At 42.5% G+C, this 121896-nt stretch overlaps 2 protein-coding genes, 6 non-coding genes and 7 pseudogenes across 13 annotated transcripts; 13 read left to right on the top strand and 2 right to left on the bottom strand.

The window, feature by feature from the left end:
- Positions 1-983: 983 nt before the first annotated feature.
- dnajc6 (DnaJ (Hsp40) homolog, subfamily C, member 6) lies at positions 984-106423 on the top strand. 6 transcript variants are annotated; one of them, XM_088348785.1, is made up of 20 exons: positions 984-1284; positions 42675-42760; positions 53006-53147; positions 55783-55918; positions 61901-61950; positions 65465-65613; positions 68065-68187; positions 72327-72460; positions 72931-73125; positions 74704-74821; positions 75733-75812; positions 76493-76686; positions 86306-86683; positions 90947-91090; positions 93436-93537; positions 93664-93789; positions 95137-95466; positions 97373-97521; positions 100618-100794; positions 104992-106423. In XM_088348785.1, the coding sequence occupies exons 2-20, from the start codon at positions 42749-42751 to the stop codon at positions 105091-105093; spliced, it is 2841 nt and encodes a 946-aa protein (XP_088204911.1). In that variant the 5' UTR covers positions 984-1284; positions 42675-42748; the 3' UTR covers positions 105094-106423. The 6 variants fall into 6 exon arrangements, with proteins under 6 accessions (XP_088204911.1, XP_088204913.1, XP_088204914.1 ...); XM_088348787.1 differs by lacking the exon at positions 42675-42760; XM_088348788.1 differs by lacking the exons at positions 984-1284; positions 42675-42760 and adding an exon at positions 4913-5041.
- LOC148355166 (U2 spliceosomal RNA) lies at positions 4297-4452 on the top strand (annotated as a pseudogene).
- LOC148355165 (small nucleolar RNA U3) lies at positions 6140-6354 on the top strand. The gene has a single exon (XR_015852352.1). It is a non-coding gene; the product is annotated as a small nucleolar RNA U3 (small nucleolar RNA).
- LOC148355164 (U1 spliceosomal RNA) lies at positions 7791-7954 on the top strand. The gene has a single exon (XR_015852339.1). It is a non-coding gene; the product is annotated as a U1 spliceosomal RNA (small nuclear RNA).
- On the top strand, positions 12761-12975 carry LOC148355163 (small nucleolar RNA U3). The gene has a single exon (XR_015852351.1). It is a non-coding gene; the product is annotated as a small nucleolar RNA U3 (small nucleolar RNA).
- Positions 14372-14535, top strand: LOC148355162 (U1 spliceosomal RNA). The gene has a single exon (XR_015852336.1). It is a non-coding gene; the product is annotated as a U1 spliceosomal RNA (small nuclear RNA).
- LOC148355161 (small nucleolar RNA U3) lies at positions 19342-19556 on the top strand. The gene has a single exon (XR_015852350.1). It is a non-coding gene; the product is annotated as a small nucleolar RNA U3 (small nucleolar RNA).
- LOC148355160 (U1 spliceosomal RNA) lies at positions 32672-32815 on the top strand (annotated as a pseudogene).
- Positions 34222-34370, bottom strand: LOC148355159 (U2 spliceosomal RNA; annotated as a pseudogene).
- LOC148355158 (U2 spliceosomal RNA) lies at positions 39646-39785 on the top strand (annotated as a pseudogene).
- LOC148355157 (U1 spliceosomal RNA) lies at positions 41180-41351 on the top strand. Its single transcript, XR_015852346.1, has one exon. It is a non-coding gene; the product is annotated as a U1 spliceosomal RNA (small nuclear RNA).
- Positions 43789-43931, top strand: LOC148355156 (U1 spliceosomal RNA; annotated as a pseudogene).
- LOC148355155 (small nucleolar RNA U3) lies at positions 44667-44848 on the top strand (annotated as a pseudogene).
- LOC148355154 (uncharacterized) lies at positions 46430-47268 on the bottom strand. The gene is given in 2 exon segments (XM_088350150.1): positions 46430-47151; positions 47154-47268. Coding segments are annotated over 2 exon segments (837 nt in total).
- LOC148355153 (U2 spliceosomal RNA) lies at positions 82100-82259 on the top strand (annotated as a pseudogene).
- Positions 106424-121896: the final 15473 nt, after the last annotated feature.

The raw sequence follows: 121896 nt of genomic DNA, 5'->3' as shown, positions 1-121896 counted from the left end.
CTGTAATGTACTACTCTCCCATCTCCGAAGTCCAAAATCAAGAGCCTTCAGCGGGTATAAAATGCTGCAGCGAGGCTTTTAACTAAGACAAGAAAGTTTGATTACATTACCCCGATTTTAGCTAACCTGCATTGGACCCCTGTTAGCTTAAGATGTGATTTTAAGGTTCTGTTGGTAGTATACAAAATCATGCAAGGACTTGCTCCCTCATATGTTTCAGAATTAATTTCCCACTATGGTCCTGTCTGGAGCATTCGCTCTGAAAATGCTGGTCTACTGATGATCCCAAGAGCCAAGAAGAGATCCGCAGGTTGGAGAGCATTCTCCCTTCGGGCCATGGTGCATGTGTATATATATATATATATATATATATATATATATATATATATATATATATATGCGTGCATTTCCTCCAGGAACTCTGGTTTCCTCCAACATTTCCAAGAACATGAATGACCAGTTAATTGGCTGGTCCAAATTGTCCCTAGGTGTGAATGAGCGAGTGAGTTGTCTGGCTGGCAACCAGTGCCCGAAGATGGCTGGGATGGGCTCCAGCACCCCACGACCCTACTGAGGATAAGTGATGCAGATTACGGATGGATGAATGGAGGGAACGTTACAAAATATTACAACAGAAATACTAAAAAGATACTAAAAAAAAATCCAACAACAGTGATTCTATAAATCTAAATATCAAACAAAGTGCTTGAAACAGAGGTTAATATGCTCTAATTGAAAATGTTTCAAACCTAATTGATGAAAGTAATCCTGATTAAAAAATATAAGATATAAATGTCTGCTTGTATATTTATTCATAAATGAGAATATCTGGATAGGTCTCCAGGATAGGCCCATGGGACACATTTTTTTAACCCAATGCGGCCCCTAACTCTAAATAAATGCTCCCCCCTGACCAAGACAGATGATCTCGTAAAAACCTCCAGTCCAGGTTTTCCTAGGTTGCTCCCGTCATGTCATTGCAGACGCTATGCACTGGAGGACGCCGTTTTGCAGGTCCACCAAGCTTGTGCTAACATCAAGGATCTCACTTATGCACGTCTTGGAAATATTTCTATATTTCGCCTATTTCAGGATGCGATCACATTGATCCCCTTTCGATTCAAACGTCAATCTCGTTTAGCAAGTAGAAGCATAAATTCGTTGACCTTTGATTTGCATCTTATGACAAAGGTCGCTGACGGACAGCGAAGAGCTTTGAAGTGCATCTTTGCGGCTTGAAAGGACTGCACCCCCGAAGGAGAATGGCTAAATCCACTCTCGAAGGTAACCAAAAACTTATCGCACGCATTTTATTCTTGCGTACGTAATATGACTCAATAATGGAGGACGTAACCGCCGAAGCCGGATGTTATTGTTATTGCGTAACGAAGGGTAGCACACGTCAAGGAATTACCGTATTAAATATTTATTTGCAACCTTCGGTTTCTAGTCCGCATGTTTCACAGTAAATATACGTCTTTAAAATTTCTGTTTTAACATAACCACGGGATACTTTTCAATTACCTCAGCCTGACAATGTGCACGTTTTGCTAAGAAATAAAGCCACAATTCTTTATGTTCGTAACCACGGTTATGTCACGTGAAGGGCTTAGTAACCCTTGGGTTTCCAAAGCTTACTGAGCAGCTTGGTGCAGTAATGAAAACAATTCTACAGAAGGCATTGTCATTCAAATTGCACGCTTTATGAAATAGTGTTTCTCGAACGGTTTACAAAAGTAGCGCAGTATTTTTTCTGGTTTGAACAATTTTATTGACACGATTAACAGCAAATAAACAATGTGAGGTTTGAACAATTTTTCTCGACAATCTTAACAGCAATTAAGCAATTTCGTTATACCTGACAATATGACGTTTTAACAAAAATTTCCGACGTTTTTAACATCAATTAAACACAATTTCATTACATCATATCCCAACAATATGAGTTTTTATCGACACTTTTAACAGCAATTAAATACATTCACAATTTCATTATATCATATTCTAATAATATGAGGTTTGAAAAATTTGTATCCACACTTTTAACAGCAGTTAACCAATGTGTAAGGGGCAATACTATTGTGCAAAGGCATAGCTCTGTCTTCTCAATTGGGATTCCATCCCACCCTCCCAAGCAGCATCCTCCAGTCCTCTGCCCGGGATGCCCAGGTGGGTCCTCTCCCTTCTTACTTCTACCTTCCACAACCACCCAAATAACCAGGCCGTTTCTGCCGGGACCCCCACAGTGGATCTCCGGTTCCCTCCTCCGGGTGGGTGCAGACGATTCTTCTTTATGGCTGCGTCCGAGGCTTGCCGCTCGCAAATTGTATGGTATCTGCAGCCATTCGGAGCACAGCCACGGGGGGGGGGGATCTGCCTGCACATCCTTACCAGCAGGTTTCTGGAGGTCCAGATGGCGTCTTTGGTGGCGGCGAGAGTGAGCCAGTCCTTGACAAAGTCGTTCTGTGACCTTTTCGACCGACTCACCCCGTAAAGCACGTACTGTGCATCAGGGACCTCCCCTGCTGGCAAGTCCGGGAATTTTCCTAGGTTTGAACAAATTTATTGACACTAATAACAGAAAACAATCATGACAATCTCAACAGCAATTAAGCACATTCACAATATTATATTTCAATATGACGTTTAACACAATGTGAGGTTTGAACAACCCTTCTCGAAAATCGTAATAGCAATCAAGCATATTCACAATTTCATTATATAACATCTTTGTTAGTGTCAATAGATCCGTCCAGGCCAAAGTCGATAGTTTTTGGTCTGAAAAAAATCCACCGGGGGGTTTTTGGGGTTTTTAAGGGTTATTGTTCTATCTTCGTTATTCATTATCCATTATCCGTTATCGGTCAGTTCATAATACGCTACAAAGCCTAGGAACCGGGACACTTACTCTCAGCCAAAAGGCCAAGCTAAGGTCCTAGCCCTAAAGCCTTGCTGCGATCATTGCGAATGCACCGTTCCCGGAGGTACTGCAATACCAAAACAAAAACGACAATATCAACAGCCATCAAGCAGATTCACAATTTTGTTACATCTTACAATATGACGTGACGATATGACGTTTTAACATTTTTTCCTAACATTTTCAACATCAATTAAACAATTTCAGAGTTATTATCTTTTAACAGTAGTTAACCAACGTGTTAAGGGCAATACTATTGTGCAAGGGCATAGCTCTGCCATCCCACCCTCCCAAGCAGCATCCTTCCAGTCCTCTGTGTGGGTCCTCTCCCTTCTTACTTCTACTTTCCACAACCCAGGCCGTTGCTGCCGGGACCCCCACAGTGTAGCTCCGGTTCCTAGGTGGCCGGCCATTGCCCACAGGTCCTCTGCAGAGCTGCAATCACAAAAAAGGTGCCTCACAGACTCCTGGGCGCCACAGCCCAGTATAGTAGGCATAACCCAATACAGTGGTACCCGGGGCCGGAGTGGGCCCCCATTTCAGCCCGGAGTATTCTACCTGAAACTGGCCCACATGGGGGAGGAATTTGAATGAATGGAACAGAAGCGAGCTCTCATTATGCATTTTTTTATCGGGAAGATTTGAAACAAAAATTTAATTTGCCTTCCCAACAGATTGTTGGGCTTTACTTTAAACAGTATGTAAAATGATAATGAAATGCTCTGCACCAAATATCGTGAATGATACGTATTTTTTAAACCTATTGTTCTTACTAAACTACAAGCTACACTGTGGGAGTCCCGGCAGCAACGGCCTGGGTTGTGGAACCCAGAAGGGAGAGGACCCACGCAGAAGGGAAAGGACCCACACAGAGGACTGGAAGAATGCTGCTTGGGAGGGTGGGATGTCAGAGCTATGCCCTTGCACAATAGTATTGCCTTTTACACGCTGGTTAACTACTGTTAAAAGAAAATAACTCTGAAATTGTTTAATTGATGTTGAAAATGTCAGGAAAAAATGTTAAAACGTCATATCGTCACGTCATATTGTCAAATATAAAAAAATTGTGAATATGCTTGATGGCTGTGTTTTGCTGCTGTTGGTGTCGGTGGATTTGTTCAGACCGAGGACAATCGACTTTGGCCTGGACGGATCTTTTGACACTAACAAAGATGTTATATAATGAAATTATGAATATGTTTGATTTTCGAGAAGGTTTGTTCAAACCTCACTTTGTGTTTGCTGTTAAAAACGTAATATTGGAATATAATATTGTGAATGTGCTTAATTGCTGTTGAGATTGTCATGATTGTTTTCTGTTTTTAGTGTCAATAAATTTGTTCAAACCAAAAAAAAAAACCAGAAACCTCACAAAGGTTTCTACCAAGGCTTTGATGCTAGGTCCTTAGCTTGAATCCGATTGTGAATTTATAGCTTTGATTTTTGCATTCCGGAGATGGAATAAGAGCTTGCTCTGTCCACTCCACGCATCGGCCCGGTATTGCAGTACCTCCGGGAACGGTGCATTCGCAATGATCGCAACAAGGCTTTAGGGCTAGGACCTTAGCTTGGCCTTTTGGCTGAGAGTAAGTGTCCCGGCTCATAGGCTTTGTAGCGTATTATGAACTGACCGATAACAGAAAATGAATAATGAATAACGAAGATAGATAAATAACCCTTAAAAACCCCAACCCCAAACTATATGAAAATATTTTCAGTATGGTGTGAACGTTTGACTAATTTAAACTTGTTTAGACTAAGCAACTTGAAATTAGAATCCCCGCATGAAAACAACAATATGTCTAAAAAAATTTCAGTGCACCATCCCCACAAAAAACAAGAATAAACTATACATTAAAAATATATATTTGTATATACAAACGTATAACATATACATTAAAAACACTGGCAACATTGCTTTGGAAAAATATTTTGGGGGTTAGAATAATTATGCCTCCCGCCGGCCCCCGTCACGTGCATTCGATATGCGTATTGAAATGAGGTTACACCACTGCGGCAATTTCAGGCACAAAATTTCTTATTTCTTTCAGAGTGCTAACTACGTCAAAAATTTAGGATTGACGTTGAATTAACGTTTTTCCTTTGGTGTGGACTTCACTGGTGAGTTATTATCTTACTCAATTATAAACTAGACCGAGGAGAAAACTTAATGAGTTGAGGAAAAGCTAGCTTGGCGAGCTAAAATGGTCCGTCTAATCTATGTTTTTAAAATGTGTGATACGAATGTTAATGTCTTGAGCTTACATTTTGTTTAGGTTCACATCTAAGGGAACGCATATGTAATATTTCATTGGTCAATGTTATTGAAAAAAAATATGGGCTTTTAAGGGTTATTGATCTATCTTCGTTATTCATTATCCATTATCGGTCAGTTCATTATATGCTACAAAGCCTAGGAGCCGGGACACTTACTCTCAGCCAAAAGGCCAAGCTAAGGTCCTAGCCCTAAAGCCTTGCTGCGATCATTGCGAATGCACCGTTCCCGGAGGTACTGCAATACCGGGCCGATGCGTGGAGTGGACAGAGAAACGAGTACTGGTGAGTATAACGGTCGTATTCGCCATGTCACAAGGTTGCCCTACCTACGTTGACCGAGTAACGAACTGCAGGTTAAACTCTAAATTCGAGCTCCTATTGAAAAATGTCCACTGTGTCTCCAAATTGGTTTCAAAACAATTTAATTTTATTTAAATATTTTTATTTAGGTAATTATTTAACGTAGCTATAAACTAGAAAAGTCTGTCGTCCGCCTGAAAAGTGGGAGTGAGGGGCAATTGCGGAACCTTTCTATTTTTGACCGTTGCTGCCCGGGACCGCTTTACAGACGTACGAGATCGTGGTGCTTATTTCAAGTAAAGATTCCAAAAGAATCTGAGAGTACTCATAAATAGGAGGTAGTGCTCGATCGAATCTCGCATGTATTTGCGTTAGCACACATTTTTTTTGGGAGAACTTGATTTTTTTTCCAAAACGAATAAAAATCACAAACCTCGCATGGTATTGTGGGGCTTAATGACTGCAACAATAACCTAGATTTTAACCCCATTCAGTCTTTCATATTACATATGTGCTTGGATTTCCCTTGATTTTGTGTATAGGAGCGATCGATGTGTTTGGAGCAAATTACAGACAATGTTGCCCTCTGAGCTCAAATAGTTCTGTCAGCTAATAATTTGGGTGGTTGCACATTTGAAGATTAAGACTATACTCTTAGGGATCATTTCTATAGTTTTTGACTTGTGAAATGTGTTTCTACTTTGTATGGATCTGTCAACTACGATGACGAGATGAAATATTCCTCCCTGAGCGTGAAGTAGGCATATAGAAATGATTAAATCACATGCTGTCTGTCATTGATGACCGTTCATTGGTCCTTTGTGGGCTTGTGATGGGGGGAATATGTTCAGAGTAGTCGGAAGCTCAACTTCAATGAAACGTCAAAATGAAAGTGTAATGTAATCTATCTAATCACATTTGAATTGAACTTCTACCTTCCCGAGTTAACCATGTGATGGACAATAAAATTCGTAGCCCCCGATGTAAATGACTGTCATGCGCACTCAAAATTATTTCAAAATCGTATACAGTTGTGTGACTTGGCTCAATCATAACTTTCAAAGTGACGAGTGGATCGAAGTACTTATTGATAACAACCACGAACTTTCAGTTGCGTGCGCCATCAGGGGCCTAATGGAGACACAACCCTGGACCGAATGAGTTGTTGTTGTCCATCGCGTAGTGTGTCTCGGGCAAATACAGGCTGGTGGTTCCCATTCCCCGAAAGACCAGATTGAGGCTGGTCTCCCGCAGCACGGCAGCTGAGTGGTTAGCGAGCCCGCGGCACAGTTGTGAGGTCATGGATTCAAAATCCAGCCAGTTTGCATGTTCTTCCCGTGCCCGCACGGCTGTCCTGCGGGCACTCCAGTTTCCTCCCACCTTCCAAAACATTCTTGTCAAGTTGTTGGCCCGTCCAAATGGTCCCTGGGTGTGAATGAGCGAGTGAGTTGTCTTGTCTCTGTGTGCCCTGCGACCGGCTGGCAACCAGTTCAGGGTGCCCACTGCCCAAAGTCAGCTGGGATGGCCTCCAGCACCCCCGCGACCCTACCGAGGACAGGCGGTGCAGATAATGGACAGATTATACATCGTGTTTTGTCCTTGTTCATCACTGTTGTTTTAATTTAGTCTCTTGATAATGATGTTTGAATAAGCAATGTTTGTAATCTCTAAATTGGGCCACGTTGTTGGAGTGTGATGTGTTTGTGTCAATAAAGTTTGTTAAAACCATATGGAAGGTGGAAAGGAAGTTTGGGTTGGGACCAAGATATGCTTCTTCTCTTCATTTCAATTGAGTTATGAATAGGTGCTGTCAAATCCGTTGTAACCTTGCCTGGTTAGAACAGAGAATACTAAACAACAGATACTGTAATGTGCAGTGATGTCCAGCAGGTGGCGTTGTTCCTTTATATCGTGGACCAGTAGTGTTGTTTTGCTTTTACTGTGGGGTTGAAGGATTAATCTTGTTTGTGCCATGAAAAGCGTTCGTTTGAATTTGTTTGCTCTCTTTAAGTTGCATGTTGACTTAATGTTTTAGTGGTGTGTTTTATTTTGCGGGATGAATGTTTTCCTCTTTGTGACGCTATGCATCATGGGAAACTGCTTAAGAATCAAAACCTAAATACTAACTTTAACGTGTTATCTGTTCGTTTGCTGGATTTCCCCGCGCTGCCCTTAGCGTTCACATTCGTGCAGGAGTGACCTTTCCGAGTGTTGTATGTTAACCGTGTAACACTACCGTAGCTGCAGGGGGCGCGCTCGAGTAATAGTTGGTTGCCTTGGCCGTGTACAACTCATACTTACCTGGCAGGGGAGTTACCATGATCATGAAGGTGGTTCACCCAGGGTGAGGCTCAGCCATTGCACTCCGGTTGAGCTGACCTCTGCGAATTCCCCAAATGTGGGAATCTCGACTGCATAATTTCTGGTAGTGGGGGACTGCGTTCGCGCTCTCCCCTGATTTTTATGTCAACATCAATAGTAATTGTGTTACTTTGGCAATTAAAGTTTCATTTCAGGCTTATCTATAACATGCTATGATGAGAAGTGACCATCCTGCATTGTGACTGATAACGCTCCTGGGTTTTCATGAGAGCCTTTAGTGTTTAGAGTGCATTACAATGGCCATTCCGCACCTGGAACAGGTTGGGACGGTCCTGTCTTTTAGAGATGTCGTTTCATCTGACCTATTTCCAAATGTTCTCCTAAAAAGCCATAGCAAAACACTGTGGAACCAAGTACTTCTTTTGAGCTTAAATTAAAACAAATAATCGACCTCAGTCTCAGGCCCTATCGCGGTTTCGCTACTTTGCGGATTTACACCGTGCATTGTGTTCTGATTCAATAATAGGCACGCTCCGAAGGCTGTGCAATTGGGCAAATAGTTCGAAGCGGTGTGTTCAAAAAAATTAGCAGTGTGGCAACTAATCTCTGAGTTCTTAAATTTTGGGGAAGAAAAAAACAAAACAGGTGCGAATCGGGTGGGCGCCAATTTAAGGCTGATGAAGCCGGCACAGGTTGAACACGTATTTGAGGAAAACGGGTCGTTCAAGAAGGGCAGCACGGCGGCGCAGTGGTTAGCGCGTGTGCGGCACAGTCCTGAGGTCATGAGAGATCGAACCTTCCTGTGTGGAGTTTGCATGTTCTCCCCGTGCTTGCGTAGGTTTCCTCCGGGCACTCCCGTTTCCTCCCACATTCCAAGAACATGCATGTCAGGTTAATTGGCCGGTCCAAATTGTTCCTAGGTCTGAATGAGCGAGTGAGTTGTCTGTCTCTGTGTGCCCCGCGACTGGCCGGCAACCAGTTCAGGGTGTCTCCTGCGCACTGCCCCAAGATAGCTGGGATGGGGTCCAGCACCCCCGCGACCCTACTGAGGATAATGGATGGATGGGGGTCGTTAAAGACACTGCTCCGGAGGACTGCGTTCATTGGTTTAAAAGTTGATTGGAGAAGGATGAACTCATAGAGAGGTAAAAAAATTGTTGGCCGTTGAGCCAGGAAAAACAGAGACGCGTGCAAGAAAACGGAAGATAACTATTAAAATGGACCGGAGAAAAACCAGAATGGCAAAGGCTCAGCCAATGATCAGCTTCAGTCTGCAGTTACCTGTAAGTGGTGTGACCGTGAGAAGACGTCTGCGTAAAGCAAATGTATTTTCAAGAATCCCAGGCAAATATTGAAAAAAAAAAAGGCATGTGCAGAGGAGGTTACAATTCGGCAAAGAACACATCAACTGGCCTAAAGAAAAATGGAGAAACATTTTGTGGACTAATGAAAGTAAAATTGCCCTTTTTGAGTCCAGGGGCCACAGACCGCGTGTGAAACGACACCCAAACTCCGAATTCAAACTTCAGTACACATTGAAGACAGTGAGGCATGGTGGTGCAGGTATCATGGTCCGGGCATGTTTCTCCTTCTCTGGTTTTGGGCCTATTTGTCGCTTAGCAGGGATCATGGATCAGTTTGTGTATGTCAAGATACTTGAAGATGTTATGTTGCCATATGCTGACGAGGACATGCCCTTGAAATGGGTGTTTCCACAAGACAATGATCCCAACCACACCAGTAGACGAGCAAAGTCTTGGTTCCAAACCAATAAAATTCATGTCATGGGGTGGCCAGCCCAATCCCCAGATCCCAATCCGATCGACAACTTCACGAAATACTGTTTGTCAAGCAAAACCAAGAAATGTCAATGAATTGTGGATTGTTGTTAAGCAGTCACGGAGTGAAACAACGACGGAAAGGTGCCACAAGTTGGTTGACTCTATGCCACACAGATGTGAGGCAGTTATAAACAACTGTGGTCATGCAACTAGATATTAGGATTGCTAGATCCTAACTTTTTGGGTAAATACAAAATAGTTTCGAGTTTGTACAGTCGACAGCAGACGCTGCTATTTTTTTAACACAGCCCTTTGAAGTAATTGCCCGATTGCACGGCATGCCTATTATGAATGCTGGATCTTGTTTGTTTCCTGAGAATCTACTGCACCTACTGCTCACTTGTCTGGCATGTAACAATAAAACCTATACTAAAACCTGAGATATTGTGGTTCGTCACACTACACTGCTATGATTTCAAACAGCCCTGCACACGCTCTCTTACTTGCGTCAGACCACCAGTAGGCGCCCTACTTCGGAAGTAGTCTAGCAGCGAGGCACAAAATGTACTCTTCGTTTTACAGTATTGTCAAAATGAACGAGATTTAAAGTTACGCCTATCACCGTATGGTTATCTACAGCTTCCCGATAAATAACAGTTAAACTTTTCACATCTTGGTTTTGTTAGTGGCTTGGTCAGCATGTGAGCCACCGTGTGCTCAGTGGGTCACTACTTGCTTGTAATTTTACCATCAACTTGTGCAGACCGTACAAAATGATATTTTACGTCTATGTGTTTACTGAGTTGCCCACATACCGGGTCTTTAGACAGTTCAATAGTCCCTTGGCTATCTTCATGAATCAAATCTGGTGTGTGCTGTGTTTCCTCATCCACGCCATGAAGTATTGCCCGAGATACATGCTTTCTTGTACCGTGGATGACAGTGCCATGTATTCGGCTCCGCAAGTTGATAGCGCCACCGTAGGCTGTTTTCTGGTTTTCCAGGATATAACTGGACCATTTTGGGTTAGATTAAAGCAGTAACCGGTTGGTTCCAATTGCGTCCCGATTGTTTCAAGTCATACAAAGTTTTGTTCAATTTACAAACTAGATGCTCACCAGTTTTAGATCCATTCAACCATCGATGTTATGTGCCGCTTCTCCTCACTAGGGTGGTGGGGGCGCTGGAGCCCGTCCCAGCTAACTCTGGGCACCGGGCAAAGGACACCCTGAACTGGTTGACCGGTTTTTGATTCCACTTCAAATCCCTTCCGTTGTTCCATGTGCAACTCACAATCTATGGGAGCGTGTAAATATGTCGTTTTGACATCCATTTGGTGGAGCCTTGGGTTACCTTGCGCGGCTATTTGCATAAGAATCCTCACTGAGGTCATAACAGCAGTTGGGGAGAAGGTTTCCTTATAATCTATGCCTTCTACCTGCCCGTATCCCTTTGCGACATATCCAGCTTTAAAAGTTTCAGGTTTGTAGAGGTTCTCTCTAACCATAAAAACCCAACTTCCCCCCACTGCTTTCTTTCCCTTCGGCAGTAAATACAGGGTGTGTCAATACTAGTGTCAATAAAATTGTTCAAACCAAAAATCTCATTTAATGATGAATCTTCATCCACCATTGCTTTGACCCGTTTTTGGGATATTCCTGAAGAAATTGCCTCTCTATACGTTTTGGGTATTTAAAAAGTGCTCTACGAATATGGTCCACCACCTGTTTATCTTCAATATCTTCTGTTTTACATTGTTAATCTCTAAGATAGGCTGCTGGCCTTCTCTCTCTTACTGGGTAGTGCCCCAACTATCACCTTGACTTCGAGATGGGGCACTATTCCCATTCCTTTCTTATGTATGTCTGTATGTCTGATTGGCTTGGACATCATCATTTGACTTGTGTCTCCGTCCTTTGGCTCGTCCCAGTGGCTTGTACCCATCTCTGGTCCACTGATGCTCGCATTATCGTGTACTCAGTCAGATCGCTCGGCCGATGACGTTTACGGTCTTTGCAGCTCCTCACCTTTGTTTTGATGTCACTGAAAGTCAGGTTCTCCCTCATCGGAGTGATGTGGACCACAAACGGATTACACAAGTCTGATAGTCCCTTTACCTTCACTGCCATTCGAGGGAAGGAAGGTCGCAGTACAAACATATGACACGCGGTCTCCCCTTGTCGGCGTAATGTGCGCGTACAATTGTCAGTGCCTTGCGTCCGTCGCTTCTCGCATGACTGAGGACAAACTTTTACTGTCCAGGACTTGCACCAGTTCAGCATACGCTTGCGCATTCTTCACCATGTTATCCGCTCCGACAACATTGGCTTCCTCCTCGCAATTACAAGTGTGCAAGGATTCTGGTTTCCCACAGCTCGTATGATCACTCGTCACCATCAAACAAAAGCCAATCAAATCGCTGACTAGACATCATACTGGGCCCATAACCTTTCAGATTACCAGTAGTCATCCTACTTGGGGCGTAGTCTGGCAACGGCGCACGATACGTGCTCTCCGTCAGGTCACGCCATAACACACCACTCCAGAAGTCTGAGAGGAGTTTTCTTCAGATTTATTTTGCACATGCGCAGCGGCATTGTATACCCTCATCTGCACCGGCAGTCGATTAGCATAATGAGACTGAAATCACAAGATAACAAGAATCACATGTCCAGTTAAAGCTTATTATGAACCGTAAAAGTTTTCCGTCCGTCTGAAAAATGGGAGTGAGGGGCAATTGCGGAACCTTTCTATTTTTGACCGTTGCTGCCCGGGACCGCTTTACAGACGTACGAGATCGTGGTGCTTATTTCAAGTAAAGATTCCAAAAGAATCTAAGAGTACTCATAAATAAGAGGTAGTGCTCGATCGAATCTCGCATGTACTTGCGTTAGCACACATTTTTTTGGGAGAACTTGACCTTTTTTCCAAAACGAATAAAAATCACAAACCTCGCATGGTATTGTGGGGCTTAATGACTGCAACAATAACCTAGATTTTAACCCCATTCAGTCTTTCATATTACATATGTGCTTGGATTTCCCTTGATTTTGTGTATAGGAGCGATCGATGTGTTTGGAGCAAATTACAGACAATGTTGCCCTCTGAGCTCAAATAGTTCTGTCAGCTAATAATTTGGGTGGTTGCACATTTGAAGATTAAGACTATACTCTTAGGGATCATTTCTATAGTTTTTGACTTGTGAAATGTGTTTCTACTTTGTATGGATCTGCCAACTACGATGACGAGATGAAATATTCCTCCCTGAGCGTGAAGTAGGCATATAGAAATGATTAAATCATATGCTGTCTGTCATTGATGACCGTTCATTGGTCCTTTGTGGGCTTGTGATGGGGGGAATATGTTCAGAGTAGTCGGAAGCTCAACTTCAATGAAACGTCAAAATGAAAGTGTAATGTAATCTATCTAATCACATTTGAATTGAACTTCTACCTTCCCGAGTTAACCATGTGATGGACAATAAAATTCGTAGCCTCCGATGTAAATGACTGTCATGCGCACTCAAAATTATTTCAAAATCGTATACAGTTGTGTGACTTGGCTCAATCATAACTTTCAAAGTGACGAGTGGTTCGAACGCCATCAGGGGCCTAATGGAGACACAACCCTGGACCGAATGAGTTGTTGTTGTCCATCGCGTAGTGTGTCTCGGGCAAATACAGGCTGGTGGTTCCCATTCCCCGAAAGACCAGATTGAGGCTGGTCTCCCGCAGCACGGCAGCTGAGTGGTTAGCGAGCCCGCGGCACAGTTGTGAGGTCATGGATTCAAAATCCAGCCAGTTTGCATGTTCTTCCCGTGCCCGCACGGCTGTCCTGCGGGCATTCCAGTTTCCTCCCACCTTCCAAAACATTCTTGTCAAGTTGTTGGCCCGTCCAAATGGTCCCTGGGTGTGAATGAGCGAGTGAGTTGTCTTGTCTCTGTGTGCCCTGCGACCGGCTGGCAACCAGTTCAGGGTGCCCACTGCCCAAAGTCAGCTGGGATGGCCTCCAGCACCCCCGCGACCCTACCGAGGACAGGCGGTGCAGATAATGGACAGATTATACATCGTGTTTTGTCCTTGTTCATCACTGTTGTTTTAATTTAGTCTCTTGATAATGATGTTGGAATAAGCAATGTTTGTAATCTCTAAATTGGGCCACGTTGTTGGAGTGTGATGTGTTTGTGTCAATAAAGTTTGTTAAAACCATATGGAAGGTGGAAAGGAAGTTTGGGTTGGGACCAAGATATGCTTTCTCTTCATTTCAATTGAGTTATGAATAGGTGCTGTCAAATCCGTTGTAACCTTGCCTGGTTAGAACAGAGAATACTAAACAACAGATACTGTAATGTGCAGTGATGTCCAGCAGGTGGCGTTGTTCCTTTATATCGTGGACCAGTAGTGTTGTTTTGCTTTTACTGTGGGGTTGAAGGATTAATCTTGTTTGTGCCATGAAAAGCGTTCGTTTGAATTTGTTTGCTCTCTTTAAGTTGCATGTTGACTTAATGTTTTAGTGGTGTGTTTTATTTTGCGGGATGAATGTTTTCCTCTTTGTGACGCTATGCATCATGGGAAACTGCTTAAGAATCAAAACCTAAATACTAACTTTAACGTGTTATCTGTTCGTTTGCTGGATTTCCCCGCGCTGCCCTTAGCGTTCACATTCGTGCAGGAGTGACCTTTCCGAGTGTTGTATGTTAACCGTGTAACACTACCGTAGCTGCAGGGGGCGCGCTCGAGTAATAGTTGGTTGCCTTGGCCGTGTACAACTCATACTTACCTGGCAGGGGAGATACCATGATCATGAAGGTGGTTCACCCAGGGTGAGGCTCAGCCATTGCACTCCGGTTGAGCTGACCTCTGCGAATTCCCCAAATGTGGGAATCTCGACTGCATAATTTCTGGTAGTGGGGGACTGCGTTCGCGCTCTCCCCTGATTATTATGTCAATATCAATAGTAATTGCGTTACTTTAGCAATTAAAGTTTCATTTCAGGCTTATCTATAACATGCTATGATGAGAAGTGACCATCCTGCATTGTGACTGATAACGCTCCTGGGTTTTCATGAGAGCCTTTAGTGTTTAGAGTGCATTACAATGGCCATTCCGCACCTGGAACAGGTTGGGACGGTCCTGTCTTTTAGAGATGTCGTTTCATCTGACCTATTTCCAAATGTTCTCCTAAAAAGCCATAGCAAAACACTGTGGAACCAAGTACTTCTTTTGAGCTTAAATTAAAACAAATAATCGACCTCAGTCTCAGGCCCTATCGCGGTTTCGCTACTTTGCGGATTTACACCGTGCATTGTGTTCTGATTCAATAATAGGCACGCTCCGAAGGCTGTGCAATTGGGCAAATAGTTCGAAGCGGTGTGTTCAAAAAAATTAGCAGTGTGGCAACTAATCTCTGAGTTCTTAAATTTTGGGGAAGAAAAAAACAAAACAGGTGCGAATCGGGTGGGCGCCAATTTAAGGCTGATGAAGCCGGCACAGGTTGAACACGTATTTGAGGAAAACGGGTCGTTCAAGAAGGGCAGCACGGCGGCGCAGTGGTTAGCGCGTGTGCGGCACAGTCCTGAGGTCATGAGAGATCGAACCTTCCTGTGTGGAGTTTGCATGTTCTCCCCGTGCTTGCGTAGGTTTCCTCCGGGCACTCCCGTTTCCTCCCACATTCCAAGAACATGCATGTCAGGTTAATTGGCCGGTCCAAATTGTTCCTAGGTCTGAATGAGCGAGTGAGTTGTCTGTCTCTGTGTGCCCCGCGACTGGCCGGCAACCAGTTCAGGGTGTCTCCTGCGCACTGCCCCAAGATAGCTGGGATGGGGTCCAGCACCCCCGCGACCCTACTGAGGATAATGGATGGATGGGGGTCGTTAAAGACACTGCTCCGGAGGACTGCGTTCATTGGTTTAAAAGTTGATTGGAGAAGGATGAACTCATAGAGAGGTAAAAAAATTGTTGGCCGTTGAGCCAGGAAAAACAGAGACGCGTGCAAGAAAACGGAAGATAACTATTAAAATGGACCGGAGAAAAACCAGAATGGCAAAGGCTCAGCCAATGATCAGCTTCAGTCTGCAGTTACCTGTAAGTGGTGTGACCGTGAGAAGACGTCTGCGTAAAGCAAATGTATTTTCAAGAATCCCAGGCAAATATTGAAAAAAAAAAAGGCATGTGCAGAGGAGGTTACAATTCGGCAAAGAACACATCAACTGGCCTAAAGAAAAATGGAGAAACATTTTGTGGACTAATGAAAGTAAAATTGCCCTTTTTGAGTCCAGGGGCCACAGACCGCGTGTGAAACGACACCCAAACTCCGAATTCAAACTTCAGTACACATTGAAGACAGTGAGGCATGGTGGTGCAGGTATCATGGTCCGGGCATGTTTCTCCTTCTCTGGTTTTGGGCCTATTTGTCGCTTAGCAGGGATCATGGATCAGTTTGTGTATGTCAAGATACTTGAAGATGTTATGTTGCCATATGCTGACGAGGACATGCCCTTGAAATGGGTGTTTCCACAAGACAATGATCCCAACCACACCAGTAGACGAGCAAAGTCTTGGTTCCAAACCAATAAAATTCATGTCATGGGGTGGCCAGCCCAATCCCCAGATCCCAATCCGATCGACAACTTCACGAAATACTGTTTGTCAAGCAAAACCAAGAAATGTCAATGAATTGTGGATTGTTGTTAAGCAGTCACGGAGTGAAACAACGACGGAAAGGTGCCACAAGTTGGTTGACTCTATGCCACACAGATGTGAGGCAGTTATAAACAACTGTGGTCATGCAACTAGATATTAGGATTGCTAGATCCTAACTTTTTGGGTAAATACAAAATAGTTTCGAGTTTGTACAGTCGACAGCAGACGCTGCTATTTTTTTAACACAGCCCTTTGAAGTAATTGCCCGATTGCACGGCATGCCTATTATGAATGCTGGATCTTGTTTGTTTCCTGAGAATCTACTGCACCTACTGCTCACTTGTCTGGCATGTAACAATAAAACCTATACTAAAACCTGAGATATTGTGGTTCGTCACACTACACTGCTATGATTTCAAACAGCCCTGCACACGCTCTCTTACTTGCGTCAGACCACCAGTAGGCGCCCTACTTCGGAAGTAGTCTAGCAGCGAGGCACAAAATGTACTCTTCGTTTTACAGTATTGTCAAAATGAACGAGATTTAAAGTTACGCCTATCACCGTATGGTTATCTACAGCTTCCCGATAAATAACAGTTAAACTTTTCACATCTTGGTTTTGTTAGTGGCTTGGTCAGCATGTGAGCCACCGTGTGCTCAGTGGGTCACTACTTGCTTGTAATTTTACCATCAACTTGTGCAGACCGTACAAAATGATATTTTACGTCTATGTGTTTACTGAGTTGCCCACATACCGGGTCTTTAGACAGTTCAATAGTCCCTTGGCTATCTTCATGAATCAAATCTGGTGTGTGCTGTGTTTCCTCATCCACGCCATGAAGTATTGCCCGAGATACATGCTTTCTTGTACCGTGGATGACAGTGCCATGTATTCGGCTCTGCAAGTTGATAGCGCCACCGTAGGCTGTTTTCTGGTTTTCCAGGATATAACTGGACCATTTTGGGTTAGATTAAAGCAGTAACCGGTTGGTTCCAATTGCGTCCCGATTGTTTCAAGTCATACAAAGTTTTGTTCAATTTACAAACTAGATGCTCACCAGTTTTAGATCCATTCAACCATCGATGTTATGTGCCGCTTCTCCTCACTAGGGTGGTGGGGGCGCTGGAGCCCGTCCCAGCTAACTCTGGGCACCGGGCAAAGGACACCCTGAACTGGTTGACCGGTTTTTGATTCCACTTCAAATCCCTTCCGTTGTTCCATGTGCAACTCACAATCTATGGGAGCGTGTAAATATGTCGTTTTGACATCCATTTGGTGGAGCCTTGGGTTACCTTGCGCGGCTATTTGCATAAGAATCCTCACTGAGGTCATAACAGCAGTTGGGGAGAAGGTTTCCTTATAATCTATGCCTTCTACCTGCCCGTATCCCTTTGCGACATATCCAGCTTTAAAAGTTTCAGGTTTGTAGAGGTTCTCTCTAACCATAAAAACCCAACTTCCCCCCACTGCTTTCTTTCCCTTCGGCAGTAAATACAGGGTGTGTCAATACTAGTGTCAATAAAATTGTTCAAACCAAAAATCTCATTTAATGATGAATCTTCATCCACCATTGCTTTGACCCGTTTTTGGGATATTCCTGAAGAAATTGCCTCTCTATACGTTTTGGGTATTTAAAAAGTGCTCTACGAATATGGTCCACCACCTGTTTATCTTCAATATCTTCTGTTTTACATTGTTAATCTCTAAGATAGGCTGCTGGCCTTCTCTCTCTTACTGGGTAGTGCCCCAACTATCACCTTGACTTCGAGATGGGGCACTATTCCCATTCCTTTCTTATGTATGTCTGTATGTCTGATTGGCTTGGACATCATCATTTGACTTGTGTCTCCGTCCTTTGGCTCGTCCCAGTGGCTTGTACCCATCTCTGGTCCACTGATGCTCGCATTATCGTGTACTCAGTCAGATCGCTCGGCCGATGACGTTTACGGTCTTTGCAGCTCCTCACCTTTGTTTTGATGTCACTGAAAGTCAGGTTCTCCCTCATCGGAGTGATGTGGACCACAAACGGATTACACAAGTCTGATAGTCCCTTTACCTTCACTGCCATTCGAGGGAAGGAAGGTCGCAGTACAAACATATGACACGCGGTCTCCCCTTGTCGGCGTAATGTGCGCGTACAATTGTCAGTGCCTTGCGTCCGTCGCTTCTCGCATGACTGAGGACAAACTTTTACTGTCCAGGACTTGCACCAGTTCAGCATACGCTTGCGCATTCTTCACCATGTTATCCGCTCCGACAACATTGGCTTCCTCCTCGCAATTACAAGTGTGCAAGGATTCTGGTTTCCCACAGCTCGTATGATCACTCGTCACCATCAAACAAAAGCCAATCAAATCGCTGACTAGACATCATACTGGGCCCATAACCTTTCAGATTACCAGTAGTCATCCTACTTGGGGCGTAGTCTGGCAACGGCGCACGATACGTGCTCTCCGTCAGGTCACGCCATAACACACCACTCCAGAAGTCTGAGAGGAGTTTTCTTCAGATTTATTTTGCACATGCGCAGCGGCATTGTATACCCTCATCTGCACCGGCAGTCGATTAGCATAATGAGACTGAAATCACAAGATAACAAGAATCACATGTCCAGTTAAAGCTTATTATGAACCGTAAAAGTTTTCCGTCCGTCTGAAAAATGGGAGTGAGGGGCAATTGCGGAACCTTTCTATTTTTGACCGTTGCTGCCCGGGACCGCTTTACAGACGTACGAGATCGTGGTGCTTATTTCAAGTAAAGATTCCAAAAGAATCTAAGAGTACTCATAAATAAGAGGTAGTGCTCGATCGAATCTCGCATGTACTTGCGTTAGCACACATTTTTTTGGGAGAACTTGACCTTTTTTCCAAAACGAATAAAAATCACAAACCTCGCATGGTATTGTGGGGCTTAATGACTGCAACAATAACCTAGATTTTAACCCCATTCAGTCTTTCATATTACATATGTGCTTGGATTTCCCTTGATTTTGTGTATAGGAGCGATCGATGTGTTTGGAGCAAATTACAGACAATGTTGCCCTCTGAGCTCAAATAGTTCTGTCAGCTAATAATTTGGGTGGTTGCACATTTGAAGATTAAGACTATACTCTTAGGGATCATTTCTATAGTTTTTGACTTGTGAAATGTGTTTCTACTTTGTATGGATCTGCCAACTACGATGACGAGATGAAATATTCCTCCCTGAGCGTGAAGTAGGCAGATAGAAATGATTAAATCATATGCTGTCTGTCATTGATGACCGTTCATTGGTCCTTTGTGGACTTGTGATGGGGGGAATATGTTCAGAGTAGTCGGATGCTCAACTTCAATAAAACGTCAAAATGAAAGTGTAATGTAATCTATCTAATCACATTTGAATTGAACTTCTACCTTCCCGAGTTAACCATTTGATGGTCAATAAAATTCGTAGCTCCCGAAGTAAACGACTGTCATGCGCACTCTAAATTATTTCAAAATCATATACAGTTGTGTGACTTGGCTCAATCATAACTTTCAAAGTGACGAGTGGTTCGAAGTACTTATTGATAACAACCACGAACTTCCAGTTGCGTGCGCCATCAGGGGCCTAATGGAGACACAACCCTGGACCGAATGAGTTGTTGTTGTCCATCGCGTAGTGTGTCTCGGGCAAATACAGGCTGGTGGTTCCCATTCCCCGAAAGACCAGATTGAGGCTGGTCTCCCGCAGCACGGCAGCTGAGTAGTTAGCGAGCCCGCGGCACAGTTGTGAGGTCATGGATTCAAAATCCAGCCAGTTTGCATGTTCTTCCCGTGCCCGCACGGCTGTCCTGCGGGCACTCCAGTTTCCTCCCACCTTCCAAAACATTCTTGTCAAGTTGTTGGCCCGTCCAAATGGTCCCTGGGTGTGAATGAGCGAGTGAGTTGTCTTGTCTCTGTGTGCCCTGCGACCGGCTGGCAACCAGTTCAGGGTGCCCACTGCCCAAAGTCAGCTGGGATGGCCTCCAGCACCCCCGCGACCCTACCGAGGACAGGCGGTGCAGATAATGGACAGATTATACATCGTGTTTTGTCCTTGTTCATCACTGTTGTTTTAATTTAGTCTCTTGATAATGATGTTTGAATAAGCAATGTTTGTAATCTCTAAATTGGGCCACGTTGTTGGAGTGTGATGTGTTTGTGTCAATAAAGTTTGTTAAAACCATATGGAAGGTGGAAAGGAAGTTTGGGTTGGGACCAAGATATGCTTCTTCTCTTCATTTCAATTGAGTTATGAATAGGTGCTGTCAAATCCGTTGTAACCTTGCTTGGTTAGAACAGAGAATACTAAACAACAGATACTGTAATGTGCAGTGATGTCCAGCAGGTGGCGTTGTTCCTTTATATCGTGGACCAGTAGTGTTGTTTTGCTTTTACTGTGGGGTTGAAGGATTAATCTTGTTTGTGCCATGAAAAGCGTTCGTTTGAATTTGTTTGCTCTCTTTAAGTTGCATGTTGACTTAATGTTTTAGTGGTGTGTTTTTTTTTTGCGGGATGAATGTTTTCCTCTTTGTGACGCTATGCATCATGGGAAACTGCTTAAGAATCAAAACCTAAATACTAACTTTAACGTGTTATCTGTTCGTTTGCTGGATTTCCCCGCGCTGCCCTTAGCGTTCACATTCGTGCAGGAGTGACCTTTCCGAGTGTTGTATGTTAACCGTGTAACACTACCGTAGCTGCAGGGGGCGCGCTCGAGTAATAGTTGGTTGCCTTGGCCGTGAACAACTCATACTCATCTGGCAGGGGAGATACCATGATCATGAAGGTGGTTGGTGGACGATGTGCGGTTGATGGAGGACGCATCAGGTTAGCACTGCTCGTTCTATGCGTTTATACTGTCATTGGCGTCGGTTTTAAGAGTATTGCTAATTATTAATTTTACAATTCTAACCATTTTAACATAGTTAGAAGTAAAGCAGCCGAGTCCTGCCATGGCCGGGCATTATACCGGCGGGCGGAGACGTAACTGCGTGAGATTCTTGCTCAAAGATGTTGTGGCAATTTCGGAGGGAATGTCAAGGACGGATTTTATTAACAAGTTTGTTGAAAAGATTCTGAAGTTTAAAAAGGAGGAGGTACATGCTGTCATAAAAATGACTTCTGGCAAAGGCTTTGATGTGAGTTTTGAAACGGCAGCTCTTTATCAAGAGTTTTGGAATCGCTTTGAGGGAGTGAGGTCCCAGTTTTCAGGATTTACAGTGGAGAAGCTGACTGATAATACTAACAAGATTGTCGTTGTTAGAATGTTTAGTGAAATGATCAGTGCTGATGACGTCTGTTATTGGTTGAGTAGATACTGCTCAGTAAAAGGCCAGGCTATGAAGGTGAGGTGTGAGAAAGGCTATTGGAATGGTGCCTGGAGGGTACCAGTCCAACTACGGCAAGATCCTCAGGGCTTTCAGGGACTGAAACAAATTCCGTCGACTATATTCCTGGGGGAAAACCGTGGCTTTATCCACTATCAAGGGCAACCGAAACTCTGTCGCAAATGTGGTGAGCATGGGCATCTGGCTGAGGTATGTGATCGAATTTTTTGTGGAAAGTGCAGAACAATTGGACATTCCTTTGAGGAATGTAGCAATAGCAGAAAATGCAATCTCTGTGGAGAAACGAATCACCTCTTTAGAAACTGCCCGAATTCGTTTGCTAACAAATTGAAAGCTAGGAAGGCAGTTAACAAAGACAACAAAGACAATGAAATGATGTCAGACAACATAGATAATGAAATGAATAAATGTCACAAAGACAATGAAGTGAATAAAGATAACAAAGACAATGAAATTAATAAAGTCATGGAAATACAAAATGAAAATGAACAAGAAATTAATGAAGTTATAGAAATACCCAATGAAGATGAACAGGAAATGAATAAAGTTATGGAAATACCCAATGAAATTGATCAAGAAATGCACAAAGAAATTGGACAAGACAAACAAATTGAAAAAACAGATGTACCTACCAAAACCCCTGGAGCAGAGACCAGAGAATCAAAATTGAAACAGGAAGAACCTGGAAATTCTAATTCGATTTCTCATAAAATACCTGAATTTGGACATGACAAACGAATAGAAAAAGCAACTGCCACTCCGAAAACACATATTAATCAGGAAGGGCCTGGAAGAGAGTTCAAATTAGCAAATTTGTTTGCTACGCCATTGCCGGGATTTGGAGAAGACAAACAAATCGAAAAGGCGAATGACTCTCCAAAAACCCATACGGGCACTGGAAAGAGGAGTAAAAGTAAGACAAAATTGGGAGTGGTGAAAAAACCAGAAACAAAGATAAGAGATTTAGAAGAAAGCCGATTGCCGGTGAATAAGCCCACAAGGGAACTGTATGAAGTTGAGACGGAGGAAGTCGGGGAGGGAAAAAACCTGACCCTTAGTGGGCAAGGAAGTAAGAGACCCCTTGATAGGTCCTCTGGCTCACCCCCTAACCCAGAAAAAAGGGGAAGACCTGGAACCACAGACAGAGAGTCAGAGGGTCCCAGAGTTTTCCCCGGTGAGTCTCAAAATGAGGTACTACTCTTAAGTGATGTGTCTGACACAGGTGACACTCTCGATGATCTCGATGATCACCAAAGAATGGACTCAGATCCCCCAGTTTTGTCTAACTAGTTTAAATACTTTTACAACAATTATGAACATTACATTCTCTACTATCAATGTGAGAAGTGTGAGATCAAAGGTTAAGGCTCACAGTGTTTTATCGTTCTTAAAAACTATCAGAACGGATGTGTTTTTACTACAGGAATGCTGCATCCCCTTTCTAAAAAATTATAAACAGTGGGAAGAGATTTGGCCATATCCGTCATTATGGAGTGGCTCGAATGAAAACCGTAACGATGGGGTAGCCATTTTAATAAACAACCCTCAACTCATCATAAAGGGGAGTACTGTGATGAGAGACGGACGCGCAATCTTAGCAAGACTTTCTTATATAGGGAATGATTTTAACCTCATTAACATATACGGCCATGCCGACAGACAACTCAGGTACGAACTTTTAGAGGACATCCAGTCGCATATGCTAGGCCATCAACCACTAATCGTGGGAGATTTTAATTGCATCTTAAGTAGGAAGGATAGAAAGAGGAATGATGAGGAGTTTAAAGTAGATAAAACATCAACTTTATTACAAGACATGTGCCGGACATTTAAACTGGTGGACTGTTTCAAATCCATACATCCAGGAGAGGAGGGCTTCACCTGGTTCAGTAGTGACAATGCCAGAGCCTCTCGAATAGACTACATATTTACGAGGGGTTTAGCACAGAGTGATGCAAGATTAATTCCAGTTTTTTTTTCGGATCACTTGCTACTGTCCTGCTCTTTCTCATTTCCTTCAGGTATGACTGTTGGGAAGGGTTTGTGGAAGTTAAACTGCTCCCTGCTGGAGGATGAGGCTCTAGCCGCACAATACAGGGAGCTGTACAAAGACTGGCAGACCCTTCAAGACTCGTATGATTCACGAGCACAATGGTGGGAAATGACAAAGAAACGAACACAGACCTTTTTTAAAAATGCAGGGAAAAACAAGAAACTCAAAGAGATGAAACGCATGTCGGGACTACAAAGAAGACTCCAACGCTATTTCATCCTAACAGAAAAGGGGATGGACTTTAATGATGAAATCAAAGAAACCAAACAAGAACTAAACGCTTTGGCGGAAATAAAGAGCAAAGGCATCATAATAAGAAGCAGAGAAAGAGAAATAGAAGAAGGGGAAAAATGTACACGCTACTTTTTTAAAAAAATTATGGGCAAAAATGAGGGGATTTTTAAACTTCAAAACGAAAACGGGCAAATAACAAAGGAAAGTAGTGAAATAACCAGATTGGTCGAAGACTACTACAAAAAATTATTTGAAAAGAAAGAAACATATGAGAATGAAATGGGGCATGTATTAGATCATATTTCAAGATCAGTGCGTCAAGACCCCTTTTTAACATCGGACTTTACCCTAGACCAACTGAATGATTGCATAAAGACTATGAAAAAAGGCAAATCACCCGGGGAGGACGGACTCAACCTCGAATTTTACCGGACTTTTTGGGATATTTTAGCACCAGATCTGTTAACTGTTTTTAACGAATTTTCCAGTCGAGACCATATGCCAGACAGTTTCAGAATCGGGATAGTTACTCTATTGCACAAAAAAGGAGACAAAATTGACTTAAAAAACTGGCGACCCATAACGCTTTTAAACGTGGACTGTAAAATTTTCAGCAAGCTTCTAGCAACACGAATGTCTGTTGTCTTGGGAGACTTGGTTGATCCAGACCAAACCTGTGCCATTGTGGGAAGGAAGATCAGCGACAGTCTCATGCTGATCCGTGACACCATTTGTTATGCAAGAGACAGAAACATGCGACTAGCGGTCCTAAACCTAGACTTTGAAAAAGCCTTTGATCGAGTCTCGCACCAATACCTCTTCAGGGTATTGCAAAAATGTGGTTTTCCCCAAAAATACATCAATTGGGTAGGACTGCTATACCGAGACATCTACAGCAAATTCATGATTAACGGGAATTTATCGGAAGCAATCGAGATCAACTGCGGTGTACGTCAAGGTTGCCCTATGTCTCCCCTTCTCTATGTTCTTTGCATTGAACCTTTGGCACAAATGTTAAGAAAAGATAGATTTGTCGAAGGCATCAATATCCCAGGAAGTGGGGGACAAATTACCAAGTGTGTTTTGTACATGGATGATTTTAATATTTTGTGTACTGACCGCGCATCTGTTGAAAGAGCCCTTGACTTGACTGACCTGTTTGGGAGGGCGTCTGGGTCAAGGCTAAATAGAGAAAAATCACAAGTGAAGTTTTATGGAATGTGGAAAGAGACAGAAAAGGCAGGACTCCCGCTGACGGTGTTAAAGACAGACCAGAAAATCCTAGGGATAAAATTCAATGCGGATGGAGGAGGCGAGACCAACTGGGATGACGTGACAAGGAAAGTTAAGCAAAAACTTGTTTTTTGGTCACTAAGAAAACTGACAATAGAGGGGAAGGTCCTAATCATCAAAGCGATCATCCTCCCAATGCTTTTGTCAATCAGTTTAATTTTTATGCCTAAAAGAAACGTGCTGTTACAACTGGACAGAGCCATCTTTCGCTTTGTCTGGGGCTCAAAGTGGGAAAGGATAAAAAGAGATACAATGAAAAAGAAAAAGGAAAAAGGGGGGAAAGGAGTGCCTGACCTCCAGCTTTTCCTGGGAAGCAAATATGTCTCTCTCCACTTCCAAAACGCTGTGGGCCCACCCAACAACCCGAAAAGTCAAGCAATGACCCGGTCTTGGATGGGCTCATATTTGCGGAAGCTAAAGCTTGTACCAAACAATCGTTTGATTCCAGTTTCATTTAACTTGCCGCCAACACATCTCTTTATTCGGGTTTTTTTGAAGAAGTTTGATTTGGAAGCACAAGAATGTCACGCTTTGCAAAACCACAGGGCCCTTATTGCTATTGTGCAAGAGCGAGCTACAGTAAGCCCTGTGCGGGGGCTTGCGTTTGGCGAATCCACAACGGTTTGGAGCAACGTCAATCATCCTGCCCTCCCAAACAGACTACGAGACTTGTCATGGATGGTGGCTCATGAAGTTCTCCCAGTCAGAGCTGTAATGCACCACCGAGGAATGTCAGCGACTTCGACGTGCCCTCGACCTGGCTGTGGCGCCCAGGAGTCGGTGAGGCACCTTTTTTGTGAGTGCAGCGCTGCCAAGGTCTTGTGGACAATGGCAGAACAACTAGGAAAGTTCCCGGACTTGCCAGCAGGAGAGGTCCCTGATGCACAGTACGTGCTTTACGGGGTGAGTCGGTCGAGGAGGCATCGGAACGACTTTGCCAGGGACTGGCTCACTCTCGCCGCCATCAAGGACGCCATCTGGACCTCCAGAAACCTGCTGGTATGGAGGTGCAGGCAGATCCCCCCCGTGGCTGTGCTCCAAATGGCTGCAGATACCATACAATCTGCGAGCGGCGGGCCTAGGACGCAGCCATAAAGAAGACTCGTCTGTACCCACCCGGAGGGGGGAGCCGGAGCTACGCTGTGGGAGTCCCTGCAGCAACGGCCTGGGTTGTGGAACCCAGAAGGGAGAGGACCCACGCAGAAGGGAAAGGACCCACACAGAGGACTGGAAGAATGCTGCTTGGGAGGGTGGGATGGCAGAGCTATGCCCTTGCACAATAGTATTGCCTTTTACACGCTGGTTAACTACTGTTAAAAGAAAATAACTCTGAAATTGTTTAATTGATGTTGGAAATGTCAGGAAAAAATGTTAAAACGTCATATCGTCACGTCATATTGTCAAATATAAAAAAATTGTGAATATGCTTGATGGCTGTTTTGCTGCTGTTGGTGTCAGTGGATTTGTTCAGACCGAGGACAATCGACTTTGGCCTGGACGGATCTATTGACAATAACAAAGATGTTATATAATGAAATTGTGAATATGTTTGATTTTCGAGAAGGTTTGTTCAAACCTCACTTTGTGTTTGCTGTTAAAAACGTAATATTGGAATATAATATTGTGAATGTGCTTAATTGCTGTTGAGATTGTCATGATTGTTTTCTGTTTTTAGTGTCAATAAATTTGTTCAAACCAAAAAAGGTGGTTGGTGGACGCATCAGGTTAGCACTGCTCGTTCTATGCGTTTATACTGTCATTGGCGTCGGTTTTAAGAGTATTGTTAATTATTAATTTTACAATTCTAACCATTTTAACATAGTTAGAAGTAAAGCAGCCGAGTCCTGCCATGGCCGGGCATTATACCGGCGGGCGGAGACGTAACTGCGTGAGATTCTTGCTCAAAGATGTTGTGGCAATTTCGGAGGGAATGTCAAGGACGGATTTTATTAACAAGTTTGTTGAAAAGATTCTGAAGTTTATAAAGGAGGAGGTACATGCTGTCATAAAAATGACTTCTGGCAAAGGCTTTGATGTGAGTTTTGAAACGGCAGCTCTTTATCAAGAGTTTTGGAATCGCTTTGAGGGAGTGAGGTCCCAGTTTTCAGGATTTACAGTGGAGAAGCTGACTGATATTACTAACAAGATTGTCGTTGTTAGAATGTTTAGTGAAATGATCAGTGCTGATGACGTCTGTTATTGGTTGAGTAGATACTGCTCAGTAAAAGGCCAGGCTATGAAGGTGAGGTGTGAGAAAGGCTATTGGAATGGTGCCTGGAGGGTACCAGTCCAACTACGGCAAGATCCTCAGGGCTTTCAGGGAATGAAACAAATTCCGTCGACTATATTCCTGGGGGAAAACCGTGGCTTTATCCACTATCAAGGGCAACCGAAACTCTGTCGCAAATGTGGTGAGCATGGGCATCTGGCTGAGGTATGTGATCGAATTTTTTGTGGAAAGTGCAGAACAATTGGACATTCCTTTGAGGAATGTAGCAATAGCAGAAAATGCAATCTCTGTGGAGAAACGAATCACCTCTTTAGAAACTGCCCGAATTCGTTTGCTAACAAATTGAAAGCTAGGAAGGCAGTTAACAAAGACAACAAAGACAATGAAATGATGTCAGACAACATAGATAATGAAATGAATAAATGTCACAAAGACAATGAAGTGAATAAAGATAACAAAGACAATGAAATTAATAAAGTCATGGAAATTCAAAATGAAAATGAACAAGAAATTAATGAAGTTATAGAAATACCCAATGAAGATGAACAGGAAATGAATAAAGTTATGGAAATACCCAATGAAATTGATCAAGAAATGCACAAAGAAATTGGACAAGACAAACAAATTGAAAAAACAGATGTACCTACCAAAACCCCTGGAGCAGAGACCAGAGAATCAAAATTGAAACAGGAAGAACCTGGAAATTCTAATTCGATTTCTCATAAAATACCTGAATTTGGACATGACAAACGAATAGAAAAAGCAACTGCCACTCCGAAAACACATACTAATCAGGAAGGGCCTGGAAGAGAGTTCAAATTAGCAAATTTGTTTGCTACGCCATTGCCGGGATTTGGAGAAGTCAAACAAATCGAAAAGGCGAATGACTCTCCAAAAACCCATACGGGCACTGGAAAGAGGAGTAAAAGTAAGACAAAATTGGGAGTGGTGAAAAAAACAGAAACAAAGAGAAGAGATTTAGAAGAAAGCCGATTGCCGGTGAATAAGCCCACAAGGGAACTGTATGAAGTTGAGACGGAGGAAGTCGGGGAGGGAAAAAATCTGACCCTTAGTGGGCAAGGAAGTAAGAGACCCTTTGATAGGTCCTCTGGCTCACCCCCTAACCCAGAAAAAAGGGGAAGACCTGGAACCACAGACAGAGAGTCAGAGGGTCCCAGAGTTTTCCCCGGTGAGTCTCAAAATGAGGTACTACTCTTAAGTGATGTGTCTGACACAGGTGACACTCTCGATGATCTCGATGATCACCAAAGAATGGACTCAGATCCCCCGGTTTTGTCTAACTAGTTTCAATACTTTAACAACAATTATGAACATTACATTCTCTACTATCAATGTGAGAAGTGTGAGATCAAAGGTTAAGGCTCACAGTGTTTTATCGTTCTTAAAAACTATCAGAACGGATGTGTTTTTACTACAGGAATGCTGCATCCCCTTTCTAAAAAATTATAAACAGTGGGAAGAGATTTGGCCATATCCGTCATTATGGAGTGGCTCGAATGAAAACCGTAACGATGGGGTAGCCATTTTAATAAACAACCCTCAACTCATCATAAAGGGGAGTACTGTGATGAGAGACGGACGCGCAATCTTAGCAAGACTTTCTTATATAGGGAATGATTTTAACCTCATTAACATATACGGCCATGCCGACAGACAACTCAGGTACGAACTTTTAGAGGACATCCAGTCGCATATGCTAGGCCATCAACCACTAATCGTGGGAGGAGATTTTAATTGCATCCTAAGTAGGAAGGATAGAAAGAGGAATGATGAGGAGTTTAAAGTAGATAAAACATCAACTTTATTACAAGACATGTGCCGGACATTTAAACTGGTGGACTGTTTCAAATCCATACATCCAAGAGAGGAGGGCTTCACCTGGTTCAGTAGTGACAATGCCAGAGCCTCTCGAATAGACTACATATTTACGAGGGGTTTAGCACAGAGTGATGCAAGATTAATTCCAGTTTTTTTTTCGGATCACTTGCTACTGTCCTGCTCTTTCTCATTTCCTTCAGGTATGACTGTTGGGAAGGGTTTGTGGAAGTTAAACTGCTCCCTGCTGGAGGATGAGGCTCTAGCCGCACAATACAGGGAGCTGTACAAAGACTGGCAGACCCTTCAAGACTCGTATGATTCACGAGCACAATGGTGGGAAATGACAAAGAAACGAACACAGACCTTTTTTAAAAATGCAGGGAAAAACAAGAAACTCAAAGAGATGAAACGCATGTCGGGACTACAAAGAAGACTCCAACGCTATTTCATCCTAACAGAAAAGGGGATGGACTTTAATGATGAAATCAAAGAGACCAAACAAGACCTAAACGCTTTGGCGGAAATAAAGAGCAAAGGCATCATAATAAGAAGCAGAGAAAGAGAAATAGAAGAAGGGGAAAAATGTACACGCTACTTTTTTTAAAAAATTATGGGCAAAAATGAGGGGATCTTTAAACTTCAAAACGAAAACGGGCAAATAACAAAGGAAAGTAGTGAAATAACCAGATTGGTCGAAGACTACTACAAAAAATTATTTGAAAAGAAAGAAACATATGAGAATGAAATGGGGCATGTATTAGATCATATTTCAAGATCAGTGCGTCAAGACCCCTTTTTAACATCGGACTTTACCCAAGACCAACTGAATGATTGCATAAAGACTATGAAAAAAGGCAAATCACCCGGGGAGGACGGACTCAACCTCGAATTTTACCGGACTTTTTGGGATATTTTAGCACCAGATCTGTTAACTGTGTTTAACGAATTTTCCAGTCGAGACCATATGCCAGACAGTTTCAGAATCGGGATAGTTACTCTATTGCACAAAAAAGGAGACAAAATTGACTTAAAAAACTGGCGACCCATAACGCTTTTAAACGTGGACTGTAAAATTTTCAGCAAGCTTCTAGCAACACGAATGTCTGTTGTCTTGGGAGACTTGGTTGATCCAGACCAAACCTGTGCCATTGTGGGAAGGAAGATCAGCGACAGTCTCATGCTGATCCGTGACACCATTTGTTATGCAAGAGACAGAAACATGCGACTAGCGGTCCTAAACCTAGACTTTGAAAAAGCCTTTGATCGAGTCTCACACCAATACCTCTTCAGGGTATTGCAAAAATGTGGTTTTCCCCAAAAATACATCAATTGGGTAGGACTGCTCTACCGAGACATCTACAGCAAATTCATGATTAACGGGAATTTATCGGAAGCAATCGAGATCAACTGCGGTGTACGTCAAGGTTGCCCTATGTCTCCCCTTCTCTATGTTCTTTGCATTGAACCTTTGGCACAAATGTTAAGAAAAGATAGATTTGTCGAAGGCATCAATATCCCAGGAAGTGGGGGACAAATTACCAAGTGTGTTTTGTACATGGATGATTTTAATATTTTGTGTACTGACCGCGCATCTGTTGAAAGAGCCCTTGACTTGACTGACCTGTTTGGGAGGGCGTCTGGGTCAAGGCTAAATAGAGAAAAATCACAAGTGAAGTTTTATGGAATGTGGAAAGATACAGAAAAGGCAGGACTCCCGCTGACGGTGTTAAAGACAGACCAGAAAATCCTAGGGATAAAATTCAATGCGGATGGCGTGACAAGGAAAGTTAAGCAAAAACTTGTTTTTTGGTCGCTAAGAAAACTGACAATAGAGGGGAAGGTCCTAATCATCAAAGCGATCATCCTCCCAATGCTTTTGTCAATCAGTTTAATTTTTATGCCTAAAAGAAACGTGCTGTTACAACTGGACCGAGCCATCTTTCGCTTTGTCTGGGGCTCAAAGTGGGAAAGGATAAAAAGAGATACAATGAAAAAGAAAAAGGAAAAAGGGGGGAAAGGAGTGCCTGACCTCCAGCTTTTCCTGGGAAGCAAATATGTCTCTCTCCACTTCCAAAACGCTGTGGGCCCACCCAACAACCCGAAAAGTCAAGCAATGACCCGTTTTTGGATGGGCTCATATTTGCGGAAGCTAAAGCTTGTACCAGACAATCGTTTGATTCCAGTTTCGTTTAACTTGCCACCAACACATCTCTTTATTCGGGATTTTTTGAAGAAGTTTGATTTGGAAACACAAGAATGTCACATTTTACAAAACCACAGGGCCCTTATTGCTATTGTGCAAGAGCGAGCTACAGTAAGCCCTGTGCGGGGGCTTGCGTTTGGCGAATCCACAACGGTTTGGAGCAACGTCAATCATCCTGCCCTCCCAAACAGACTACGAGACTTGTCATGGATGGTGGCTCATGAAGTTCTCCCAGTCAGAGCTGTAATGCACCACCGAGGAATGTCAGCGACTTCGACGTGCCCTCGACCTGGCTGTGGCGCCCAGGAGTCGGTGAGGCACCTTTTTTGTGAGTGCAGCGCTGCCAAGGTCTTGTGGACAATGGCCGAACAACTAGGAAAGTTCCCGGACTTGCCAGCAGGAGAGGTCCCTGATGCACAGTACGTGCTTTACGGGGTGAGTCGGTCGAGGAGGCATCGGAACGACTTTGCCAGGGACTGGCTCACTCTCGCTGCCATCAAGGACGCCATCTGGACCTCCAGAAACCTGCTGGTATGGAGGTGCAGGCAGATCCCCCCCGTGGCTGTGCTCCAAATGGCTGCAGATACCATAAAATCTGCGAGCGGCGGGCCTAGGACGCAGCCATAAAGAAGACTCGTCTGCACCCACCCGGAGGGGGGAGCCGGAGCTACACTGTGGGAGTCCCGGCAGCAACGGCCTGGGTTGTGGAACCCAGAAGGGAGAGGACCCACGCAGAAGGGAAAGGACCCACACAGAGGACTGGAAGAATGCTGCTTGGGAGGGTGGGATGGCAGAGCTATGCCCTTGCACAATAGTATTGCCTTTTACACGCTGGTTAACTACTGTTAAAAGAAAATAACTCTGAAATTGTTTAATTAATGTTGAAAATGTCAGGAAAAAATGATAAAAAGTCATATCGTCACGTCATATTGTCAAATATAAAAAAAATGTGAATATGCTTGATGGCTGTGTTTTGCTGCTGTTGGTGTCGGTGGATTTGTTCAGACCGAGGACAATCGACTTTGGCCTGGACGGATCTATTGACACTAACAAAGATGTTATATAATGAAATTGTGAATATGTTTGATTTTCGAGAAGGTTTGTTCAAACCTCACTTTGTGTTTGCTGTTAAAAACGTAATATTGGAATATAATATTGTGAATGTGCTTAATTGCTGTTGAGATTGTCATGATTGTTTTCTGTTTTTAGTGTCAATAAATTTGTTCAAACCAAACCAAAAAAAGGTGGTTCACCCAGGGTGAGGCTCAGCCATTGCACTCCGGTTGAGCTGACCTCTGCGAATTCCCCAAATGTGGGAATCTCGACTGCATAATTTCTGGTAGTGGGGGACTGCGTTCGCGCTCTCCCCTGATTTTAATGTCAATATCAATAGTAAGTGCGTTACTTTAATAATTAAAATTTCATTTTAGGCCTATCTATAACATGCTATGATGAGAAGTGACCATCCTGCATAGTGACTGATAATTCTCCTGGGTTTTCATGAGAGCCTTTAGTGTTTAGAGTGCATTACAATGGCCATTCCGCACCTGGAACAGGTTGGGACGGTCCTGTCTTTTAGAGATGTCGTTTCATCTGACCTATTTCCAAATGTTCTCCTAAAAAGCCATAGCAAAACACTGTGGAACCAAGTACTTCTTTTGAGCTTAAATTAAAACAAATAATCGACCTCAGTCTCAGGCCCTATCGCGGTTTCGCTACTTTGCGGATTTACACCGTGCATTGTGTTCTGATTCATAATAGGCACGCTCCGAAGGCTGTGCAATTGGGCAAATAGTTCGAAGCGGTGTGTTCAAAAAAATTAGCAGTGTGGCAACTAATCTCTGAGTTCTTAAATTTTGGGGAAGAAAAAAACAAAACAGGTGCGAATCGGGTAGGCGCCAATTTAAGGCTGATGAAGCCGGCACAGGTTGAACACGTATTTGAGGAAAACGGGTCCTTCAAGAAGGGCAGCACGGCGGCGCAGTGGTTAGCGCGTGTGCGGCACAGTCCTGAGGTCATGAGAGATCGAACCTTCCTGTGTGGAGTTTGCATGTTCTCCCCGTGCTTGCGTAGGTTTCCTCCGGGCACTCCGGTTTCCTCCCACATTCCAAGAACATGCATGTCAGGTTAATTGGCCGGTCCAAATTGTTCCTAGGTCTGAATGAGCGAGTGAGTTGTCTGTCTCTGTGTGCCCCGCGACTGGCCGGCAACCAGTTCAGGGTGTCTCCTGCGCACTGCCCCAAGATAGCTGGGATGGGGTCCAGCACCCCCGCGACCCTACTGAGGATAATGGATGGATGGGGGTCGTTAAAGACACTGCTCCGAAGGACTGCGTTCATTGGTTTAAAAGTTGATTGGAGAAGGATGAACTCATAGAGAGGTAAAAAAATTGTTGGCCGTTGAGCCAGGAAAAACAGAGACGCGTGCAAGAAAACGGAACATAACTATTAAAATGGACCGGAGAAAAACCAGAATGGCAAAGGCTCAGCCAATGATCAGCTTCAGTCTGCAGTTACCTGTAAGTGGTGTGACCGTGAGAAGACGTCTGCGTAAAGCAAATGTATTTTCAAGAATCCCAGGCAAATATTGAAAAAAAAAAAGGCATGTGCAGAGGGGGTTTGGGGTTTTTAAGAGTTATTGATCTATCTTCGTTATTCATTATCCATTATCCGTTATCGGTAAGTTCATAATACGCTACAAAGCCTAGGAGCCGGGACACTTACTCTCAGCCAAAAGGCCAAGCTAAGGTCCTAGCCCTAAGGCCTTGCTGCGATCATTGCGAATGCACCGTTCCCGGAGGTACTGCAATACCGGGCCGATGCGTAGAGTGGACAGAGCAAGCTCTTATTCCATCTCCGGATTGCAAAAACAAAGATCATGGCAAAGGGCCAAGCTAAGGTCCTGGCATCAAGGCCAAGACCGCGGCCGTAAACTTCTAGGCCAAGCTAAGGATCTAGCATCAAAGGTTACAATTCGGCAAAGAACACATCAACTGGCCTAAAGAAAAATGTAGAAACATTTTGTGGACTTATGAAAGTAAAATTGCCCTTTTTGAGTCCAGGGGCCACAGACCGCGTGTGAAACGACACCCAAACTCCGAATTCAAACTTCAGTACACATTGAAGACAGTGAGGCATGGTGGTGCAGGTATCATGGTCTGGGCATGTTTCTCCTACTCTGGTTTTGGGCCTATTTGTCGCATAGCAGGGATCATGGATCAGTTTGTGTATGTCAAGATACTTGAAGATGTTATGTTGCCATATGCTGACGAGGACATGCCCTTGAAAAGGGTGTTTCCACAAGACAATGGTCCCAACCACACCAGTAGACGAGTCTTGGTCTTGGTTCCAAACCAATAAAATTCATGTCATGGGGTGGCCAGCCCAATCCCCAGATCCCAATCCGATCGACAACTTCACGAAATACTGTTTGTCAAGCAAAACCAAGAAATGTCAATGAATTGTGGATTGTTGTTAAGCAGTCACGGAGTGAAACAACGACGGAAAGGTGCCACAAGTTGGTTGACTCTATGCCACACAGATGTGAGGCAGTTTTAAATAGGAATGACGAAGTTATATACTATCTGCTGTTGATGACCGTTCATTGGTCCTTTATGGACTTGCGATGGGAGGAATATAACCAGAGTAGCTGGAGGATCAATTTGTATAATGTGTCGTATGGATTTGTCGTTATTGTGATGTATCTAACTGAGATTGAATTGTGCATTTACCTCTCTCTGTTATTATTGAGTAAATAATGGTGAAATTTGTAGGTTTAGTTCTAATGAGTGCAGTGCGTACTTGAAATTATTACCAATTTGTATATAATTGTGTGACTTAGCTCTAATACGATATTCAAAGTGTCAAACGCTGTTGATTGAAAATAGGCAGTCATGTTTCAAAGCTCTTATTGATAATAACTACTAACATCCAATTGCGTGTGTCATCAGTGGACTAAAGGAGACACAATCCTGGACAGAGTGAGTTGTTGTTGGCCATCATGTAGTGTGTCTTGGGCAAATACCGGCTGGTGGTTCCCATTCCCCGGAAGACCAGATTGAGGCTTGGAAAGGAAGTTCTGGTTGGGGACAAGATTTGCTTCTTCTTTTCTTTTCAATTGGGTCATGAATAGGTGCTGCCAAATCAGTTGTAACCTTGCCTGGTTAGAAAAGAGAGAAAACTAAACAACAGATACTATAATGTGCAGTGATGTCCAGCAGGCGGTGTTGTTCCTTTATATCATGGACCAGTAGTGTTGTTTTTACTGTGCGGTTGAAGGATTACTCTTGTTTGTGCCATGAAAAAACGAATGTGTTTTCTTTAAGTTGCATGTTGACTTAATGTTTTAGTGGTGTGTTTTATTTTGCGGGATGAATGTTGTTGTTTTCCTCTTTGTGTCGCTGTGCATGATTTTTTTTTTCTTTTTTTTTTTTTTTTTTTCCAACATGGCGGCGCGACTACTACACGCAGCGGCTTGTGTCCCTCCAGTAAATCTTTTTACTTTAAGTGTTCTTTTCGCCCTCATCTTTTCTTTTATAAATACCTATTCGGCAACTATCACCTTAAGTCGCCAGGAACTTATTAACCTGGGTCAAAGATTAGATTTCGACTCATTTCACGATTACAACACCAACAACAAGATCCCAAAGGACATACGAAGACCACCGGGATCTCCCTGGGTTACCTGCCCGCCCATCAAGCGACGGAGACGGCGGAGGGAACGTAAACAAAAACGAGGCTCCCGGGGAGGCCTAGCGAAGAAGCTAAAAAGACGACCACACCGACAAGCGCTTCCGAGTATCTTCCTGACCAACGCCAGATCCATCGTACACAAAATCAGTGAGCTTGAGCTGCGGATAGCTACCAACAACTTCGCACGGAATAGCAACATTTTTGTGATTACGGAGTCATGGCTTGACCCGCGGATCCCCGACGCTGCAGTTCAGCTAGCAGGACGCACGCTACACCGATACGACCGCAACGAAGACTCCGGCAAAAAAAGAGGTGGGGGACTATGCATTTACGTACATAATACGTGGTGCAATAACAGCAGAATTATTGATGCACACTGCTCGCCCGATCTAGAGTTTCTGGCGGTATCGTGTAGACCATTCTATATACCGCGAGAGCTAACTGTGCTCATTGTGATAGCTGTTTACATTCCTCCGGATGCTAACGCTAGCACAGCGCTAAACCTTCTACTCGCTGCTATAAACATTCAACAGCTTGCACACCCCGACGGAGCTTTCGTTATCGCTGGCGACTTTAATAAGGCATGTTTAAGGACTGTTCTTCCAAAATTCTATCAATATGTGAACTGTGCAACAAGGGGTGAAAAAACTCTGGACCGCGTTTACAGCAACCTCAGAAACGCATACAAAGCTTCCCCCCTCCCCCACCTAGTAAATTCGGATCACCTATGCCTATCCCTTACCCCCTCATACACCCCCATCCGAAGGAAAACAAACCTGTAACGAGGACAATACAAACGTGGCCTGAGGGAGCCCTCTCCAAGCTGCAGGACTGTTTTGATCAAACTTGCTGGGAGGTATTTGAACACCATGACCTCCAGAAATTCACTGACACTGTCTTATCCTACATCCGTTACTGCACGGATGAAGTCACAGTATATAAAAAAATCAAAAACTACCCAAACCAAAAACCCTGGATGTCCAGCGAGGTGCGCACCCTCCTCAAACACCGCAACACCGCCTTCAGGTCTGGAGACAAGGCTCTTTACGGGGTGGCCAGGGCTGACCTGAAGAGAGGCATCAAGGAAGCAAAAGCAGCCTACACAAGGAGGATCGAGCACCTCTTCGCTGGAAAAGACCCGAGGAGGATGTGGCAGGGCCTCCAACACATCACCAACTTCAGAGGCCACAACCTGGCAACTGTTGAGGCTGAGGCTTCACTAGCTGAGGACCTTAATCAGTTCTTCGCTCGCTTTGAAGCTGGTAGGCCACAAACAGCCACATCACACCCACCAACAACCAGCAGCAACTCCCTCACATTTCAGGAGCACGAAGTTAGGCGTGCGCTGAATACCATAAACCCCAGGAAGGCAACTGGTCCGGATGGAGTACCAGGGAGGGTACTCAGGGACTGTTCCAATCCGCTGGCTGGGGTCTTCACCACCATCTTCAACCGGTCCCTGTCACAGGCGACCGTCCCACCCTGCCTCAAAACTTCCACCATCATTCCCATCCCCAAAAAGTCAGCAGTGGAAAGCCTCAACGACTACAGGCCTATAGCTCTTACGCCTGTGGTCATGAAGTGCTTCGAGAGGTTAGTGTCCCGGCACATCAAAAACTCCCTGCCACTCACACTGGACCCCCACCAGTTTGCCTACAGGGCAAACCGCTCCACTGACGACGCCATAAACACAGCACTTCACACCGTGCTGAAACACCTGGATCACCGGGGGAGCTACGCCAGAATGCTCTTCCTGGACTTCAGCTCAGCCTTCAACACCATTATCCCGGAGATCCTGGTGGAGAAACTTGCACACCTAGGACTCTCTCCCTCCATCTGCCACTGGATAATGGACTTCCTCTCCAACCGCCCACAGTCGGTGAAACTCGGTACCCACGTCTCTCCCACCCTAACACTGAACACTGGCTCCCCCCAAGGTTGTGCACTGAGCCCCCTGCTTTTCACCCTCTACAGCTCCGACTGCTCACCGACCCACCCCACAAACACTATCATTAAGTTCGCTGACGATACCACCTTGATCGGCCTCATCTCTGAAGGGGACGAGGCGGCATACAGGGATGAGGTTGAGTCACTTTCAACGTGGTGTTCGGAAAACCACCTCATATTGAACACCACAAAAACAAAAGAACTGATTCTGGATTTCAGAAGGAATGGCAGGAATCCAGCACCACTCATCATAAAAGGGGACTGTGTAGAGAGAGTCCACTCGTTCAAATTCCTGGGCGTGCACATCTCCGACGACCTCTCCTGGTCTGCAAACACCAGAGCGGTGGTAGGGAAGGCCCAGCAGCGACTGCACTTCCTGAGATTGCTCAGGAAAAATAACCTAAAACAGCAGCTGCAGGTGTCCTTCTACAAAGCCACAGTGGAGAGCATCCTAACATACTGCATCACGGTGTGGTATGCTGGGTGCACAGCAGCAGACAGGAAAAAGCTCCAGAGGATCATCAAAACAGCCCAGAGAATCGTCGGCTGCTCTCTGCCCAGTCTGGAGGACATTGCCTGCTCTCGCTACCTCAGCAGAGCAGAAAACATCATCAAGGACTTTTCTCACCCCGGCCACCATCTCTTCGACCTGCTGCCTTCCGGCAAGCGCTACAGGTCACACAAAGCAAAAACGAACAGACTCAGAGACAGTTTCTTCCCCACAGCCATTACCACCCTAAACAGACACCGCACAAAAAACTGAAAACTGTTGCAAAAAAACTACCTCACACGTATGTAAAATGGTACTCACGTACATGCTGTCTGCACTATGTCTGTTCACTGCTCAAACAGACAACAAACACTACCTCATACGAATATTTACTCATGTCTTTTTCTTGCACATGTCGACTGCACTACGTTTAATGCTCAAATTGCACAATGTCTGACCATTTCCTGTTTCATGCTGACTATTTTTGCACTATGATGACTTTGCACCAAATGCAATATTGCACAACCGTCACGATACCGACGTTATCACGACAACCCTGTATGTAACATCCCACATGCCGACATTTCTTGTGTAAATACCATGTAAATTATAACTATAGCCTTATCCCCCTTGTCTTATAACATTATCTTCTCTGTTCCTTTATCTTCTTGCTCATACCTCACTTGAATGTGTAAAACTGGAGTGTCATGCCCAATTTCGTTGTCACAATATGTTAGCCCATTTGTAACAATGACAATAAAGGTATATTCTATTCTTCTAAACTGCTGAAGAATCAAAACCTAAATACTAACTTTAATGCGTTATCTGTTCGTTTGCTGGATTTGCCCGCGCTGCCCTTAGCCTTAACATTCGTTCAGGAGTGACTTTTCCGAGTGTTGTATGTTAACCGTGTAACACTACCGTAGCTGCAGGGGGTGCGCTTTAGTAATATTTAGTTGCCGTAACCATGTGCAACTCATACTTATGTGGCAGAGGAGATACCATGTTCATGAAGGTGGGTGAGTGATGCTAGGTCCTTAGCTTGGCCTTCTTGGCCTTGCTTGGCCTTGCTTGGCCTTGCTTGGCCTTTTGATGCTAGGTCCATAGCTTGGCCTCTTTGATTTTTGCATTTCGGAGATGGAATAAGAGCTTGCTCTGTCCACTCCACGCGTCGGCCCGGTATTGCAGTACCTCCGGGAACGATGCATTCGCAATGATCGCAGCAAGGCTTTAGGGCTAGGACCTTAGCTTGGCCTTTTGGCTGAGAGTAAGTGTCCCGGCTCCTAGGCTTTGTAGCGTATCATGAACTGACCGATAATGGATAATGAATAACGAAGATAGATCAATAACCCTTAAAAACCTTTGTCTGGGGCTCAAAGTGGGAAAGGATAAAAAGAGATACAATGAAAAAGAAAAAGGAAAATTCGGGATTTTTTAAAGACGTTTGATTTGGAAACACAAGAATGTCACACTTTACAAAACCACAGGGCCCTTATTGCTATTGTGCAAGAGCGAGCAACAGTAAGCCCTGTGCGGGGGCTTGCGTTTGGCGAATCCACAACGGTTTGGAATCATCCTGCCCTCCCAAACAGACTACGAGACTTGTCATGGATGGTGGCTCATGAAGTTCTCCCAGTCAGAGCCGTAATGCACCACCGAGGAATGTCAGCGACTTCGATGTGCCCTCGACCTGGCTGTGGCGCCCAGGAGTCGGTGAGGCACCTTTTTTGTGAGTGCAGCGCTGCCGAGGTCTTGTGGACAATGGCCGACCAACTAGGAAAGTTCCCGGACTTGCCAGCAGGGGAGGTCCTTGATGCACAATACGTGCTTTACGGGGTGAGTTGGTCGAGGAGTTTGCCAGGGACTGGCTCACTCTCGCCGCCATCAAGGACGCCATCTGGACCTCCAGAAACCTACTGGTATGGAGGTGCAGGCAGATCCCCCCCGTGGCTGTGCTCCAAATGGCTGCAGATACCATACAATCTGCGAGCGGCGGGCCTAGGACGCAGCCATAAAGAAGACTCGTCTGCACCCACCAGGAGGGGGGAACCAGAGCTACACTGTGGGAGTCCCGGCAGCAACGGCCTGGGTTGGGGAACCCAGAAGGGAGAGGACCCACACAGAAGGGAGAGGACCCACACAGAGGACTGGAAGAATGCTGCTTGGGAGGGTGGGATGGCAGAGCTATGCCCTTGCACAATAGTATTGCCTTTTACACGCTGGTTAACTACTGTTAAAAGAAAATAACTCTGAAATTGTTTAATTGATGTTGAAAATGTCAGGAAAAAATGTTAAAACGTCATATCGTCACGTCATATTGTCAGATATAAAAAAATTGTGAATATGCTTGATGGCTGTTGAGATTGTCGTGTTTGTTTTGCTGCTGTTGGTGTCGGTGGATTTGTTCAGACCGAGGACAATCGACTTTGGCCTGGACGGATCTGTTGACACTAACAAAGATGTTATATAATGAAATTGTGAATATGCTTGATTGCTAATAAGATTTTCGAGAAGGGTTGTTCAAACCTCACTTTGTGTTTGCTGTTAAAAACGTCATATTGGAATATAACATTGTGAATGTGCTTAATTGCTGTTGAGATTGTCATGATTGTTTTCTGTTATCAGTGTCAATAAATTTGTCCAAACCAAAAGGTGGTTCACTCAGGGTGAGGCTCAGCCATTGCACTGCGGTTGAGCTGACGTCTGCGAATTCCCCAAATGTGGGGATCTCGACTGCATAATTTCTGGTACTAGGGGACTGCGTTCGCGCTCTCCCCTTAGTATACTGTAGATAATAAGATTACTATGAGCCGAAAGTAACAGACTTTCTGATTGTAATCTCAGTACAGGCTCATCTCTATCATGATCTGATAAAAAGTGACCATCTTACCATATTGGCTGATAACGCTCCTGGGTTTTCCACGAGAGCCTTCAGTGCTTAGAGCGCATTACAATGGCCTTTCCGCATCTGAAATAGGTTTGGACGGTCCTGTAATTTAGAGACGTCGTTTCATCTGACCTATTTCCAAATGTATTCCTAAAAACACATAGCAATTCATTGTGGAACCAAGTACGTCTTTTGAGCTTAAACTAAAAAAAATAATAATCGACTACAGTCTCAGGCCCTATCGCGGTTTCGCTACTTTGTGCATTGTGTTCTGATTCATAATAGGCATGCTCCGAAGGCTGTGCAATTGGGCAAATAGTTCGAAGAGGTGTGTTCAAAAAATAGCAGTGTGGCATCTAATCTCTGAGTCCTTAAATTTTGGGGAAGAAAAAACAAAACCGGTGTGAATCGGGTGGCGCCTATTTAAGGATGATGAAGCCGGCACAGGTTGAACATGAATTTGAGGAAAACGGGTCGTTCAAGGAGGGCAGCATGGCGGAGCGGTGGTTAGAGCGTGTGCGGCACAGTTCTGAGGTCATGTGAGATCGAACCTTCCTGTGTGGAGTTTGCATGTTCTCCCCGTGTCCGCGTGGGTTTCCTCCAGGCACTCCGGTTTCCTCCCACATTCCAAAATCATGCATGTCAGGTTAATTGGCCGGTCCAAATTGTTCCTAGGTCTGAATGAGCGAGTGAGTTGTCTGTCTCTGTGTGCCCCGCGACTGGCTGGCAACCAGTTCAGGGTGTCCCCTGCCCACTGCCCCAAGATAGCTGTGATGGGCTCCAGCACCCCTGCGATTCTACTGAGGATAAGCGGTGAAGATAATGGATGGATGGGGCTCGTTCAAGACACTGCTCCGAAGGACTGCGTTCATTGATTAAAAATTTGATTGGCGAAGGATGAACCCATAGAGAGGTACAAAAAATTGTTGGCCCTTGAGCCAGGAAAAACAGGGACGCGTTCATGAAAACGGAAGATAACTATTAAAATGGACCGGAGAAAAACCAGAACGGCAAAGGCTCAGCCAATGATCGGCTCCAGTCTGCAGTTACCTGCAAGTGGTGTGACCGTGAGAAGACGTCTGCGTGAAGCAAATGCATTTTCAAGAGTCCCAGGCAAATGTTACGATTCGGCAAAGAACACATCAACTGGCCTAAAGAAAAATGGAGGAACATTTTGCGGACTAATGAAAGTAAAATTGCCCTTTTTGATTCCAGGGGCCACAGACCGCGTGTGAGACGACACCCAAACTCCGAATTGAAACTTCAGTACACATTGAAGACAGTGAATCATGGTGGTGCAGGTATCATGGTCTGGGCATGTTTCTCCTACTCTGGTGTTGGGCCCATTTATCGCATAGCAGGGATCATGGATCAGTTTGTGTATGTCAAGATACTTGAAGATGTTATGTTGCCATATGCTGACGAGGACAAGCCCTTGAAATGGGTGTTTCTACAAGACAATGGTCCCAACCACACCAGAAGACGAGCAAAGTCTTGGTTCCAAACCAATACGATTCATGTTATGGGGTGGCCAGCCCAATCCCCAGATCCCAATCCAATCGACAACTTCAAAAAATACTGTTTGTCAAGGAAAACCAAGAAATGTCAATGAATTGTGGAATGTTTTCACGGAGTGAAACAACGACTGAAAGGTGCCACAAGTTGGTTGACTCTATGCCACACAGATGTGAAGCAGTTATAAACAACTTTGGTCATGCAACTAGATATTAGGATTGGTAAAACCTAACTTTTTGGGGAGATACAAAATAGTTTCGAGTTTTTACGGTCGACAGCAGACGCTGCTATTTTTTTAAACACAGCCCTTTGAACTAATTGCCCGATTGCACAGCGTGCCTATTATGAATGTTGGATCCTGTTTGTTTCCTGAGAATCTACTGCACCTCCTGCTAACTTGTCTGGCATGTCACAATAAATCATATACTAAAACCCGAGATATTCTGGTTCATCACATTACACTGCTATGATTTCAAACAGACCTGTACACGTTCTCTGTGGCTAGGACCTTGACTCGGCCTCTTGGCTGAGAGCAAGTGTCTCGGCCCCTTGGCTCTGTAGCGTATTATGATTTGACAGATAACGGATAATTGATAAAGAATATAGAACAATAAATCTTACAAAATCCCCCCGTCTGGACCCTGACTCAGTCTTTTGGCTGAGAGCAAGTGTCTCGGCCCCTTGGCTTTGTAGCATATTATGATTTGACTGATAATGGATAATTGATAAAGAATATAGAACAATAAACCTTACAAAATCCCTTCCCCCCTGTACACGTTCTCTACTTGCGTCAGACCACCAGTAGTTGCAACTCATACTTACCTGGCAGAGGAGATACCATGATCATGAAGGTGGTTCACTCACTGCGTTTGAGCTCATGTCTGCGAATTCCCCAAATGTGGGGATCTCGACTGCATAATTTCTGGTAGTGGGGGACTGCGTTCGCGCTCTCCCCTTAGTATACTGTAGATAATAAGATTACTATGAGCTGAAAGTAACAGACTTTCTGATTGTAATCTCAGTACAGGCTCATCTCTATCATGATCTGATAATCAGTACAGGCTCATCTCTATCATGCTCTGATAAAAACTGACCATCTTACCATATTGGCTGATAACGCTCCTGGGTTTTCCACGAGAGCCTGCAGTGCTTAGAGCGCATTACAATGGCCTTTCCGCATCTGGAATAGGTTGGGACGGTCCTGTCATTTAGAGACGTCGTTTCATCTGACCTATTTCCAAATGTATTCCTAAAAACACATAGCAATACATTGTGGAACCAAGTACGTGTTTTGAGCTTAAACTAAAACTATAGGAGCGATCGATGTGTTTGGAGCAAATTACAGACAATGTTGCCCTCTGAGCACAAATAGTTCTGTCGGCTAATAATTTCGGTGGTTGCACATTTGAAGATTAAGACTATATTCTTAGGGATCATTTCTTTAGTTTTTGAATCAACTTTGGCCTGGACGGATCTATTGACACTAACAAAGATGTTATATAATGAAATTGTGAATATGGTTGATTGCTAATAAGATTTTCGAGAAGGGTTGTTCAAACCTCACTTTGTGTTTGCTGTTAAAAACGTCATATTGGAATATAATATTGTGAATGTGCTTAATTGCTGTTGAGATTGTCATGATTGTTTTCTGTTATTAGTGTCAATAAATTTGTTCAAACCAAAAAAAAAAAAAAAAACTTGTGAAATGTGTTTTTACTTTGTATGGATCTGCCAACTATGATGACGAGATGAAATATTTCTCCCTGAGCGCAAATTAGGCAAATAGGAATGACGAAGTTATATACTATCTGCTGTTGATGACCGTTCACTGGTCCTTTATGGACTTGCGATGGGAGGAATATGTTCAGAGTAGTCGAGAGATCAACTCAAACAAAATGTTGCGAGGAAATTTTAATGTGATGCATCTAATTAAGTTTGAAATGTGCATTTGCCTCTCTCTGACTTTACCAAGTAATTAGTGGTGAAATTCTCTTCTTGTCTTGCCTTCCTCCACTGCTTTCGGAGTTGGCGCCGCCTCCACATCAATTGCTCAATCTCTCGTCCTCTCCTCCCTTTCTGCTTGGGCGCTTCTCGTCGCTTCTCTTCCACCACCCCAAAACGGCTACTGCATTCCTCGTCCAGGATGCCTCCTAAGGTGTTAAGCCTTGTCTCTACCTGGCCACGGATAGAATGCTTCAAAAGTACGGTTATATCAGTGTCCAACTTCTCCCAGACTATAGACTCATTGGCTCTTGGCCACTCGATGGCTTGCCTTCGTCCCGGTTCTTTCTTTTCCTTGCTTTTGGCTGCTTGCTGGTTGTTGCTTATTGAGGTTCCGGGTGTGTTCCTGGTTCCAATTTCCTCGGGGCCCACCTCCAAAACCACCTTTCCTCCTTCTGCCTTTCTTCAGCAGCACTGGATCCTTTTGCTCTGTGGTTTGAGACCTGGCTTTTGGTTCCTAGTGTCTGACCTGCAGATGCAGTGCACTGTTTCTGCTGATTCCCTGATGGGCACCTCATCTTTCGTTGGTGGATTCCAGACCCCTGAAGACGTTACCTTTTCCCACCCACACCTGCATTTCCTCAGTATTCTCAAATCTTTGTCAAATTCCGTTCCAGTCGTTGCCGTGGGGTCTGTCCGTTTTGGCCCTTCTTCCACCTCGCCTTTCGGAGGGCCGTGGGGTTGTTTTCCTTTATTTGGCTTTGTAGTGCGTTTGGGTGTCCTTTACAGAACTAGTGGGTAGTGTTACTAGCCCCCCAGTCCCAGTGCAGACTTTCCTGCAGTCATCCAGTCTTTCCTGGTTGTCCTTCAGTCTTTCCTGAATGCCAACTGCTCTTCCACAGTAGCCACTGGATCCTGTCCAGAACAACAAATGGAAATACAGGATGGTAGTCTTCCTGCTGGGCATTTCTTCCTGACACGCCTCCTCCGGCGCCTTTGAAATGCTTGTGTGCCCTGAACACTCGGGCCTGTCTGGGTCATCAGCTGCGGACCACCGGTCATTGATGTTTCGCTCCTTTAACCCCAGGGCATCTCCCGGTGGCGGACCGATGGCTGGGAAATATCCCTGCCTACCCCACTGATGCCCTAGGTGTTACTTGAAGGCCTCCAGTTCCTGTCATTCTTCCGCAGCCACAGCACAGAAGCTGCCCTTTTCCGCCTCTTCTGACAGCTCTTTTAGTTGCTCTCCGGTTGCCCGGTTCTGTGCATCCAAGGTCTCTGAGCAAGCGGGAGGTTGAGGAGCCCAAAAAACCCCTGCACCCCACCTCCACTGGGCATACTGTTTTTTGCAGCCCGCCTTCCTGCACTCGGCTGCCATGTCTTCATATTTCGCCTGTTTCCTCTCGTATGCTGCCTCTACTGTATTCACTCCTCCCAAGGGACAGTGAGCTCAACCAGAAGGACCGCCTTGCTGGCTACAGACCACAGGACAATGTCTGGCGGCAGGTCAACTTTCATTCTCCATTCGCTGGTGGGCGAGAGGAGCCTTCCAGAGTGTAGCGGGCGAAGGGAATTGGTGTTTTTGCGAACGTTGTCGCCAGCCCTTGCAAGCTGGATGAGGTGATTTGATGAAGGAGCTGGCTGACTGCCTTCTGTCTGCAACCTTCGACTACCTCTGCCAGCTTCTTTAGGACGGCATCGTGCCGCCACCTGTAGCGGCCTTGGGAAAATGCCATCTTGCAGCTTGAGAGGATATGCTGAAGACTCGCATTGATGGTACGACAGAGGGGGCATCTGCCGAACCACAGATGTAGATTTTGGGAGCAGGGTAGTGTGTTGTACGTTGCCCGGATCAGAAAGCTGAGCCTGGCTTGAGGGATCTTCCACAGGTCGCGCCACGACAGAGGCCTGTCTATGACCCCTTCCCAAGTTGTCCAGATGCCCTGTTTGCTTTGGGAAACCGCTTTGATGGTATGGCATTCCTGCTCAGTCCTTATCACTTCCGTCACCACCATCTCTTTCCGCTCCCGCCTGGAAGCCTTTGACCAAAAGAGGGGCATGTCGCTCCAACCAAGACCTGCTCGACGTACTTGGACCCTGCCGACCACTTCGCGATGTTTTAACCTGCCGATTGCCTGGTCAACCTCTTCTTCTGCCTTCCACCTTCTTCCTGTTTGAAGTTTGGTGCCCGCTGATCTAACAAGATGATCAGAAGACTCTCTCAAGTCCAAAACCCCCGGGCCTTCTACTTCTTATATCCTAGGCTGATGGAATACAGTGACAGTTGGAGTATGTTCCGACCAAAGAGGCCCACATCTGAGAGGCATCTTGGCAGCCCCAGCCACTTCCTCATATAAGAGTTTGTCAGCTTATCCAGCTTGCTTGCCAGGGGACCTCACTCACCTTCAAAGGCCACATCACATATATTTATATATATGTGTGTGTGTGTGTGTGTACATATGTATGCAGAGCACCAAGAGCAATTTGATCGGGTGAGCGGTTAGTGACGGGTGGATCTATGCAAAGAGAGCACTCCTTTCGCCAAAGTTAAATAAGAAAATATGCTTCATGTTTGCAAGATTTTGTGACATTTTAACTTTGCTCGCACTTTGAAACCATTATTCATGGAAAAAAATTGTCTAAATGAGCTTTAATACTATTAAGACTGTGGTAGCATATCAATCTGCCAATCAATCAATTATGTTGTTTCTTCCAAGCCTGGTCCCTTTGTCAAACCCTTAACCTTTGTGGCCCGTGTCTCAAAAAATTTACCCATCCCTGCTGTATGTTTTATAGTATTTAACCAAGTTAAATTAGAGGCTAATGGAAGAGCAGCTTCAGCGACGGACTGCTGACACAGTCACGGACAGACTAAGGAGATAATTTCTTCCCCATGGCATGAGGCTCTTTAACTCCACTCGAGGGAGTAATCCATCCATCTATCTATCTATCTATCTATCTATCTATCTATCTGTCTGTCTGTCTGTCTGTCTGTCTGTCTGTCTGTCTGTCTGTCTGTCTGTCTGTCTGTCTGTCTGTCTGTCTGTCTGTCTGTCTGTCTGTCTGTCTGTCTGTCTGTCTGTCTGTCTGTCTGTCTGTCTGTCTGTCTGTCTGTCTGTCTGTCTGTCTGTCTGTCTGTCTGTCTGTCTAAAGTGGGGTTCTCAGTGTATAGTTTACATAACAATTCGATTGTAGGGAATGTTTAGCTAAATGGTGACATAGCATATGAACAAGCTTACAGATGCTGCTCTTCCTTATAGATCCAACACGTTTGTTCACAAACCGCTATGGGGTGGAATGAGAAGGGGAACTTTGCAGCTCCATTAGAGCTGTAGAGCATTTGGTCTGGCAATGGAGGGGCCTTTTTCCCTCCTCCTTTGGACATTCTGTCCCTGCTGTGCTCTGTGCTTCCGTCTGCTTTAGAAAGACTTTCCCAGGCTTCATGTCTTCTTTTCAGGCACATGAGAGTTGTTGCTAGGGGACAAGGCAATGCAGGAAGCATTTTGACAATGGCTCGTGCACTCTTCTTCATGGACTTAGGGTTATAACATGAGAAAATAGAATGGCCCTCGTGTTGAGAGGTGAAACTATTTTTGGGTGGCATTTCTCTTTTGCAGGGTCATTCACCTCTAGAGTGACCTACCTGATTACTTGTAAAATACTGTGATCCTGACCTAACTTGTTCTGGCCAGGGAGCGTAGAATGTCTTCCTAGGTAAACTGTTGAGTCGACCTAAAATGTAATGTCAGATTTTTAGGGCAGTATTTAGTATCTCGGGTAACATACCCGAATGCCTGTATACAATGGTTCTTAATATTCTATATAGTTTTGTCCTTGGAGAGTCGAATGTCTTTCTGTAAAAACTACCGAGTCTGCAAAACCAAAAGTGTTAGACAGTTTGGGCGCATTTTCACCTCTAGCGTGACCTACCTGATTGCTTGTGAACGATGGTGATCCCGGCCCAACCTATACTGTCCTGGGAGAGTAGAATATCTTTTTTTGTGAAAGCTGCTGAGTAATATAAAACGAAAGTGCTGAGTGAGCTTTTTGAAGCCTTTTTTCACATCTATTGTTACCTACCTGATTTCCTGTAAAATGCGATGTTGATAATCAATGTCAGTCTCTCTTGGAGAGGGGACTGTCTTTCTGGGAAAAATGCAGTTAACAAAACCAAAAGTTTTGAGTCAGCTTTTTGGCATTTTCCACATTTTGGGTGGCCCTTCTGAATAATTGTTAAAGATGGTTTTGAATTTCAATGTCCTTCTGGCCCGGTAGAGGGGAATGTCTTTTTGGGAGAAAATGCTGAGTCAACCAAACCAAAAGTTCAGAATTTAGTGTTGGTAGCAGGTAATGCCTGAGTCGGATTAACTGTAAGATGAATAAAAATGGAAAATTTGACCATAACATCTGCACATATTCATTTGTTTACACATAAACATTTGTCAAAAATATCTTAAGCAGCCATCATTGAGATATTGTTCAACAACAACGAAAACAAACTACTCTGAGGACAGTGGTAATTCATGGAAGTGTTTTTGATTGTATGACTGGGAGGTCGCTGGTTCGCGCCTCGGCCGAGTCATACCTAATTGGTAAAATGGCGGCGCCCTCTGTTGGCTGCGGCTGCATCGGCTCGCTACAACGGGTCAGGTGTATCGACATTTTGTTCTGTGTACATTGTTACAAAGAATGACAATACAAAGGAAATTATTATTATTATTATTATTATAAACAAGTCGGACATAAAACACTTGGAATATTATGGGTTTGCAAACGTCTTTAAACAATAGAACAACAGTGACAAATGGTAGAAGTTAGACATGAAAAGAATAATTGCACAACTGTTGTTTTGTGTTTGAGTGCATAAAATATAATCTTTTGGGGATATGTTGCAAATGAATTTGTTAAAGGGACAGTGCTTACTAGTTAATCACTAGATATCTAGGTATCATGTAATGCAACAAGTGCTACAAATCACAAGGAAAATTACAAACTACAGAGACTCAAAATGACCAGACTGCACTGGTTTATTTCTCATTCACTTGCTCAGCCTTGTTTGCAATGATGAAAATAACCAGAAGTGGCGAGTGTGGAGAAAAAAAATTCCGTGCAGCTGCTTCAAGTCGTGAGAACATATTTAACTTTAGAGGTTGGCGTTAGTATCTGAATTTTCATTTCTTTCGGGCACGGGTCCGGAACATTTTTTACCCAAAAAGCGAGATAATAGCAAAATATTTTAAACCAAATATCAGGAACACTGCCAAACCTGCTCTCCAGACAAGCCTTTTTTTCCCAGCACATTTTATTTCACTAAGAGATGTTTCATACATTAATAAATTCTATGAAATCATAATGCCACAACCTGTGTCCCATATCAACAAACAAACCACTTTAGACTTCCCTCGCACAATTACGGTCTTAGAAGCTTAATTTGACCTTCATTTGGCCGAGTCATTCCTAAGACTTAAAAAGTGGTCGGCGGCGCCCTCTGTTGGCTGCAGCTGCATCGGCTCGCTACAACGGGTCAGGTGCAATCGACATTTCGTTCTGTGTACATTGTTACACAGAATGACAATACAAGGAAATTATTATTATTATTATTATATTTTCAAAAAATAATGGTTTCAAAACAAGGTGCTAGAAGACTTATTTTGTAAAAATGTCACAAAATACTGTAAACAAGGATACTGACGTATCGAGATGGCGCTGGGCAGAGGGAACTGTGCTTTGTGCAAAGCGCTGCATCAAAGCGGCGCTGCCACGAGCGGCTGCCTTTTCCAGCAGCTGCCCTATTGTTTTATTGTCTGCTCCTATCTTCGGTGTTTTTTCTTCCCGTTTTGACAACTACACTATGGATTACTTCTATCCTATGGGACATGGGTTTTAGCGCACAAAATAATTTGTGTATTCAAGGAATTTCAACTCCTTGCCCTGAAAAATTCTCGTGCCGGCGTGATGAAGGGGCCTATCGTGGAAGAAGAGCCGGAGCTAGCGAAGTCTTCGGTACCATCCGTAATCATGGTAAATGCGAACTCACGACCAAATAAGATCATCGAGTGCTGGTGGAAAAATATCGAAGCGCACAGGGAGCGCAGTTGCTGTGTTTTGCGGAAACGTGGCTCACGTTTAGCATTCCGGACGCTAACGTGGAGCTACCCGGAGCTATTCCGGCTTCAACGCCGCTAAACAGAGACACGAAAGCCGGGGGGAATCGGAGAGGAGGCGGACTTGCTAACACGAGGTGGTGTATCCCTAGATTTTCACAAAGAAAAGTTTTCCATCTGCCGCAGGGATGTCGAACTTTTGGACTGGCGTGACGTCATCTACTCCGCTATAAGCACCCCTAGGGCATCATGTTAATCTGTTAATAAATAACGGGGTAGACTGCTGAGAGTCTGAATTTCCCTACGGGGATGAATAAAGTATCTATCTATCTATCTGCCCACACCTACCGCTCAGCCAATCGGATTGCGCTCTGTGCTTGGCTGAGTGTTTACAGTTTGTTCCCTGGGTTTCCATCATAAAGTCTCTCAACATTGAACATACATTTTTGAATGAGGTTCCATATAAAAGATTCGTTAGCTACATACAGCCAAAACGGGGGCAGTATGCGCTCTATATATGAACTGTTCTTACTATAAGAGCACTTGACTCGGCTCTGTGCTTACCAGAATTGGAACGCCATTGCTTAGATTTGCTTGAGTATAATTTTATATTTTAATCTCCAAGCCATATGTAGTCATGAAAAGAGCCATAGCTGGGTTGCGAGCCATAGGTTCCCGACCCCTGCTTTAGGGGTTGCTAGCTGTGACTAGAACAACATTTGCAACTAACAAAAGTAGTTGAAATGACAGACTTTGTGACTAGCATGTGCTACAAATAAATTATTAATATTATTATTTTTCTTTAGATTTTTTTAGATGGTGTGAGCCTGAGCATATATTTAGTGTATTTAGTATTTAGCAAATATTAAGTGTTTAGTATTGTCTAGCGTTACTTTAAAGTTCACTGGCTGTGACTAGCACAACATTGGCAACTAGCATTAGAATGTTTCTATCATTTTTCGGTCTGGCCCTCGGCTTTTAGCATAATTTTTGATTTGGCCCACTGTCCATTTGGCTTTGACACCCCTGCAGTAGAGGGAGTAACTCATCTACAAACGACTCACTTTTTTAATATGGTTGTTAATTGATAATTTTTTTATAGATTCATTTGTTTCACTCTTACCCAATTACTGTAACATATTTTACTTGTTTAACATTTTTATGTTTTTGTTCTGCAGTTTTGTTATATTTTTATTTTTCTCAAATTTGTGTTTCCTCGAGTGTGTGTGTGTGTGTGTGTGTGTGTGTGTGTGTGTGTTGGAGGCACTGGTACAGTATAGTTAGGTGGCTGGGGTCACCTGCTGACATCCCTACCAGTGTGGATGAGCCTCTCTCAGGTCCCTTGTCATAATTATATTTATTTGATAAATCATGTGTATTATTATTATTTTGTTTTTATTTTGAGTTTGTCCGTGGGTTTGGTGTTCCGGGGTGTTGGGTGGGGAAAATGAGATTTCATTGTCTTATTGTACACTGAGTGTTTTTGTGCACTTTGAGTGGTAATTCATTGGCTGAAAAGTGCTTTACAAATAAATTAGATTTTGATATTGCCATCATGGCCATTGCAGCGAATGTGATGCCAGTGAATGCCCTCTTTTGGCAACTATTCCGATTTTAAACGGAATATTGCCTGCTTGAGAACGTGGTGACTGACTGCGGCATTGAGGGAGAGAGATGAAGAGAGAGCGAGCGAGAGAGAGAGAGCGAGCCAGAGAGAGAGAGAGAGAGAGAATGTGAAGGAAGTGGGATAGAGAATGTAAGAGCGCACCTCCCCCAGACAGCAGTGACGCGGCTATTATGGCCTTACCCCCGGCATGTGGCGCATGTAGCGGTAGCAGTAGTAGCATCGGCGGCTGCTGAGGAGACTGCACAGCCACCCTGTTGTTGGGTCTCCTCGGACACATTTTTAGGGGTCATTTTTCTGTGATGAGCTTGCTGAGTGCTTATAGGAAAAAGTGCACTTACGATGGCTATGAATCTTTGCAGTTGGTCGACAGTGGAAGAGATAGCTTCATTACCGGCAGAGGAGGAGGAGGAGCCAGCGCGCTCGGAGGCCCGATAGCGGCTCTCCACGGACCGAAAGCCGGCTTCAGGAAACAGGAAGACTGCAGCACCATGGACAGCTCAGGTACGTGTACAATCACTCTTATTTTGGCCATTCGTATACAGTTTGGAAGTGGCAGATGGGATGGTTGGAGGAGTGACAGATTCCGACAGTCTGTATCACCATGTCTGCCTATCCAGAGCTCTTTACATTTTCAAGTCCTTTAAATGCTCATATCGGGTTACCCAGGTATGCCCTGGTGGCATGATTACCCCCTGTAGACATTCAGTTGTCATCATTATGGAAGTATAAAATTACAAATATATTACATTGTTTTATTCATGGGGGGCTTTGGCAGCTGAGGGGTTAGCTCATCAACCCCAGTTCAGAGGTCTGGGCTCAATTCCAGCTCCTAGCCTCCGTGTGCAAATATTGCATGTTCTCCTCGTACCTCTGTGGGTTTCCTCTGGGCAATCCAGTTTCCTCCCACTTCCCAAAGATGTGCATGTCAGGTAAATTGGCCGTTCCAAATTGTCCCTATGTATTAGTGAGCATATGAATGGTTGTTTGTTCATTGTGTGTCTTGCAACCAGTCATTGTGTCCCGTCCCACTGCCCAAAGAAGGCTGGGATGGGCTCCAGGACTCTTGCGACCCTTGTTAAGATAAGCGGTGCAGAAAATGGATGGATGGTTGGATTTTTTTTCCTCATTAAATTTGACACTTTTTGGATTTTTTTCTTCTTCAAAATCTCTCAATTTTTACATTTGTTTTTAATGTTCTACTTTGCTGAGCGAATGCAGGTGCAGAGTGAGGCACACAATTCTTTTGCCTCACGTCAGAGAGTGATAGTAATACCAAAAGATTTCGATTTGGCACACACCTCAGCCGCAAACAATACAATCAAGCATTAGCATTAGCAAGCTAACAGCAAGTGAAGCAACCAATAATAATTTTTTCATTGCATGATTTTGGTTTTACATAATGAGGATTACCTATCTATTGATGCTTTTATTCTAAAGGAGCAGTGCATAGACTTAATTTGTAAGATTAAGTTAGACAATAAAATGTTTTTTTTTTCATTTTATATTTTATATATTGCTGTCTTGCTCTGCCAATCAAATGTAGATGTAGATCTATCTAGCTTTTCAAAAGGCTGCCGTTATATTTTTATGAATGCAGGCTGCATTTTATTGCACTTTTGTTGCTGAGGAAAGCGGCACATTATCCACGTTCCATTTTGTTTTTTCAAATCCACAAAAATAAAAATGACATCCGAAATTGGATTTTCTTTTTGCAGTTCTTTGCTTTTACCAGAGCAATTAACTTTGCTGTAATTCATTTATATTGTAATGAAGTTAAACTTGAGGTGGTATCCTACAACAGAGTAGTCACTTGCATCATTCTCCACAGGATGCGCTGCATCTAATTGAGTCATAAAGATAGTAGGCTAATATAGCTAATACAGATAGAACAGGAGGTGTTGCATTCGATGTCGGGCTCCAGACAAAATTTCCTTTCATCCAATATGGCTTTTTCAACATTTTGGTTGACTCGGCCCTGCCCTAGATAGTAAGATGTTCAATATCACATTTTTCACATTTTGAGTCTTTATCAATATTTTAAGTACTGACACCATGAGTACATACATTTCCCTTCCCTGGGAAAAAGTGACATTTTTGATTAAACCAAATTTATCTTTTTATATTACAAAGCACCGATACCTGATATTTGTAATAGCCCATGGTTGCGCATTATGCTGTTTGAAGAAATTTGAACACACCTGTGTTTTGATGCCCTGACACTAACAGATATCCAAAAGAAAATAAACCAATTCTACATGAATTGAATGAATTGCACAAGCGATTCTGTCACAAGCGTATTATATCTGTCTAACCAGCATACGTAAATGAGTCTAAATGAAACTGTTGGCTTTACGGACTGTATGCACAGGAGCACATGAAACATTTCTGCAAAATTCCAATAATATTAATAGATCATTTTATAGGTTCAACTATTTTATTGTATAACATTTGTAAAAAAGCTGTCAGAACCAGAACACAATCAGGACCCAAATGCGTGACGTTTCTCACACAAGCCTTTTAATTTACGGGAAATGGGGAGTCATGCACATTAGGCAGCAGTCTGGCGTGGAATGACAGGAAGCCAGAAGCCGTCGAGATCGATACCAATTGCCCGAGGAGATATCGGACAGATACCGGACAGGACGGGACAGACAGGATTGATATCAAAACAGGATATCGAAATTAAACAGGTTAATCAAGACAGAAACAAAACTGGAAACCAATATTCAACAGGACAAAATAAACGGGAACAATACCAGACAGGAAATACCATCAGGAAACAGGACCGAGTCGAAACCCACGTCTTGCAGGGCAGAGGTTCGTTGAAGGACTGACAAAAGGTGATTGAGAGCACTGAGTTTGAATAGAAGGAAAGCCAATCTGTCAACGAGCCGCAGCTGGCGCCACATGGGTGGGGCCAATTGGGCGCCATGGCAACCATGACAAAAGAAAAATAAATCAAGGATTCTACTTCACAGATCTTTTGGGGAATGCCCCCCCGTGTTAAATGAGTACTCACTGTACTTGAAATAAACAAAATGCAGACCTAAATTCTGATTCTATCATAATACCTTTTGTCATCATTATGTGGCTTTTTTGCTTAACATTTATGGGTACATGTATTTTTTCGTCCCAGATATGGACAGTAACTATGGCGGAGGACTGCTGGATATGGTCAAGGGCGGAGCTGGGAAGTTCTTCAGTAACTTCAAAGACAATCTTAAAGACACGCTAAAGGACACATCCACCAAGGTCATGCATCAGGTTGCCACGTAAGGATTATACATTCTTAATATGAAGATTAAATAACATCAACGCATATTCAGGCTTTTGAGTTGCACCCAAATGACGCAAGGCTCAGTTGAATGATATTCGAGATTTTGATAGCGGTGTTATCATCTTGATGTGTTGATTTTGTTTTTGTTTTTTTTGCTACTTTCCACATTCCTAAAACATACTTGTTCAGTTCACGGACGCTGTAAAATTTCCTTGGTTGTGAAATCATCTTGAAAGCAATGCTGTGATTACAAAACTTGACCCACTCCACACTCTAGCTGCATAGTTCTGACCAATAAAAGCTATGAACAGAATCAATGACATTGCAAGCCTTGACCCTTGCTTGAATTTTTTTCCAAATATCTACCGGAAATGCAAAATAAATTCTTAAATTGCTGGTAATAATGCGCAGGAAATAAAGAATTTCAGGAAATACGCTTGCTTTAGCTTTGTCTGCTTAGATTTGATCTCATGAGGGAATGGGCATCATCTTCCCCTAACAAGAAGGCTCTGTGTGATAGTGATTATTTACTAGTCGTAATCATGTAAATGCGTTACATAAAATAATTTTTCAATCACTGTTCTGAATTTTTTGTTATAATAGAATAGAATAGAATTTACTTTAATTGTCATTCTTTGTAACCATGCACACAGAACGAAATGTCGATACACCTGACCCATACAGTTAAACTGTAGCGAGCCATTTTAGACCCAACTGCTGTGTTGGGGTCATTAGGTGACCAAACCCCCCAATTCCAACCCTTAATGCCGAGCGCTAAGCAGGGAGGTAATAAGTACAAATGTTGTAAGTCTTAGGTATGACCCAGCCAAGGCTTGAAACAGCGACCTCCCAGTCTCGGAGCGGGCGCACTACCATCTAGGCTGGTAAAATAAAATGATCTGCATTTTTTATATAGCGCTTTTCAAGTCAAGACTTCCCAAAGCACTTTACAGCGTGCTTCACATTTCCGCATAGCGGCCATGCAGCCATGTAAGGCGCTAACCTGCTTATTGGGGGCATCAGGGGTTCAGTGTCTTACCCAAGGACACTTCGACATGTAACACGGAGGAGCCGGGAATCGAACCTGCAATCTCTTGATCCCAAGACGAGCGCTCCTAAGGTACTGCACACCTCCTCATGTTGAGACACTTCTATGAATTTTTTGCTAATTTGGGTAACTTAACTCCAAAATCATATTTATTTACTCTCCTATTAGATGCCATGAATTCAGATATCACTAGCAAGTAATGTGAACCAGAGCGGTATGTTTAAGAACAGGGGTATCAAACAAATTTTAACTCAGGGGCCAAAAACCCTCTCATGTGGACTAGTAAAGTCGGAGCGGTAAATTAATGGCATAAAAGGTGTAGGGCTGGGGATCTTTTGGAGGTCCACAATTGAATTACAATTAAGATTCAAGGGTGTAAGATTAGATAATAAAGCAAATATTTTCCCCTCAATAATTTTTTTCTTCACTAATATTTAATCTCTTGCGGTGAGTATCAACAGTGCATTTTTAAAAAAAACAACATCCAAATTCATTCCCACTACAGTTTATTTAACTTAGGAAAACTCATGCAAACTGGAAAGTAACAAAATTAGCACACAGACTAGAATTTAAGTGCAAACAATTGTATTTTTCTGCTTTTTGTCAATGAAAATGTTTACTTGAATTTGGAAACTTTGTTGTTAGATTTTGCATTTGTTATAAAAAAGGAACTAAAGGTTCCTAAAACTTCTGCAACGACAGCCTGGTGGTATTTATCTATATTGTATTTTTTAATCCAGGTGCCAACCGATGATTTCCAATTACTGGCGATAAAAACTGTAGTTTAGTAGCATTTGTTGCGGTAAAGAGAGACATCCACACCTTACACAAAAGAACAACCATATTGCCTTAAACAGCGCTTATATTTTAAGCAAAATAACATCAGGATGGGTTTTTCTTCCGATGTTTTCTGGTTTATAAATGTTAGTCAGCAAAAACAGCTACACTGGACGCTTTGCTTTGGGCTTTTGCAATACATTTGAAACAGCGGATCATTGTTTGATGCGATGCGGCTCATTTTCCTCTTGTGCTTCTCTAAGCATATTTCCGTGGGTTGTATTAAATACATTAGTGGGCCTGATCCAGCCTGCGGGCCGTCTGTTTGAGACCATTTTTTAAAAAACACCAGAGTGGCACAGCACAATCCACTCTCAGTTTGTAAACGTGTCCACTATTTGTGCAGTGGGACATTAAATGGGGCTCTGTATTTTGTTTTATTTATCTCATCTCATCTCATTAGCCGTACCGCTTATCCTCAGTAGGGTCGCGGGGGGCTGGAGCCCATCCCAGCAATCATCGGGCAGTGGGCAGGGGACACCCTGAACTGGTTGCCAGCCAATCGCAGGGCACACAGGGACAGACAACTCATTCGCTCATTCACACCTAGGGACAATTTGGACCGGCCAATTCACCTGAAATGCATGTCTTTGGAATGTGGGAGGAAACCGGAGTGCCCGGAGGAAACCCACGCGAGCACGGGGAGAACATACAAACTCCGCACAGAAAGTCTGGAGCTGGATTTGAACCCACGACAGGTTCCCATGACATGAACTGTGCCGCACAAGCGCTAACCACTGCGCCGCCGTGCTGCCCTGTTTTATTTATTTATTATTATTATTATTATTATTTTACTTTTTTTTTTTTTCAAAAACTGCACAATTCTTCTCACTCTTTACTTACTAGGTCTAATCATGAATATTCCGTCCTGGTGTTGCTGCCTTCAGATCTGCTTCCTCTTTCTGTTCTCTTCAGCACAGCTCATCTGTTTGCTGTCTGTTGCTCTTGGTCTTTCCCTGGAACTAAATTATTCATGTTAGCTCATTGTGCTAAGTTACCAGTGCAATGTTGTAATTCAAAAGGGTTCACTTTGTTGTTATTTCAGGACATATTGTATTGTAGATGATATTGTAGATATTGTAGTGGGAGGAATGAAGTGTGAGGGTACTACACTGAAATGCAATCTAAGAGAAAGCCCAAATGAAAACAAATATACACAGTATATATTTTTTATGCTTATCCTCTGTACAGTTGAAAATGAACTCAGCATATTCCTTTAGATTTCTCATGCACGTTATATTTTCTTAAAACAAAGGTGTGTATTATTTCATGCCCCCCATATCCAGCAGTCCCCCACCATAGTTACTGTCTACATCTATGGCAAAAAAAAATAAATGTAGCCCTAAATGTTAAGCAAAAAGCCACGTTATTATGTTGAATAAATTTCTTATATTTTTTCATAGTAATAACAAAGAATAATATCTTTTTATAAAATATTAATCGAGTCATACCTAAGACTTAAACATTGGTACCCGTTGCCTCCCTGCTTGGCGCTCAGCATTAGGGGTTGGAATTGGGGGGTTTGGTCACCTAATGACTCCCAACACCTCAGTTGGGTTGAGCGAGGGGGCTGGGAATCCCCTCCTCTGAATCAATCTCCCAAAATGAGTCAGAAATGACTCTAGCCACCTCCCACTTGGGGGATATGGCTGTGGTATATATATATATATATATATATATATATATATATATATATATATAAATAATTAACAATAATAAAAATAATAATTAAAACATATGAAATAATATTGAATTTATAGTAATAGAAATAGAAAAATAAATAGAAAGACTAATAAATAAGAATACAAAAGCTAAAATGTTTTTAATTTATTTTATAAAATGATATCAAATTTAAAGCACCTCATGTGTGGTCCCTTCTCAAGGTTTCTTCATTTTCCTCATGTTGAGGTTTTTGAGTTTTTCTTTGCCCTCATGTAGGTAGTTTGCAATAATCTGTGGTCTGTGCTGAACTTTGAGACTCCTTGTGATTAAGGGCTATACAAATAAACATGACTTGACTTAAATATACTACGATGGAATCTGAATTTAGGTCCTCGTCTTATCTAAAAAAGGCAAAATATAACTCAAAATTATTTTATTTATTGAAAAGGTTTCATTCATATGATCATGAATTTTTTTTTTTAGAAATGATCGTATGTCGAGAAATTAGTATTTATTTTACACAACATGAGAGTCACCTAAATTGAGCTGACCTAATTGTCTGCCATTTTGCTGCCAAGGGTACCTAAAAACCTCCAAAAACCTATGCAAAAAAATGATAATTTTGAAATGTTTTGGTCACTTTGAATCCCCGAAGTTTGTATTCTTCTTGCACTTCGTAGCTCCTATTTAGTGGTCGAATGATACACAGTGTACCTTTAAGAAATGTTTCAACATTTGTTTTAGTTAAGAAGATGATGCTTTCGGGCAACGTTTTTCAAGTAAATGATGAACTTAATAAAATGTAAGTACCACATTTTCTAGACTGTATGGCGTACAAGGTGGTAAGATGCACCGCCCCCCCAAAAATAATTTGTCAAATATGTTCATATATCGGGCGGTCCAGACTATAAGGTGCATGAAAATGAAATACTTTAAGACCTAGGTATTGCATAAAAAAATAACATCATAAACTTAAAAATAAATCCTTTTCATATAGCATAGACCAGGGGTGTCAAACTCATTTTAACTCGGGGGCCACACGATAGAACAAACATTCTGTCGGGGGCCGGAATAGTACATTAAAGAAAAAGAAAAAAAGATAAAGAAATAAGAGAAAGAGAGAGGGAAAAGGAGAGAAGGCGGGACAGAGAAAAAAAAAGAGAGGGAGAGAGCGTGAGAAACAAAAGATAAAAAGTGATGAGAGAGGGGGAAAAGACAGGGGGAGGAAGAAAGAAATTCAAAGAGAAATAGAAAGACAGAAGGAGAGAAAAGAGAGTGCAAAGGGTATGAAGAGAGAAAGGGAAAAGAGAGAAAAGGAAAAAAGGAAGTTAGAGCAAAAGAGGTTAAAAGACACAGAGAGAGAAAGAGACAAAGAGCAACAAAGGAAGAGAAAAAGCGAGACACTGAGAGTGAAAGAGACAGAGTGGAAAAGAACGAAAGAGAGAGAGAGACAGAGAGAGAGAGACAACGAGAGAAATAAATACAAGTACAATGTTTTTGTGAGAGGCACCTGGCTTTGGCAACATCAAGTTGACATATTTCAACCTGCAGCTTGTTCTTCTCTTGCGCTTCTCTGAGTGTTGTCTCGCGGGCCGGATTCAATCCCTTAGCGGGCCTGATTTGGCCCGCGGGCCGCCTGTTTGACACCTGTGGCATAGACTAACATTGGGTAATCTGGTTTAACCGCTAAAATGAATTCATACATTGATAAACAGTTACCAAACGTAGTAGCCTTTCGTTGTAATTACGCATTTCTGAACCATAGGGCACACCTATAACCCTCAAATTTGCCGCGGGTTCTGATTGGCTCGATTTGAACCAAGGCCTGTCAATCCCCTCTTCTCAGTCCGTCTGTGAATCTCCGTGTTTACTAGGCAAGCCTTTTTTCGACCCTGACTCCCACCTGTCCCCATTTTGCCCCCGTCTGTCTCCGGCTACGACCCCTTTCGATCCTGACCACGTCTGCTCTCCCGTCCCGGCTTACGACCTCTTTTTGTCACTGACTACGTCTACTCTCCCCTTCTGGCTTACGACTCGTTTCTGACCCCGACCACGCCTTGCTCTCCCAGTTCCGGCTATCGATCAGTTTTTTCCGTCCTTAACACCGCCATCGCTCGTTACGGAATATCCACTTCCGTGCTCGGATCACAATCCGAGTACGAGAGCGACTTGCTTGCCGCGTCCAGCGAACACCGGATTGTGGGCGCAGCGCTTCCTCTTTCCTTCAATAAAACTTGTGAGAAACGTAACGCAATTGGTTCCTGTTTCCATTCCGGTCCTGACACAAATATTCATGCAATATGTACGGTATTATTGTCATAATAATAAATACGTAAAAATGAATTCCATCTTTCAGAGTCTGACTCACCTCCATGTTTCCCTATGGCAATAATTTAAATTTTCCCTACTAAATGATGATCTCTGTTGCAGGTACACTAAGGGAGAGTTGGACATAGCCTATATCACATCAAGAATCATTGGTAAGAAAAGTTAACATTTTTCATCATTCTGGCAGGGGACTGTGAAATATGAAACCTATTCACTAGTCATTACTTTCGACAACCTGAAGATGTTACAGTAAAGTTACCTGGTTAGTACTTCATAGGAAATATTTGACATTATTTGCAAACACTGTGCTACTTTCACATCGAGCAGCCGGTTAAAAGACTCGACAGAGGCACTGACAGTCAAAAAGCCTTAATTAAATTCCATTATGTGTGCAGAGCAGTCACAGATACACCCTGCTTATCATATAATTCATTACTTCCTCTTCAACTACCCTTTAGCTGTTCAGTAGCCAGCCATAATTCAAATGGTGCACCAACCAGCTTTGTATTTGTCGATCAATGTGCTTAATGCAAAAACCCCCCACAGAAATTGCAAAATAAATGCTTGCATGGATGTTTATATATCAAAAAGTAAAAAGTCCTGGTAAATTTAGAAACATGTAACAGTCTGGTAGGTGTACAGTATGCTTAAACGACTGACCAGGTTAACTACGCTTTTGATCAAGTATAATTGTAATGTTTGAAATATGGTGCGGGCACAGTCAATCCAACTGTAGTGTTTGTAAGGGTGCTTGAAATTCTTGAAAACGCTCGAATTTCAATGTTGTTTTCAAGGAATGAAAAGTGCTTGAATTTTGGTTGAAGTGCTTTTTGAATGCTTTGAATTGTTACCATGTTTCTCAACAAGTCTTCTTTAAAAAAATCACGCTGACGCTGCTCTCTTGTGGCTTCGCTTTGCTACTGCATTTTTCCCCTTGTGATTAACTGCAGCTGGCATTAGTCTGTATGGCATTGTCCTATAAAGCGTACCAGCCTCCTACGAGTTGCACCCAAGAAGACAGGTGCTCCTAAACAGGGCACTAGGAAATGTGTATTAGTCAAAGAATTACATAGCAGTTATCAAGTCAAGTCAAGTCATTTTTATTTGTATAGCCCTTAATCACAATAAGTCTCTGAGGGCTTCACAGATTAGTACACTATGTTACACAGACTATTTTTCAGCCGACAAGAAGAGTAGGTTATTATTCATATGCAATGGAGTAGAAGTGAGTTTTAAGTTTAGATTTAAACATTTCCACTGAGGTTGCAGATCGGATCTCAGGGGGAAGAGCATTCCACAGAACCGGTTATGGACATTTATTATGGGCAATGCAAAAAATTAAGCTAGCGTTACCCAGTGGTAAAACTGTAAAACTGCTGATGGAAATGTAAGATACATTCACCTGTCATTTTTACCCAGCACCTATATGGGGAGAGATTTGTCTCAAAAACAAATGAACACATTTTCAATTTACTCATGATACAAAATCATGTTTTGATAAATTAGATTAAAATCGCAAATGTAAAATCGCAGATATCTTTGTGGCTCTGCAAAATACATGATTCACAGTGGATATTGTCTTTTAATGCTAATGGAGAAAATTCAGAATTGGCTTTGATAGTCCTTAAAAAGTGCTTGAATTTGGCAAGGAAAACGTGTACAAACTCAGGAACTGGCATTGGTCATTCACACAGCAGTTAAGTGCAAGAGAATAGAGTAGTCTTTAAAGGATACAATCACCTTGGGACTTTCCCACATGAGAGCTTGAAATCATTGAGCATGAAAGGAAATGCTTCTTTGGACCTAATCTAAGGGCCCGGTCACACAGCCGTTTGCGTCTGGCTCGCGGGTAAAATTTTTCGTTTTTTTTTGCCCGTGGTTGCCCGCGATGGAAAATGCGCAAAATTGGCCAACCCGCTGTTCATCGGTGGTATGCCCGCAAAACAGACGCCGGCGACTGTTCCGCTTCCTCATCGCGTCACTTTCGCGTCATTTTCGCGTCATTTTCTTGTGTGGACCACGGGTATAAAAGCTGCCGAGCCGGCGTTATGCCGAGAAATGCATCCTTGCCGAGATTTGCATCCCCTCGCTACTACAACCACTTTTACCTCGTTTTATCTCACTTTTATATCACTTTTAGGGAATTTAATGGAGAACATATAACCAAAACCACTTCGTCTTGCATTTGTTGGGAATGTAATACAACTTAAACCATTCCGTCTTTGTATTTGTTGTGAATGTAATCGAACGGTAATGCACGCCGTATACAAATCACTTTTGAGCAGGTAACATGTTTATTTTGCCTTTTTCTATTCGAATCGCTCGTATTGAAACTGTTATGCACTCTACCATAAAGCTTATTTCTGCATAATAAGCTTTACGGTAGAGTGCATAACAGTTCTCAAAAGTGATTTATATACGGTGTGCATTACCGTTCGATTACGTTCACAACAAAAACAAAGACGGAATGGTTTATGTTGTATTACATTCCCAACAAATGCAAGACGAAGTGGATTTGGTTATATGTTCGCCATTACATTCCCTAAAAGTGAGATAAAACGAGATAAAAGTGGTTGTAGTAGCGAGGGGATGCAAATCTCGGCAGGGATGCATTTCTCGGCATAACACCGGGCTGTAGAAATCATAACCGCTCAAGACACAGTCCCGTGAAGATCAAGATTTCAAGCTATGGCACCGAAGAAGCCAATATGTTATTATTGTAATAGTTTTTCATTTTTATTATATTATTATATGAAATGAAAAGAAATGTCAAGAATTAAAAATGGATTAAGACGAGATCACTACACTACGGTGACGGGGATCCATGTCCACCCCTTGATGTCTCGAGCACAACTGACGTGTGCTCGGCAAATCGCGCTGTATATACGCGGAGAAAGGCGTTTGACCGTCACACGCGTAACACGCTAATTTCACGTATTAACACCGCCATACAGGCGCAGAACATGCTATGACCGTGCTCCACCCACGATTACCCGCTGAAATTTCGCGTCCTACCCACGTGTAACCACGCCCTGGCTGCGGCCATAGCACGTCGTTCCGCGTCATTTCCGCGTCATTACCTCGTGTGTACCACGTGTGCCGCCCGCGGTTAACACGTGGTCTAAAGTTATGAGCAGCGCAAAACTTTTTCGCGCGGCCAACCGCGTGTGAATTTTCGACCGCGAGTAAAGCACTGCTGTATCTCGTCTATATGGCGATCTCAAAGCGTCCAACATCGTCTGCTTCACCGGCAAAAATTTCTGGACGTGATTCAGCCTCGATACGCCCGTGAAAGTCTGTGTACCCGTGGTCTGAAGTTTTGAGCAGCGCAAAACTTTTTCGCGCAGCCAACCGCGTGTAAATTTCCGATCGCGTATTAAGCACTGCTGAATCTCGTCTGTATGGCGATCTCAAAGCGTCCAACAGCGTCTGCTTCACAGGCAGAAATTTCTGGCCGTGATTCAGACGCAAACGGCTGTGTGACCGGGCCCTTAGGTTTTGTTTTAAATCTATACATTTTTGTAATACTATCAGAAAGGGGCCACAATTTAGTCGACATTTTTTTGAGTTTGTGTGATCAGCTCTCTCAACTCTTATTTGTCTTTATGCCAATTGTTTTTTAGTGCTAAGCTGAGTTTTCAATGATAGGTTTTGTGTCGTTTTTAGTGATGACCTACCCAGCAGAGTCCGTGCAGATAGGCTACCAGAACCATGTGGAGGACATTCGATCCTTCCTTGACAGTCGCCACGCTGACCACTACACTGTCTTTAACCTGTCACAGCGCAACTACCGTGGAGCCAAATTCTCCAACCGGGTAAAATGACCTCCTCACTTTAAACAGTGGTACCTCTACTTACAAATTTAATCCGTTCTGGGAGTAGCTTCGTTACCTGAAAACTTAGTAGGTAGAGATGCATTTTGAATGTAAATGCGCTAATCCGTTCCAAGTTCAGTATATTTTTTGATAAATCATAAAAAAGAATGAAAACATGAACCGAATCCATGTTAGAATTAGATTACCGCACGATAAATGTAAAGCGAGAGGCTTATTATGTAAAAAAACAAAACAAAGAATAAAGGAAATAATAAAAATATGTATTTAGCCTTTTTTCCAGCTTTTCTTCAAAAACCGATTCAATGACGTCTGCCTTTGCTGGCTTTTGACAATCTAAAGCCCGACTTGTCATCACTTTTTCTGGGTGATTCCTTTCCACAAATTCCGAGACTTCAAGGAATTTTGCTAAAATGTCTTTAATTTGGGCTGATTGAATGAAAGCTGTGTCATCCTCCCCGCCATTTTGCCAGAACCTCTTTCTTCTTGTCTCTGAACTTTGAACTGTGACAGGGACACAAAGAGCATGCTAGGATCCACACAGCCAAACTATTTAGTTTGGTAAACTCTGGGAGCGGCTAATAGCAGAATGTACTGTAATGTATTTTTGACTCCTAATTCGCATTTTAAACTAGAGGTAATATTTTCCCGTTGAGGTACTTTGTAACCTGAAACTTTCGTATGTAGAGACATACGTAAATAGAGGTACCACTGTATTTGTGAAACAGTTTGGATGTGCCATTTATTTATGTTGTTGCTAAAGGTCACTACACTACTTTGACACAAATATTTCTCCCTCGGTCCCCATTCTCCTGAGTAGTTGATTTGGAAAAACAAACGGGTGTTGTTCATTTTAAGTGAAAAGAATGGGTAAAAAATGGCGCCATGCATGACATCAATTTGAGCTCTTCGCCCCTTCGCTCAGCAATAGTCGATTGTGGATAATGGATCCCGACCAAAACAGTGCAGTTCCTTTTAAACCCGCCACAATTGCACACTTCATTGGCCTAAACCGGAAGAAAGTTCTCTCAGCAATATTCAGCCAGGATTGATGGATTGTGGTCACAATTGCGCATTTCATTCTAGGTTGACCTGAACGACACGCCTCCTGACAAAAATGCCTTCTGGAGGTCTCCACTCAAAGCAATTGGGGGTTGAGGATAATGGATCGCGGCAGTTTGAGTGGCATTCATATTTTGCAGGAAGAACAGAAAAAGCATGACAAAATTTTGGTCTTTAGGCCCTCACTCTCACCAATAGCTGAGTAGCATTTATGGATTGAGGCCAAAACGGTGCTGTTCATTTTAGGCCTGCCAGAACCACAAGCACATTCTGACAGTTCCCACTTACGGAAGTATTGGATTGTCTATAATAAATTGCGGCCGCATGAGTGATGTTCATTTGACATGGATTTACATTAACAGATAACAGGAAGAAAAAGAGCCACCATGCACAAAAAAAAAAACGCTCTGCTTGTCCATGGCTTGCAGCAGTATGCAATCAGGGATAATGGATCATGGTTGTACAAGTGCTTTTGGGTAACAGGACGGCAAAAAAGAGCCACCAGGCCCAACAAATGTGTGCTCTGCAGGCTCCTGCTCACAGCAATAGTCTGCCAGGGATAATGAATCGCTGACGCATGATAGCTGTTCATTTTAGGAAGGAAAGAAAAGAAAAAAAGCCACCACAGATGACATATATTCATTTTATCAACCCACTGCTTGTCAGTAATAGTCGACTGGGGATAATGGTTCGCTACCAAAACATTGCAGTTAATTTTAAACGGGCCAGAACGGCACACCTACTTGCCTTCTCCTGCTCCTGCTCTCAGGTATATGCAATCGGGGATAATAGAATTTGGCTGTGCGCGCGCAGTCCAATTTTTATTGGACGAAACACCAAAAAAAAACCAACAGGCCGGACAAAAATGCGCTCTGCTGCTTCCCTCCTGCAGCAAAATGAAATCGGAAATAATTGATTACGGAGAATTTTTCAATTAGCGTTACACTGAGACCGCAAAGTAGGAAAACATAGTATGACGGGATGACAGTATGTGGCTATTGGTCAGATAAATAATATCCCTCTAAATGTATTTTCTTTTACCCATCCAGAAGGCTAAAATGAAATATTTTCTCTCATAAACCACACAGCCCTTAACAGCTACCTGCAAGGCAATTTTGGAGTTAACATGGCCTAGATAAGCTGCCTGTGGAACTTAGAGTGCCTTCACAGATGACTCGTCACGACAGCTTGTGTGTTGCTCTGCTCTGCTGCTCCCAAGCTCTAACTTCTCTTTCTATCTTGCCATGCGTTTTGTTGCATCACAACTATTCCTCCCATTCCCCTTATTGTCGTCATCATTTCCTCTCACGTCAACGTTTCTCTCACGGATCTGTCCTTTATGCCTGTCTCCTTTCGATTAACCCTTTCCAGGTTTCTGAGTGTAATTGGCCTGCACGCCAGGCTCCCAGCCTTCACAACCTCTTCGCTGTTTGCAAGAATATGCACAACTGGCTAAAACAGAATCCCAAGAATGTGTGCGTCATCACCTGCTCGGTAAGATGGCTGAGCTTTATTAATAGTCTTTCTATGATACATGTGACTAACTATGTTATTTATATTGTTAGAAATAGTCAAATTGAGTCAAAAATATGTTTTTTTTTATCAATGCTGATAAGTGTTGTTTGTATTATTTTATTTTGCCCAAATTTTGCTTTTTACTTACACAAATTAATGTTCTAATTTTAACATTCACGAGCGCTAAGCTAACTTAGCCGCATGCTTACTTGCTTCAAACTGTTCAACAGTCACAGTATAATGCAAAGAATTGAACAAAATACATGAATTACACATTCAGAGTCAAAATTGGCTTTTCATTTCAACGGATTTAGTAGGGTGTCAGCAACAAGTGGCTCAGGAGCCGCATGCGGCTCGTTGGCACTCCCTAGTTTCTCCATGCACTTTTAAAAATTGTTTGATAATGGAAAATGATATGGTTTCTGTAGGAGGACAAAAATGACACAAACGTTCTTAACAATTTCCAATGAATACAGGTGTATTGTCAAGAACAGGATCAGAACCCAAATATATATGTAATTTTTTTTTTTTTTTTTCTCTATTTTTTTATTTTATTATAATTATTTTTCAAACCCGCGAAGCTCTGAACCCGCAAACGTGGAACCGTGGAGTAGCGTGGTCCCACTGTATACTGGACTGTCTCAGAAAATTAGAATATTGTGATAAAGTTCTTTATTTTCTGTAATGCAATTAAAAAAACAAAAATGTCATACATTCTGGATTCATTACACATCAACTGAACTATTTCAAGCCTTTTATTATTTTAATATTGCTGAATTTGGCTTACAGCTTAAGAAAACTCAAAAATCCTATCTCAAAATATTAGAATATCATGAAAAAGTATACAAGTAGGCGATTCAACTAATCACCTGAATCATCTAATTAACTCGAAACACCTTGCGAGGGTTTCCTGAGCCTTAAAAACACTCAGCTTGGTTCAGTAAACTAAATCACAAGTATGGGGAAGACTGCTGATCTGACTGCTGTCCAGAGGACCATCATTGATACCCTCCATCAGGAGGCTAAGACACAAAAAGAAATTTCTCAAAGAGCAGGCTGTTCACAGAGTGCAGTTTCAAAGCATATCCACAAAAAGTCTGTCGGAAGGGAAAAATGTGGCCGGAAACGCTGCACAACCAAGAGAGATGACCGCAGCCTTAACAAAATTGTGAAGAAGAGCCGCTTCCAGAATTTGAGGGAGCTTCAAAGACAGTGGGCTGAAGCTGGAGTCCAGGTATCAAAAGCCACAGTTCACAGACGTGTCCGGGAAATGGGCTACAATAGCCGTATCCCATGGTCAAGCCACTTCTGAACTCAAGACAACGGAAGAAGCGTCTGACTTGGGCTATGGAGAAGAAGCACTGGACAGTTGCAGAGTGGTCCAAAGTCCTCTTTTCAGACGAAAGCAAGTTTTGCATTTCATTTGGAAGTCAAGGCGCCAGAGTCTGGAGAAAGGCTGGAGAAGAGCAAAATCCAAGTTGCTTGAAATCCAGTGTGAAGTTCCCACAGTCAGCAATGGTTTGGGGAGCCATGTCAGCTGCTAGTGTTGGTCCACTGTGTTTCATCAAGTCCAGAGTAAATGCAACTGTGTACCAAGAGATTTTAGAGCACTACATGCTTCCATCTGCTGAAAAGCTCTATGGAGATGAGTATTTCATTTTCCAGCATGATCTGGCACCTGCCCACAGTGCCAAAACCACCAGTAACTGGTGCACTGACCATGGCATCACTGTCCTTGATTGGCCTGCTAATTCCCCTGACCTGAACCCCATCGAGAATTTGTGGGGTATAGTTAAGAAGAAGATGAAAGACACCAGACCTGCAAATGCAAATGAGCTGAAGGCCGCTATCGAAGCATCCTGGGCATCAAAAACACCTCAGCAATGCCACAGGCTGATTGCCTCCATGCCACGCCGGATTGATGCAGTAATCCGTGCAAAAGGATTCCCAACCAAGTACTGAGTGCATCAATGGACATTTTCAAATGTTTGATTTAGTTTTGCTGTTATAAAATTATTTTTTTTACTTGGTCTGAGGAAGTATTCTAATATTTTGAGATAGGATTTTTGAGTTTTTTTCAGCTGTAAGCCAAAATCAGCAATATTAAAATAATAAAAGGCTTGAAATAGTTCAGTTGATGTGTAATGAATCCAGAATGTATAACATTTTTGTTTTTTTAATTGCATTACAGAAAATAAAGAACTTTATCACAATATTCTAATTTTCTGAGACAGTCCAGTATATATATATATATATATATATATATATATATATATATATATATATATATATATATATATATATATATATATATATATATATATATATAAATTGAACAAAATGCACCGTTTTTCATCTCTTTATTGACAAACTTTTTTTCGGTTACCCGTAGCAGTAAGATGGCAGACATTCATGTCAGCTCCCTTTAGGTGTTATGTTAAATAAATGCACATTTATATGATGGCTTATGTATTTTTGCTCATTTTTTAAATTTTTACTGTTTTTAATGAATGAAGGGGTTTTGTTTACCACTAGGAGGCACTAAATCATACACACTGTTACTTGAAATCACTTGCATTCAAGACATTATTGTAGCACAATTCAATTTAAGTTTGATTTAACTTACATTAATTCCTCAAACATTTGACAGCAATCCATAGGAATTCATATTTTACTTACTAATTGCTGTACTTCCTCTAATTTAGCGTAATTGTGGACTACAAACCATTGCTCTTGCTACATTTATAAGAATACGGCTTTAAATATGGTGCTGCTTATGTATATTTTTTTGTGGTTGCACCAAGGAAAACCGCTGCTCTTTTTCCCCAACGCATGCGCTCTAATTACAAAACATTGCAGTGACAACTGTAAACATTTATGATGCCCTTCTAGAGAAAAAAAATAGTGGATGTATTTCTCAAAATTATGCATATAATGCATAACATGAGAAAAATAGGAGGTTTATAAGTACTATATTGAATATTTAAAATGTACTCATGATAACAAGCAAACACGGTAACCATGAATGTCAATACAAAAAGACAACTTCCGCGTGATTTATTGCAATCTGGCACTATTATCGACAATTTGGTGGATCTGATAATGTCGTCCAGAAATATAAGGCTCACATTTTATGCGAAAAAGCAATTACCCGTGTTTTCTTTCCCGTAGCAGTAAATATGTGCTCATGCATGCAATCACCATCTTTGAATGGTCACAAAAACACGTGTAAACAATTTAGAGTACAACTGACAAAACACGCAAAACGACGCATTGGCACTCTACAGCCAAAGGCTGAATGGCAAATTTGATGCCATATACCCCACGTGTTTGGCGCCAGGAATTCACTAGGCTTAAAATGTAAGAAATTGACTTAAATTACAGTCATCCCTTGCTGTATCACGGTTAACTTATCATGGTTTCGCTACTTTGCAGATTTTTATATGGCATTGAGTTCTTCATTCTGATTGGCTAAACAGTGGAAGTTGCTTTTTATCACCAAAAAAGTTGAACCTCTCCACCCTAAACTTGCTCTGGAGCCACATTAGGGTCTTTGGTGCTTCCTATTGGCTCCCTGGCACGTTTGAAAAAAATATATGGTTTCTGGAGGACAGAACTGGAAGGTATACTCTATCGGGTTTTCTATTATGTCCACTTGACATGTCAAGTGGATCGGATTACTTTTATATAAATTATAATTTGACAGTACAAAAGTAATTTGTAAAAAAACATTTATAAAGTACAGTACTTTTATTGGTTAAACAAATAATCGAGCCTGTAAATTGTGTTTGTTCTTGAATAATAAACAAACAATAAATACATAAATTAAGGTTTCATTTTTATGACTGTTTAAATCTGTAACTTTAAATTCTGCCACTTGTACAAAGACAACATTTTGTTTTGTTTCTATATTTGAGCATGGGATTTTTTGAATCAGGTGTTCTCTGCAGTCCAGAATTTACAGTATTTTGAATTGTCAAGCATTTTACAGATATTTTCTGGTATTCTGTAGCTGTGTTTATCTTTTATCATTCCTTTCCAGTTAATCTAGAAATTGCTTCTCTAGTTCTGCAAATTACTTTGAGAAAAACTTAGGGTGGGGACCATGTCCTTTTTAGGATGGCAAGGCGCCTTCAGGAGTCTTGATTTGTGCCATGTTTTGCTTCTGCCACCTCTTCAATAATGCGATTCCTGCCATACAACTCCTCAGCGCCAAGAGACCAGGCTCGGGCCTTTGGCCTTCTCATCGCAGGTATGAATGACCGTTTTGCTTAAAATTGCCAAAGCTATGAGTCTGTCTTACAAGTAATTTATAAATCATATCATTTACATTTTCTATTGATATACCTTGGACTGTGTCAGGGCCACTCAGAGTAGTGTATGAGCACAATGCAGAAGCACAAATTAGTACTGTGCTTTTTATTTAAGGTTTGGCACACAGGGAGTCAGGTATTGTAGCAAGCTTGGGATGTGACAAAAGAAGCAATGAACTAGCACTGAGCCGAAAAAAAACGTGTTTAAATACTGAAGAGGGAGAGGTGTGATTGGAGGGTAATCAGGACAATTGACACAAGGTGGAAATGAGAGCCAGAAAGTGAGTGACCAAATAAGGTGGGGGCAAGCGAAAGGGAGAGAGACTGAGAAAGAGGGAAAACAAAACCTGAGCGCAGGATTATGACAGGCTGTGTAGCAATCAATCATTTTAACCTTGTCCTCTGGCAGGTACATCGGGTATGTATGTAGTATGGTGTCCGAGAAGCCCAGTGTACCGCACACCAAGCCTCTAATCATCAAGGCTCTCACCATGAGTCCAGTTCCCTGCTTCAACAAGCAAAGGAGCGGCTGTCGACCTTTTTGTGATGTCCTGATTGGAGAGACAAAAATCTTCACCACAGCACAAGAATATGAGAGAATGAGGTTTGCTGCATTTGAACTACAATGTATAACATCCTAATTTACTCAGCTCTAAAGCGTAGGCTTGAAATCATCACCCAATGTTTCTGATTGCGTGTTAAGTGTTTTCCAGTCTTTTTTGTCACTGATATCAATGTAATGAACATTGGTTGCAACGAGTTAAGACATGGCACTCCAGGTTAAACGCGTATTAAAGACTTGAAAGAGAAAAATAAGATAAAATAAAGAATGTCAAGGATAAATAGGCAAACATATTTAAAAGGTAGTACAGTACTTAGCACCTACCCTTAGATGTTATAATGGTGAAAATGAATAATTGTACATTGTAACAAAAATGCAAAAGTTAAAAGTATACCCATTTCATAAATACATCTCTCTTTTTTTCTCTCTCTTTTTTTCTCTCTCTCACTCTGTCTCTCTCTCTCACTCACTCTCTAACTCTCTCTCCCTCTCTCCCACTCTACTTCAGATAAACAAGATAAACACGTAATAAAGACCTGAAATAGATTAATTAAAAAATGTCAGAATAGATCGGCAAAAATATTTACAAGGAACTGCTTAGAGACTGGTTTAAGTTGTAAGTGCAATTTTCTTTCATAACATTTTAATGAAAAATAGTGCCTCTTAACAATAACCCAATTAAAAGTCTTGTAATAACATTTAGCAGTAACAAAGTTACCAAATAAGTCAAAATACACGATATGAATACCCATTTTTCAATACAAGTGGAATATAAATAGAATAGAATAGCCTTAATGTCATGATTACTCTTGAATTTCACCTGTGCCTGCTTATTTGGCGCCAGCCACTGCGGGCTACCTGATTGGTTCCCTGTCCTTTTTTAAGCCCAGTCCTTTCACTCTCCTGTTGTCAGTCCGTCAGCGAACCTCTGTTGTTACAAGGCAAGCATTTTGACCATGACTCTCACCTCTCCCGTTTTTGCACCCGTTTTTCCACCTGTCCGTTCATGATCTCCCCGTTATTCTCTAGCTCCGACCTGATTTTGATCCCAATCACGTTTGCTCTCCCATCCCGGCTTACGACCCGTTTTTGATCCCGACCACGTTTTTGCTCTCGTGTCCCGGCTATCGACCTGTTTTTCCGTCCTTGACACCACCATCTCCCACTACGGAGGATCCACTTCCGTATTCAGATCATGATCCGATTGCATGAGCGGCTTGCTTCCCGCGTCGAGCGAGCACCGCATCGCGGGCGCTGCTCTTCCTCTTTCTATCAATAATCTTGTGAGTAAACGTTACGTGATTGCGTCTACCCTTTGTGCTGGTCGTGACACTTAAAAGTCATTGATAACAACGTAGTGAACATTTCTTGCAACAATGTTAGATATGGTACTCCAGGATAAACAAGATAAACACATAATAAAGAGAAAAAAGTTACAAAAGTAATGTCAGGATATTTGAGGAGAAGGTAGTGCTTGGAGACGGGCCCAATTCGTAAGTGCAATCTACTTTCCTTACAATAATGAAAGAAAGTATGAATGCTCTTTATTTTGTGCTAGTGCAACATTGCTCTTGAGATTTATTTGTTCTCCATGTGTCCATTTTATCTGTGTATATCTAGAGAGCACCGACTTCAAGAGGGCAAAGTGATTTTTCCTTTGGGGGTTAGTGTGCATGGAGATGTCGTGGTTTCCGTTTATCACATGAGATCTACCATCGGAGGACGTCTGCAAGCTAAGGTACATAACTCTTATAACACACCCATCCAAGAGGTGTTTTAAAAATGGAAAGACCATCTAAAATAGAGACTTCAAAGTGTATACATAGTGAATTACTGCACTTTGCAATTCCTCAACAGAAAGGCTGCTCCTCACATTTGTGTGAAAGTATTGGTAGGCACCAATATGCGGAACCAATGTGCCTATATTGACAAAGGAGAATAGACATTAGACATCAAAACACCTCTCCCGTCAGTTGGGAGATCTTGGAGCCAAGGTGGCCTGACCTTCAAGCTTTCAGGGAGAAAAATGAGCAAATCAAAGAGAAGCAAGGATCCTGTTTCAAGAAAAGACGCCACTTACAACAGGACAGAGAGCCTCGGTGAAAAACTTAGCGCAACCTGGAGTCATTAAAGGTCCTTCTTAGATACTAAGATCCTATAACATTGAGCTGCCCTCAGGAAGTCTTCGGAGTAACTGATACTATATCGAGGTAATTCCAAAAATCCCTATTGTGACCTGATCATCGCACAGGATCAGAAGACCAGTGAGCATGGACATACCCTCAAAGACAATCAATAGGATTGTAAATAAATTGAAGAAAGTTTCCATGTTCTCCCTGTGCCGAATGGCTTTTATCTTGGTACCCTAGTTTCCAGTCGCGTCATCAAAGAAAGCGGTTGGATTGGCAAGCCAAAATTTTTCTAAGGAATGATCCTTGTGAGGGTAAACAGTTGGAAAGTGAAATTTTATTTCCATGCCAGGGAAAGAAATGTAAAAAATAAAAACCATAAAAATATATAAATAATAATAAATCATTCTTGTTAAATGGAATATTCTATTGTAAATGTTGTCAATGTGTGTGTCTTTGTTTCAAAATCAAATGTCTTTAAACCTCAGTCATTCAAATAATAGTTTGCTATTCCCTTTAGGTGTCCAACATGCAAATATTCCAGATCCAGTTTCACACTGGTTTCATTGCTCCTGGAACAACTATGTTGAAATTTAACAAGTAAGTTTTGTTTTTCTTAAAGGGACAGGGTGTCATATTTAATGCCTCCTAGTGGTACAAAAAACTTTAATTCATTAAAAACCAACATTGATTTCAATATGAGGAAAAGTTACCTCAACTGTCATACCATTGTCTTTTGTTACTAAATAATGCAAAGGGCTCCTAATTTGATAAGCATTTCTAAAATGAGAACTTGTCATGTTGTTACGATGTTATTACCAGGTTATTTTTGGAAGTAGGGTTAAATAGAATCAACCACTAAAAAATTGATTTTACTAGAAAAACAAAATTACTCGGCACTGGTCAGTTATTTTCAGAACAGTTCCGCGGCCACCTCAGCTATTCTGAGGGTGCATCCTGGTGCCCACGGGCACCACATTGAAGACCCCTGGTCTACATCATAGTCACTATTGGCCAATCGTGTTGCTGCTCTTTGATCATCAGACCTCTGATCTGCTTTTTGTAACATAGGAGATTTAATAAAAAGAAAGGGCTTAGCTTCAGAACAGCTTGGATTTTTTAGTTTTATTTGGAAGACTTGTTCAGTCACCTTAAAATGCATTGATGCCTTCTCCTTATTTTGAGTGTCTACTAAACTATAGATTTATAATAACGGTAAAGAATATTTACTTGGTCTTCACCCTGAAATTCCTTTTTGTGTCCCACAATTCTCTTGTCAGACCAGATTTGGATGCGTGTGACTCTCCGGACAAGTATCCTCAGCTGTTCCACGTGATCCTAGATGTAGAAGTGGAGGGCTTGGACAAGCAGAAAGACCTCACCCCGCCTTGGGAGCAGTTCCCATCTAAAGACCTGAGTCCCAATGTTCTTTTCAGCTGCCATCAAGAACATCAAGATGCTCTTGCTATTGCAGGTAATTTACACCTTGATTCAAATACACTTGTTTCACAAAGAATGTATGACTCTGCTAAAATCGTTTAAAGGTTTTTGTTGATCTAGGACCTATATTAATATAATATAATGGAAAACCCAATGTCAGGGCAATATTTTATCATTATGCAATCTCTCGTTGAACAACACTGAATTTAACATTTAAGAGCTGACTGAGATGTTTTGTAGATGGAAGTCTTTAAAGCATGGGCCGGGAACATATGGCTCATGAGCCAGGTTTGGCACTTTCCTTATGTAAATCTGTCTTAGAGAAAAGGCCATGCCAATATCCTCTGTATTGTTCCAATTTTGGTACATGCAAAGCCTAAAAGAAGCAGTGGACACTCGGTTCGGGCGGAGTCTCAACTAAAATTTACAGTCACTGTGTTACACCAACAGACCCAGTTCTGGCTGTATGTCTCTACGGAATCCTCTATCCTTTTCTTTTCTGTGCCACTCATCCTCACTAGGGTCCCGGGGCAAGTCATGTATATTGAATTTAATGGAATTGAATTGCCTTTGAATGTCATTGATATCAATGTTGTTAAACATTGTATGCCACAAGATTAGACATGGCACATCAAAGCAAACATGTAATAAAGACTTTAAAGAGAAAAATAAGATAAGAGACTGTGAGAATAAATAGGCTAAACTATTTCCAATGTAGTGCTTAGAGACTGGCCCAAGTTATAATAATAGTGCAATGAAAGAATAGTACATCGTAACAATATTGCAATGTCTTCTTTTTTTAAAAGAACTGCAATACAAATTTAGCAGGAAGAACATATCCCAAATAAGTTGCAGGGTATATATTTTTTCACAGTTTTGCACACTTGTTTGGGGTGAAGATGGCCCTGGGGAAAGAACTGTCTCTGAGCCTGTTCGTCCTTGTGTCACGGGGGGTACTTGCTTGATGTCTTTACCTGTTGCGCCTACTCGTGGGCAATAGGTCCAAGAAGTGGTGGTTAGGGTGAGAAGAGTCCTTCATAATATTGATGGCTCTGCTACAGCATCACAAGCTGGCAATGTCTGTGCTAGGTATTGCTCTTTTCATAAGTGACAAAGAGATAAAATTAAATATTTTGAAGTATTGTGAACATTGTGTTTCTACCACTAGCGGCAGGAGCGCTGTGGCGCTTTTTTACCTTTAAGGCCGGTAAGAAGCAATGTCATAAGGATTTTTTTTTATCTCTGCTAGTGTGAGGTCTGGATTCTACCATTTACAGATATTTTTTCAAGCATAGTTCACGCAAGTATTGAAAAAAAAGGACGAATTATAAACGATGCGTTTGAGGACTTTTAAGATTAATTGTAAATTTCAAAGATATCGAGGATTTCCATCCATCCATCCATTGTCTTCCGCTTATCCGAGGTCGGGTCGCGGGGGCAGCAGTGTTAAAAGGGAAGCCCAGACGTCCCTATCCCCAGCCACTTCCTCCAGCTCATCCGACGGGACCCCGAGGCGTTCCCAAGCCAGCCGAGAGACATAGTCTCTCCAACGTGTCCTGGGCCGTCCCCGGGGCCTCCTGCCGGTGGGACATGCCCGGAACACCTCCCGAGGGAGGCGTCCAGGAGGCATCCTTATTAGATGCCCGAGCCACCTCAACTGGCTCCTCTCAACGCGGAGGAGCAGTGGCTCTACTCCGAGTCCCTCCCGGATGACTGAGCTTCTCACCCTATCTCTAAGGGAGAACCCAGCCACCCTGCGGAGGAAACTCATTTCGGCCGCTTGTATCCGGGATCGAGTTCTTTCGGTCATGACCCAAAGTTCATGACCATAGGTGAGGGTAGGAACGTAGATCGACCGGTAGATCGAGAGCTTTGCCTTTCGGCTCAGCTCCCTCTTCACCACGACAGACCGGTACAGGGTCCGAATGACGGCAGACGCTGCACCGACCCGTCTGTCGATCTCCCGTTCCATCCTACCCTCACTCGTGAACAAGACCCCAAGATACTTGAACTCCTCCACTTGGGGCAAGACCTCCTCCCCGACACGGAGGGAGCATACCACCCTTTTCCGACTGAGAACCATGGCCTCGGACTTGGAGGTGCTGATCCCCATCCTGGCCGCTTCACACTCGGTTGCGAATCGCTCCAGCGAGAGCTGAAGATCACGGGCTGAGGAAGCCAACAACACCACATCATCTGCAAAAAGCAGTGACGCAATGCTGAGGCCCCCAAACCGGACTCCACCCCCGCCAAGGCTGCGCCTAGAAATTCTGTCCATAAAAGTTATGAACAGAATCGGTGACAAAGGGCAGCCCTGGCGGAGCCCAACCCTCACCGGGAACGAATCCGACTTACTGCCGGCAATGCGGACCAGACTCTGGCACCGGGCATACAGGGACCGCACAGCACGGATAAGACTGTGCGGTACCCCATACTCCCGAAGCACCCCCCACAGGGCCTCCCGAGGAACACGGTCGAATGCCTTCTCCAAGTCCACAAAACACATGTAGACCGGACAGGCAAACTCCCATGCACCCTCAAAGACCCTGAAGAGTGTATAGAGCTGGTCCAGTGTTCCACGGCCAGGACGAAAACCACACTGTTCCTCCTGAATCCGAGATTCGACTTCCTGGCGGACCCTCCTCTCCAGTACCCCTGAATAGACCTTACCAGGGAGGCTGAGAAGTGTGATTCCCCTGTAGTTGGAACACACTCTCCGGTCCCCCTTCTTAAAGACGGGAACCACCACCCCAGTCTGCCAGTCCAGAGGCACTGTCCCCGATGTCCACGCGATGTTGCAGAGGCGCGTCAACCATGACACGCCCACAACATCCAGAGCCTTAATGAAGTCTGGGCGGATCTCATCGACCCCCGGGGCCCTGCCACCGAGGAGTTTTTTGACAACCTCGGTGACTTCAACCCCAGTGATACGAGAGCCCAACCCAGAGTCCTCAGGCTCTGCTTCCCCAGAGGAAGACGTGCCGGTGGAATTGAGGAGGTCTTCGAAGTACTCCGCCCACCGATTTACAACGTCCCGGGTCGAGGTCAGCAGCGCCCCATCGGCACTATACACAGTGTCGATGGCACACCGCTTCCTCCCCCTAAGACGTCGGATGGTGGACCAGAATTTCCTCGAAGCCGTTCGGAAGTCGGCTTCCATGGCCTCGCCAAACTCCTCCCACGCCCGAGTTTTTGCCTCGGCAACCGCCAAAGCCGCATTCCGCTTGGCCAGCCGATACCTGCCAGCTGCTTCCAGAGTCCCACAGGCTAGGAAGGCCCGATAAGACTCCTTCTTCAGCTTGACGGCATCCCTCACCGCCGGTGACCACCAACGGGTCTGAGGGTTGCCGCCGCGGCAGGCACCGACTACCTTGCGGCCACAGCTCCGATCAGCCGCCTCGACAATGGAGGCGCGGAACATAGTCCACTCAGACTCAATGTCCCCCGCCTCCCTCGGGACATGGGCGAAGTTCTGCCGGAGGTGTGAATTGAAACTTCTTCTAACATGAGATTCTGCCAGCCGTTCCCAACAGACCCTCACAACACGCTTGGGTCTGCCGGGTCGGGCCGGCATCTTCCCCCACCATCGAAGCCAACTCACCACCAGGTGGTGATCAGTTGACAGCTCCGCCCCTCTCTTCACCCGAGTGTCCAGAACATGCGGCCGCAGGTCTGATGAAACGATGACAAAGTCGATCATCGAACTACGGCCTAGGGTGTCCTGGTGCCAAGTGCACATATGGACACCCTTATGTCTGAACATGGTGTTCATTATGGACAGACCGTGACGAGCACAGAAGTCCAATAACGAAACACCACTAGGGTTAAGGTCAGGGGGGCCGTTCTTCCCAATCACGCTCCTCCAGGTCTCACTGTCATTGCCCACGTGAGCGTTGAAGTCTCCCAGCAGTACGAGGGAGTCCCCAGGGGGCGCGCTCTCAAGTACACCCTCTAAGGACCCCAAGAAGGGTGGGTACTCCGAACTGCTATTTGGTGCATAAGCACAAACAACAGTCAGGACCCGTCCCCCCACCCGAAGGCGGAGGGAGGCTACCCTCTCGTCTACCGGGGTGAACCCCAACGTACAGGCGCCGAGCCGTGGAGCAATTAATATGCCCACACCGGCTCTGCGCCTCTCACCACGGGCAACTCCAGAGTGGAAGAGAGTACAACCCCTCTCGAGAGGACTGGTACCAGAGCCCAAGCCGTGCGTAGAGGTGAGTCCGACTATATCTAGTCGGAATTTCTCAACCTCACGCACCAACTCGGGCTCCTTCCCTGCCAGAGAGGTGACGTTCCATGTCCCAAAAGCCAGTTTCTGTAGCCGGGGATCGTCGCGCCAGGGACCCCTCCCTTGGCTGCTACCCAGCTCTCTGCGCACCCGACCCCTTTGGCCCCTCCTACAGGTGGTGAGCCCATGGGAAGAGGGTCCCACGTCGTCCCTTCGGGCTGTGCCCGGCCGGCCCCCGTGGGTAAGGGTCCGGCCACCAGGCGCTCGCCAGCGGACCCCACCTCCAGGCCTGGCTCCAGAAGGGGGCCCCGGTAACCCGCGTCCGGGCGAGGGAAATCGAGGACCAAAGTTTTCTCTCATCATTAGGGGTCTTCTGATCTGCGTTTTGTCTGGCCACTCACCTAGGACCTGTTTGCCATGGGTGACCCTACCAGGGGCTTAAAGCCCCCGACAACATAGCTCCTAGGATCATTGGGACACACAAACTCCTCCACCACGATAAGGTAGCAGATCAAGGAGGAGTATCGAGGATTTACATCTGTAAAACGGAATGATAAACGAAAAATTACCACTCCATTCCCAAGCTTACTTATGTGACCACGTCGCAAAGCTGAAGGTAATTAAATCTGTACCCTTGTTTGCAGCATTTTGTGACATTTTTACAAAAGAACTTTTGCACCTTGTTTTGAAACTATTATTCACTACAAAAATGACAGTCAAAATGAGCCTTCAACAATCTTCAGCAACTGTGGGATATAAATGATTATTTCATAGATTTTAGCAAATCATCAAACATCACACAGTGAACTAAAATGCGCTGAAGAATGGGCTTTTGTCTGGAGTGTGGGCTTGGCGTTTCTGTTGAATTTTATCTCATAAATGATGGTGTAGCTCTCCGAAACCAAAAATATTTTGCTTTTATGGCTCTTTGAGTCAAAAAGGTTCCCAACTCCTGCTTTAAAGACACTAATCAATTATTGCATCAATTCATTTAAAGATGTACAAGCTTGCCATTTGTCTGGAGTGCGGGTTGGGCATTTTTATTGAATTTTATCTCAAATGATGGTGTAGCTCTCCAAAAACAAAACTATTTTGCTTTTATGGCTCTTTGAGTCAAAAAGGTTCCCAACTCCTGCTTTAAAGACACTAACCAATTATTGCATCAATTCATTTAAAGATGTACAAGCATGCCATTTGTCTGGAGTGCGGGTTGGGCATTTTTATTGAATTTTATCTTAAATGATGCCATCAGATATAAGGCTTGTTCGCAGTCATGATCATTGATTTTTGCAATCCGGAGATGGAATAAGAGCTTGCTCTGTCCACTCCACGCATCGGCCCGGTATTGCAGTACCTCCGGGAACGGTGCATTCGCAATGATCGCAGCAAGGCTTTAAGGCTAGGACCTTAGCTTGGCCTTTTGGCTGAGAGTAAGAGTCCCGGCTCCTAGGCTTTGCAGCGTATTATGAACTGACCGATAACGGATAATGGATAATGAATAAAGAAGACAGAACAATAACCCTTAAAAAATCCCCCCCATTTTGGCGTTTAAAGTATGTTCCTTTTTTTTACTCCTTTGTATTTTAGATATTTTTTGAAGGAACCATTTAGTTTATTTATACATTCAGTAATTTATTAATTTTAATACGTAAATAATTTCAATGTAGATGCCACAATACAAGAAATGCAACGGCCTTTATTTGACAAAACCTTTGAGTCTTTAATATGTCATAAAAACAAAGGACGTTCATGCAATGTGTATTATACCATGTGATACTCAACATCTATCCATCCATTATCTGCACCACTTATCCTCAGTAGGGTCGCAGGGGTCCTGGAGCCCATCTCAGTCATCTTCTGGCAGTGGGCAGGGGACACCCTCAACTGGTCGCCAGCCAGTCGCAGGGCACACAGAGACGGACAACTCACTCGCTTATTCGCACCTAGGGACAATCTGGACCGGCCAAATAACCTGACATGCATGCTTTCGGGAAAGTGGGGGGGGAGACTAAAGTAAATAAACTAAAGAAACTCATGCAGGCACGGGGAGAAGATGCAAATTCCATACAGGGAGGCTGTGGTATCTGGACTTGAACCCTTGAACTAGTATCTTTATATTTTCACATGCCGCTGACCATCAATGCCGAGGTCCAGTTAAACTAGTCTGGAGAGAGATGGGGCGCGGCTGGCTGTACTTGCCCAAGACACACCACAGGAAGTGATACCCAATGACACTAGCTGTTAAGGGATCTGTGAACCGTGATAGCGTGCGCAAGATTTGTGATTTTTCACTTAGCATCAACAATTTAGATGAGCTTTGGGTAAGAGATTTCTCAACCAATTTATTGTATATATTTCCTAGTTAAGACATTTGGGGTGGTGTTTTATTTTTCTACCTTTATTAATGTTATTGCTTATGGTTTCATTCTTTTTTTTTCTCGATTGACTGATTTCTTTATAATGATATGAGCATTGGGGGTAAGATGAGCCTAAACCATTCCTCACTTCTTTTTAAAATGAAAACAATGTCAGTCAGTCCGTATATTTTAAAAATAATCTGAAAATCATATAATTCTGTCATTATTTTTGTTTTTCATTACATTCCAACTTTATTGCCATATAAATTTTGTTTGCTCTTTATATACTGTATATGCATATACAGACGCTGCCCTATTTACGAACGGATCATCAAATTTGTTCGAAAGTTGCTTCAGTGCTGTATTTTTTATGTTTTAGGTTTAAGTATTTTTAAGGCTTGTATGAGTAACCTGTATTGTTTTGTACAAAAAATGAACATTTCATTAAATAATATGCTCTATAAAGATAAATAAAGTTACTTACTTTTGGAAGATGAGCTTCAAGAGTTAGGCAATCTCCTCCTCCTCCATGGTAGTAAGTGGCCAACCATTTGCTCAACCGCATCAAGCTTTCTTATTCCACTTTCATCTCAAAAGAAACGGCTCGCCTCTTCTTTACACTTTACACCAACCATATTGGTTGGTTAAGTTCTTAAGTTCTTAGCACGCTGGAGATACAGTATAGAATGTTTACACACGAACTATGAAGAGTTAGCAGATTTTTTTCCTTCCCGGTAGTGGCGGAAAGAAGCTTTACAGTACGATCCTGTACTCGGAAAAAGGTGCACACAATAGAAAAATGTCACAGCAATGTCCGTATATTTTTCGACATCCCCCAAAAAATGATCGTATCTAACGTTTTTCGGAAGTCGAATGGTCGTAAGTAGGGTAGCGTCCTTATAAAACAATACTATGCGTTTACTATATGTTCTACTCTACAGTGAAATGAATAAAGTCCTACTGTAATTCATGTGATGCTGCACAAAATTCACATAGATAGTACTATTTCACCAAACTAAACTCACTAAATCAAACTCATTTTTGCTCCTACAAGATGAGATGGAAGGCTTGGATTTGGAGGGTAAGAAAGCAGATTGAAGTGCTTGCATTGTACTGTATAAATATCCAAATGAAAATAGCTAGTCCTTGTGTTTACATTTATTGTATGCAATAGATTAAGCTTGTAAACTTCACCTTTTCTGTTGCCCAAAAATTAGTTTTTCCTTCTTTTGTCCATTCTCTCTTCACCTAGTCTTTCCCAATATTTGACCCCTGCGGTGTGAGGTCCTGCAGGTTTTAGTTCTATTGTGTCTTCCAACGCAATGGTAAAAACAATTCTTAACATTAAAATCAGGTGCGTTGCAGGAAGAAAACATTGAAAACTTGCAAGACTCCGGCTCAAAACAACTAGGACTGGGGGAAATATGACATAGACCAGTGTTCAGCAACCACCGGGCCGCAGACCGGTACTGGACCTTTGGTAATGGGCTGCACAGAAGGAAAAAAAAAGTTGCTTTATTTTACAAATAAAACTTGCCTTGTATATTATTTATTTTTGTATAACACACATTTTTTTAACTCCCAAAAAATAACTCAAATGTTTAGTTTATGGTATTATTTTACTGTATTTGAGCAATGATTGATCTGCTAAAAACTATTGCCATCCACATTAGCCCAATATTGGATATAATGGAAATTGAACCGGGATCACAGCCGATAGGGTGCTGAATCCTAACTACTAGATCACTAAGAATGTAGATGACATTGGAAAAGGCTTTAACTTTGATTTCATCATCACACTATTTTTACTAACGGTAACACGTTGTTAAACACGTGAGGCCATAATTGAAATCATTAATTGATCATGTAAACTATAAACACGATACCAAAATCAAATTTACAATATTCATTTAATGTCCTTCCAAGTTTGATTCATCATCAGATAAACCAAAAAGTTGTTTCCCACATTATGCTTTTTTGCCTTTATATCTTTCGGGGCGAGTTTGTTTTTTATTCTCTAACATTCATCTCTAGTTGGATGGTTGGATCCCTTAACCACTAGGGTTGAAGGGGCACCATTTCCTGAGGTGTATCTTGGGCAAGCACAGCCATTTGGCACGCATCCCACTGCAGGCCGACATATTTTTTCCACCTGGTCTCATACCGGTGACCATTCGCGTATAGGGGAATGTGCTAACCGGTGCAAAACCGTGAGTTTGAATAGTGTGATGATAAAATAAGCTCAAATGCCTTTTCCTGAGATATTCTCATCTGTAAGTGTCTAGTGATTGTACATTTATTGTAAAATCAATATTATTACAAACAAGATGGCTCTACAGGTCCAGGTTGATTAGAATCAGCTGCTTGAACTGCTCAATGGTTGCTAAGACCCCTCTGGACATTGACTTGGCACAGAAAAGTTTTTCCTCAAGTCCTAGATCTGTCCAAGCAAGTACCTGATTTTAGCTGCTAGAGAGTATTAGAGACCCCATGAAAGCAAACCACACATAAGCAGATGCCTGTGGTATTTTTTGGGGTGCTAAAGACACTCCTACTTTTTCAATTTTCATAAACACACACACAGATAAACACAAATCGGAATTTATAAAGAATTTAAGATTTTGATAAGATGTCGAAGTGTTCTTGGACAAGACAATGAACCCTTAAAGCCCCTGATATGCAGGTAGGAGTTTTGCATGTCTTATACCGCTATTGGTGTGTTGACTGTGTGCGTGAAGCACAATGTAAAGCGCTTTGCAATTTCCTCAGTGACTTTAGGAGCTCTATATAAACGCAGCCCATTATCCCTTTAGATACATTTAGATGATTATTATTACTGTTGATGTTATTTTTATTATTACAAATCTTATCATTGGGCTGGGTTGCGAGAATATCGTCTGACATTAAACCAATTCTAGCGGTACAGCAAAGGTTGCCAACCACTGACGTAGACCGTAGATGTGCTCTGTTTTGCAAATATACGACCCCTCAATATCTGTCTCCCTTGTTTTACAATATTTTTCAGTTCAAATTGCGTTAATCTCTCCCTGTCTCTGTTCACACAGAGCCAAGCATGTCCAACAGAGGACCGGACGGCCGAGGCCATGGAGAAGAGAGTGAGCCTTCTGATGACGAGATGATCTCTCTCTCCAGCCAGCGAAGCAACACGAGCGCCGCCCCCCATAAAATGGAACAACCTTTACCTATGCCTGCAGACCCCGAACCGCCCGCAGAAGTCGATCTCCTCGGCTTGGATGGTGAAGACATCAAGCAAGCACCCCCCGTGACCCAAACTCCATCTTCAGCAGCTGCAACTACTGACCTCCTTGGGGACTTGTTTGGGGCTCCTCCTCAGCCAGCCAGCGCGGCTTCTTCCAACAACTCCACTCCTCATAAAACGATACCAAGTTCTGGCTCGCCGGGTACTTTCCCTGCTCCCGCAGGTAAGATTGACGGTTTCATTACTTAATGTTTCGATTTATTCATTTTTCTCAAGAAATTATCGTAGTCGATATTAACTTATGGGTGTATTTGATGGAAAAAGGAGAGTCAGACACGCAAGCAGGGGAGTCAGACAGGCAAGCAGGCGAGTCAGACAGGCAATCAGGAGGGTCAGACAGGCAAGCAGAGGAGTCAGACAGGCAAGCAGGGGAGTCAGACAGGCAAGCAGGGGGGTCAGACAGGCATGCAGGGGGGTCAGACAGGCAAGCAGGAGAGTCAGACAGGCAAGCAGGCGAGTCAGACAGGCAATCAGGGGGGTCAGACAGGCAAGCAGGAGAGTCAGACAAGCAAGCAGGGGAGTCAGACAGGAAAGCAAGGGAGTCAGACAGGCAAGCAGGGGGGGTCAGACAGGCAAGCAGGAGAGTCAGACTGATAGATGGGTACAGAAGGTCAGCCGACAGGCGTGGCGTTGAGGCCGACAGGCGCCTCGGACAGCTCGGCGCCAAATCTTCCCAGCAACCCCATTCGAGGCACAGCAATGGCCACGACGGGCGGGGCCGTGGTTTGAGTGGGCAGGGAAGGTGACGTCGCGGCCAGAGATGGAGGCGCACAAGGCGGGCCCGTTGTCGATAGGAGCTCATTCAGCAGACGAGTCAGACCGGTGGGTAGAAGAATCGGACAGGCGGATGGTTGAATCAGGCAAGCAGGCGGGAACCACAGACATATCGGGCGTTGCAGGAGAGTCGAACGGGTGAGTCGAAGAGTCGGAAAGGCAGGCAGACGAGTCGGGAGTGGGGAGCAGAAGAATCAGATGTGCGGACGGGTGATTCAGGCAGGCAGAAAAGGTCGACAAGCAGGCATGGCAGGCGGACATCGGGACAGGCGGACGGACGGATTTCGAGACTGGTGGGAAGGCAGGCGGATGGGCGGACGTTGAGACAGGAGGAAGGACGGACCTCGAGAACGGTGGGAAGGCAGGCGGACGGACGGACAGGCTGGCGTTGATGTCGACGGGGACCTCGGACAGCTCGGCGCCAAGTCTTTCTGGAAACCCCACTTGAGGCACAGCAATTGCCACGACGGGCGGGCCGTGGTTCGAGTTGACAGGAAAGGCGACCTCACTGGGCGATTGCCAAAACGGCGTCCTCCAGCTTTCCCCAAATCGTGTTGGGATTGTTCGCTGAGTTCACATCGTATGGCCAGACCATTCTGTCAGGAAACGAACTGGGAATCAGGAAGTCGGAACTCATTTGCGTGGCCGACCATTCACTTTAATTGAGAAATAAAGGTTGTCCAACACACAAACGGACCAAAGACAAAACAAAACAGGTTCAAAGGTAATCAAAATTACAAACTAGGCATATACACGGATCAAACAGGCATGAACAGGACCTCAACATCGTAAAGCAATGGTCTGGCCACGGGCAGTCCCAAAAGGAGCGTTTAAGTACTCCACAAACAATCAGTTCAATGCGTCTCAGCCGGTGTCAAGGGGCGGGGCTAGCTGGATGCCATGACAACCGTGCCGGACATGACATATCCATCAGAGGTAAGATCTAAAGCCACAGTCTAGGCCCGACCCGACCCAACACAAAGTTTGGCCCGGGTCTGTCATAAAATGTCAAAATGCTTCTCTCACTGATTTAAAAAAAAAAGAAATGATCCATTCATCAATGTTCTTCATTGTCTCTCTGCCTCTCTCAAAATGCCGCACTAGATTCATAAGGATATACGGCTGTTGTGGTTTATGGCTTAATATTAAAATTCTCGATTTTCAAAACGACAGACGGGATTCAAATGTTCCTGTCAACTCTTAAAAAGAAAGGTCAAATAATGTCACCTCTGCAGACACAGAAAAGTAAAAGCCGGGCTATTGCTTTCCCTTCCGACGCCGCCTCGGTCAATCCTGGGACGTAGATGTTTTAGCCCCGATCTTACTCCATTACCTACCTAATTTTTGTTTTTATCAGTGTCATTAATTTCTTGCAAAATTCTCATATGTTTCAAATGTTTATTTTTTTTTTAAGCTTGAATTCTCATGTTGCCTAAAACGAGAAATTTTCTTATCACTGTGACTCATCATGTCATACAGTTTTTTTTTTTAATTTGAGTTATAATTTATCCGTAATTTGGTATTTTATAATATTTTTAACAAAGTTTTACTACATTCGTATCTTGTTTTTTTCTAAAAAAAAACAAAAATAATATTTGGAATGAGCAAAAATGGGCAGCACGGCCGCGCAGTGGTTAGCGCGTGTGCGGCAGAGTTCTGAGGTCATAAGAGCGAACCTCCTGTATGGAGTTTGCATGTTCTCACCGTGCTTGCGTGGGTTTCCTCCCACATTCCAAAAAACATGCAGTTCAGGTTAATTGGTCGGTCCAAATTTTCCCTAGGTGTGAATGAGCGAGTAAGTTGTCTGTCTCTGTGTGCCCTGCGACCGGCTGGCAACCAGTTCAAGGTGTCCCCTGCCCACTGCCCGGAGATAGCTGGGATGGACTCCAGCACCCCCGCGACCCTACTGAGGATAAGCAGTGCAGATAATGGATGGATGAGCAAAAATGATTTGTCAGGGAAAGAATAATATTTTTACTATATTCTAACGATTTTTGTTTTAGTTTTTGTTTTTAGCAAAATTATGTGCAAGATTTGAACTTCGATTTTTTTTTTTGTTCCAGATCAAAAAAATACAACTAATGCTTAAAACAAGCTAAAAGGCATTTACGATGTGCTAACTTTTTCATTTTTTGGGGGGGTAAAATAAGTAATTTAATTCCGCAAAATGATGTGCAAGTTTTGTACTGTTTTTAAAATTGACATTGTTTCTTGTTTTTCGAGAAAAATAACAAAAATAATACTTAAAATTAGCAGAAATGCTTATTCTATTTTCTTGTAAAATAAGAAAATAATTAAAATCCAAAGGAAAATATTTTAATTTTATTTTATCTTTTTTTTTTTTTTCAGGCTCAATCTTGAAAACTTTCATCAGACAACGTAAATTAATAAATATATTTCACTCTCCTATTTAATGAGCAAATAATATAAAGATAGTGCGGCACACTAAACAAAGTTTCTCAGCACACTTGTGTTCCCCGCCCGGCACACTAGTTGAAAATCATTGATTTAAATGATGAAAATGTCTTTGGGTACTCTAAGAAAGTCTAAAGAAAATTGGAAAATAAATCATATACATTGATTATGCTCGCAGACGGTTTGGAGGGCTATCATTTAGAATGCGGAAAGGGGTTTTATGCACAATTCCTTAGAAAAATGTAAATTGACTGTGTAAATCAGGCCGGTTAAACAAACGGCCCGCCATACATTCCGGCGTTTTAAAAAGGGTCTCTGTCATTTGTCTCAAAAGTTAGGATATTTTTCAAATTAATGCAAAACAAATGCTCTCTCCGGCCACTAGAGGGCAGTGCATGTGTAAAATCTCTGCGACCCTGCATGTGGACTGAATTAGTTAATACCAGGCAGTTTTGGGAACAACGGTGTTTTAAATAACGGTGTAACTGCATTTTTTTTTTTTTTAGTAATGGGGTGATCTGATTAATTATATTTTCCACTGTTACAATGCCGTTACCGTTACTGATGGTCAAAAGCGGTGCGTTATCCCTCCGAGTTGTTTATGTCATGTCTTTTTGTATAATGTCACCATTCAAAATAGCGACGACCATAAAGTTAGATAGCGATATATAGTATTTCCTAAGGCGCCCAAAGAAAAGGCAAATTGGTGAATGACGGGTGAACCAACTCGTGTTGTTTGCGAATGAATTGCCTTTATGAGCCAGCTTTTGGGAATGGGAACCGGTTAACCACCAATCGAGAGCCGGTTCCCTTCAAGACGCTATTTTTCTCTTGTGATGGGTCCAAATGCATTTTTTCAGGGATTCTGTGCTGTTGAATTTTACTTTTTGAGTATAATAAAGGTTTGAATTGTTTTGTATTTCACCTTTTTTTTGTAGATTTACAAATAATTTCACTTATATTTTCTATGTTTTCAGTATTAATATTTAAGTGTTATATTTGCTTCCCCTCCTTTTGAAGTTATTCATAATAATACATCATAAATGGTAAGATGGATTTACAACAAAAGACACCTGAGGAGCCATTTGGAGCCAAGCAGAAAAAGTCTCCTTTTACTGATGGGGCCCGCCTGAGAACAGAATGTCTGGATCCGGGCCACAGAGCCAAACTGAGTTTCACATCCCTGGTATAAATAAACAATTTTAAATTATCTGGAACATTTTTTGTCTCTCTCTAGTGTTGGACCCCTTCGGAGCTGGTCCCTTGCCGATGCCTCAGGAGATGATGGGTTCTTTACTGGGACCAGGTAACATTGGGAAGCCTCCTTGCTTCTTGCATGCCACTCATTCTCCACCCCCCACCTTGCAGCCCACGAGCTTTGGTGAGGAATGTCTCTGTTGCTGTGTTACACACAGACACATAATTATTTGGACAATAACGCACTATGGTAAAATACTATACGTAGCCATAATACAATACAACTTTTACTTATATCTGTACATTCAAGGAAACTGTGCGGGTCAGATGTATCGACATTTCGTTCTGTATACACGTGTACTAGAATGACAATAAAGTAGATCTGAATCTGAATTTATACACAGTTGACTGTGTTGCTATAAAAAGGAAAGTCAACCCACAACCAATCAAATATGTTCTATGAAAGCAGTTGCAGGGTTCCCCTAAGGTCTTAAAGAAGCAGGGGTGCAGGGCCATGAGCGGATTGGGGATGTTAAGCTGTCATCTCAACTGTGGTGGCTTGGGCCTGGGTCAATCAGTATCCAACCTCACGGCTGCCTCAGTCCCACCCTAAGTCCAGGCCTGGCCGCGGCTAGTAGGGTCACGAGGCTGCCAGAGCCGATCCCCACTATCTTCGGGCAGTGGCAGGGGACACTGTGAAGTGGTTAAGACCCAATTCATTGAAATATTAAAAAATAAATTGGTTTCGCCGGAAACCTGCATAATATTTGGCCATGTGATATTATTTGATGAGAATGTGAGAGTTGTAACCTTTTTATCTTGTGTTTAGAAGGAAAACAGGTTGGACAATAACTATGATTACCTCAAATTACCTCAAATTTCCAAAAGAGGACGAAAAGGGTTCACTCTATCGAATAAATAAGAATCGCTCTAAGCTTTTTGAAGGAGCTACACTTTTATTTATCAATTTACCCTTTATTAATTTGTCGATGAATTGCTAATTGTAGAGATGGCCGTAGTTCTGTCCATCAGGGGGCGTAGAGAGACGGGTATAGTTCTGTTTGTCACGGGGCATTGGTACTTGAATAAACAAGGGGCATAGTTCCTTCTTTTTTACGTCCTGTCTTAAATTTGCATTCGTTCTCCAATAATCCCAGGGCCCTGTGTCCTTCTTTCTGGCATCCTGTTCAAAACTAGAAGGGTGTATTTGTGCATCCATAGCAAAAGGGCATCAATCTATTGGAAGGAGGCCCCCACAAGCGTTGGAGATCATTCAAACTACACAAATGATTTGTTACAGAGATCCCTCGGTTTTCCCTGTTAATGGGGGCTAGAACCACCCGCTAATAGTGAAAATCCGCGAAAAGCTCTCAAAGGGTTAAACTTACCTCGAAACAACGTCATTACGACCGAGAGTATATGACCGTAACAAAATAACAATTATAGATCTACAGATAATAACAAAATTGGAGGGATTCTCCTTTCAGTGTAAGAAAGCAATTTAGAGAGCGGCTGGCTAACTGTGCGCTAGCATCGCGTAGCCTCCTACTGAGCCACATCTCCGCAATGATTGAAATAAAAATAAAATATGTAGCCTTTTCTTACGTTGTAGGTCCAAGTCATTCGTTTCATGGCTGAGGAACCGGGTGTTGGAAAGATACTGGGCCCTCAGGGGTGGCTTACCAGAGTTGTTAGCCTAGTCGTAGAAGCCGGGCTATTGCTTTCCCTTCCGACGCCGCCTCAGTCAATCCTCGGACGTATCACCTGCTGGGATTTCTTTGCGCTCTTTAGACTTTCAGCCGATTTAATTTAAGAATTGATTTTCAATATTAAGAGCTGCTAAAGGCTCGCGGCCGCAAAGCCTTTTAGCTTATTTACAGAGGAAGCGCCCTCCCACTGTTTGTTTGACACTATACACCAGCCTATCACAGTAGCAGACACAAAGAGTCACACCTACCCAAACAGAACACTCTCCATAATCAGTCCCTGCTGTCTGCAGAACACATTGTCCGTGATGGAGTGAACCAGCAATAAATAACTGAAGCGAATATCGGCGAGGGGTTTCTGTACTTGGTACTAAGATTGCTTTTATATTCTAAATATTATCGCGTGACAAGTGTGATTTTTGTCTTTTTAAATATTTAAAGGAAATTTGACTAATATTGTGCACTGTAGTTCATTGTTTTGACTTGCTTTTCTTTGATAACCACAACCATTTGTTTTTGTAACCTTTAAGATTTAATAATGAGAAGGGGGTTATGGGAGGGCTCTTGAACTGGGATGGAATTTTCTATCTAAAGTCTTCTTTCCCGGTCCTTCTTGCAAGTGGAAAGTCCTTTGATTTATTCTACTCAAATTTAAACTTTTCACACATGTGAAGTGAGCTCAAAATCATCATGATCTCTTCTCTGTTTTACCTGAAAAGAGTTAGCAACCAGTCCAGGGTGTAGACCTTATTTCCCAGAATGTCATACCTGGTTGGCGCAATCTCATCAATTTGCAGATGATTTATTACTCTTTCTTGGGTAGGACGAAGCTCCCCCGTCCAAACAGCTACACCTACTGTCAACATTCAGCAGCAAAACATTATGGGAGGCTGGGAATGGAACAAGACTGCCACCACAAGCACAGGTACGTCTGACCATTGAGGGGAGCACTCACAATTTCCTTGCCTGGATAAATTAGCAGAGTATATTTGTTTTCTATAGATAACCTAATGAAATAAGATGGTAGTTTCTTTTTTTTTTGCGTTTTGAGGCGCTGGCTTGGGAATGGGCAGTCGATCAGCCACAACCAGCCCGACAGGTTCGGTGCACAGCACACCAACCCATCAAGGCAAGCCAAACACCTTAGACCCTTTTGCTGACATAGGTAACCTTGGAGGTAAGTCACTGCATTTATTCTAACGCAGTAAGCAGTGGTTCCTAGCATGATTGTAGTTAAGTACGCATCCAGAAATACATTTTCAGCTTAGTACCAAATCAAGTTAGTTGTTCTCTGCATGATTTATTCTTCTTCGATGTTTATGAAAAGGATGGAGTTGAGTAGTTAAGTTGAGTTTTTAAATTACAATTTAAAAAAGTACAAAAATAAAATAAAACGAATACAACAATAACAAAAAATAATATATATTTTGGGCTTGTTCAGAAGATCACGTCCACCAAAAAAACAATGGCAAAAAGGCGGGGCAGAATTTTATAAGAAATGGATGGGTGCGTTGAAAGAAGAGTCTCTTAACGCAGTTGAATTTTACCAAATGGCCCTCATTTACACTTGTGGGCATATAAACTGACTCATTGGAATTTGTGAGTGGTCTGGCTATAGTCCAGCCCAAACCAGAAGAAAATTCTTCACTCAGATACATAGATACTCATGAGTTTTATTGACTACAACCAAATTAATGTGATGATTTAAGAAGTCCACCGGATATAACTGGAAAACTCATAAATTATGACTTAATACATAGTGACATTTTGCATTATTTTAAAAGACCGCAAACTAGCTCAAAGTATTATGATGTTCGATATAGTAAAAGTGATAAAATAGAAATACTTTAAATAGAGAAATTAACATTCACCCCATTTAACCATGCAAAGACCAGCTACAGAAAATTACTTGCACACTTTTTGACCTTTCAGATATTCCTGTAGGAGACCTCTGACGCAGAAATTAAAGAGATTTTAAATAAATTGTATATGGCATCATTGGGCTTTGAGGTAATCAGGATTTCTGTACCTTGTACTCTCTTTGATTAAAAAAAATATAAAGGACAACGGAGTGTTTATTTGCCCACTTGGCCCCATAATAGTATAATGTATACCATGAATATCAACCACACATAATATCACATTTTTTACGAGTGAGTCATTTATTAGTAAAAAAAAAAATACTCAAAAAGGGAAAAACTTTTTTTTTAGTCCCCATGTTCTGGTCTTTTTACTTAACTTATTCTAAGTGATGGCTAATTTTTTTTATTTTTCTCTGTAAGGGAAAGACGAACATTGCATTTGCTCCTCCGAGTTATATGTCAAAGTGTCCTTGGGCAAGACATTGAATCCCTAATGCCTCCGATAGCAGATTGTTGCCTTGAATGGCTGATGCTGCTATTGGTTAGATAGTGTGTAATAGGGAAAAGTGTGAAGCACATTGTAAAGCGCTTTGTGAGGTCTTCATTTACTTGAAGAGCGCTATATAAATGCCGAACATTTACATTTAATCTCCCCTCTCCAGGAGGCTCTGGATTCTCCAGCAAGCCCACCACGCCAACAGGAACAGCCCCTTCCTTTCCTCCAATGGGTTCCCCATCACGTCCTCCACCATCTCCCCAGCATGCAGGAGGGTGGCAGCCCCACTCAGGAGCCGGCTTCCAATCGTGGCAGTCTAACAGTGGAACTGGAGGATGGCAGGGACAGGGACATGCTCCACAACCAAAGCTGAGTCCGAGCCACACACCCATGGCTCACACTTCACCTCAGAACCGACCCAACTACAATGTTAGTTTCTCTGGTGCCACTGGGGGTGGCTCCCCCAATGCTGCAGGCAAAGCACAGATGGGGATGGGTAAGAATCAAACTTGGTCACCTCGACTATTTTCAGAAGAAATTCAGCATTTATTTGTGTATAACGTACACCCCTAATTTTAAGCAGGGTGAGCACTGGATACAGACAACACATGAAAAGGAAATTGGTCTCATCTTATTATCACAATTTTTTTGTAACAGTACCAGATATGTCTTTAAAAAATTCTTACAGGACAACTTTTTTTTCTCCATTCTCTAACATTTGTCTCTGGTACCGTGACTGAAAGTAGTTGATAATGAGATTTAAACTTTTGGAAAGTGGATAGGTTATGGTACACTCATCAGAGAGAACAGTATTTAATTTTCGTGCATCCCATGTTTCGTGATTGTGATCAGTGATACTTTTCCTAAATACCATAACACTCGTGTATAATGCGCACCAGAACATTAAGGAAATCAGTTCAATTTTTTTCCCCACCACAAGTAGACTCTAAATAACACACTGTCCAATTAAACAAGTCAAAATACAAATATTGAGTGAAATAACTGATTATGTATTTGTGATGTCAACTAGAGAGCTACAATTTCAAATAGATGTGAAAAGTTGTAGCGGTAATGCATATTGAGTAGCTCCTTTACAGTTTTCACTCATCATCTGAACATGCGTTCGGGCAATGAGAATCAAACCAGGATCATGGCTGTTATAGGGCCAAATTTGAACAGTATGGATAAAGATAACATGGTAAAAAGATTTAGATTTTATTTCATTATCTCATCATTTTTACTCACGGTTAGTTCGTTGGATGGATCCCCTAACAACTAAGGTGGTAGGGGTATCATTTCCTGTTGTGTGTCTTGGGCGAGTACAGCCTGGTGGCGCCTATCCCTCTCAAGGCCAGCAGGTTTCCACCTTTTAAATCATTTATTGTTAATGTAAACTTTAAATGCAGTACCAACATAACATTTTTCGATGTATTTTATTAATGTCATTCAAAGTCCGAATCATCATCAGCTACTACCAAAGAGTTGTTTCCCTCGTCGTGTTTTATTGCGTTTATTTGTATCCTTCAGGACGATTCTGTTTTCTCCATTCTCTTAACATTTGTTTCTGGTTCTGTGAATAAAAATCATGTTATAATGAAAATAAAATAAAATGCTTTTTTGAATGTCACTTATTTCACCCATGGTCTTAAGAATAAACGTTCGGTGCATTCACCACTATAACCAGAGTTTGATTCCCATTGTTTTGTTATTGGGGTCAGTGATGTCATTCCTCGTGTATAACATCCTGGGGTAGTTAAAATCCCCATCTTACGCGAACAAATATGGTAGTTTTGTTGCGCATATGCTTTGTCGTTATGTCATCTCACCAATGGTGCTCACATTGAACAGCTTTGAACATTCCATGTAAGAAATACTTAATTTACCAGATGAGTTTTTATATCCTCAATAGTTTCAAATATATTAAATATCATAATGTGCCCAAGACTTTTGTACACTCTGTTTATCTCATCTCATCAGCCGTACCGCTTATCCTCATTAGGGTCGCGGGCAGTGGGCAGGGGACACGGGGACAGACAACTCACTCGCTCATTCACACCTAGGGACAATTTGGACCGGCCAATTCACCTGAAATGCATGTTTTTGGAATATGGGAGGAAACCGGAGTGCCCGGAGGAAACATACAAACTCCGCACAGGAAGTCTGGAGCTGGATTTGAACCCACGCAGGAGGTTCCCATGACATGAACTGTGCCGCACAAGCGCTAACCACTGCCTCGCCGTGCTGCCCCACTCTGTTTATGTTTAACTTTATATATTCATGGTGACAGTTGAGGCACAGATTTCCCTGCCTCCTCTGTCTGCATGTCACTGGCTTGATCCAGAAAAAAAAAAGAATTCACACACCAGGATGTGAATTTATTTCTCTGCTTGTATCCCTCTCAGGCTCCAAGCCCAAAGCTTCCAATGCCAACTTTGATGACCTGCTGTCTGGTCAAGGCTTTGCAGGGGCCAAAGAAAAGAAAGGACCTAGGACTATAGCAGAAATGAGGAAGGAGGAAATGGCCAAAGAGATGGACCCAGAAAAAATTAAGGTATCGACTAATCAAAATTAACTGGTGTGATATCTTTAGTTTGTCATCCAGACCTTTATGTATACTTCGACTGTCAATAGAAATCGATTACAAATAGGTATCATGAAATAAATTAGAACGTGTCACATAGCTACCAAATATTACAAATTTTCTTTAATTTACTACACCAGTTTATTGCAAATTACGGAGTACGTATCTCCGATGAAATTTACAAAAAATTAAAACAAAATAAAGCAGGTATGATTTTTTCAACTCTAGATGGTGCTCTTGATTCAAACACAAAGACTAGTTCAATACACTTTGAGTGCAACCTTTGACAAAGAGTGACATCTCGAGGAATCAATCAATATCAAAGTGCTTTATTAAACCAGTTGTCCATCACTGTTTACATTTTAATCACTGATATGGTTGAATGTTCAAAATATAAAACACTTATATTTTCATCACCAGCTCGGTGGCCTTGAGGGTAGGGCGTGCCCTGAGACTGGGAGGTTGCTGGTCCAAGCCTCAGCCAGGTCATACCTAAGACTTACAACATTGGTACCCATTGCCTGACTGCCTGACGCTCAGCATTAGGGGTTGGAATTGGGGGGTTTGGTCACTTAATGACTCCCAAAGACAGGCGTTGCGCAAGAAAGCTGGTAATCCGCTTCTCTGTATCAATCTCCCAGAAAGAGTCAAAAATGTGAATGTGTTCTAGCCACATGCCACAAGGGGGGTATGGCTCCGGTATATGTAATATATTTGTATCAAATTGTGACAATAAACTTACTAATTGTCGTTTGCAGTTTTTTAAGTGATAACATTGTCTGAGAATCACTTTCAATCCAAAACGGCACACTAAAATACTGCCAGGAAGATATTTTCAAAATCAAAAATTTCCATTTCCATTCTGAGGGCCCGGTCACACAGCCGTTTGCGTCTGAATCACGGCCAGAAATTTCCGCCTGTGAAGCATACGCTGTTGGACGCTTTGAGATCGCCATACAGCCGAGATACGGCAGTGCTTTACACGCGGCCGGAAATTCACACGCGATTGGCCGCGCGAAAAAGTTTTGCCCTGCTCAAAACTTTAGACCACGTGTAACCGCGGGCGGCACACGAGGTAATGACGCGGAAATGAGGCGGAACGACGTGCTCTGGCCGCGGCCAGGGCGTGGTTACACATGGGTAGGACGCGAAATTTCAGCGGGTAATCGTGGGTGGAGCACGGTCATAGCATGTTCTGCGCCTGTATCGCGGTGTTATTACGTGAAATTAGCGTGTTACGCATGTGACGGTCAAACGCCTTTCTCCGCGAATATACAGCGCGATTAGCCGAGCACACGCTCGAGACGTCAAGGGAGAGACATGGATCCCCGTCACCGTAGTGACCTCGTCTTAATCCATTTTTATTTCTTGACATTTCTTTTCATTTCATAACAAGATAATAAAATAAAAATGAAAAACTATCACAATAATAACATATTGGCTTCTTCGGTGCCATAGCTTGAAATCTTGATCTTCACGGGACTGTGTCTTGAGCGGTTATGATTTCTACAGCCCGGTGTTATGCCGAGAAATGCATCCCTGCCGAGCTTTGCATCCCCTCGCTACAACAACCACTTTTACCTCGTTTTATCTCACTTTTAGGGAATGTAATGGCGAACATATAACCAAATCCACTTCGTCTTGCATTTGTTGGGAATGTAATACAACATAAACCATTCCGTCTTTGTTTTTGTTGTGAACGTAATCGAACGGTAATGCACACCGTATATAAATCACTTTTGAGAACTGTTATGCACTCTACCGTAAAGCTTATTATGCAGAAATAAGCTTTATGGTAGAGTGCATAACAGTTTCAATACGAGCGATTTGAATAGAAAAAGGCAAAATAAACATGTTACCTGCTCAAAAGTGATTTGTATACGGCGTGCATTACCGTTTGATTACATTCACAACAAATACAAAGACGGAATGGTTTAAGTTGTATTACATTCCCAACAAATGCAAGACGAGGTGGTTTTGGTTATATGTTCGCCATTAAATTCCCTAAAAGTGATATAAAAGTGAGATAAAACGAGCGTGGTTGTAGTAGCGAGGGGATGCAAATCTCGGCAAGGATGCATTTCTCGGCATACCGCCGGCAAGGCAGCTTTTATACCCGTTGTCCACACGAGAAAATTACGCGGAAATGACGCAATGAGGAAGCGGAACAGTCGCCGGCGTCTGTTTTGCGGGCATACCACCGATGAACAGCGGGTTGGCCAATTTTGCGCATTTTCCATCGCGGGCAACCACGGGCAAAAAAAAAAACGCAAAATTTTACCCGCGATACAGACGCAAACGGCTGTGTGACCGGGCCCTGAAATACGGTTAACAATATTTGGCAGCTCGGCTGTGAGTTTTGCAAAAAAACCTCCTGAATTATGTAATCATTTTTGTTTGCACAAAGAAAATTAAAAAAACATGATAAGTGATCCCAAATGAAAGAATCACCCTTCCAGGATGTCTTTAAAAAAATAACTGACCAATAGAGTAAGAAAATTGAAACTCGTCAAGTAATTGAAAATTTTTAGGTTAACTGATTGTAGATGTTGATGTCCCCATCAACTGGCAAACCCGTACAGGGTGTTGTCTGTCAAGTTATGATAGGTTTAGTGTGTATTTCTTAGCGCCCCTGAGTGATAAAAAACACGTCATTTATTAACATAATCCCCAATATTGGTTTGAATAATGACCAAAAATACATCAACTATCACGTATACGTGCTTTTTTTAAATACTTTGCTCTTAGATTACGCAACATAATCCACACCTAAAGGGAGCTGACATTTTTTTCCGCTATTTTGCCGCTATGGGTACGCAAGAAAACCAAAAAGCCTGTAAAATGCTTGGCCAAACAAAGAAAAGGAAAAATTGTGCTTTTGGTCACTGAGTCTTCTTAGTTTGTTATTTTCCCCATTTTCTTTGCACTCATTTTCAGTTGCACGACACAATACAGCAGGATCTCGTTGTCAAACACAATGGCCCTTTAAGGGATAAGAAATGTTATGAAAATGTGATAATTTTACTGACTGTCTGTTAATTACACCTTCGCTTGTTGGCTTTTCAGATTTTGGAATGGATCGAGGGGAAAGAACGAAACATTCGGGCCCTGCTCTCTACGATGCATACAGTGTTGTGGGAAGGAGAAACGCGCTGGAAAGCAGTTGGAATGGCTGACTTGGTGACTCCAGAGCAGGTCAAAAAGGTTTATCGCAAAGCAGTCCTTGTCGTCCATCCAGACAAGGTGAGAAAAACAAGAAAATACTCTATTTTCATCAAGGGAGGAGAAAGGAATGTTTTAAGGCAACATCTTATCTGTCACAGGGTTAACATATCTATAGAAAGTGACATTTTTCCATTAATTTTTTTGTGTTGGCTAGATAAATGGTCATTGAGAATAAAGAGCTACTAGAAATAAAATGATTTAATGTTTTAACTCTTGGTTGATCAGTGATGCCCTCAGCAGCTGCTTGCTAGCTAGGGGTAGAAGGTCATTGCTGTTGATTGGGGCACTTGTCAATAAACCACAGCCAGTGTGATCTGCCCCTTCCTTCAAACAACATCTTGTGACAAAATACAGGACAATATGCATAAATATGTGAATAAATTGCATTCATGTCATATAGTCTGGTATTACATTCATTTATTCTTTTTGCATGAATTTGTGGGTAGTCATTTATTAATACATTTATATGACCACAGAAGTGGTCCTCCATAGTCCACAGAAACACTAGTGTCTGAAATAACATCTGCCCTGACGCCCGGGGCGTGCATCTTTTACGTCGGGCGTACAACTTACAAAACGTGTCCGCCCGAGTGGCCGACAACTTTTTCAAGAAAGAAAAAAAAAAAAGGAAAGAAAAATATTTTTTTCAAATCAAACGGAAGGAATCAAGCCAAAACCTCAGCCCCAGAAGAAAGATTCAAGAGAAGAAAAGATTTATGACGCTATGAAACTTAAACGTACATTAAAAGCATCGTGGGAAAAGGAGTTCATGTGGCTTGTAGCAGACGACGCAACGCGAGCATTGCATGAATGAAGATGAGTAAATACAGGTACATACTGATGTCAGATGGAAAACAGCGATGTCATATACATGCAATGAATGTTATAAGTAGATTTATAATAAACTTAATTGTAAAGTCTTGTTATATTGTACTATATTCTGATTATCAATCCTTAATACTTTTCAACAATGTTTTTTTTTTCTTCGTGAATTGTTGTCTTATTGTGTTTCAAGTTGTGAAAAATGGGGCAGGCAACTTTATGGCTGGGCAGGCAACCTTTCAGAGTTGCCCTGGTGTCCGATAACTTTTTGTCACGAGTTTCCGACACTGGTTACACCTAAAGTCCATTTAAACAATCGACATAGCATTACAACAAAGCAAAACACACAACTTTTCTTAAATTCCTCTCATTAGCTCAACAAGGAAGGTACTCATTTTCATTGCTTTGAATATATTGCATATTTTTACACCAAGAACTGACAAATTTATGTATCTTGTTTCGATTTGTACACTTGTTGTTTCAAACATAATTAAACTAAATTAGAAAGAAAATCTGAATGGTATTAGGTAGGCCGTTGCATGTGATGTGCGTCGAGGTTCATGTCTGGAGATGATTTACAAATACAGTGAATAGACCTACATTTTATTCATCATGGTTGGTTGGTTGTTTGGTTTAATCCTCCATTCTGAAGAAAAGTCTGAGCAAAAAGTAAAAAAATATTGGATGGCATGACTGGCTAAAACTATAACTAATTATATTGTTTGGTGGTTGTGTGCCATTTGGCTAGAGAATTGCATTCGTCACTCTGCATCTTCAGACACTCAGCACAGTAATATTTACATCATAAATGTATTGATAATATAATGTGAAAATTTAGTAATTTCGAAAAATAAAGCCCCCCCGCGACCCTAATGAGGATAAGCGGTATGGCTGATGAGATGAGATGAGATGAAAATCCCAAAATTGTGAAGTTAAAAAACTGCATAAATATAACCATTAACCATACAGTATTTTTAATTTTACATTTCTATGATGACATGTGTGGCACAGCCTCACCTGCCTCCCCAGACAGTACGTTACTGGCTACTGTTTACTGCACAAATCGGTATCTCAAGTGTTTTTAAAATGTACAATGTCCATAAATATCCATTCATTAAATTTCATAAATATTTGGTTTGTTGACTTTCTTTATCCACGCTTATTCATTGCTCATTTTGCCGTAAATTAATAATTGGGTATTTTTAGTTTTATAACATTACCCCAAACATCTGCTGTCATAAATCCACATTTAAAAACATTGATTAGTACAGCAAACAGTAGTCTTTTATTCGGGAAGGGATCACGACATCTGAAGACAGGTGGCAAGGCAACAATCGTGGTCTAAGATACAGGCGAGGGATTGGTCTTCCAGTAATTCCAGTAAGTCAAAATAGCGAGGGTGACAGCACAAGAGTTCATCGGGCAGTACTTGTGAATCTGGATGGGCCGGCAAGGGTTCTGTACACTGGAAAAACAAGACGCTGAGACATGGGTGCTTAGGAGGTGACATAAAAGTCTACGAACTAGCACAGAGCCAGTAAGGCAGGGTATTTAAAGAGTGATTAGGGAGAGTCTTCATAGGAGGGAAAGTAAGACAAGTTACCACAGCTGTGAGAAAGAAACTTGAGCCGGAAGTGAGTGACCAAATAAGGTAAAGTCGAGAGAGAGGGGAGAGAAAGGAGAAAGAAAGTGATAGAGAGGGAACCTGAGTGCAGGATTGTGACATCAGTTCAAAAAAAATATAAGCTAGTAAAAAGTAATGCATACTTTAGAATAGCCACAGATTCTACTATCAGCCCTCAAATCATGGTAGTAATTTATTCAATGCTTGATAAGAACTTCCTGATACACGATAAAATGAGATAGAATATGAAGCTGATAACCAGAAAAATCATCACACCCTCAAAAACATGAGTCAAAGCTTCAAAAGTAGGAAACCCGTTATGTAAAGAACTATTGTCCTGATGAACCAAGCTGGTTATTTCATGCAGATGATTAATGATATTGCCAATATTAGGAGTATTAACAGGCACAAAGGTACAACATTCAGATCCAATGATAGAGCAAGATCCCCCTCGAGCTGCTAAGAGAATATCCAAACCGGTTCGGTTCTGTAACGCAAGCAGTCTAACAGAAGCCACTTCACTCAAACTGGTTTCATCAGCAATAACTTCTATTGCATGAGACAGATCAGCGATCTTATCTAAAGCCGCAATGTTGCCATAAAAAGGGACGAAGGCACCGATTTTGTTCGGGAATGGAGAATGATGGTGCGTCCGGAAGGAATCCAGAACTGCACGTTTGAGAAGATAAGGTTTCTTGTGCAAGGATCGGGTCACTCTCATAACTGGGATAACATACGCTAAACTGCAGCGTCCTTTATAATCCACCGGAAGATAAGTGTAAGCCATGTTCCCACATACCCAGTACATCCCTACTGGAGATGACACGGAGCACATGGCTGTGATGTGAGCAAACGAGTCAAGCCGTGTCGGGCCAGCCATCTCCAGGCAGTGCCGTGGCCCGGATTTCACTTCTTGGAAGTCGCCATCGGGATAACCAGGATCCCACTTGAATGTATGGACGCAGTCGGATTCCCCGACAGGGGTGGTCCCGGCATTTTCCAAACACCATGAAAACCTCTGAGGGATGAGCTGCACAGTAACCGGTTTTGGTGTCTTCACGCATCTTTTGCAGTTTCCACGTGGCCCTGGACAGTGAAGTGGTCTCATTTTTGCTTGCCGTGGGCATTCGGGGTGAGAGTAGGATTTAGAAAAGGGAATGTGGAGGAGGTGGCAAGTGTCGCAGTCGGAGGCCGGCAAGGCCATCAGGGGAAAGCTTTCGGCGGGTGTCCTTGGAATGAAGCCGCATACGTAGGAGCTGGAATTCGGCTGAATTTGCTGGGCCATTTGCCGCGCCATCTTCAGAAATACATTGATGTTGGATCCTTCATCTGAGGAGTTCACTATCAACCCTGTAGTGAGGACGGACTGCACAAAGAGCAGGAGAAGCATGGCCAGACTTCACACTGATATTAGTCGTGCAGCAAGCTTAGGTGTCAGGTCTACAATGAATGAGGAACAGAAATACTTAACAGGAATCAAGTGACCACAACATCATTTGAGGAGTCTCCTCCCCTGTCTTTGTCCTCTGGTCACATTGTCTCGTTAATCAATCACCATTCTTGAATCAATTCAATCAATAGAGGGAGTTAATTTAATCTCTCTCTCTCTCACTCTTTGTCTCTCTCCCATTAACCCACTCAGACTATAATAGTTCTAAGTAAAGCTCTGACAACAAGAAAACGATTGAAAATATAATCAGTGCATTTTTAAATCCTGCAATTGATGTGTGATTGATGTTTAAATTGATTATTTGATGTGTGTCTTTCAGGCAACAGGACAACCCTATGAACAATATGCCAAGATGATTTTCATGGAACTAAATGATGCTTGGTCCGAATTTGAAAGCCAAGGACAAAAGCCTCTCTACTGAAAAAATGGAGTGCAAGAGGGATATCTTGTCAAGTTTTACCACCTTGGTCGAGATTTGCATTTATGCAGACATTTTAGGTCCCACCTTGCGCTAGAGATGTTCTTTTGACTATAGCTCCAAGACCACATGGCTCATAAAAAGGACAGTACTGTTTAGCCTTTTACTGTAATTCCTTTTGTGCAATATTAGCTCCCCTTGTGGTGTACCCTGAGCTCTGAACTATCTCAGCAATCAAAGCAGACACACTGGAGTATTTTGGGTACTTGTGACTTGAGTAGCTCAAACTAAAACATCAGATAAGAAAAACAAATCAGTGAATGGACAGAGGCTTCATGCAAATCTAAGAATTCCCACTTGGACTTTTAAATGCTAGTTGACTATTGGGTTGGTTCGGAGGATTGTGATGATATAGATAATGAACAATTAAATAAAACATCTATAAGAAACCACCTATAAAACATGCTGATGCCATTTTCAACAGTTTTGCCTTGTACCTGTACTTTTACTTTTACTGACATTTAGTATTCGCTTATGTACATTGGGAAACAGGAAGCACTTTAAAGCCTCATGCGTTTTGTCACCCGCACAAAGAAGGCTCAAGTATTTTGCTTCTTTTCAGCGTTAGCTATAAAAGTGTTCGAAGCACAAACTTAAATCGATGAAGCTTTAATGGAAGGCCATTTTTGTTATTTAGTTACCATGGCTCCCTTATTCAAATCGTTATAACAAGTTCTGCAACGTAAAATCATCTTATCCTGACCGTTATTACTTGATTACACGATCTCACTTTTGTATTACAATTTCTATCAACGCACTGACGCTTTTATCTGTTTAATGCTGTTGCATTTGTCAGTTTTAACATACTATCAAAATGAATTGATGTCTGAAATTTGTAAAACAACACCACTGGATCTCATTCTAATGTCTAAGTTATATTTTGGGGACATTTAACAGAGAAAGCAGCAATGTCACCGGATGTCTCTTGCAAACCTGAAATGGTTATAGTCCTACAGTTGAAACCTTTTGTTTTTAGGACCCGTATTTGTATTTTTTTTCATGACTGAACACGGCTGACACTGTTTTATTTGCAGTAAGAGGACACTGGGAAAAAAAACGAAAACTGTATCTATTGTGTACGTCCTCGGACTTATAAGCTCCCTCGCTGACCAAATGATCAAACTCTAGTCTTAAAGCAACAAACTGTAACATATGTATTGTACTCAGTGGATGTGTTGTTTTCAATTGTACTGTAATGAAGTGATTTGGACTATTCTACATGCTCTACGTTTGCCTGTCAGATGATAATATATTACTTAACAAAGAAAAACGATATGGATGTGTTCCTGATATTGTCTATTTTTTTGCCACGGAAGATATTTCAATAGGCCTAGAATACACAGGGGTCAACACGGCGGCGCAGTGGTTAGCGCGTGTGCAGCACAGTTCTGAGGTCATGAGATCAAACCTTCCTGTGTGGAGTTTGCATGTTCTTCCCGTGCTTGCGTGGGTTTCTTCCGGGCATCACGGTTTCCTCCATCATTCCAAAAACATGCATCTCAGGTGAATTGGCCGGTCCAAATTGTCCCTAGGTGTGGATGAGCCAGTGAGTTGTCTGTCTCTGTGTGCCCGGCGACTGGCTGGCAACCAGTTCAGGGTGTCCCCTGCCCACTGCACTAACACAGCTGGGATGGGCTCCAGTGATCCTACTGCCGATAAGTGGTGCATATAATGGATGGATGGATAGAATTCAGAATTGTGGGTTTCATCTGATGCATGTTCCTCCAACAGTGAAGTGCTTGATGCACTTGACTGTTTGTATTACTTTTTAAAGAAAGATGTTTTTGTGGTTGACCGAGCCTATTTTAGCCCAACTCTAAATAATTAAAATGTATAAATCTCATAATAGAAAAGAAATAAAATAGTATTTTTTTTTAGCCCTTCTCAATAATATGTGTAAAGGAAGTAGCTTTCAACTTAAAAAAAAGTTGTTGACCCTTGCATATGTTTTTGTACTGGACCCCTCCTCTGTACAATTTTTAATTTTATCTGGAGTCCACCCAAGACTTGCAGGGGGATCACACAGACACAGAGGCCATAAATGCAATGTGGTCCCTCTCAAATATATGCAGATATGGGTTTAGCTAGTGTTAGGAGTGTTACATCAAACTAAGTAAAATATGACAGTACGTTTGAATAGTGCTTAGTATTTTTCACATTTTACTAGAAACAACCCATACGTTTTGGTGAAAAAATTAAAGAAAAATTATTCAGAATTGACAGAATCGTTTTATTCTTGAGGTTTTAATTAGTAAACCTCTCTGTACTTAAATAATATACATTTTAAATGTAGTAAAATAAAGCAAACAATCCTTTATAAACTAGGAAATGTATGCATATTTAACAAGAGAAACAAGTAAAAAAATATGGGAGTGGGCTTCTATTTTCAGTGTGAGTTTTAGTGTGTTGTATCATTTATACATGATTTCATACTGATAAGTATGTATGATACTGTGTTCACATTTGTTTTTGTTTTTTTTTCCCCCCATTTTTGATAAGTATGTATGATACTGTGTTCACATTTGTTTTTGTTTTTTTTTCCCCCCATTTTTGCAAGCTGGGAAATGAAACACCCTCGAGGCCAATGCAATATCGATTTATCCCTCTAGATAGCAGTCTTTGTTTGATTTTCAAGACTAATGCACTTCATTGTGATTGGTAGCCAGGGCCGGAGTGAGCCCCTTTTTCATAGTTAAGTTTTCTACCCATTTAACTGTGGAGGAGGAATTTGAATAGATGTAACAGCAGAAAACTCTAATGATGCATTTTTATTGGGAAGAAATGCAGGCATATGTTGATAAGTTAACAGAAAACATTTTAGCATTTTATTTCATAGGAAAAGTATATCAAGATCCGGATACTGATTAAAACATGAAAACCTTAAACTGTCTGTATCAGGTTAACTCCGAGGATAATGTGTAGAATTTGCATTGTGTCCATGCGTATATATTTGGAGTTCTCCATTTTACCCCCACATTGCATAATTACAGTGGCTGATGACCATTCCAGCACAACTCCGACAACTTGTATCTGTGACGTTACACACACCTCATACCTTTTTATGCTATATACAGGTAAAAAAAAAAGGTTTAATTATAAGGAACACAATTCTCGGGAATCAAATAATTGAACACAGGTTTCTAGAAAAACCTAACTTCAATTCCCATCCCTAGTCGTGGTCATTGCTTGTTTTTCTTGCTTGTTTGGCACGTCTTCTTTCGAGTCTTCCTGGAAAACCTGAGGCATACAAATTACTACTACTTAACTTCTTTTGTAAGCAGTAGTTTAGGATGTCGTGTGAAAACAGGATTTACTGGCCTTGGTGTAGGTCAGTGAGTCCTTTGACAGCCCCTTCCTTTTGTTGATCCCTAATTGCAAATATGAAGTACATGGTCCAGAAAACGGTGTGCTTGAAAAAGGAAACCTTCCATTGCTCAAAGTAAACATGTGAATAACATTTCCCCCCATATCGCACATATTCATTCTCGGTTTCTATGGGTTTTGGTGTTTCAGATCGTTGGTATTTTTCTAGTATTGTATCTTGAACCAATTCACTTATTGTTCCATAGCGCAGCAACGAAGATGGACCTGGTGGTAATTTTCAATACTTGCGTCAATTGATGAATCACATTCTTAGTTGCTGCATTTGTTTGGTGTTTGTTTCGTTGTTTCTCTCCCTGTTTTCCGTTTCTGGATGATTCAGCTGTTACATACCACACACAGAGACAGAAACTAGACACGGGGTTACGTGTTATTGGAAAAATAACATTGTGCAACAGTGTTCAAAATTGGTAAATCTGTCATAAATATGCAGAAATACATTTTGTCTTTAAATTCAACCATTATATTTTATATTTTAAGCAATATAGTGTAAGCAAGTTTGACACAGTCTTATCAAAGGCAACTGATACCCAATGTGTGTACCCCTGGTGTATTAATGCGTTGATGTCAAGACCAGAATGGAGACAGGACCCACTTGGAAGAAAGAGAAAGGGTTGTGCCCACGATCTGGTGATTGTTGGACGCGGGAAGCAGGTCGCTCTGAACGCGGAAGTGGATCTTCCATGTTGAGCGATGGCGGTGTCGGGAACGGTAAAACAGGTCAGTAGCCGGGACAGGAGAGCAAAAACGTGGTCGGGTTGGAAGCGAGTCGTAAGCCAGTAAAGGAGAGTAGACATGGTCGGGGACAAAAGAGGTCGAAAGCTGGGACGGGAGAGTAGCTGTGGTCAAGATCAAAAACGGGTCGAAGCCGGGGGACAGACAGGAGCAATAACAGGTGGGAGTCGGGGTCGAAAAAGGTTTGCCTAGTGATAACCGAGGTTCGTAGACGGACCGACAAAAGAGGACAGATAGGAGTGCCTTTAAATCGGGACAGAGAGCCAATCAGAGTCCGGGGCAGTTGGCGCCAAAGGAGCGGGCACAGGTGAAGCATATCGGTAATCATTACAGTTAAAAGGTAACTGCAATTTTTAAAATGAATTTAAACAAAAAAATCCCCCCAAAATTATTTTAGTATTGATTTAGTTACCACACATTAATGTATGATTGCACAGAAAATAAAACCTTTGGTAAGAAGACTACATACCGAGTCAAAATAATCAAATTTTAGTCAATATTTTTGTTTTAACCCAAAAATTTGTGCCATTTATAAATTATATCCTAATTTTGTCTTAAACCCATAATCTTAGGCCGGCGGTGTCAGGATCTGGCACGTTACCTTGCCCCATACTGCGTCTGATCATTGCATTTCCATTTCAGTCTTAGTTTCTGTTTTGGATATTGTCAGGTTTTAATTTGTTTGGACATGTAACTTGTTTTGTGACCCCCTTTTTTAAATAACTTTTTTTTGTGAGCCCTTTGAAACTGGTTTTGTTATTAGAAACCATTGCCTTTTTGAGGTCCCCTGCCCGAGTTGTAGCTTTCCTTTACCTTGGTCCACCTGCAAAACCTAATAGATGGTTTAAAAAACATTTGGGATGATATTAACCGATCAAGCTCTTTTGTTTGGCACATCTCAAAACATTGAGTCGATTTGAATTAATGACTAAACTTGCACCATTTGTTTAAGGGGACAGTTCTAAAAACACGTTCGGTGAAACTTATGTGACATCATCAGTCTTGATACCTGGGTTCACTGGGTGTTTCAGGTCTCACGCCATTTGTTTAAAGGGCCACTGTTTAACATTTGGCTTCTAGATGTTGCTGTATTGTGCAGTGAAACAAAAAACAAGTGCAACAATGCACAAGGCAGAATCCAAACCACGGAGACTCAAAATGACCCTTTTTTCTGATTTCTTTTCCCAGCCTTTCAAAAGGTTTTTGATTTTGGGGGTTTCTTGTGGCAGCAAGATGGCTGACAATCATGTCAGCTCCTTCTAGATGAGGCTCATTTTATGTAAAATAAATAAAACATTCTTGACCTACAAATATTTTAAAAAGATGCGGTATGTATGATAATTCGTTTTTCTGCTTATTATTAAAAACTAAATTAATGTTTTTTAATTATTGAAATTTATCTTACCACTAGGAAGCAGTAAATAAGACACACTGTCCCTTTAAAACAATGTCGATTCATTGGGTAGTTTTATGAAAACAACCAACAATTAGATCACGTGTATAAAATGAAATAATTTTTTTTTGTGTGTTTTCAGAGTGTTGATTAATATATAGGGCAGCTCGGCGGATGGGTGGTTAGCACGTGGCCCCACGGTGCTGAGGTTCTGGGTTCAAGTCCAGCTACTGCAGCTTCCTCGTGTGGAGTTTGCATGTTCTCCACTTGCCTGCGTGGGTTTTCCTCCCACATTCCCAAAAACATGCATGTCAAGTTAATTGTCCCTAGGTGTGAATGAGCGAGTGGGTTGTCCGTCTCTGTGTGCCCTGCGACTGGCTGGCAACCAGTTCAGGGTGTCCCGAAGATGGCTGGGATGGGCTCCAGCAACCCGATTAGATAGAGATAGAGAGATAGAAAGATAGATAAATAATCATGGTTCAAGGATCCCTTAACCACTAGGGTCGTAGGGAAACCACTTTCTGTGGTGTGTCTTGGGCAAGTACAGCCTGGCGGCACCCATTCTTTTCCAGGCCAGTTTTTTAGGGTATTGGTTTGCTCCCCCACATGAAAAAGACAGCAAGAGAGTGAGGTGGGTAAAAAAAAGAAAAAGCACCAAGCAACAACCTTCTGCTGTTTTGAGAACTAATCTCAACTTGTCAAAAAGACCAATCATTTTCACTGGCTTTGACTACAACATTTCTTAAAGGAAAGGTATTTCAACAGCACCACCACCACCAAACAGCTGTCACGACAATTTGTTCGTATGTTTTCCAAGAGATAAGAGGATCACTCTTGCACTCTATCGGTGTACGTTTATAGCTATGCTGTAGCTGTGCAGGTTAGCATTTACAGTATATTCCAACTCTGGCATGGTCACAATGGTTTTTTTTGTTCCAAATGCTAAAAACTGCCTTGTTTTGTCACCTGATTCTGGTTTCAGAGCATGTCCTAAGGCAAACAAAGATCTTGGTTGGTAAGTTCCTTCGACTGTTTTTTTTTCTCTAAATTTCATCTGCTCCAAGGTGTTATGTGTTACGAATTTAGAGGAAGATGGACCCATGTGGAGGAGGCCGGAACTGGAAATGAGCTATAACAAAACCAGGATCAAATAAGCAACAAAGAAGTGGGCAAAAGCAACTAATGAAATGTCCAAACAAGAAACAAAAACCAAACTAGAAATGGAAGCTGCAATAAGTAACACAAAAAAACAAACTGAATCTCTGAAGCGTGTACTGAGAATTTTAGATGAGTGGTTCATAAACCACAAGTCGAGGTGTGTGTTGATGACGTAAGCGGTGACGTTTGAAGCCCCGAGATGCAAGTGTACAATGCGACTGATTCAGGTAATGATTCGCTAGGTTTGAGAGCCGTTCAAAATAAAAACAGCAAAGAAAGCAAAGTCACGTGATGGATCATGGAACATTTGCTACTAAAGTATGCTTTTCATCCCTAGTGATTAAAAATGATAATTTAGCACCTGGATTAAAAATATCCAAAATGACTAAATAGCAGCTTGCACAAGTTTAAATAATCTTTATTACATCATATATATAAAATGTAACAGCGAAGTTCCTAAATTCATGAAACATTTTTATTAAATCCATAATTTAAATCCTTTGCACTTAAAGTATAGCTGGTGTGCAATTTTGTTACTTTCCAGTTTGTAGTTTCCTTGTGTTCAATAAACTAGTGGAAATAAATCCAATTGACGCTGTGCATTTTTTTTCTTTTCTTTTTTTCAAATAATGCACATTTGATAAACACTACAAGAGATTAAATATTTGTGAAGTAAAATAATATTGAGGAAAAACCCCTTAACAGTTATTTTATAATGAAATCTTACAACCCCGAGTCATAATTGTAATTTAATTGTGAACCTCCGAATGATTCCCGACCCTCCAACTAGGGCACACCTTTTATGCAATTAATTGTTAGTCCGGACCCAGTGAGAGTGTTTTTTTCTACCAAGTGGCCACTGAGCTAAAATAAGATTGACACCTCTGTTGTAGAACACATCCTTAAGTCGGGTGTTGGCAACCCGTGGCCCAGGAGCCGCATGCGGCTCTTAAGCGCTACAGAGTGTCTCCCTGGCACTTTTCTAAAAATGTTTACAAATTGAAAAAGATTGGGGAGAAAATATATTTTTCTTTTTATATATCTGTAGGAGGACAAACGTGAAACACTATTATCGTTTCCAAGTGCTGTAAAAATGTTTAAAATAAATATGGATTAAACCGGGCAGCACGGCGACGCAGTGGTTAGCCCTTGTGCGGCACAGTTCAAATCCAGCTCCAGACTTTCTGTGCGGAGTTTGTATGTTCTCCCCGTGCTTGCGTGAGTTTCCTCCGGGCACTCCGGTTTCCTCCCACATTCCAAAAACATGCTTTTCAGGTGAATTGGCCGGTCCAAATTGTCCCTAGGTGTGAATGAGGGAATGAGTTGTCTGTCCCCGTGTGCCCTGCGATTGGCTGGCAACCAGTTCAGGGTGTCCCCTGCCCACTGCCCGAAGATGGCTGGGATGGGCTCCAGCCCCCCTGCGACCCTACTGAGGATAAGCGTTACGGCTAATGAGATGAGATGGATTAAACCTGCGAGTTCTTGGTTTCAAAACAATCAGTCTAGCTCCTGAGCTACTTCTGCGAGAGATACAATGCAATGACTTGTTTAACATTTGAAAAGAAACTTGAACAGTATTCATTTGATTTTATTGGGTCTATCAAAAGGCAGCAGTATTATTTTCTATGAATGCCTGCAGCATTTTTGTTGCTCGGATAAGGAGCACAGTATGTGCGTTACATTTTGTGGTTCGATCTGCAACCTCAGTGGAACTGTTTGACAAGGCTTAAAACACACTTATTTCTATAGCTTATGAGTGATCTATGTTTCCTGTTGATGATATCTGTGTATTAATTGTTATTACAGCATCCATTGCAGCCTCGTCATCCTGGAAGGAGGATTACCTCATGTGCGGTCCCTTCTCAGATTCAGATTCAGATTCAGATTCAGATCTACTTTATTGTCATTCTAGTACACGTGTATACAGAACGAAATGTCGATGGATCTGACTCCCACAGTTTCCCTCAGTGTCCTTCAGTGTACAGATATAAATAAAGCTGTATTGTGTTATTTACCATAGTGCCGATAGTGCAAGAAGAGACGCTAACCAGATGTGCAAGATGGGCAGTCAGGTTAACAAGTCAGGTACACAGTACCATTATATTGTAAACAATAACACTGTAAGTAATAACACTGTAAGTAACAATAGTGCAGAGATCAAATGTGCAAGGAGTGGCAAGCTATAAAAAAACTGCCACTAGTGCAAAAGTCAAATTAGCAGCCGTTTAGATTTAAGTTAACTATATGTTAGATTGACCATTTAACAGTCTAATGGCCAGGGGGACTAGACTATTGCGGAGCCTGGTGGTCCTGCACCGCACACTGCAGTACCTCTTCCCAGAGGCTAGCAGAGTGAATAGTCCATGATGGGGGTGAGAGGGGTCCCCGGTAATGTTCTTAGCATGGGATAAGCAGCGCTTCTGGCCAATGTCCTGAATGGAGGGAAGTGTAGTCCCGATTATTTTCTCCGCTGTCCTCGTTACCCTCCTCACACTACCCCAGTCGGTAGCGCTGCAGCCTCCACACCACACAGAGATACAGCTGGTCAGGATACTCTCTATGGTGCCCCTGTAGAATGTGATGAGGGATGGTGGGGGCAGGTGGGCTCTCCTCATCCTCCGCAGGAAGTACAGGCGCTGCTGTGCCCTCTTAACCAGAGATGCAGTGTTCACGGACCAGGTGAGTTTGTTTGTGATGTGCACCCCTAGGAACTTGATACTGCTGACAACCTCCACAGCCTTGTTGTTGATGCAAAGTGGGGCATGGTTGGGCTGGTTTTTCCTAAAGTCGACAATGATCTCTTTAGTCTTGTCAACATTCAGGACCAGGCTGTTGTCCTTGCACCAGCCCACCATCTGCTCCACTTCCTCTCTGTAGGCCAGGTCGTTGTCATCCCTGATGAGGCCCACCACCGTTGTGTCGTCAGCATACTTCACGATGTGGTTTGTGGCGGACCTAGGGGCGCAGTCGTGTGTCATCAAGGTGAACAGCAAGGGGCTTAGGACGCAGCCTTGGGGGGAGCCCGTGCTGAGGTAGATGACATCTGAACTGTTCTGACCTATCCGCACAGGTTAGGTTTCTTCATTTTTCTCATGTTGAGGTTTTTAAGTTTTTCTTGCCCTCATGTAGGTTTTAGATCGAAACAGCACCACTCTGCCTCCTATTGGACAATCAGTGAATTGCATCTTATTCAAATATGAATTCCATGCCGTTTGTGCATTTTTTCCCCGTTTAAATTATCCTGTGGGCCTAATTGGACTTCCTTGGGGGCCGGTTCCAGCCCGTGGGCTGTATGTTTGACTGGTTTAAAGCCGAGATCTACCACTGAATTTGCAGATCAAATCTAAGAGGGCAGAACATTCCACAGCACCGGGGCGCAAATAGAGAACGCTCTCGAACCTGCAGATTTCATCTATGCTCTTGGGATCACGAGTAGACGAGCATTTTCCGAAGCGAAGGCTCCGAGCAGGAAACCCAGAGGAGGTGTTAGTAGGCAAATAGTTGAGAGGCTCAGTAACATCTTCAATGTATATTTAAGACTTTCTGACTTTAGAAGTTGTCGTGCTTTTCAACCGTGCTGTGGTCAGCAGAATGTTACTGGTAGTTTAAAAATAGCTTTCCCTTCACGTTCTATTTCTTGTGGTTACGAACTGACCACAGCTGCGATGGAAAATAACAAAGAGCTTTCGGTAACCTTGTAGGCCTTTCTCACGTTTTTGATTGGGATCTAAATAAACGTGGTTCAAAGTAGTTAAACCTAAAACTAAAAGTTACCCTCATCCCTCTAAACCCGTCCCACAAAAGAAAAATACTATACCGTTGATAAATTTATTGTTTAGTGGAAACTCAGAATAAAAAAACATAAATACATTTTGAACTTGCAAGGAGAACAGGAACGGACTGTACAAAAAAACCCTCACAATACCAAATTCAAAATCTATTCTGCAAGATTTATTTTTATTAAATAGAACAGCAACATTGATGGCCAATAGAGACAATTATGTACGGCCGCTAATGGGAAATGTGAAGCACACTGTAAAGCGCTTTGGAAAGTCTTGTCTTGAAAAGCGCTATATAAATGCAGATCATTTCATTTCAAACGGTGCATCATAGTAAAATAACAAACAACAGTGAGAAATAATCAAAATAACAAAGCCTTGGCATCCCATGCTATCTTCTTTGCAGGTGTCCAATATAAAAAGCAGAAAAAGAGCTAAATAAACCTATGAACGTTAATTTGCTGAGCCAAACTGTATACAGTCTTCTTCCTCGCTGAATAATGACAGCTGAATATTTTGAAAGTAACACAAAATATACTGAGTAAACTACCTTGAGGGGTCTTAGACTCGCGGTCCGTCGGCTATTTGCAAGCCGATATTTTGGGGTCCCTGCCATGATATGAAAGCTTGATGTTGGCTCAGCGCTGCAAGTTTGAAATGGATGCCACCTCCAATAGTAAGGGAGGGCTCAAAATTCACACACCACTGTTTGAGATCGATCCATCCATCTATTTTTTGTATCGCTTATCCTCACTGGGGTTGCGGGATTCTGGAGACTATCCCTGCCTCTTCAGGTAGGGGGACACCCTGAACTGGTTGCCAACTATTCACACAGCCGTTTCTACCTAAGCACAATTTGGAGTCACCAATCAACCTCCCATCCATATTTTTGGAAAGTAGGAACCAGAGTGTCCGGAGAAAGAAACTCAGGCACGGGAGAACATGCAAACTCCACACCGGGAGGTCGGTAGCTGTAATTGAACCCAGGACCTAAGAACTGTGAGGCTCATGTGCTAACCAGTCTGCAACCAATATGATTCACTCGCTATTTCCTGGTTTGACCCATGGCAATGCAGACACATTACAGACTGGCCTCCTTCAACATCTGCAAAAAGCTCCTGAAAATATTCTATGAGACAGTAGTGGCAAGCGCCCTCTTCTATGCGGCAGCGTGTTGGGGAGGCAGCGTCAAGAAGAAGGATGCCTCTCGTCTCAATAAACTGGCTAGGAAAGCGAGCTCTGTTGTGGGCAAAGAGCTGGACAGCCTAACAACAGTAGCTGAGAGACGAGCACTGAAAAAGCTGAGGTCAATCATGGACAATCCATCGCATCCACTACACAGCATTATCTCCAGACAGAAGAGCAGTTTCAGCGACAGACTGCTGTCACTGTCTTGTACTACGGACAGACTGAAGAGATCCTTTCTTCCTCATGCCATGAGGCTCTTTAACTCCAACCGGCAGAGTAAAGGCCCACATTAAACCACACCACCTACATTGGATATTACCGAATCTTACTGCAATATGTATTCTGTGTAGCACTATTTAGTTACTCTATATAACACGCTACAGTGGGCATTTGCACGTCACACTGGGTATTTGTATATTGTATTCTTTTGGCTTTATTATTGTACTGTTCTCAGCTCAGGGATGCTGCTGGAAATGTGAATTTCCCTTAGGGGATAAATAAAGTATCTATCTATCTATCTATCTATCTATCTATCTATCTATCTATCTATCTATCTATCTATCTATCTATCTATCTATCTATCTATCTATCTATCTATCTATCTATCTATCTATCTATCTATCTATCTATCTATCTATCTATCTATCTATCTATCTATCTATCAACAAATTTTCTGATCCAGTAATTATTTTTTCAAAGTCCTCCCTAAATGTCTTTCTTGAATTGAAACACAGATCGAAAGGCCGTCGGGCTGAACTGAGATAGTCACTGCTGTTGAATTGATGCACCTTGCACAAAATTTTTGTGAGTTTCTGCCTTTGAGACAAATTTGTTAGACATGTTTCATCTTTTACTATCTATTGCAGCTTTATTTGTATATTTGTTTTTCTCAATTTTCAATTTTGTCTTTATTTATTTATCCATCCATCCATTATCTGTGCCGTTTATCCTCAGTAGGGTTGCGGGGGTGCTGGAGCCCATCCCAGCCGTCTTGGGCAGGGGACACCCTGAACTGGTTGCCAGCCAGTCGCAGGGCACACAGGGACAGACAATTTGCTCGCTCATTCACACCTTAGGACAATTTGGACCGGCCAATTAACCTGACATGCATGTTTTTGAAATGTGGGAGGAAACCGGAGTGCCCGGAAACCACCACAAGCAAGGGGAGAACAAGCAAACTCCGCACAGGAAGGTTGGTAGCTGTATTTGAACCCATGACCTCAGAACTGTGCCGCACACACGCTATCCACCGCGCCACCGTGCTGCTTTATTTATTTATATATTTTAAAAAAAAAAAATTCCAGAAGCTCGGCGTATATGATCCAAGACCATTTATCATGGCATCATTACTCTGTGTGTGTGTGTGTGTGTGTTTTTATTTATGCTCTTTAGTATAAATATTCATTAGTCTCTGGCCAGTCCCTCATATTTTCAACTCCTACCTGACTCAAGTAGTCAGGAAACCAGCAGAGGTGAAAAGTATCATTTAGTGTAGGTAAAGATACTTAAAAACAGTGATTTCCTCAGAGACTTTGTTTTGAAACATCCGATGCAGCCAACCTTTACCCGAACCTTTGCTGCGACATATTGAGTTAGTAACCCCTGCATTAAATTAGGCACTTTTACACACAGCAACTCAGAAAAGCCCTCTCTTGAGTGTATCATCAAAGCAGGTGGCTGACATGAAAGGTGAGCTTCGGATTGAGACGTTGTCTGTCAGCTAAACCCTGTGCAGCTGTTATTACATCCACTTTGTGTACATGCATACAGAAATAGCTGAGCGCTCCGTGCCAGCAACACTCTACGCAACAACTCGTCCGAATGCCCCCCTTTTACCTCTTGGTTCATGTGTGTGTGCTTGTGTCTTGTAACAGTCCAGTTCAGGAATAGCTCAGTTTACCCAGAGACACACACTATGCATAAAGCTTCCACTTCACTTGACTCACAATGCTGTTGACAGGACTTTTATCTGATGGGAAAACTTTGTGTTCGTAGCAAAAGTCAAGCCTCAAGGGAATAGGTGAGTGTTTTTGATTTCATGTGTTGAAGCAATGCACAACACAGTCTGCAAACTAACTTTAGCTTTATTCAAAGCAAACCTGATCACGCTGAATAGTACTTGCTTTACAGAAAAAGGAAAACCCTTTGTATTTCCGGTTATTTATTAAACTACCAAAACCTCTATTTTCTTGATTTTTTTCCCCTTGTATGTTTTACTGTGCTTTAGCCTTAATGCTTTTTACAATCTATTCGAGGTGTGCTAAGGCCAAGGATGTTGAGCAGTTTGGCTCCTTGTGATTTCAGTGTATTTTTCAAAAACAATGCACATAAAGTCAATAAGTTACTGATGATTCAAAGGGACAGTGTGTATTATTTAGCCTGAGCTAGAGGTATGAACATGCATTTTCAAAAATACTCGTAGGTTTGGATATTGACATTTATCTTACGTAGCATGAGTCTCACCCAAAGGGAGTTGAAATGTGTGTCCGCCATCTTGCTGCTACTGGTACCCAAAAAACACTTTGAGTCTCTGTGGTTTGTATTCTTCCTTGTGATTTTAAAGCACTGATTTTCATTTAGGCAACATCTATTGGTCAAAAGTACGCATTGTCACTTCAAAGGGTTTGCCCATTTTGGGAAATTGACAACACTTCTGATGTACTTTCGCTTTTGTTTAAAGACCTGTCAATGCTTTTATACTTTAGCATGAGCCAGGTCATCACGAAAATAGTCTTTGTTTCCGCATTTTAATTTTGACAGTAATTGAAAGATGATTTCATTCAAATCACTCGCCAAAATCAACAAAGTACCGAGCCTGTTTGCCTCTTGCTCCGAAAGTGGGCACCATTGATATGTCTGTCGTCCCAAGTTGTGCTTGCACGTTCCTTGTCAGAAGCATGCACTTATACAATATGTGGACAAAACCACTGTGGCATCCATCCAACTATCCATTATCTGTAGACCTATCCTCAGTAGGGTTGCAGGGTAAAATGAAAACGTCTTAGAGAAATCAAACAAAACATACAAGATTTTTTTGGGCAAATAAACCGGAGTTTGTGTGAATCATTAGTCTCTGCACAAGTCCAGTTCTTTGCGGCTGAGGGGTCAGACTAAGACCTCAATCGGATTTCTGTGCGTGTTCATGTGGCTCTACCCAACCAGAATGTCAGAATGACTATTCCCTGCATGGCGGTACGGCGGAAGATTCGTTTGCACGTCCATTTCACCATTCAGGGGTCCCGGGTTTTGATTTCAGCTACCAGCCTCGCTGTGTGGAGTTTGCATGTTCTCCCCGTGCCTGTGTGAGGTTAGGGCACATCATTCAAGAGAGGTTAATTGGTGACTCCAAATTTTCACTCGTCATGGATGCTTGTGTGAGTGATTGTGTTGGCTGGTAATCAAGCCAGGGTGTCCATTGTCCCCTGCCTTCAGGGACCCTGATGATGATAAGCGGTTTGGCAAATGAAAGAATAAATAATGCTTGTATAAAAACATAGTCACCTTTGAGTTACCACTAAAAGCTGATACATGTCCACACATCCGTACTGTCAGTAATTATACATTAATCTGGTTTTCCTCCAAGATTGAATCCCTCTATAATCTGTAACAGGGGTGGCGAACAATTTGACACAAAGCGCCGACATTTTCAACTGTGAGAGTCAAAGAGCCACACCACGTACTAACCTGCCATGACAGACAAACACACACAATAAAAACATATTATTTCCCATAACACACTCCTCTCCTTAGAATAAAACAAGTATTGTTTTTGTGTTGATTTCAAGGAAAGTGTCCACCCTCAATACACACAAAAAACTAAACATGAAACAAGGCAGAAGGTATATAGAAAATATGATCAGGCAAAGAGCCGCATTCTTATTGGGCACGTGTTCGCCACCCCTGATCTATAATAAATATACTGTAGCTCCTTTTATGAGCACAAATGGCTCGGAGATAAAACTATACTCAAACAAATTTCATCTCTAATCATCTCAATAATTACAAGTGAAAAATTGGTTGTAGTGTGCACATACCGTGGCTTATGTAGCTACTACAAAGTATGGTTCTGTCCAGTATATAAAGAACATACTCCCAACGACAGTTTACAGTCAAGGTATCACACCAACAGACACCGTTTTGGCTGTAGATGGCTAAAGAAGCCCTAATATGGAAGCTCATTAAATAATCTAGGTTCCCTGTTGAGACACTTTGTGACGAAAACCCACAGAAAAACTGTAAACTGCCAGAAATTCTAGAGCAATTTCATTGGGTAAAGGGGTAAGGGTTGGTGGAGCTATGCAGAGCTATGCACTTCTCCCTGCACAGTGCTGTCTGCGCCGAAGGTAAATACATCAGTATCCTCTTTAGCAGTATTTTCTGACATTTTAACGAAACAACTCTGCTTGCACCTTGTTTTGAAACCATTATTTATTGAAAAAAAAGAAAATTAGCCTCAACATTTTTAAATTATTGCAGAAGTTGCACAAGTTTAAAGTGGTATATTTGTTGTTATGGGACACAGGCTCTGGCATTATTTTTATTCTTCATAAATTTAATCGGATCATTTACTGTCGCACAGTGAAATGAAATGCGCTAAAAATATATTTTGTCTTGAGAGCGGGTTTGGCGGTTTTGCTGACATTTATTTGGCGTTTAAATATATGGTGTTTCTTTCTCTCCCTCTCAAAAAGAAGTCAAAACATTTTGCTATTATGGCTCTTTGGGTCAAAAAAAAGGTTTCCAACACATGATTCAAAGTATAATTTTGTTCTTTTTTTACTAAACTCAGAGCTGCCAAACATTCAAAATTACATTGTAGAATGGATAGAGAATTTTCTGATTTTTTTATTTTTCCCCCAAGTAATTGTCACGGTTGCCCATTGCCTCCACATGGCCCCGCCCATTTGGCGCTAGCTGCGGCTCGTTGCCTGTTGGCTTTCCTCCTATTTAAGCTCAGTGCTCTCACTCACCCCTTGTCAGTCTGTCAACGAACCTCTGCACCCCCAAGACGTGGGTTTTGACTCTGTCTGGTATCCTGCTTGTATATCTTGTCCGGTATCAATCTTGTCTGTCCTGTCGTGTTCAGTATTGATCCCGTCTCTCCGGCATCAG

Source organism: Urocampus carinirostris, chromosome 12, assembly GCF_059441175.1.
Source record: "Urocampus carinirostris isolate Australia breed hairy pipefish chromosome 12, RoL_Ucar_1.0, whole genome shotgun sequence".
Taxonomy (NCBI): domain Eukaryota; kingdom Metazoa; phylum Chordata; class Actinopteri; order Syngnathiformes; family Syngnathidae; genus Urocampus; species Urocampus carinirostris.
Note: the sequence above shows the minus strand (reverse complement) of the source record. Positions and strands in the feature narration are given on the sequence as shown.

Coding starts and splice junctions, on each gene's coding strand:
- dnajc6 (XM_088348784.1), top strand. CDS start 52,946: ATGAGCTTGCTGAGTGCTTATAGGAAAAAGTGCACTTACGATGGCTAT. Junction 55,919..61,900: donor GTCATGCATCAGGTTGCCAC/GTAAGGATTATA, acceptor TCTCTGTTGCAG/GTACACTAAGGGAGAGTTGG. Junction 97,522..100,617: donor TGGACCCAGAAAAAATTAAG/GTATCGACTAAT, acceptor TTGGCTTTTCAG/ATTTTGGAATGGATCGAGGG.